General features: G+C 37.2%; 2 protein-coding genes across 16 annotated transcripts; one reads left to right on the forward strand and one right to left on the reverse strand.

The window, feature by feature from the left end:
• Window positions 1-22,281: 22,281 nt before the first annotated feature.
• PSMB4 (proteasome 20S subunit beta 4) lies at window positions 22,282-26,770 on the forward strand. Its single transcript, XM_003769929.4, has 7 exons — window positions 22,282-22,459; window positions 23,147-23,353; window positions 23,688-23,834; window positions 24,015-24,096; window positions 24,295-24,411; window positions 24,618-24,706; window positions 25,059-26,770. The coding sequence occupies exons 1-7, from the start codon at window positions 22,320-22,322 to the stop codon at window positions 25,069-25,071; spliced, it is 795 nt and encodes a 264-aa protein (XP_003769977.1). The 5' UTR covers window positions 22,282-22,319; the 3' UTR covers window positions 25,072-26,770.
• Window positions 26,771-27,685: 915 nt separating this feature from the next.
• Window positions 27,686-89,253, reverse strand: POGZ (pogo transposable element derived with ZNF domain). 15 transcript variants are annotated; one of them, XM_031967524.1, is made up of 20 exons: window positions 88,800-89,253; window positions 72,649-72,773; window positions 71,558-71,716; window positions 48,903-49,010; window positions 45,651-45,826; window positions 41,832-41,940; window positions 40,262-40,552; window positions 39,959-40,153; window positions 39,349-39,455; window positions 36,247-36,581; window positions 35,826-35,980; window positions 33,059-33,159; window positions 32,464-32,610; window positions 31,258-31,392; window positions 30,951-31,123; window positions 30,640-30,780; window positions 30,295-30,354; window positions 30,032-30,144; window positions 29,711-29,735; window positions 27,686-29,592 (listed from the first exon to the last, which is right to left on the reverse strand). In XM_031967524.1, exons 2-20 carry the CDS (start codon window positions 72,770-72,772, stop codon window positions 27,945-27,947), a joined length of 4,302 nt encoding a protein of 1,433 aa, XP_031823384.1. In that variant the 5' UTR covers window position 72,773; window positions 88,800-89,253; the 3' UTR covers window positions 27,686-27,944. The 15 variants fall into 15 exon arrangements, with proteins under 15 accessions (XP_031823384.1, XP_031823383.1, XP_031823381.1 ...); XM_031967523.1 differs by having other exon boundaries at window positions 31,258-31,389; window positions 39,959-40,180; XM_031967521.1 differs by having other exon boundaries at window positions 39,959-40,180.
• Window positions 89,254-131,230: the final 41,977 nt, after the last annotated feature.

Raw genomic sequence — 131,230 nt, forward strand, 5'->3', positions numbered from 1 at the left:
GAGGAAATGCAGGAGTCAGGAGAGCCACCAGGATGGTGGGAGATGGAATGTCTCTCGTCCACTCCTTTTTGGTCCTTATTACTCTATTACAATTACATCATTACAGCACACTCTGCATGTGTGAACTTAGAGAACCATTACATCACCATGCTAAGTACTAAGTATATATGTAAACTAGATAACCATTGTCTCACTAATTCCTCTGAGTTAACACCTTGTTTCAAGTATACTTCTCCAATATGACTTCTCAGGGAGGGAGGTGAAAACACTAAACCAGATATTGTGGGCAGGATTCCTCTGGGCTTAAGGGTCTTACTTGAAATAGGTAGACATAAATCCATCAGCATGGGAGGTATTACACAAGCATATAGTAATATAACACAGGTTAGTAATGATTTAACAAACAACATGAGGAATTATACATGTCCATAAGTCTTAGAAGGAAGGTATATAAATAACAATCACACATACACCTCCTTCAGCAGCCAAGAGATAGTCCAAAACCAATCTATTGTCCATCACTTCACGTGTCAGGGAATCCAATGATTCCTGCAAGTTTTAAAGTCCATCAACAGTCTCATTATGTGTTAGGGAATACAATGATTCCTGAGGGCTTTCAAGTCCTACAACAATCTTATCATGTCTGAGGAATTCCAATGATTCCTGAGGGTTTTGAAGTCCTGCAGCAGTCTCATTATCAGCCACGCTCTTTCAGTGTTAGATGTTTCTTAGGTCTTCTCTTTTGTTTCAGGGTTTTTTTTCTCTTTTTCTGTCTCTCTCTGATGTCTCTCCCCCAAGCAGATAAGCTATCTGGTCCCTTCCATTCACCACTTTCTGGATCTCTCCACATCACCTGGCGATTATCTAAAGATAGTGGAGCTGCTCGCTCCACAATGCCCTTACAGTGGGTTATAAAACCTGTCTGCAGGAGCAGACATCTTTTGTCAAAATCAAGAAGTTAATTGTATAAAGAGCTAAATTTAGAAGTTCTCTAGGGTTACCTGTGGCTCCCCCTTTCTTTTGTTTTTGGAAGAGCATCTTGATTCTCTTTCTCCTCTCTACTATTGCCTGTCCTTGAGGATTAGAAAGTATGCCAGTGGTATGTAAAATCTTATATTGTGCACAAAAGTGTGCAAAATGTTTAGAAGTATATGCAGGTCCATTATCTGTTTTTATTGCTTGTGGCATACCCATAATTGCGAATGTTTGAATAAGGAACTCAGTGACCACTTGGGCTGTCTCTTTTGCTGCTGGTATTGCAAAAGTGAATCCTGAAAAGGTGTTTACTACAACATGGATAAAAGACAGACGACCAAAAGACTTATAATGGGTCACATCCATTTGCCAAATTTCATTGGGTGTCAAACTACGAGGGTTCTTTCCTGGGGGGAGTTTAGGAACCTGGAAGGAAAGGCAAGCTGTATAGGCTTTGACTATGCTCCTAGCTTCCTCTTTTGTTATCCCAAATTGCAAACATAAAGCTCAAGGAGCCTGATGATAGTTATAATGAGATTCTTGGGCTGCCTGTAATAAAGAAGTATTAGCCAACATGGTTAGAAGGCTATCTGCCTTTGAATTACCATCAAAAATAGGAAGTCTACTATGAGAGTGGACATGCAAGATATAAATCTTACCTGGATGCTTTTTCACTTGCTCTTGAGGTTCCTTAAAGAGCTGATATATATTAGAGGCTACACATTTTATTTGGGCTGTGGCAATTCTTTGTACCACACCTATTGAATAGGCCGAATCCGATATTATATTTAAATCTCCTGGATAATAAGTACGAGCTACCATGATTGCATACAATTCATTCTGCTGAGTGGATTGAAAAGGAATTCTGACTACTCTCTTTATAGTTAAGTCATGAGGGTATACAGCACAAATGTTATGTTTGGATGCATCTGTAAAGATAGTTGGTCCTTTAAGAGGAACTTTAGAATCTTTTCTTCAAGAATCCATTGCCAATTATGTAATAGTCTGGTTATCTTTAATGGAGACCCGTGTGTAAAATTTGGAGCCATGGCCAGTAAAATTTGCCACTCTGGGATGGTTTCACAGCATACATTAATTTGTGCATTGGTATAAAAGGTGTATATCTTGTCAGGTCTTATCCCAGATAATTGTACTGCTCACTTAATAGCTTTTAGTAAAATTCTAGCCACAAGCACTGGGTAAGGAGTAAGGCTTTGTTCTGATTGTGCTGGGAGGTTCACTCACTCTATCACACTGTCTCCTTGATGAAGGACTGCTGTGGGTGCCTCTTGTGTGGCAAAAACTGATATTTCCAAGGGTTTTTGAGTGACTCTTTCAACCACATTGGATAAAGCCAGTTCAACTTCTCTCAAAGGCTCTTGAGCTTCTTTTGTAAGCTGGCGTGGTGAATTTAAAGCACTGTCTCCCCTTGAAATGTCATATAACGGTTGTATAGTTAGTCAAACCTAACTGGTCGCATCCATTGGATATCTCCTATCAATTTCTGAAAATCATTCAATGTGTTTAGCTTTTCTGTTCTTAAGGACAGTTTTTGAACTGTAAGCACCTTAGGGTATACTTCATATCCTAAATATTGAAAAGGAGCATGTCTTTGAATTTTTTCTGGTACTATGTATAATTTGTAATTCCTTAGTGTTTCTATGGTCTTTTGTAGACATGCTTCTAACATTTGTTCCTCAGATGCGCATCCCAATATATCATCCATATAATGTAATAGCATAACTTTTGGGAATGCTTTTCTTACTGAAGTAAGAATAGCAGCAACACACATTTGACACATAGTAGGTCTATTTTTCATTCCCTGTGGCAAAACTGTCCATTCATTTCTCTTTTATAAGGCTAAACTAAATAAACGCTGAACACTGAAAAGGCAAATCTTTTCATATCCTCCTTATCCAGAGGGATAAAATAGAAACAGTCCTTAATGTCTATAACCCAAAGAGGCCATTCTCTAGGCAATTGGATAGGAGATGGAAGTCCAGGTTAAAGAGTTCCCTTAGTTTCCATCTGTTCATTTACTTTTCTTAAATAAGTCAACATCCATTATCTTCCAGGTTTTTTTTTTTTTTTTTTTTAACAACAAATACAGGGGAATTCCAAGGACTTAGAGAAATTTGTAAGTGTCCTTGGTCAAGTTGCTCCTGTACTATATCTAATAAGGCCTGAATTTTATCACTAGCTAAGGGCCAGTATTCTACCCACACTGGTGTGTAAGTTTTCCATTGAATGGGAACAGGTGAGAATACAGGCAGGCCTTCAACAGCAACCCTACCTAAAAAGCCAAAGTACTCAATTGTAATCCCTTTCTTCCATCGGATTGCTTCTCGGCTGATTGATCATAGCCGAGTCCTGAACTTCTAAAAACTCTCTGGGTGTAACCTCGGCTGCCATCATGCCCCAAGTGTTTTTTGCCTGGGGCCCTGGAGCTGGGTCTTGCTTTCCATTTCCCTGAGTCAATCTACATTCTGATACCCAATGGAAGCTTCTGTTGCATTTTGGTTTTTTTTAAGGTGTTTTAGGTCTTGTTCTCCCATCCTGTTTTCTCACTCTGTCTCTATGCCAACATTGAGCTTTCAGATGCCCTACTTTACCACATTCAAAGCATCTACGAGTCTCTCTGAAAGTCCCTTGCCAAGAAGGACCCATCTTCCCATGTTCTGCATCATAGCCTGGGTATAAAAAGTATGTGTGCACACTGTGGCAGTGTCTTATGATCTTTGCTAAAGGAGCATCCTCTTGTAGGCCCAGTATAATTTTTCTACAAACCTCATTAGCATTTTCTCTAGTAAGTTGTTTTATTCCTGTTGCTGCATTTTTACCAGTAGTTTGTATGACAGCTGTCTGCAGATGTCCCATGAAATCACCAAAGGGTTCATTTGGACCTTCCTCTATTTCCCCTCTATCTTGCTTTCTTGGGAGGATACCCCATGCTTTGATAGCAGCAGAAGCAATTTGCTCATATGCTGTCAAAGAGTAATTAATCTTTGATAAAGTGTTTGCATACTGACCTATACTTGCTAGTTGATCAGAGGTGACTGATATATTAACTCCAGGTTGCCTATTTCATTAGGCTTGTATTCTACAGAGTTCACTATACTTTGAAAGGCACAAGTTTTCCCCAGGTTCTAACATGTCCTTGCTATAGAATTCCAATCACTTGGGGTTAAAATTTCAAAAGCCAAATTCTCTAATACCATCTTAACATAAGATGATGTAGCCCTATAAAGAGTGCATACTCTTTTCAGATCTTTGATAATTTCCAGATCAAAAGGAGTGTATCTTATCTTAGCTTGACCTGAATAATCAAATGTAATGTCCTGCTTTCTAGAGCCCCCAAGTTGGGTGACAAGATGTACCGTTGCTTTCTACAACTCCCAGGGGTGGATTAAAATATAGTGTCCAGACTATTTCTCTGGAGGATCTCAGAACCAGCCCAATCTCAGAACCCAATCCTCAGTTGCACCAGTATCCTATATATACAATTTGGTGTTAGATCTCATCATTTTTACCTTTTTAACATCTTTCTTATGTGTAAGATACACATTGATTTGGTTCCAGACATTTTTCAGGAGAAACATATGGATAAAGGAGCTCCAGGGAGGAAGGTGAGAGATAAAATAACTCTGTACATATGAGATAGAATGTAAATAGAAAGCATTTCCAGAGGGGAAAGCACTAATAGAAAATGCCTCCAATAGAAGGTGGGATTTAAGTAAAGGCTTGGAAGAAGCCAGAAGAACATTCAAGGAATTGGGGACAAGTACAGAAAAGCCCCAAAATCAGTATGCTAGGAACAGTAAGAAGGTCAGTGTTATTAGTCTTAGCGTGAGTGGAAGGAAGTCAAGTATTGGACGACCAGAATATGTTTTTATACTTCATTCCAGAAGTCAGGTTGTAGAGATCTTTAAAAACCAAATAAGATTTTTTTATTGATGCTGAAATTTACTCAGTAGGAGGAATAACGTAATCTGAGCTATTCTTCAGGAAAATCACTTTGGAAACTGAGTGAAGGTTGAATTGGAATCGTGAAAAATTTAAGTCAGAAAAAGCAATTAGGCTTAGTTTTGTATTATTATGAACTGTTATTGAAATAGTGCAGGAGAGAATCAATGAAGGCTTACATCAGAGTGGTATCTATGTGAAAGGAGAAAAAGGAACAAATAAGAAGCAAGTAGAAGTTACAAAAAGCCAAAGGATAGATTGTCATCATGTAGGAAGTAGGCAGGAAGGCTCTTTAATCAGGCTGGCTAGGAAAGTACCTGACTCAGGGACATGATGAAAAGTCAAAAAAGCCTCAAAGTAGTATAGCCAGGTGAGAAATGAGGAGAGCAAGACCAGTCCATGTCAAGTTTCTCCTCAAAACAAAACACTTATCCAATCTCACTGCTTAGTTTATGCCCTATGGCTGCTATTGTCAGGAAACAAAAAAGACTTACCTGTTAAAAAATATTTCTCCATCACTGAAACCCCTCCTCTAAGAAATACCAAAAAGCATGTCCAGACTTTGCACAGAAAATTACTATGAATAATCCTAAAAAATGATTTGACATTCTACAAACTCTTCATGTTGATTGGGAAACTCCCTTTATCACACCCTAAATGTGTATTCTTTCTATCAGGGAGGTCTCCCCACAGTGGAGTGCTTATACTTGTATTGTTTGATATTAATTAATTCAACAGGAATTTACTAAGCATCAGCCACGTTCCAGAAACTGTTTTAAGTGCTGAAGATATAAAAAACAAGTATCCTTGCCTTCAGAGGGCTTATATTTTATTCAGTGAAAACAATATGTACATATAAAGATAAAATACATACAAAATCACTTTAGGATAGAAGATGCTAATGATTAGGGAGATCAGGATGGGACTCCTGTAGGAATTGGGACCTGAAGAAGCCTCCTAGGAACCTGAGGATTCCATTTGGTGAGTTGGAAGTAGGTGGTGAATGCATTCCAGTCATGATGTGATGTTTGTTCAAAGGCATAGAAATGGGCAAAGGGGGAGAAGAGCCCTAAATTCAAGACAATGATCATATGTTTATTGATTGGAAACTATATTGTCAATTTATAATAACTCAGAATAATGAGTTATGGTTTGTATTGATGGCCAATTCTTCCCAAGTGATTGTTTCAAAGGAGAAAGAGAAAGAGACATCTGGGAGTTTGACAAGAAAAATATAGAGTGATTGGAATATCTGTTCATTTATTTGTGAAGGAGTTCCCTGGTCAACTCAGTGAGATTACAAAGCAGTAAGCCTTTGTTTGAGATTTTAGTTGGATCTTCCTAATGAGAGTATGAATCTGTTTCATAGTGTCTTTTATATTACCTCCATGATAAATTTGTTGGTCTCCACTGTTGTGAAATAGATAGTTTAGGGAAGACCTCCCTCTTTGTGCTGACCTATAAAAGGTAGTAACTAGCCCTCTTAGGATTCTGTTTTGCCTTTTTATCTTTCCAGAATGATCTTGAAAATGTTGCAGAGAGGGTCGGGGGAATTCATCCCCATTAAGAACCATTAATGACAGTCTTGAAGCAAATGCATAGAAGGGCTGTAAGAAGTCACTTGGCTGAAAAGAGAGTTTCTGAACAAAGTTCACCTCCAGTCTTGGAGGGGCACTGGACCATATGGCAACTGTGGAAAGAAAGCACATGGCTGAATGATGAGAATTCTTGAGAGCTGCTTCTTTAGCCAAAGTTGGAGAGTGTAGATTCCAGCCTTCTAGTGAAAGAAAGGGCATCCAGTTTCCTAACTGAAGAAGGGAGATTTTGGGAAGCTGTGCCAGCATGGAAATTGTGAGTAATACAAAGTTTGACAATTTGAGAATTTTTTTTTCCCATCAATAGAAGAGGACCTTTCTAGGCAGTGTGCATCTTGAAGAGACAAGAGGATCATAGGTGTGATTATATCAGCAAAGAATGAAAGATATTATATGCAGAACCAAGGAATCTTACCCTTTGCTTTTATCATAGGTTATTAAGTTATTAATATGATACAGATTCAATGGACAAGTGCATTTCCCTTCTGAGGAGGTCCAATGCATAGGATGACCCTGAAAACTTGGGAAACATCATTACAAAGTTCCCAACATTCAAATGAGTTCCACCATATTATAGGTAATACTGCCTATGTAACAACACCAAATGCATTTTACTTTTGAGGATAACAGAAATCACAGAATGGTACAATGAGTCTGGGGCACTGCATGTGTCCCGGTGAAAAATGGTACTTATTAAAATGTTGGAGGCTTCCCTACTGGTGACCCCAATTTTGCTTACCTTCTAAGGAGAGTCCAAACTATAGAATAGTGTTAATCTTCCCCCTCCCCCTGAGGCAATTGGGGTTAAGTGACTTGCCTAGGGTCACACAGCTAAGAAGTGCTAAGTGTCTGAGATCAAATTTGAACTCAGGTCTTCCCGACTTCAGGGCTGGTGCTCTATCCACTGTGCCAGCTAGCTGCCCCTAATATTGTTAATCTTAGAAAATTTGGGGAATTTCAGAAAGGGAAGGAGGAATAAGATTTATAGGAAGAGGAAGTTTATATTGATTGTTTATTAATTATTTTGATTCCTTTATATATTTGTTTATTTACATTTTTCATGAACTTTGGTAAATCTTTTCCATTTGTTGTGGGCTTGGAATAAAGGCTGTTCTATAACCAGTAAATATATTTATTTTCCTTGGGTGCTGATTATACAGGAATAGAAAACTCTGGGAACTCTTTGGGAAGAAAGGGTTGCCCCAAAGTTTTAATTCCAAAGATAGAGGTGCTGAACTATAGGTTTCACTTAGGTATTGCAAGAATTAGATATGTTAGAAAAACAGGGTATACTTACACACACACACATACACACATATGCTGTGTATGTATGTATGTATGTATGGATCAGTTGTAAAATGTAGTTGGAAAAGATGTTCTGTTTTTATTTGTGAAATCTTACTCAGAAAAAATAATTGCCATAGAAACTTCCTGGAAAACTTCTAAGTTCCTCAGTAAACAGTCTGGTCCTATCCTCTAGTCAAAAAAAAAAAAAAAAAAAAGTGGGGTAACTGGAATGGAGAAGGGGTTTGGCTCAGCTTCTGGTTAATCATTTAAGTAGAAGAACAGAGCCTGCTCTTAAGAGTTTTGCAGGTGGCTTATCTCTAAAGCTCAGACTCTTCTAGAGAATGAAAGTCTATGTAAAAAGATCACTGACTGCTCAGGAATTTAAAGAATAAGTAGGTAACAACAATAACAAAAACCCCAATAAATACCATCAAAAATATTATTCAGTCTATGGTCTAAGTGTATGACTTCATATTTAATTTTTCCAAGACAGTCTTTGAAACTTTAAACATATTATATAAGTGCAGCAAACAGATTAACATTCATTCAGTACTTTTGTTCAGAATTTCCTGTAGCAGTTTATTGTATATATTAGATGGATCTGCAGACAAATACAAAGGCTAGAAAGAGACCATAATAACGTTTATGGGAGGAAATACAGGAACCAAAGGCAAAAAGGTGGTAGAGAGCACTTGTGTCATAGGAACTGAGGGATGAATGCCCACTCAAACCTATCAAGAAAGGAGGAATGGTCAAGATTAATGAAAAGGAGACAGAAATGATATTAACATGAATATTAACATATCATCATCAGAAGAAATAAACAAGGACTTTAGAAAATGGTCAACATTTTCAGACTGAAATGGAGGCGTGATGTAGTAGAATTGGAGAAATGTTACATATTCAGACATCTGCTGAAGTTCTCTTTCTGCCAAAAAGTCAAGTAACTAATAAATTCCTGACTTACTTTAATGATAATTCAACAGTTAAATATAGGAAATCTAAGATGACAGGATAAAAGAATGACTGAATCAACCAGGGGAAAGTTCTGGGTTTGGTTTTATTTTTGAAAGATAGTAATATATGAATGAGAAAACAGAAGAGTTGGCAAAGAAGGGAACCATTTTATTTTATTAGACTGGAGCAATGGGAGAGAGTGAGAGACCTAGTGAGAATTTGAACTATGAAGAATGGGAGCTTCAGGAATTCTGAATGAAGAGAATCTATTATCTCAGCAAAGTAGGGGCCAAGGCCATTTTTTGAGACTGAGGTCATAGGGAGTGGAGTTAAGGGCTTTAAGAGAGATTTGGGGAATATGATAGGGGAGCTAGAGGGTAATAAAAGGATAGTATTATAATGATGTAGCTCCCGTTAAGGTTAGATAACATGAATTTGCAAAGAATCCAGTCAACAAGGTTTCATAAATGCCCTCTTGTGGTTCAGAAGTAAGATTGGAGAAGATAAAGGTGATTCAGAGTTGAGAATTAGAAAAGGGGTAACAGTAGAAGGAAATGAGGGTAAGGACAATGTATTTTTCTTTTCTTTTTTAAAATTAAAAACTTTTAATGTATTTATTTTTTAAGATTTTTATTGCTATCTTTTGTTTTTATCAACTTCATTTCCAAATGTAGTCACTCCTACCTTTCTACCCAGAGCTGCATCCTTTATAAGAAAGAACAAAAAAAGAAAAGAACAAGAACAAGATGAAGAAGGAGGGGAAAAAAGCAATTCAACAAAATTAACCAACACATTAATCAAGTCAGGCAGTATAAGCAATGCTTAGATTCTTAATACTGAGCATTAAAAAAAAGAGGGGGAGGAAAGGAAAGGTATATCTTCTCATTTTTCCTTTAGAGTCAAGCCTGGTCATTAAAATTACCCAGTGGTTTTTTTTTTTTCTTCTTTCCATTAAAAAAAATTGTAGTATACAATAATATTTGTGGCCTATTTCATCTTTTATATGTGTTTCTACATTTATGTTTTCCTGGTTGTTTACTTCAATTTGCAATAGTTCATAAATATCTAATCATGCTTCACTGTGCTCTTCCTATTAATTTTTTTACAGCATAGTAATATTATTTTACATGAATCTACCACAATTTTTTTTTTTTACCTGTTACACATTGGGCTTATGAAAAAAGTTTTGTTATCTCAATCTCTTTTTGATCTCAATCATTTTTGAATCTGTCTCCTAACTCTCCCCTCTCCTTATCTTTTTTGTAATAAACAGTTAAATAAAAACAGTCAACACAGTTACAATATCTAACAATGTATATAACATTCTGGTTCCCTGATGTAACATCTCTCTACCAAAAGGAGGGAGATTTATTTTCTTGTTATTTCTTTAAGCCCCAAATTGGTTTTTATAATTAGACTTCAACTATATTTAAATGCTTTTTTATTTTCATTTATATTATTGTACTTGCATATATTAGTCCTGTTTCTGCTTATTTTATATTCTACATCAGTTTATACAAATTCCCATGTTTCTCTGAACTCCTCATTTTGATCATTTTCATTGCCTAAAACTATTAGAGTTGTATATATATATATATAGTTTATACAACTAACCCCCAATTATGAGCACCCCCTTCATTTTCAGTTCTTTGTTTGCTACCTCAAAAGAGGACAATTTGTAGTAAAAATGGCTCACTTTGTCCTAGTCATCTGTAAAAAGGGGATAATAATAGCACCTATCTCTCAAGGTTGCTATAAGAATCAAAAGAAATAAAAATTGTAAAGCATCTGGCATATAGTAAGTGCCATATGAATGTGTTTTTTAAAGTATAATTTTAAAAATTTATTGTTTTCCTTATTTTTCTGGTAATACATGTACATTAATTTTTAAAAATACACATTTCTTTATGTATCATATTGGAAGAGAAAAATCACAACAAAAGGGGAAAACCATGAGAGAAAAAAAAAACAGAGGGGAAAAAAAGTGAACATAGCATGTGTTGATTTATATTTAGTCTCCTTAGTTCTTTTTCTGAATGCACATGGAGTTTTCTGTCCCAAGTTTATTAGGATTGCCTTGGATCACTGAACTGCTGAGAAGAACCAAGTCTTTCATAGTTGGTCATCACACAATCTGGCTGTTATTGTGTACAATGTATTCCTGGTTCTGATTGTTTCGATCAGCATCAGTTCATATTAAATCTTTCCAGGCCTTTCTAAAATCAGTTTATTCATAATTTTTTTATAGAACAATAATATTCCATTACTTTCATATACCATAACTTATTCAGTCATTCCCCAATTGATAGCATATGAATGTTTAGGATGATGATGATTTTTAGATGCCTCAGGCAGAGCATATGAATTTGAATCCTGACATTGCTGTTTTTTGTGTAATCTTGGGCAAATCACTTGATCTCTCTGAGGTCTAGTTTCCTCATCTATAAAATGAGACTAAATGATTTCTAACCTCTCTCCCATCTCCAGATTTATGAGCCCATTAACCTTGATTCTCATTACCCTTCTCCCAAAGTAATGAAAGAAGAAGCCCCTGGAGAAAACTGTTCTCACTGGGGACCTACCCAATTACTCAGCAAACATTCAGAGGTCATTTACTCGGAATGGGAGAAATAAAAGTCCCAAATACAGAATGAGATAGAGGTGGTGATATGAAGCTCCTTCAGTATTATGTAGCACAATAAACACTAGAACCAGAAGGTTTAATAAATACTTCAGTGTAAGACCAAAGGGCAGGTGGGGGATGGCGGAAGGCCTATGTAGACATTGTTTCTGTATTTGTATCCTAATCTCAAACTGCACCACATAAAGGGTTGTAGAGTTTTATTTTTAAAAATGTCAAACAGAATTTCTTCCCTCTGTTTTAAGAATTTCAGGACATCCTTTGATATAAGTGAAGAAAACCTAGAGTATCACAAAGCTAGGCTTAGGGATTTCAGGGCTATTAGTTCAAAGTTGAAGTACTAGACAACCATAGTCAGAACCCTCTGTAAAACTTTGGGCCTCAATTTCTCTATCAGTAAATTGGGGACAAAAATTTTACTATCTCTTACTGGGTCTCCGAAAAATAAATAAGATGATCTGAAGGCTATTTCCTCCTTCACACTCTAGATATTTTCACTGGCTGTTACCCGGACTTGTAATATTCTCTTCCTCATCTCTACCTCCTGATTTCTCTGGCTTCCTTCAAGTCCCAGCTAAAATCCCATTCTGTTCTATAGGTGAGCAACCTATAAAATTGTTTTTCCATACAGGGACAAGGCCTTAGAAAAAGGTCATGTTACCTGACTGAATTAGTTGTACAAGATAAAATACTGAGCCGCTGAACTGATAAATTAATATAATCACCCCAAAACAAAAAGAGAGTTAAAGATAACTGCAAGCACTGAATGTGCATGCTTAATGAGTTAATTAATATTAACTTCTCCTTCCCAAAGGAATTTTCTGTCATTTTTGATCATGGGTTGTATGATGAGAGAAGGGGAACATGTCAATGAGGAACATTTAAAGGGAGGAACAAAAAAATCTGTTAATTTTATCATTTCCAGACAACTGGGGGGATAAGAGAAGAACCTTGCATCCAAAGACTGCTCCAAGTGAATCCCCCATTTCTTGAAAGAACCATTTATAAACCAACTTATTTCATACATTCCAGAATCCTTTTTATCTTTGCAGCATATTGCCAACAATTCTATTCACTTTATTTCCTATGTATATCTTATTTGTACATGATTGTTTTTCATGCTATTCACACTCCCCCTTCCCTCCTCCCCACTCCAACTTATTTTCTTTCTGATAGTGGATACTATCTGTTACTTTCCCTTGTATCCCCATCACTTAGTTCTATACCTGGCACATACTAAGCACTTAATACATTTTATTGACTGACAGATCATAGGTAGAGAGTAAGTCACATACATACAAATATGATCATTGTGTTTGTTTTACTTAACTATATTTCCTTGGTGGGGTAATCAAAGTATTATTTGAAGTGACTTTTTAAAATTTCAATATTTTATTTTCTAAATACATGGAAAGGTAGTTTTCAACATGCATTTTTGTAAGACTTTGTGTTCCAGATTTTTCTCCCTCCCTTGCTTACCTCCCCCCTCCCTCATCAAGGCAGAAAACAATCTGGTATAGATTAAATATGTGCAATTCTTTTAAACATACTTTAATATTTGTCATGTTGTGCAAGAAAAATCAGACCAAAAGGGGAAAAGCCATGAGAAAGAAAATAAAACAACAACAAATAGGTGAAAATACTAAGCTTTCATCTATATTCAATCTCCATAGTTTTCTCTCTAGATGTGGATGGCATTTGAAATGATTTTTAAATAATTTATTTATTTTTAATATACATTGCTTTATGAATCATATTGGGAGAGAAAAATCAGAGCAAAAGGAAAAATCATGGGAAGAGATAAAAAAAAAAAAGATCAGAAAAAAGGAGTGAACATAGCATGTGTTGGTTTATATTCAACCTCCTTGGTTCTTTTTCTGCATGCAGATGGCATTTTCTGTGCAGTCTATTAGGATTACTTTGGATCACTGAACCACTAAGAAGAACCAAATCTTTCATTGGTTGATCATCGTATATTTTTGCTGCTTCACTTGTTCATCATTTTTTTAAACAGAACAATAATATTCCATTATCTTCGTCTACTACTTTTTCAGCCATTCCCCAATTGATGAGCATCCACTCATTTTCCATTTCTTTGCTACCACAAATATTTTTTGCACATGTGGGTCCTTTTCCCACCTTTAGAATCTCTTTTGGATACAGACCCAGTGATGACACTGCTGAGTCAAAGGATATGCGGTTTTATATTCCTTTGGGCATAGTTCCAAATTGCTCTCCAGAATGTTTGGATCATTTCACAACTCTACCACCAATGCATTAGTGTCCCAGTTTTCCCACATCCCCTCCAACACTGATAATTATCTTTTCTTCTCATCTTAGCCAATCTGAGAGGTGTGAAGTGGCACCTCAGAGTTGTTTTAATTTGCATTTCTCTAATCAATAGTGATTTAGAGCATTTTTTTATTGGACTACAAATGGCTTCAACCTTTTATCAATTGAGGAATGCCTTGTATTCTTATAAATGTAATACAGTTCTTTATATATTTTAGAAATGAGACCTTTATCAGAAATACTGGCTATAAAACTTCTTTCCCAGCTTTGTACTTCCCTTTTAATCTTGTTTCTGTTGGCTTTATTTGTGCAAAATTTTTTAAATTTAATATAATCAAAATTGTCCATTTTGCCTTTCATAATGTTCTCTAGTTCTTCTTTGGTCATAAATTCCTCCCTTCTCTAGAGATCTGATAGATAAATTATCCCTTGATCTCCTAATTTGTTTATAACATCATCCATCATCCCCAAATCATGTACCCATTTTAATCTTATTTTGTTATGTGGTGTGAGATGTAGGTCTATGCCAAGTTTCTGACAAATTATTTTCCATTTTTGAAGTGATTTTCAATGTGATGACATCTTTTCTGAGAAGGTACAGTAGAGAGGTAAAGGAGAAACGATTCTTGTCCTAGCTTTCTGAATGATTGAAGCCCATATGGGGCCATGCCCAACCTTTTTGAGCTCTCTTTTCCTACTGGTAAAATGAAAAGGAATAACCAACAATAAAATTAGACTGGATTCATCTATCTGAATTTTTCCTCAGAGATTTATCAGCCTTTAAGTTGTCCCACCTGAGGAGAAGACAAAGAAGGGAATAGAGGGAAGAGAATCCGCATCTTCTAATTTTAAAAACTTCACGTCATTAAGAATTCTAAATCTTTCCTGTTTGAATTCAGTTCATTTCATCATGGTCAGTCCTCAAGAGAAATGGAGAACAATTCTTCCTTTCCCACTTTAGAATGAGTAACAAGCAAGATGAAATAGTGAACTTAATCCAAGGAGGCAAGTTTGATCTCACAGGAATTATTGAGACTTGATAGGATGAGACCCAAGACTGGAATATGTCTCTAGAAATTTTATTGTAATAGAATAGAAGAGAAAAACAGTAAGGACAAAAGGGAGGAGAATGGCATTACATAATAATAAAGCTCATTCGTTGAGGAAATTCAGAAGACAAGAGGGAGAGTGGAGAATATTTATGTGAAAATCAGTGGCCTACCTGTCTCAATTTCTCTCCACATGGGAGAGCTGGGAGCAGCGTGCCAGTAACCAGTGTACCTGAGTACGAGCACACTTCCAAGATGGAGAGCAAATTTTCAATTCTAAGCTCAATGTAACCTCTTTCCTTCTACCATCTTTCTCCCAGAAATCTTCACAAAGCAGCCCTTTAAGCTTCTGTTAAATGATGTCACCAGATGATGAGTTCCAGGGTAATATCTCTCATTTTCAAGATAATAATGACAAAAGGTTACATTCCTACCCTGGACCATATATTTTTTAGTCCCTTGAAAAATCTGACACTATTATTTGATATCCACTTCTCTCCAAGATTTCAGGGCATCATTCTCTGATCTTCCTCCTCCTACTATCTGAGTTTTCTTTGCTATATCCTCTTCCAGATCACTCTGACTATAGGTATCTCTCAGGGTTCTGTCCTGGGCTCTCTACTCTTCTCCCATTATACCACTTCACTTGGTGATCTCCTCATCTCCCAGTAGATTTAATTACCACCTCTATGATGATTCTCAAATCTACCTATACCGCCCTAACCTCTCTGCTCATCTCCAACTGCCTTTCAAATATCTCAAACTATACGTTGAGTGGGCACCTTAACAGTCAACATGTCCAAACTCTTTCCTCCCAATCTCCTTGAACTCCATCTTCCCCGTTACTGCAGAGGGCAACCCCATCTACCCAGTCCCTCAGGCTCAACCTAGATGTCATCCTAGAGTTCTGTCTCTCACCTCTCATATCCAATTGGTTCCACGGTCTGTCGATATCACTTTTGCAACATCCCTTGATATGCCTTTTTCTCTCCTAGGACATTGCTCTGGTTCAGGCTCTCATGACCTCCCATCTGGACTATTGCAGTAATGTGCTGGTGCATCTGCCTGCTTTAAATCTCTTCCCACTCAAATCCATCCTCCATTCAGCCACCAAAGTAATCTTCCTAAAGTGAAGGTCCAACCATGTCATCCCCTTCATCAATAAACTCCTAGGCTCCCTTCACTTCCAAAATCAAATATGAAATCCTCTGTTTGGCATTCAGAGTCCTTCACAACCTAGCATCTATCCTACATTTCCAGTCTTCTTACTAGTTTTCCCCACTGTAGCCCCTCCTCATCATATACTCTTCAAACCAATAACACTGACTGGTCACTTTGCCTATTCCTATCAGAATTCATTCCATTTCCTGGGCATTTTCTCTGACTCTCTCCCATACCTGGAATACTCTTCTACTTCATCTTTGCCTATTGACTTCTCTGGTTTCTTTTAATTCCCAATTAAAATCCCATCTTCTATAAAAAGCCTTTCCCAATCTTTTTTAATTCCAGTGCCCTCCCTCTCTTATTTCCTGTTTATCCTGTGTATAGCTTGTTTATACAAATTTATCTGCATATGGTTTCCCCCATTAAATTATAAGTTCCCTAAGAGCAGGGTCTGTTTTTTGCCTTTCTTCATGTCCCAGGTGCTTAGCACAATTCCTAGAACATAATATGAGCTAAATTAATGCTCTGACTGAATGAAATAAGTTTACTTGTCATTTTCTATTTGCATGGACATTTTTTTGTAACTAGCATTTGAGAGGGCATTAATCTGGCAGGTATAAACTAAGAGATACCCATCCTTTAAGGGATAATGACTAGGGAAGCAAGCATCTTTTTTTTTTTTTTTTTATTAAAGTTTTAAGCCAATTAAGTGACTTGTCCATTATGTGACAGTCCACATAACTACTAAGTGTTTGAAGCAAGATTTGAACTCCAGTCCTTCTGACTCCAGGGCTATTGCTCTAACCTACTGTGTCACTTAGTTGCCCACCTAGCAGCTATTAAACATGAAAATGTGCTCCTAAACTAGCAATATTTGGGGGGGGGGGGAATGCAGATAGATAAAATTTGAGTACCTCTTTCTCAGAGGAGAGCAGGAAGCCGACGTCATGTTCCCTTATGTTTTCCACAGGTAGGAATCACAAAATGCCTTGAAGAAAGGTGGACAAGAATTCAGAGAAATCTATCAGTGCTTCCCCTTGAGCCAGTGGCAATACATATGGACTCCCCATGTGAATGTCCCTATTTTACATGGGCAGCATCCATGCATATACTTGGTACAAGAGGAAGTACTCAAAAAAAGCAAAGAATGCAAAGCAAAGCTAGCTGTAACTATCAACAGGCTATCAGAGCAAACAGAATTATAAATACCATCATACACACACCAAGACTAAAACAATACATGGGTGGTGTTCTACTACAAACATTACACAAGCACATGATTCAGTAAGTGTACCAGCAAAACCATAACAAACATTAACCCAGACAGGTAATAATTAACATGTGCAGTAACAAATACAAGCATTTATATGGAAGGCACACTTTAGGTCGGGACTCTATACTACCACCACCTGGACACATGCTATCAGTTCAGATTCACCAGCACCATCATAAGTGAGTCTAGTGACTGGGCTGAGTTCTTCTGGAAGTTGTTGTTCTTTGCTTCAACATTATGAATAGAGGACTACTTCACTATCAGGATTCTTCTGCTCTGGGGATTTTTTTTACACTCTAGTGTCTAGGATGTCTTTTTTCTTCAAGTATGGTTGTCTACTAATAGTATCTAGGTATCACAGTGGATAAAGTGCTGGGCCTGGAGTCAGGAAAACCTGAATTCAAATCTGTGTGACATCAGGCAGATGACGCACTTTGCCTCAGTTTCCTCAATTGTAAAATGTAAACCATGACCACCTAGGGTTCTTGTAATGATCAAGTGGGATATCTGTAAAGTACACAGCATAGTATCTGGCATATAATAAGTACTATATAAATTTTAGATATTATTATCATCTTCATTATTACATAATAATTATTATATAATTATACATGTACTATATTATCTATCACATAAATAATTATATAATATATAACATTATTAATATAGTGACATTAAATGTCCCTTTCAGAGGCTGTATCTGGTTTAGAAAGACTGAATAATTGATGGTTTCATCATATAATTTCTTTCAGAAATAAATCTCTTGAGGTGAAGTGATGTTACTTGTTTGGCTTCTCTATCAGCTGTGACTATTTGTATCATTTTCAACATGTCAATAGGTAAACATGGCTCTTGCCAAAATATAAACAAACATGGTATAAAGTCTGCAGCATCATTTCTAGTGGAATATATGTAATATATAATGTCATATGTTAACTCCATTAAGATTAATATTCAAGTCTCAATATTCTCAACATTTTCATCAGCATTCAGTTGAAATGATCATGCTGTGTGTTTCTTTGTGGGTGGTTGAGTATAATTCTAGATTTTTAGGTATCTGCCAGAGACAACATTCCTTTGAGTAGCTTACTCTCAAAATGTTTGACTTGTTTTATCTCTCAGACCTGTGGAAGAGGAAGGAATTTATGACCAAAGAAGAACTAGAGATCATTATTGATCACAAAATAGAAAATTTTGATTATATCAAATTGAAAAGTTTTTGTACAAACAAAACTAATGTAGACAAGATTAGAAAGAAAGCAATAAACTGGGAAAACATTTTTACAGTTAAAGGTTCTGATAAAGGCCTCATTTCCAAAATATATAGAGAACTGACCCTAATTTATAAGAAATTAAGCCATTCTCCAATCGATAAATGGTCAAAGGATATGAACAGAACATTCTCAGATGAAGAAATTGAAACTATTTCTAACCATATGAAAAGATGCTCCAAGTCATTATTAATCAGAGAAATGCAAATTAAGACAACTCTGAGATATCACTACACACCTGTTAGACTGGCTAAAATGACAGGAAAAGATAATACGGAATGTTGGAGAGGATGTGGGAAAACAGGGACACAAATACATTGTTGGTAGAATTGTGAATATATCCAGCCATTCTGGAGAGTAATTTGGAACTATGCTCAAAAAGTTATCAAACTCTGCATACCCTTTACAGTGTTTCTACTGAGCTTATATCCCAAAGAAATCTTAAAGGGAAAAGGAACTGTATGTGCAAGAATGTTTGTGGCAGCCCTCTTTGTAGTGGCCAGAAACTGGAAGCTGAGTGGATGCCCATCAACTGGAGAATGGCTGAATAAATTATGGTATATGAATGTTATGGAATATTATTGTTCTGTAAGAAATGACCAACAGGATGATTTCAGAAAGGCCTGGAGAGACTTATACGAACTGATGCTGAGTGAAATGAGCAGGACCAGGAGATCATTATATACTTCAACAACAATACTATATGATGATCAATTCTGATGGTTGTCGCCCTCTTCAACAATGAGATGAACCAAATCAGTTCCAATAGAGCAGTAATGAACTGAACCAGCTACACCCAGGGAAAGAACTCTGGGAAATGACTATGAACCACTACATAGAATTCCCAATCCCTCTATTTTTGTCCGCCTGCATTTCTGATTTCCTTCACAGGCTAATTGTACACTATTTCAAAGTCCAATTCTTTTTGTGCAGCAAAATAACTGTTTGGACATGTATACTTATATTATATTTATACTTTAACATATTTAACATATATTGGTCAACCTGCCATCGGGGGAGGGGATGGGGGTGGAAAGGGGGGAAAAGTTGGAATAAAAGGTTTGGCAATTGTCAAGGCTATAAAATTACCCATCCATATAACTTGTAAATAAGAATCTATTAAAAAAATTTTTTTGACTTGTTCAGAATGGATGCTGGCAAGAAAATCCATACATTGAAAAAGCTTTCTCCCAAAATACTTTGGCAACTGGATTCAGAGAATTTGTTATTAACAGAGCATTAGATACCTCCCTTAGCCTGGCACATAGCTCTTTGGTGGGAAAAGAAGAAAATGACCCTTTCCTTCAATTGCTCAATGCTAAGAAATCAGTGTTTCTGCATAAGCATCAAACCAAACCAGTTTTGTATCTTACTGAAAGATGAGAAGTTAACTTTCAATTGGCTCTAGATCTTTAATCGTTGTGGGGAGAGTCCCACATTTTCTGAGAACTCTATAGTTACTAGGCTTTCCTTTTAATACATGAAGTTTGATTGTCTTTCTCTTTCTCTCTCTTTCCAACTCCCTTTGGATTTGAGGAGTAAGCACCAAGAGAATGTTTTTACAAATCTTTGGCAAGCAGCAAATTCTGATTGGCTTTATAAAATAGGCATAATTCTGTATTTGGGAGTGAGTGAGATCCATTGATGACAAATGAAATTGGAATGAGAGTTATCTTAAAAAATGATGTTTTAGACATTGTGAATACTTAGTGACAGAAAGAAGTATCAATTATGCATTCTGAAATGCATCAACCCTTGGATTCCAGTAGAGAGATGCAACTAAGGAAACTTCATGAAGATTCCACAAAGAAATAAAAAGTCTTTCAGGGCCAAGAGTTGGAAAGTTCCCCTACCTTATGTTTCAGCACCCTACTCCATGGTCATTGTATTTGTGGAAGAGTCTACCTTCGATTTTAGAGATAATATATGAACTGTTCTTGTTTCATTTTTAAAGTAAATTCCTTTTAAAAAATGCTAAATAACTCTGGTTGGCTGATTGTTAATGGGGAGCACACTGGTAGGAACTTATGAGCAACAATATTAGAAATTTAGCTCCTTAAGGTTATAGCCACACATCCCCAAAGCGCTCCATTTGGTTTGGTCTATCCCAAATAACAAATTTAAATGCAAGCTAGGGGAATGGCCCATGAGGGTGGGCAATGCTACATAATATCTACTTTTAGGAGCAGGTAGGTGGCATTGTGGTTAGAATACTGGCCCAGGAATCAGAAGAACATGACTTTAAATCTGGCCTTAGACACTTACCAGCTGTGTGACCTTGGATAAATCACACAAAATTTTAAAAAATCTACTCTTAAGAAAACCAAATGGTCCATAATAGAGATCTGTGATGTTGTATATAGGCCTCTTTTTCTATTCTTTCTATAAGGAAATGTTTGTGTTTATGTTTATCAAATTTAGCATAATATAAAAGGATTTTAGATGATATGTACAGAAGTTGAAGCAAGGGCAGGTAAATAGAAAAGTGTGGCATGAAATGCCAAAGCTAAGGATGAAATCAGGCTGATAAGGAAAGCTAAAGTTAACAAGAAGGATTTTTTTTTTTAATTATGGGAGTGAGGGAGAAAGAATAGGGTCAGAGAAAGAATAAGTCCACTTTCAATGTAGATGAAATGATAATGAATGATGGAGAGAAGGAAGAGCTGCTCAACTCTTATTATGCTTATTTTTTTCTTTTCCATGAGCTTTGACCTAGAAAAGGAAGAACTCTAAATAATAGAAAGTTGAAACAGAAGATAAATAGGAAGATAGAGAACATCTAGCTGCCTTGAGTTTAAGTCCCAGTTCTGGATGTACTATATCTCAGGATACTGGAAAAAAAACTGGCAAATCAAGATTGTGGAGATAGATTGGAAGAAGGGCAAATGTCCTGATTTTGAAAAATAAGAGAACAGATTGTACAAATGATTGTAACAGGGAACTCAACTTTAATTCTTTGCAAACTTCTATAAAGTATTTTTGTTGTAGTTTTTTTTTTTTTTTTTTTTTTTAATTAAGCGGATTGAAAAGCAGCACTTCCTGCTTATCTGTTAAGTTTTGCCATAAATGCTGAATTTAATTGTCCAGGGAAGCCTCCCTCTGCCTCTTTTATTAGTCTGGAACCATGGAGCTTTGGGCTCCACTCTGAACCAGGGAGGTCCGTCTACAGGTCTCATTTACCCTGAGGAATAACCGGAGAGACCCAGGTGGGGGCTTAAGAGCCCTTTTGAGCAAGTTTCATTGAGCGTCCCTTCCTCTCGGTGGCCACTAAGTGGCGCCCTGGAACGAAGAGAATTCTGGACTCGGCACCGAGCTCTCTCTCAGCTTCAGTTTCTTCATCTGTAAAATGGGAATGACAGTGCTGACTTCCCAGGATTCTTGTGAGAACCAAATGACGTAATGTGGCGCGTCAAGTGCTACGCTAACCAGAAAGCGTTAGGCAGATGTTAGAACATCTTGATGTCTCAGTCACTGCTTTAGGAAAAAGATTCAGCCTGTTTTAGGTTTCCTCACTAAAGCGAATGGGATTGTGCTTATACACGTACGTGCGCATATTACATCACGGCATTATATATAAAAATGCATCGTCCGGCACGTGGGTATCACACACAGGTCACCGTGCACACCTGCATGCTTCTAGGCTACATCCACCCGCCACTCGCATCCCCAGCGCCAATCCCCGCCCCCCCTCACCTCGGCCGCTCCGAACATGGCGACGACGTCATCGCGGAGTTGGGCCTCACTCATTGGCCTGTCCCGAGGAGGCGGGGACAAAGAAGGTGAAGGCTTCCTACGTCACTTCCACTTCCCTTCGCGCAGGCGCCTTCATTTCCCCTAGGCCGAGTGACTAAGATGGAGCCGTTGCTGGAGCCGCGGTTGGGTTTCTGGGCCGGGGGCCCCTCGCCCGGCCAGTTCTACCGCATCCCGCCCGCCCCGGGAGCCGTCCCGGGCCCGGACAGTGCTGTCTGCGGAGGCCCGATTACCCGGACGCAGTGAGTGTCCCCGTCACTTCTTTCCCGAATGCGGGCACCGGGGCCGCCGGGGGATGGAAGGGGAAGCTGGGGGAGATCCCCGACCGGCCGGCAGCTGGAGCCGGGGCCGAGACCGGGGCCCGGGGGTCAGCGGCGCGGAGGGCGGGGTTGGGGGGGATGTAACCGGAAGTGAGGGTGTCCTGGAGTCTGGGGGCGTTTCCTGCGCCGGCCTGGTTTCCGCTGGGGCTCTGCGGCCTTTCTCCCGCCCCTGTGCGTCCTGCCGGGCTTCCTCCGGCCCTTTCTGCTCCTGCTGGAACCGCTGGGCCCGCAGTCACCTGCCCGGGGACGAGAAAGTGCCCCCCCGCGGACGCCTTGTCCCGGCCCCGGCGGCCCGAGCATAGGAGCTGTGCGCCCTCTCTCCGTAGTTAGTGACGTTTGGCTTCCTTGCCGCCCCCTCCACACTCTATCCTGTGGCTTTCACGAGCTCCGTCCCGCCGTTAGGTGGGGCGGCTTCTGGGTGCCGGCTTCCTCGCCCCGCGCCCGTCAGGACGGTGAGAAGCGCCTTCATCCCCGATGCATCTTCCTCACCTGGAACGCGGGCCGCTAGCCCCTTCAGTGCCTGCCCTCGCAGGATTGTTTTTGGCCCGAGGGTTTTGAAGGTTTTTGAGCGATGTATAAACGTGCGTTGTCGCCATTGCATCTTTCCAGGAACCCGATGGTGACGGGGACCTCTGTCCTAGGTGTGAAATTCGAGGGCGGCGTGATAATTGCGGCAGATATGCTGGGTTCCTATGGCTCCCTGGCTCGTTTTCGAAATATCTCTCGAATCATGCGTGTCAACAACAATACCATGCTTGGTGCTTCTGGGGACTATGCCGATTTCCAGTATGTGAAGCAAGTCATCGATCAGATGGTGTAAGTCTATATGAAGACCCAGTTTCTCCGGTCATTTGGTGCCAGTTCCACAAAGAGGTGACTTCTCATTTCTAGGGCCTCATCCTGAGGAGTCCTCAAGTGGGGAGGAAGGAACTATTCTAGTTTCCTTCTACATAGGGCATTAGGGTGTTTTTCTGAGCCTGTAGTGGGAGGAGGGAGAAATCCAGTGGCAGGAGATGTAGCAAGAGCTGGGCTGTTTAACCATAGAGCTCAGCATGAGGGACTGGCATCTTATTGGGGGGGGGGGGGGGTAGAAAGATCTCCCTGGCTGCTGCTTCACTGTTTATTTCCCTCCTGATCAATTCTTCTGAAGGATTGATGAAGAGCTGCTGGGTGATGGACACAGCTACAGCCCCAAAGCCATCCATTCTTGGTTGACTAGAGCCATGTACAGCCGCCGTTCCAAGATGAACCCACTCTGGAACACCATGGTCATCGGTGGCTATGCTGATGGGGAAAGGTAGGTTTGGAGACATCTTTTGCTTTGTCAGGGCCTCTACCCCAAGGCCGTATTCACCCACTCAATTCTCACATCCAGGGTCTCATCCCTGGTCCAAATTCAGAAATTAATGGGAGGGTGGGATCTGGGGAGGTCCAAAGTAGAAGAGGTCCTTTGACCAGTTTCACTGTCTCTTTCCAGCTTCCTTGGCTATGTGGACATGCTTGGTGTAGCTTATGAAGCCCCCACACTAGCCACTGGTTATGGTGCCTACTTGGCCCAGGTAAGTAGGCTGAGCCTGACCTCCCAGTGGTGACAAGAATGGGAGGGCTTCTCCAGCAGACAAAATTCAAAGTACTAAGGTGTGAGGCTTGTGAATAGACTATTTTCCCTAATGTGAGAGGTTGGTAGAAATGTATCTTTGTCTCCCTCTTTGCCACCATCTCCCAGTTCCATAACCCTGTGGTTCTTTCCCTCTCAGCCCTTGATGCGAGAGTTTCTGGAGAAGAAACCAGTTCTAAACCAGGCAGAGGCACGGGAGCTGGTGGAGCGCTGCATGCGCGTGCTATACTACCGTGATGCTCGTTCTTATAACAGGGTAAGGCACAGTCAGGCCAAGGGTTGGAGTGCTGGGGTGTCATTGAATGAAGGTCTGTGGTTTCTAAAGTGCATGTCACCTCATTCCTCATCTTACTCCTCTCCTTAAAATCTGAGGGAAATCAAATTCCTTGATCTGACTTCCAACACCAAGCCAGGAGGGTTTTCTGAAGCCTCACAACAATCACATACTGTTCTCCCTTTTAGTTTGAAGTTGCCACAGTGACTGAGAAAGGAGTTGAAGTAGAGGGACCTCTGTCTGCAGAGACCAATTGGGATATTGCCCACCTGATCAGGTGACTTGAAATTCAGGGTTTCTTTTTTGGGCGAGGGATATTAGGGATTATAGATGGGAATGGTAAATATGAAATCTGTTGGGTAAGGTTTTTTCCTTTTCTGAGGATGCCATAAATTCTAGAGGAGAGTTTGAGCTGTCTTCTGCTAGAATTTGGGCACTGTTCAGAGTGATTGCCTTGGAAATCAGAAAAACCTGCATTTGAATCCTCCACCTGCCTCTTTTACTAGTTGTGGAACCATGGTCATTTTAAAAATAGATGTTTTAAGTACTTATGAAACAGTGCTGTTTACAGAGGCAGAAAAGACAGGATTATGACTTACAATGTTTTTTTTCCCCCTTCTCTTTTTTAGTGGTTTTGAGTGATGCAGTTTTATCTCCAGCCTCTTCTATTCTGCTCTAACAGTTACTACTGACCCTGCTATTAAAGCCATTTTGGCTGTCCCAGGACTGAGATTTGACTTTCTTCTTTTATAAGCAATTGGTAGGAAATAAATAATTCTGGACCTTTTGTCTTCGTGCTCGTGGGATAAGATGGTGAGCCTGTTGCCTCTTGCAGTTCACTTCCCTCCAACGCAGCGACCTAGTTTTCATTCTCTCAAGACATCTTTGTTCAAGAAAATTAATTTGCTCTGTAAGGACATAGTATCTACACTGATTTCTTTGGATCTCAGACTCTATAAAGGAAGTCCCCAAAGATTAATGCTAATACTCTAATCTTAACCCTGGTTTCAACAAAACTGCATTTTTAAAGCAGCAATAAGATGCTTAATAATCTAGTGGTCAATGAGAATTGCAAATGTAGCCACAAAATTGACTTTACATAAAATTATCAACTTATTGAGCTATCTTCCCCCCCCCCCCCAAAAAAAAAAAAAAAAAGTCTTCAAGTGAAAAAGGTAAAAGAAAACCAAGGACAGGATGGGCCTCGGCTTTGTAGTGCAGACTGTCCCACCCACTCACCTGCCCTCATACTGTTCTTGGTCTGACCTCTCATTCCATAGAGATCTGCAATGTTGCTCAAATTGTGTGGCTTCCACAAAACTCACTATATCAAAGTTGGGAGAGGCAATAAGAAGAAAAGCAATGTTGGTTCTAAAATAAACTTCAAATTATCTCTAGTACATTGGTTATCTGGGCTTATATTTTACCTCTTACTGTTTAAAAAAAAAAAAATAAATCACCTTTTTAAAAGTAAAATATATATCCAAAGTAGTTGATGAAATTCAAAGCCCATATAAGTTACATGATTACACAAACTATCCTTGGCTAAACTTAAGAAGTATTATGCATTTTTCTCCCTTAAGTATTAAGTATGATCATTCCCCTTAAATTACATACATACCTAGGTATCCAAGGTAATTCATCCACTCAGACATGAATTTTCAACCTGAATTCTGCAGCTCTTAAATGCCCCAAATGATAGCAAATACCAAATCCAGGGTGGAATCTGCTGGGGTGTGGGGAAGTGATGGAAACAAGAAGTTCTGCCTGGGCAGAAAGGACAACATGGCATAAAACATCAGCCCATGCCATCTCCAACTCATCCGACAGACTTGTTTCAGGAAGGTCAGTTTCCCAAATATTTGACTCTGTAAGAGATGATGTAATTGCTAAATTCTGATTTTAAGGAGGGTGGGAGCTCTAGTAGGGGATAACTTAGACCTATTACTCCCAAGACAAGGATACCCAAAATAAAAACAAATTTGTTTATAAATCCATTTTCCCTGGTTTTATTAAATGTTCCACTTATGTACAATTTAAAGACGAATCATTTACAGGTCTGTGCACACTGCCTCCCGGCTCTCTGGAGGGAAAGTTGCTAAAAACCTCAGGATGAACAAACAAGCGTAGCCGTGGGCAAGGTGGGCTGGTGGTGTTTTTTTCCTCTTTGCTGTTATGTCAAAATGCATTTATTTCCGTTTATATCTTAAGTACATACAATTAAAAAAAACAACCCTCAAACATGCAAATTGTAGAAAAATTGTGGTTTTTTTTCCTTTTTTCCTTCTTTGAAGCTGGCAGTGAAAAATAAAAAGATACAATGTCTGTGCACACCCCAGTCTATCTTGTCTCCGGGTTGGATTCTTCTCTCTAGCTCTAGGAAAGTGTGGCAAAGCCACACAAAAAACAAGGGTATTGGCTATGTTTTTTTTATTTTTATTTTTTTGTTTTTACCTTTTTAAAAAAATTTTAAAGGTTGACCATGGTCTGTACAACTATATCTCCTGGCTATAGTGCACACAATTCTCCTGAGCAGGCTTGGGCTTTTCCTTCCTACCCCAGGACCCTCCTTCTTCCTAAGGGTGCTGGCAGGATACAGACCAGTACACACAGTGGGAAGGTGGAGAGGATCCCATGCCCTACTGTGTGCCTAAGCCTTCAGTTACTTTGTTTACTCCAGGCTCCCAATCTCTAGAAATAAGATGAATCTCATCAAGATAGGGGAGGAGCAGTGGGACAAGGATGGGGAAAGGGAGTCAAGTATTCACAAAAGCCAGAGCTTATTTACTTTCTGTGAAAATTACTTTTAAAAATCCAAAAAGTATTTTGGATAATTAGAGACGGTTTCACACATTTTTAAAGCCACAATTTGAAATGTAAGATCACAGCAGAAACCAACATCTCTGGGGAGGAAAGGAAAAAGAAGATGGAGGGGGAGATGAGTTTGGTGATTTTTTTTTTTTAATGATTTTTTTTTTCCCTTTTATGTATAAAAAATGTTAAGACCACAATGGAAAAAAAAAAAAGATTTTTATATATGTATATGTGTATACACATATACATATACCAGTTTGTCAGCTACATATTTTTATCTTTTCCCATCTTCAGAAATGGTCTTACGATAACAATGGTTAGATAGTATCATGCCCAAAGACGACAGCCTCACAATAAAAAAAAACAATGATACAATTGAGGTAAGGGGAAACAAAAAAAAAAATCATTCACTCATGGATTTTTTATCTTTTTCTTATGTTTCGTTGGAAAAATACCAAACACAGTGATTTTATTTTATTTTTTTTTAAAAAGTCATGAAAACCCTTTCTGCAGAAGCTGAATAGCCTCTGGCCAGCTCCTCAGCTCAGACATGATCCATTAATTTCCTTTAATTCAAAGGGAAGTATGAACCAACACAAGGGGGTGGCAAAAAAATTAAAAAACCAAAGTTCCCATCCCGCCTTGTACCTTATTTCCCCCCACCCCCTTGCCTATTTCTCCCCTCCCCAGGAGTCTACCCTTCAGATTTCCATCAAATCCAGGTCAGCCTCTTCAAAGCCATAGAAAGACTCTGTCTCACTTTCACCTTCGAAGAGCTGGTGAAGGCTCTCGGGTTCAATTACCTCTTCAGGGGATGGTCTGGATTGGGGTGTGGAGGCTGCAGGCTCCTCCTCAGTCTGCTCCCCACTCAGTTTCAGCTGCTCCTCTAGGGAGGCAATCAGCTCCTCCTGCATGTCAGCATTGCGGGTAGCTGAGTTAGCAGTGCCATCGGGACCAGGCAGAACACTGGCCACCAAGAAGGACTGCTGGACTAACTCTGGGCAGTCTGCGATGACCTCCAGCACCTCTGCCAGCCAACAAAGCACCAGCTGAAGGAGGATGTCGGAGTCACATGTGCCGTCTGCCATCTCTCGGGCCTGCTCTTTCCACTTCTTGTGTATGAAGTTCTTGACAGTCCTTTTGATGCACACATCCAAAGGCTGGATCTTGGAGCTACAACCCGCGGGCACCACGGCTGGGAGGGTGCTGTAGGAGCTGAGCATGGACAGCACCTCCTCGGACAGGTGGGTGCGATGGCAGTCCATCACCAACATGCCCTTGCTGCGCTGGCAGGCCGTGTGCTTCTGCCACACCCTTGAGGACCACAGCTCCATGATCTCATCATCGCTGTAGCCACTCTCTTTGGCCTCCAGCAGGATGGACTCTGGCACGTTGGTAGGCTGCTCCATCTGCCCCCTGTAGAAGACCAGGGTGGGAAGGACGGTGCCGTCCGCCAGGATGGACAGCACGACGTCACACCAGGGCTCCCCGGTGCCCACTGTCTGCAGGGCGTTTTCCTTCCGGTCATCGCTGCTCAGCACTTCCGTGTCCAGGAACAGGGAGATCTCATCGATGGCCACGATCATAGAAAGAGGCAGATCCTGGGTATGGATTTGCCGCTGCACAAACTCAATGAAGAGTCCAGCATTTTCTGCCACTTCCTTGGGTAAGGTGTGAGCCACGGCCCTCCGGGCATGAGGGGTCAGGTGGTGCCGAAGCATGAACCTCACTGCCCACTCATAGGAGATCTTGAAACCACCCTCCAGCGACCGCCCGATTTTGGTGGCCTTCTGGAAGAGTGTTTCCTCATTGACAGGAAGCTGCTGTTCCCGCTGCGTCAGGACCCATTCAGCCAACTTCTCCTCGGCTTCTAAACTCAGATACTTGCCTTCCAGATTCTCTCCTTGGGAGGCCTGAAAGCGCCGCAGCCAACGCCGGATACGCCGCTGTGGGTTGCGGAAATGTTCGGCCGCTTGCTCAGTATTGCAGCATAAGGCAAACAGTACCACTCGCAGCTTCTTTACTGACAGCTGTTCCTTCTTGCCGGCTCCGCTGAGGCCCCCGGCTGCTGTTGGCTCGGGGTCCGACAGAGCTAGGGCTCCTTCCTCTTGCTCGTCAAGACTCAGGCACTCAGCCCCCTCTCCATGCAGAAGGGATGCTGGAGTCTGGGGACAGCCAGGGGCTCCTGGAGGGAGAAGTGGAGATGATGCTGAGAGCAGCTGGGCCTGGGATACAGGGGGCTCCCCACACTCAGGGGAGGTGCCCACGGGTTTCACAGTGGCAATTTTGTTATGGGGGAAAGCAGAAGGGTAGGTGTTCTTTATGCCCCGGTCATGGGCCTGGCCATGCCTGAAAGAAAAAAGAAGAGCAAAAAGAAAGTCCTTTTTTGAATAATAGAAAAAACAAGGAGAAAAAGGCCAAAATATTCAACACTGAAACAAAGATACCCAGAAAAGAATTTGGTTACCTAGAGTGGGATATCCAAGTCAGTCCTGCAGAATGAGAAGTCAAAGAAGATAGTTAAATTAAGAAAAGAAACTCTTCCCCCACTCAAGGATCAGTAACAGCTGAAGTTTTTACCTTCAACATACATACAAAGACAATATTTCCTGATTTAATGCAGCAAAAACCCCAGGCAGAAACTGAGGAGAGGACAACTGACACCAGCTAGAAATCCTGCTGCTTTCTCAGTCGGTAGGAGCTCACCATTATATCTGATCTTTTCTTCCTCAAAACAAATTTCTGACAATCCTTCTCGACCCTTTCCTGTTCCCTCCCCGGGGCTCACCTCGTGGTAGAATATTGCTGGATCGATGTGATGGATTGAAGACCAGATGTTTAGCCATGGCATCTCCCACAGAAGTAACAAAAACGCAGGAAGTACAGGCCAGTTTGATCCCACTGAGGCAGAATAAAAGGCGGCATGAGGCCACCAATAGAAAAGTTTGAGAAATGAGCTCCTTTTTTCTCATTTTCCCCAACTACACCAGACGTACCCCCAAGAAAACATGAAAGGAAATTGTCTTGGTAAGGACATTATAAACATCATACCTGACAGTGGAGTTCTTAAACAAGGCCAAGTACTTGGGGCTCTTCCGTGGAACATGATTGCTGAGGCAAAAGAAAACTGACATTAACCCATCCAACTAGATACTGGTTGCTCCTCTCAGTGGTCCAAAGATTGGAGATGCTGCTTCTACCCCACCTGGCTCCAGTCACCTTCCCAATCCCTTTCTTTCTGCCAAGTTAGAAACTGAGACATGAAAACTAATGGATGGTCTGGTTTAGAAGGAAGGTTGGAGGCCTCGTGCAGGCAGGGGGGTAGGGAACAGATTTGGAAAGCTGAGGATGCTAAGGGGGCAACAGGAAGGGCCAATGTCTGGTCACATGGCCTACTTGATCATGTGGTTGGCATATGCTCTGGAGCAGCAGGTGCTATAGCGACACAGGGAGCAGTGGACATAGGTAGGGAAATGATTGGGGAAATCAGGGATCTCAAAGCTGCACTCCAGGCACGTTTGCCGGCCCATGACACTCCTGCTAAGAGAAAGGGAGAATCTCATTAGTGCTGAATCAGAGCGAATCTCCATAGTGTTACAGGGGTTCCCCCAGAACCCCACAGAAAGGCTACCAAAACACCTCAGTGGTTGGCAACCATTCTACCCAACCAGCCCCTAGTGGCCCAGCACTTAGTGGAAGGCGCTGACATTTTCTTGACAGCTTTCTTCTGGATGCTTCGCTGGACAGGGGGATAAAGGAAGATGGGAAGAGGGTCTGCTGGGGTAGACAGGGGGGCAGCATCTTGCAAGGCATTAGGTGGTGCATCATTTGAGGAGACAGGCAGTATTCGTGGCTGTCCTCGGGATGCCCGGATGGTCACCTGAAAGGGGGTAAAAAGAAGGTACATTTAGCCACTCTTGGTCTTCAGTGGGGAAGGAGGATGAATGTTAGTTAAGGCACTGACACTCTCCTCCTGACATGATCAGTTAACTTCAAGCAGCCCTGGCTCTTTACCTTGGTGCCTGGTTTCAGGCCCTCCAGCTGTTTGGGCTTGCGGAAGGTTTTGTGATGCTGAAGTTTGTGCTCTATTTTGTCCTTGGCAAACAGAAACTGCAGCCGGCATTTATTACAGTGATAGACACTCTTCTTCTGAGGAATAAGAGACATTTAAAAAAAAAAAAAAACAAAAAAAAAACAACAAAAAAACCCCAAAGCAAAAACAACCCCTGAAGGGCCCAATCTAAGCGTCATTCCCTGAGTAGAGAAAGGGTGTGAAGGCAACAGACATTTCATACACATTTATTCCAAATTGGGAATTTTGATTAACCAAGGGACAAAGGAAAGAACCCAAGGACAGCAACACCTGCTTTTCAAGAGGCAAACTCAAATGACTGAGTCATCTTCTCAGTTCTTCCTGATTCACTGAACAATACAGTATTAGGCAAATCGCTCAAGACTTCAATCTCTATCTTAATAAAGGGAATATTATCTATTCCTGAACAAATTACATAGGATCACCTGAAAGGTCCCTTTGAGAAAGGGATTTTTTCCTTCACTGTATTTGTATTCCCAGTGACTAGAAAAGGGCCTGGCACCTAGAAGGCCCTGAATACATGCTTGTTGATTGATTGATCTTAATTGATTCTGACAAAGAGAGGGCTCCTACTGTTGAAGTGCATCTGAGAAAGGGAAGGAAAGGAGAAAGGGAAAGGGATAAGCATTTATATAGCACATTTATATAGTGTGCCAGGCACTATACTAAGCGCTTTATAAATAATTATCACATTTGATCCTTACAACAACCCTACTGGGTAGGTGCTATTTTCCCCATTTTACAGTTGAGGAAACTGAGGCAGAGGTTAAGTGACTTGCCCAGGGTCATACCGCTTTTATAAGTGTCTGGGGCTGGATCTGAACTCAGGATTTCCTGACTCCATGTCCAGCTCTCTATGCACTATGGCTCCACCAGCTGCCTCATCAAATCGAAGCTGAGAGCTTTCCCTGCAATCCAGGGGCCCATTTGACAGGTCTGGTAAAGAATATTCAAGCTGGCTTAGCAATCATCTTTTCTGGGGTCCCTTGATTTGCCTTTTGTGTAAGGCCCAAGGACCCAAGTGAGATCAGATCAAGATAGTGAATATCGGGTTGCAATATCCTTCTTTTAAGTGACCAAGACTAATAACAATCTTGTCTGCTTAGTCAAACTTTGGGGAAAGTTACCTGGTGCCTCATGAAATGTTGCTGGAATGCATTGCCATTTTTGAAGACCTTCAGACAGTAGGGGCAGAGCAGATGCCGGGTATCCTCATGGATCATGCGAAAATGACCATCTACCTCTGAGTACAGGGAAGAGCGGTACTGACACACCTAATCATGGAGGGACAGGATGGAATGGCAGAGGTTAAAGGGGCCAGGCCATGGCCAAGAAAGCCAGTCAAGTCTTGTCCTAATACAGATGAAACATAACCACGTTGGGAAAAGAGGAAACTCTTTAAAGTTATTGCTACAGCTACAGACAAGAAGAGGTAAGTTTTAAAAAGTCTAGGTGGGCATCCTAGGCTGGCAGATGCACTAAAGAAAGAGAGTCAAACAGGAGAGGCAGAAGCCAATATTCTGGACCAAAAGACAGCACACATATTTCCCTCCTGGGTATGAATCTCCTAAAAAAGGTAGGAAAGTTTTGGAAATGACAACTGGTCCTTATATACACCAATATACCCTTGTGGTATATGCTTTAGTCCTGGGCATGGTGCAGGCCTGACTGGCACATCCCCAGAGTGGTCGATGAGGGAGGAGTCGGGAAGTAAAACAATACCTGGCAAACGTAAGGCATCTCCCCGGGTTTGTGGGTGTCCTTCATGTGCTGGAGGAACAAGGGCTCACTCTCAAAGGCCCACTCACAAATCTTGCACTTAGCTGTAAGGACGGGAAGCAAGAGATCAACCCAACAGTCTTCAAACCCAACATATCCTTCTCTAATGGCACCTTCATAGAAGTTCATATTAACTTTGACCAAGTCCTTAGGATGTGCTAAGAAGTGGGGAAATCACCATCATGATCCCACTGATTCTCTAAGAAGTAAAAGGCAGCACGGTACCAAGGGAAGATGGCCTCAGAATTGAGAAGAGTTACATTTGAGGCCCACCAGAAACATATCAGCTCATGCATGACCATGAGTAGATATTTTATCCCACAGTGCCTCAAGTCATCGTCTAAGCCTGTTTGTTACTTTGGAGATGAGTAACTCATCTGCACCAGGGGAGAGAATTTCCATACTGAGATAAAAACAGATAAAAACAGATCCAAAACAGATAAAATCAAAGGTCAGAATCAAAAAATAACAGTAATTAAAGGTATCCAAATATATGAATACCTGCTGTCTATTCAATGCATTTATTAAGTGTTTAGTCTAAAACATGTAGTTTTCATCACAATTAACGAATATAGTTGACAAAAGCAAAAGAAACTTTTAACTCAAGAATTTAAATATATCAGATTACTGATGTCAGAATGATCTCAATCTATATTCCTAAAATCTTTGTGAAGGCCTCTACTTTCTTACTCTCCTCTAAATCTGCAGTCTCCTCACTTCAACTGAATTCATCCAGATCTCAGTCACCTCCAATGGCCTCCTCTCTGTCCTCACGCTCCAGGGGCTCTTGGAAGCCTCCAACACTGCCCGTCACCCTCCTTCCTTGGGCACTCTTTTCTCTCTAGGCCTCCACTGCTCTCTTCTGGTCTGTCCTTCCTGATTATGCTCTCTCAGTCTCCTTGGCTAGATCTTCAGCTAACTTCAAGGCTCTGTCCTCGATCTTCTCATCTTCATTATATCATGGATTCAAGCAATGCTTTTATGCAAACAATTCTGACATCTTTTCATACAGCCCTAATTTTTGAGACTTCCAATATTGCATCAAACCTGCCCTGGGTCATTTTTTCTTCTCCTTCTCAATTAAAATCCCTCTTTCTGCAAGAGGCCTTCCCCAGGACACCTGAAACTCAATGCCTTCTCTTTTTCTACAAGCAGCTGGGTAACACTATGGATATAGCATTAGGCATGGATTGAGAAAGACCCAAGTTCAAATCCAGCCAGACACTTATTAGCTTGTACAATCCTGAGCAAACCATTCCACCTCTGTTTGCCTTGGTTTCTTTAACTGCAAAATGACGATAATAATATCACCTACCTTCCAAAGTTGTTGTGAGGACTATATGAGAATTAATAATAGTTGTAAAGTATTTAGCACAGTGACTGGCACACATAAGTATTAAATAAAATAAGTTCCTTTCCTCTGTGATTATCTCAAGTCTACCCTACACACATCTTGTTTGTACATAGGTTTTTGTATGTTGTCTTCCCCAATAGAATGGGAGCTCTTTGAGGGCAGGGACTGTTTTTTAAGTGTTCAGCAGAGTACCTAGCACATAGTAGGTGCTTAATAAATATTTGCTGATTTAATTAAACTAAAAGGCAAGAATAGCAGGGTGGGAAGAATAAGTGAGAGGCAATGTTGCTTGGAAGAAACTCTTCCAATTATGGTTTTCTTCTATGCTATTTTCAATAGAGCAAAAATCTTGTTCAAAAGTTTAAACTAAATCAATTATCACTACAAATGATGTAAACATGTATCCATTCTTGCTATAGAATAAATAAGCTATTAACAGTTTGAAGTAAGTGAAATGCCTCTCTGTTTCTACTGGGCACTGTACAGATGATCTTCCTCAATTGGTTCCAGTAAATTCTCTTTCTTGCCCTTGGCCAGGCTGGCAGCCCTTGATTTACCAGATCAGATTTAAATTCTTCACAATGGCATTCAGGCTGCTCTACATTTTGCAAATACTGCTGCATCCTCCCCTCCTTCCATCCTTCCTCCTCTGTCCCTTCATTTGACAGTTTAATTAAATTGTGTCTACTATCCATAGAGAGAGCCAGGCACTGGAGAAATGATTTCTCTAAGGAAGGTAGGTCTCCCTTTCTTTCCTACATGCCTCTGTATCCATGTCTCCGCACTTTTCCCCTCATGCTCTCATTTCCCTAACTTGGAATACACTTCTTACTTTTTTCCTGTTCAAATCATGCTATTTCTTCATGATCTCAGTTCCTATGTTTTGAAAACTCTGCTGCCAACACTGAGCTCTCCCTTTTCTGAAAATGATCTCTGCCACATAAATTGGCATGTAAACCTACTGATTAATCTCATCAATCTTCTACAAAATCTTCTAATTAGTTCATACAAAAAAATAATTTCTTTTGACAAGATGAAATACTCCTTGAGGCTAAGATCTCTATCTTATACTTCTTTCAAAACTCCAAATAATTACTAACCTTGGTGGAAATATGAATCAAAATAACTAGCAAAATAATCACCAGGAGTGAAAAAATATGATCCCACCCACCTTGTTTTCCTCATGGTCTGAAACCAAGACCTTAAATTACTTAGGGCCTCATACTCCAAAGGGATGAAACTTAATCCTACAAGAATGCAGATTGTAAATGAAGAGTCTGAAAACCAGGAGCACTCCTCCTCCTCTGCTGACCCATACCCAGTTGTCTTGTGACCTACAGCAACTCTTCTACTCACTGGTAGACTCATAGGGACTATGAACATTTTCCAGGTGGCACTGAAGCTGGAAGGGAGTGGAGAACTGGCGGTAGCAGTGTTGGCAGATGGTGTGGACATCCACTTCCCCGTTCTGCTGGTCCAGCTCCACGTGGTGCTTCATGTGGTTCATGAACCTGAAAGACGGCACAAAGAAGACCAGCTAACATGGCAAGGCCCAGAAGCAGGGTCAGGGTGCAAGAGCTCCCCGCTGTCCTCCTCAGTAATAAGGCAGAGTCTTTTCTCTATTGTGGAAGGAGATTCACTGGCCTCCCTCCCTCCCCCAGGAGGTTCCTGCTGAAGGAGGCTTAGTCTTCCTGCTGCAAGTTCTACCTATTCTTTATGGACTCAGCAAAAGTAAACAATTAGTCACCATGAAATATCACAAGCAACACGAACTTACCGGATATTGTTTTTAAGTCTTTTCGTGCAGTGTGGGCATCGAAAGGACGTGGGCACCTTAGGAAAGTTGAGGAGCTGGCTCACTTTGCCACTGTCCCGTCCATAATAGAAGTCATCCACTAACATGATGAGCTTGCTCTGAGTGACATCACCTGAATTCTCCATGGGTTCAGGGGCCTTGGCAGGTGGCGACAGGGTAGGTGCAGGTGTAGATGGCGTGGAGGGCATGGGAGCAGTCTTCTCTGGGGATGGTGGCTTTGTTGCTGATGTGATAGTGGGCTCTGAATCAAGAGGTTTTCCTTTCTTCAGGAAATCAACCAAGTCTGGGCAGCAGTACTATGGAGATAATAATCACATCAATTGTTTGTGGTCAGCATTAGAGGGAGCTAGATAGAGCCTCGTAGCTCAGATTTCAGCCCAAATTCTAGCCCAAATCTCACAAACTCCATTTAATTTTGAACAGTTTTAGGGGATCCCCTATTGGCTCTCACAGCTCAACTTCTCTTTCTTCTGTATATATTCTCTTCAAATGCCTCCTTCCCTCTCCCTCCTCCTCCCACCTACCCCATTACATGTCCCTCTCTCTGCTCCCTCCTTCAGACATGAAAGGCAGGGTGGGATGAGCACCAGCCTCAGAGTTGGGAGAAATGGGCTTGGGGGGTCCTGGGTCTGAAATCATGACTTGTTCATGATTACACAACTCATCTCTCTGAGCCTCCCCTGATATAGAAAATGGGGAGTAAGTAACACTTGCACTATCTGCCTCACAGGGTTGTTAAGAGTAAAGTGCTTTGTAAGCTTTCAAGTACTATACAAATGAGTTTATTATTATTATCATTATTATTATTATTATCATACTTTACCCTTCCCTAAGAGTTTTTGGTGCCATAACTCCTCAATGCAGCACTTCCTGGCTTCAACCTTTCCTGGCATAAACAAAGCAAAGAATCTAAGAGCAGGAGGAGGTTCTGAGGTTATTAATGAGTCTAAGTCCAATTTAGTCAAGAACCCCTTCTACAAAGCCCCCAGCAAGTGATCATTTGGCTTCAGCTTAAAGTTCCCCAGTGAAAAGGAAATCTCTTTCCTCTCAAAGCAATCCCTTCTGCTTTTGAAGCATTCTGATGATAAGCAAGTTTTGTGTGTTGAGTCTAAAAATCTGACTCTTTGCAACTTCTGGGCTTAGATTCCACTTCAACCCTGTGGAGTAGACCGAGTCTATTCCATGAATGCCCTTTAAATGTTTCAAGAAGCCCCTTAAGTCTTCTCTTTCCTGGGATGAACATTTCCAGTCCCCCCAGCTATTATTTGTGTGACAAGTTCTCTGATTCCCACCATCCTGACCACCCTCATCTGACCAGAATTAAGTGGTATGGTAAATGTGGCCCAGGACTGGTTTCACTGGCTTTTCTGGCTACTTTGTCAACACAACTGATTCATGTTAAGCTTGGTTCTATTTTTGGATCTTTATCACAGAAACTATTATCTAGCTACCAATTCCCCCATGTTATATCTTATATTAGCCCAGCCATGAACAATTTATATTTTCCCAATTATTTAGATCTGATTTTATTTGTGTGAAGGTAGACCCCCAAGAATTTTATTTTGTCTACAGTAATTTTAAATGGAATTTCTCTATCTTTTGCTGATGGGGCTTTGTCAGTTATATAAAGAAATGCTGATGATTTGTGTGGGTTTATTTTATATCCTGCAACCTCCGTTTTATATCTTAATCTTCTGAATCCAAATGTGGAATTTCACATTTATCCCGATGAGGTTTTGTATAATTTGATTCGGCCAACTATCCTAGTCAGCTGAGCATTTCTGCATCCTGATTTTACCATCCAATGTTATTAGTTTTCCTAACAAATTTTCCATCATCTGGAAATTTAATTCATTCAAGGTATCAATCAAAATACTGAACCTAAGGTCAACAAAAGATTCCTGGAGTACTACATCAGAAATCTTCCTTTAAGTTGACATCAACTCAATAATTGGACCATTCAGTCAATTCCAAATATGCTACATTATCAACGACCCTCATCTATAAATATAGCATGAAAATACTGTGAAGTGTATTGCTATAATCTAAGTAAGTTGTGTCTTTAGAATTTTCCTAATCTATCAGTCTAATTATTTTATGAGAAAAAGAAACAAGATTAGTCTGAAAGGACCAGTACTTGAAGCCAAGATGGTTTTTAATGATCACTGTTTCCTTTCCTAAGTATCTGAAAATCACCTTTTAATTAAAAAAATTTTTTTCACCCTTTAATAATATGTTATAAAATACTACTAGGATTTTGAAGCAAGTTCATTGGTTTGCAGATCCAATTTGTTTCATTTTGAAAAAGTGATTATCTGACCTTTTCTAATCCCAAAGCATGCTTTCATTTTTCCAAGATAGTCTAAAGATCACTGAGTGGCTCAGTAATCTTATCTACCAAGCCTTTTACCATTCTAAGATGCTGTTCATCTGGGCCTGATTACATGAACTCAGTGAAGGAAGTATGATGCTGTCTGCCACACCAAACTTGGGTTTCCAAACTGGGCAAAACATTGCTGGTTTGTTGGGATAACCTTCTCAGAGCAAAGATCATTATTCTTAAAAAAGAAAACATAAGGGCAGCTAGGTGGCGCAGTGGTTAGAGCACCAGCCCTGAAGTCAGGAGGACCTGAGTTCAAATTTGACGTCAGATACTTAATACTTCCTAACTGTATGACCCTGGGCAAGTCACTTAACTCCAAATGCCTTAGCAAAAAAAGAGAGAAAGAGAGAGAGAGAGAGAGAGAAAACAGAACTGAACAAAGTGGTGCCCTGACTTATCTCTGGGGAAAAAATACTAATTTAAACATTAAAGGAAAAGGAAGTATAGGAAATGTGACTTGACTGAAATATTATCTGAGAGACTTGGGCTTCCTGCATCTTTCTCTAATATATTTTTGTGGGCTTACAATAGATTCCCTTGAGGTGATATATTTATTTCTTCTTCAAGAGACAAAAATAGAGAGATTATTCTTTTCTCTGCTTAGTCTTTACTCCCAGGTTCCCTGCTTAAAACCATCTATGGTTCTTCAAGCTGGTTCACAGTACAGAAATATCACTTACACACATGTGGCCTCTCAGAGCTTCAGTGACACGGAACTGGGAATTACAGCGTGGGCAGACTTTCCGGCCACCATCCTGGAGGTCAAATGTTGGTATTGGAGAAGTCACTGAAAATGAAAGGAAAAGCAAAGGGTAATGATTTGAGAATATTAAGTGTACTGATCTCAGGAGAGTTCTTGGAGGATATCAGAACAGGGGCCAAGGAGCAGGAACCACTAAGTTGAGAGCACCTTCCTGTTGTCCTTTTTCCTTATTTCACTACACTGATCTCATGCTGAAGTTTTAAAATACCTCTACTCACCAAATCCAACTTTGAAAATCGTGTTCATCAGTGTTCATGAAGCCATCTCTGAATTGAGCTGACTCATTACAGCAACCCTCCCCTCAAAGCACTGGCATAGTTTGTGTGTTTTCTGTTTGAGCAGCTTAGAGCTGAGTCTTCATAGGTGTGGCCTATCTCCCACAACAGAATGGAAGCTTCCTGAGGGCAGGCTGGGCCCACTGCCTCTTTTTAATCTTCCCCACTGGGCCTACTATAAGTGCCTTACACTCCTCAGATGTCCTACCAATGTTTGGACTGACTGGTGATCTTTCAGGCCAGGCTATGTACCTTTCATTGCTGATGACTCAGGTCCGCTGGTTCTCTGAGAGCTGTGGGCAGGGCTGTTGTTGGACACCACCATTGGCCCAGGGCTCTGGCCCAGGGAAGGGATGGTGTTGAGGGTATTCACCAGCTTGGCCACCTCATTGCTATTCTCACCTGTCACCCCAGGTCGCTTGACAGTGACAAAGCTGGCAATGCTCACTGCAGGCGGAGAGGGGAAGGAGGGAGCTAGGTTTGCCAGATGATAATCATCCGTTCTCCTGACCCACCCCAATCCCTGCTCGGCCACCCCCAATTCCCAAGCCTCACCTAGCTTGGGATTCGGGGCCTGGCTGGACTGGCTCGGTGGCTGTACAGCCAACTGCCCCAGCGAGGTCGGCTGCGTGGCAGTGGGAGTGGTTGAGGTGCTGGGAGTGGACTTGGTCTGCTGAGACTGGGACTGCGGGACGGTGCTGCGGATGGTGAGGGTGGCTGGGATGACCGTGGTAAAGGTGTTGGTGGTGGGCCTCACAGGCATCGTGGAGCCGGGCCTCACCTGTGTCATCTGAGAGAACACCTGAGGGACGCCAACTGTGGGTTTAACAAACTGGGTACCTGGAGCTTCAGACAAGAGAGAGAGAGAGAAAGAGAGAGAGAGAGAGATTGCAGCCTTCTGTCAAGCAACCCCAACACGGCCTTCCTCCCTGCCCGCTTGGAAACATGAGGAGTCAGGAGAATTCCTCCTTCTGACTGGCTTGATGGGCTTATTATCGTCACCAAAGGGAAGGCTGTGACTTAAGGAGGCAGCAGACCTGAGAAGCACCCACCGGGAAAGGCTCAATTACAGGGAGCGGGGGGGGGGGGGGGGGGGGGGGGGGGGGGGGGGGGGGGGGGGGGGGGGGGGAAGGAGGAGCCTTGGGAGCCTGCCAACAGCATACAAACAGAAGCTTATTTGGCCTGCTTGGATAGTCTATGATTCGGCAGTAGAAGGTGTTAAAGGGAAAAGCCATAAGCAACTCTAGAATTAAGGCAGGAAGCAGGGCACAGCAGAAAAAGGGCTCAGACAGTGTGAGAGCGGATCCCAATTCTATTACCTGCCAGCTCTGTTCTGAGCCTCAGTTAGCTGTGTGTAAAATAGCTCATGTGTAAAATAAAAGGGCCGGATGAGGTAATTTCCAAATTCCTTCCAGCTCCACTACCATAATTCTGAAACTTAAAGACTGAATTGGTCGTCCTAAAGACTTAAAGACCAATTAAGAGGAATGAACTTCAGAGGAGAAGCTTATAGTCCATGACTAAAACAACCTATACTATCTTTGTGAACTGGAGTAAGATCTGATAAATAAGCAACAAGGAGAGAGGATTGAACGATAAATTGGTCAGGCTAAAGTCTTAACTCTGTAAGAAATATGATCTAGTCAATGATGAGCTAACATTTTAATTTCAAAGAGAAAGAGATTCACTTTATTCACATCCAAATCCAATCACAGGTAAAATTAGATTTTTTGAAGACCTAATTCCATAAATGGAGAGACTTAAAAAAGTATTTCAGGAAACAAAATATGGAATTCAGGGATCAAATAAATGTTCTTGAAGTACTGAAAATCTAGGAATTGATAGAAATGAATACTTGAAAAAAGAGATAAGCAGGGGAAATTCTGTTTCAGTGCCTCATGATAGGTGGTAAGAATCCAAAACAACTAAACCACCTTCCAGTCAAAAGTTGGGAATATCTTTAAAATTATGAATTTTTTAATCAATTAGATACACAATGCCAGTTAGAACATATGACAAGGTTCCTAATTAGCCTATCACATAATATTCATTAGCCCCAAACAGTAAAATAAAAACTTCTGTTGGATAACATTTTAGTTCAAGGGAATAAATATTTTTTTCTTACCTGGGACTAGTGTAATTGGTCTAACTGTTTGGCCTTGCTGTACATTCAATACTATTCCAACCTGATTCATTGTATTTTGTACAGGCCGAACATTCCTTACAGGAAATCCCTGCATTAAAAAAGCAAAACAAACTTTAACATGTGAATACAAATCAATATGGACCAGGTTTGCCCAAGAAAAAGAAGTTGAATACTAGGTAAAATTTGGGTCTAAATAGACTTCTTAGAATCTCTCATGTTCTGAGGTTCTGCTGATGTTGGAACTTTTAATGAATGAGGATGAATAGTTTGGAAACATCCTTAATAAACGGAGAGTTTGGACATATTACTTCAAGAAATGAAAGCCCAATTCCTGCCCTAGGAGGACCCAAGTCTAGAAGGCTCAGTCTTTAAATAGGTTAAAGCAGAGAAGGAAGTCTGAAGCCAAACAACAATCATAAATCTAAACAATTGTTTTAAAAAAAAACCACTTCTAAGGTCATAAATCTTTGGCAGATTTCCAACTGGAAACTTAAGCAGTTTCAAGGTCTAAGGTAAAGAGAAGCTTCACTCAGTGCTCAGAGATAGGCTGGCTTTTTACCTTAGCTTACCATGTTATCAATAACAAGTGTGTTCTCTTCCTACATTTACAAAAGCTTTTCCCCCCAAAATATTTCCACAGGGATCTCCAAACTCATCTAGATAACAAAAGAAGTATGAGTGGAGAAGTCTAGATGCCCACGGATAACAAGTTTTAATCCAGATTTTGCCACTAATTTGTGTGATAGCCTCTGGAAAAATAGCAATCAGGTTCTGCAAAGCTATCTACACAGTGATGGTATCAAATTAGAAAATAATAATTCTGTAAACTTGTAAAAGAAACTAGAGAAGAAATAGAGGACTTATAACTTTAGATCAGGAGTTGGGAAACCTTTTCTATGAAGATAGAAAAAATATTTTAGGATTTGTGGGTCAAGAAACAAAATCAAGGATATCTATAAACAAAAGAAAAAACAAATTTCCAAAAATTTTTTTATAAATTTCAAAATATAATAGTAAAACAAGTCAACTTAATGAGAAAATGGCATTCTTTCTTGAGGAATAACATTTCACTTAATTGGGGTTCAATGTTAAATGTTCCCTATCAGCAAATTCAACTGCAAATATTAATTCATTAATATTGAAATACAATGAGATTTTGTATATTTCATCTTTGAAACTGTTTCCTGGGGCAGCTAGGTGGAGCAGTGGATAGAGCACCAGTCCTGAAGTCAGGAGGACTCCAGTTCAAATCTGGCCTCAGACACTTAACACTTCCTAGCTGTGTGACCCTGGGCAAGTCACTTAACCCCAACTGCCTTAGCAAAAAAAAGAAAAGGAAAATGTCTTTTCACAGACAAATACTCCTATTTACATCAATCCACAAGCATATGCTTTTAACTGAATATATTCTAATGTGGAAAACTTTTTTAGAATTCTGTTAGGTCCTTCTCTTGACCTACATGTCATTATATTGCAGATAAACTACTTCCAATCAAAGCCAAGTAAAAGCTCCTCAACTGCAATATTAAATGGATTCTGAAATATGGACATTTTTTTTTTGTACCTGCACTGAGGTCAGAAAAACAGGAAATATATCTGTTACAAATTTGAGTGGGTATGGAAATCTTGCCTTGTTTTAAATTTTGATAGCATGGAAAGTATACTACTACTACTAATAGTGAGAACAACCACCACAACCAGCTTTTATAAATCAATTACTTTGTTTAGGCACTGTTCTAAGTGCTTCACAACAATCCTGAGAAAAAGGTGCTATTATTACACCCATTTTATAGGTGACTAAAGTAAGACCCACAGAGGTTGAGTGATGTGCCAAGAGTCCCACAGTTAGTGTGTGAGGACAGATTTAAGGTCAGGTTTTCCTGGCTCAAGGCCTGGAATTCTACCCACTCTACTATGAAGCTGCCCTTGACAGAAATATGTGACATTACATGTAATTCAAATAACATTAGTTGTTTTGGTATTTGTTTTACTACAGTATAAGTTTTGCATGTAAGCACTGTTTTTGCCTTCTAATTTTAAGCTAAATTCACATTATCCAGTTTGAAGGAAAAGCTAATTTCTAGTCATCTGGTATTCAGCAATATGACTAAAGGCAGTTCTTGTTCAGAAAAATTTTGATCTTGGCCCTGAGTTCAAAAAAATTATGATAAAACTTTACCACTGGTAAGCAAGTTAGGATACTCAGCTTCTTATTTCTAACAAAAGTTCACAGAACTGACCATGCTTGTTAAGCCCGTGAGACCAAATGAAGTTCACCAGTGTCAGTACTGGCTCAATAATACATGAGAGATTCAAATATTCTTCACACAGTACTTGCTGATGAATAATACAATAAATAATCATAGGCCTTTAAAAACCTTTCATTTTCACTAGATTTATAAATGTGTCCAGCCTTGCAAGCTTTCTTTTTTGCTCCACACATATTAACACCACCATCACTGTAACAGATCTTAGATTCCATTTCAGGTTGTAATGAATTAAGTGTTTTTGAACTTCTTTGAAAATATTCTCCCTTGGGGCAGCTAGGTGGCGCAGTGCATAGAGCACCAGCCCTGAAGTCAGGAGGACCTGTGTTGAAATCTGGCCTCAGACACTTAATACTTCCTGGCTGTGTGAGACTAAGCAAGTCACTTAACCCCAATTGCCTCAGCTAAAAAAAGAAAAAAAAAAGGAAATATTCTCCCTTGTCAGTTCACAAAGACAGTTTGGAGGCCAATTCTTCAGTCCCCTTAGGTTCACAAAGGACTCCCTGAATAAACAACCACTGTACTGGTAACATAATAGTTAAGCAAAACTACTCAAAATCATTTTGTCTTGTTTTCTAATTGACTAATGAGGTTGCTCCCAAAGTCCTCCACTTTTTTTTTTTCAGTTCTCAAAGAAAGTCTTAATAGTATTAAATAAGTTTATTTTCTTTGGATACATTTCTTTAACTGCACTCAGACATGATTTAATGAACTCATCATCAAAGAATGGCTTTCCTTATTTGCCTGACAAATGAAACTTTGAAACTTACTTTGGTGGCAGCCTCATTTTCATTTTTTATTTTTGTCAAGAGATTCTGTTATGACGAGATATTCCATTTTAAATTTTCTAATTTTTTTTCCTGACTGCTGCTTTCCTGTAAGCTGGGAATGGTAATGTTGATGGCCGCTGTATTCTTTTAGCCCAGCTACAATGTCACTGCATAATAAACACAATGCTTTGGTATCTAATTCAATAACAAAACAATTCACCCTTATGTCTTAAAAGCATGACACTGAAAGACCACTTTTCTTGTTTTGACAAAATGGGTAACATTAAACAAACAAAAAATACCACATCAAAATAAAAACACAAGTGCTACTTTTGAGTGATAATTGCATCACTGCAACTGAAACAGTGCACCAGTGCAAGTGACAAGAGCACTAAACTTGATCTCTGTTACATGTACTCAACTCTATAGCACAAAAGCAGTCACAGGCAATGCATAAAACTAATAAACATGGTTTATTACCAAAAAACTTAAAAGACACTGAAATCTGAATTTTAACTAATTTTTACATCAAGAAATACTACTCTTGATTTTTTTTTTCAATTTAAAAATGTCAAAATTATTTTTTAACTCATGGGTCACATAAAAACAAGTGGCAACCCAGATTTGCTCCACGGGCCACACTTTTCTAACCCTTGCTCTAGATACTAAGGATCCAAACTGCTAATATAGTCCCAATATGGTCGAATACATTTTCCCACTCCTTTATCAAATCAAAAAAAAAACATTGAGGCCCCATTTACCTGTGTAGTGATGAATATGGGTTGCGAGGTCACAGGGGAATTAGTAACATGGTTGGCATTCTGCATGACCTGGACAGGCCTCAATACTGGTTGAGTGACCATGGTGCTCAGACCTGAGGCTGGATTCTGTGTCAGGATGAGTGGTTGTCCACCTTGCTGAACCAAAGGATTGCCTGCTAAAACATTAAAGGGGGATAAATAAGAAAAAAATCAAACTCCTCAAGTTTCTCCATATACATCAATGTCATAGGAAATATCATGGTCTCAGATAAGTACTAAATCCTTTAAAAATCCATTTAAACCCATAAAAATCCTTTAAAATCCATTAATAATAATAATAGTACTATTTCAATTTAAATGTTCAGGTAGAGAGAAAAATCTGTTATCAAAAAAGCATAATCTAAATAGATTCTAAAATCCCTGACAATCATAGAGCAAAACAAGAATTAGAGAGGAATCAGTGTGAAATCTCTTATCTATACTTTTTATGAAGATAAATTAGTAATAAAAGCTCACAATGTACCTCTCTTCCTTTTTTACAGCGGTAGAGTATTAAATGTATGGAACACTACATATAAATGTTGGGATTGGTTGATATGTTGGTTAGTTTTGCTAAAACTTTCTTTTTTTCATTCTTTATTATAAAGAAAACTCTCAGGGAAGTGGAAAAGGGAGGAATAGATTGGAAAATCTAAAACCAAGAGGTATAAATGAAAATTTAAAATAATATATAGCACTTTGAAATTTGCCAAGTGCTACAAATGACTTGGGAGTTGGCATTGTTTTATTATGTGTACTTGTATCTCCAGTTCTTATCATAAGACCAATACATAACAGGCATTTAATAAAGGCCTACTGACTGATTAGTAGATCTCATCTGATTCTCAACAACTCTGTGTTAGGTGCTCTGATTATCCCAATTTTTACAGATGAGAAAACTGAATCTGCTGGAGGTTACCTGATTTGCCCAGGGACTGCACATGGAGAAGTGAGAATCAAGATTCAAACTGAAGCTTTCTTTTATTGCCATTGTACTCTCTACTAATTGTATTGAAAGCATTATTACCTTTTCTCTAAGGTTTCAGAACATACTTTCTCCTGTTTCTCATTCTATTTATCTGGATCCTCCTTTGTTGTATGGCTCCCTCTAATCACATCCTCTAACCTGTTCTGGGTCCTCTTCTCCCTATAGACTACTTCACTTCACAACCTCACAGTTCCCATGGATTTAAATATCATCTTGATGCTGTCAATTTTCAAATCTACCTGTCCTGCCTTAACCTCTCTGCTGACTTCCAATCTCCAAATACTGTTCTGACATCTCAAACTAGCTGCCTTAAATTCAACATGTTAAAAAAACAAACTCCCTATCTTTGTTTCCACTGTTCTGTCAAAGTTCCCTACTCCTGTCACAGGTACTACCATCTTCTCAAGAGTCATCCTTGACTCTTCTCCACCTCTCTTTCCCCACATGTGGTTACCCAGGCCTTTTGATTTCACTTTTGTGACATTTGTTAAATATATCCCCTTCTCTCCTCTGCCTCTGCCCTAAACTAATACAAGTCTCTCAACATCTCAGACCTGGGCTACTGCAGTCTGCTAGTGGGTCTGCCTCAAGGCTCTTTCCATTCCAGTCCATCCTCCATTCAGTCATCAGAGTGATTTTTCTAAAGTGGAGGGGTGACTATGTCACCCCCACCTTCTTCTTATTCAATAAACATCAGTAGTACCAGCTAGATGGTACCAGCCCTAAGAGTCAGGAGAACTCAAACTCCAGTGGCTCCTTATCACCTCCAGGATCAAATATAACATCCTAAGTATCTTTCAAAGCCTTTTATAACCCCACCTCCCAACAGTGACATCGGTATACCTGGAAAAGACATTCTGTCTCTCAACTCTGGATATTTTCACTGCCTGTTCCCTATGGCTAGAATCCTTCAGTTAACATTTATTTAGCACTTATTATATGTCAGGCACTGTGCTTTGTAATTATTACCTCATTTGATCCTCACAACATCCCTGAGAGGTAAGTACTGTGATTATCCCCATTTTACAGATGAGAAAACTGAGGCAAAGACAGTTAAGTGATTTGCCCAGAATCACACAGTTATTAAGGCTGAAGTCATGTCTTTCTGATTTTAGGCCCAATGTTTCATCTCCTAGGTCTCCCAGAAACCTTTTTAAACACCTCTGAATTTGGGGGCCTTCCCTCAGTGCTTATTTCCTCTCTGGCTTGTCTACTTGTTTGTACATAATTGTTTCCATGCTGTCTTCTCTTATTGATTATGGGGGACAGGGATTGTCTTTTGCCTTTTTTGAATCCCTAGTTCTCAGCACATTATGAATGCTTACTGTCAACATGTCTGAAAATGTGGATAAGGATCACCTAGGTAGCATAGTCCCATATAGAAGATCTAGAAAAGATGCAAATTCTTTTCTAGAGATTCTTGTATAAACCCAACTTCACTGAGAATTAATTTAACAGTTAGCTGATCTAACATTGGAAACCAACAATTAAACAAGTCCATAAAGCCCCAAAGGAGAAAGGAATACTCTGTATCTTCAGTTTTATTTGGAGCTTGAGTTTGAACTGTCAGGAAAACGATAAGCCTCTGAGAGAGTGAAGGACAAAGGTCTTTATCTTATAACCCAGACAGTTTTGAGAAACCAGTTTGTAAGAGCAGAAGGGATCCTTAGCTCCTCATTCTTCAGGACAGAAAGCCTGTGGTCTTCTCTTCAGGAAGGTGGTAGAAATTTATCTGGAGCTTTAAGTAAAAACTCTGAGGTTGGGTTGACATAATTGGCATTGGGGATTAATGAAAAGCCTGGTCAGGCTAGAGAAGAGGTTTCAAGTTGAAGTGCTAAGAAAAAGGGATAGATAATCATAATAGACCAGGTAGTATGGGGAGTGGGGACAGGGCTAGCTCAGAGTTAGTCAGGAAGACTGAGCCATACTAGTATGGAACCTGCAGGTCACTGAGTTTCCCAGTAACCCCAGGCAACTCTAAAAAATGAGAAGCTGAGGGTAGGATTTATCTTGGTGAAGGAGTTTCCTCACTGAGAGATCCCTAAAGAACCTAAGATCCCTTGTTAAATTTGTTGAATGTGAATTTAGGGCTCAGGGTATGAGCAAAGAAAAGGGGGTGAGAATGGCCATGAGTCTCACCACTTTTCTGAGGGTTGGTGGCCGGTGAGTCCAGGCATTCTGCTTCCCATTTGTAAATTTCTGAACCTGAGTCTTAGTTTCCTCACCTGTGGGGTAGGAGTACCAGTGGTTTCTGATTACAGGATTGCTGGGAGGCAGCAATGGTGGCTTCACATGGAGATCTCTGAGGGAGGTATTGTGGTATAGTGTTGGACCTAGAGTTAGGAAAATCTCAGTTCAAATACTGCCTCTCACATTTTATATCTGTGTCATCCTGGGCAAGTTCTGTAAAATGGGCCGAATAATAAGAGTCTACCTCCCAGAGTTATTATGAGGACAAAAGGAAATTATATTGTACAGTGCTTTAAAAACCTTAATGTATAATATAAATACAATTACTATTGTTAATTCTTCATCTGTAAAATGAGAGTCCTAATATCGATTCCTTCTGTGATTATTTTCAGCTCTAAATCTTTGAATCTATTATCATTCCCAGTAATAGAACCTACAATCTACATACAGCCCTAAAAGGTTAGGGTTTCCCCTCTGAAACTTTCACTTATTCTGTTTGAATCCTGTATGTATATACTGACTGTTTCTCCTATTAAAAATCAAGATCCTTGAAGATGGGGTACATTTTATTAAATTAAATTTAATAAATAAAGTATTAAATTAAATGCTTAAAGACCAAGGGGGGGGGAGGGGAGGGAGAGGATATGGTAGAAGGAAGGAAGCCTGACAGAGGTTACAAAACGTTACACTTGTGATCATGAAGAACTTTGTTCAAATCCTGCACACTGATAATTATTATATATGTGACCTAATTTTAGTTTCCTGATCTCTACATGGGGTAATAATAATCTTGATTGTGAGAAATGGATGAGCATTTGGTTTCTACAGTTATGAAGATTAAATTGAAGAAATGAAACAAATCAGAAAACTGAAACCCACAAGGACATCTTGATTATTTCAAGAGTTGAGTTTATCTCCCCCCAAAAGAAGGTAAGCTCTTTGGGGGCAGCTACTGACTTTTATAACCAGAGGTGATGGCCTGAAATTTGAAAATAATCTTTTGTTCTCTGCCCTTAGCCCTCTTCTGTTACTTTCTTCCCTTTTAGAATGTAAGCTCCTTTGGAGCAGGGACTGGCTATGTAAAGAGGGCTAAAGATTCATGTCCTGTAATTTCTGTAATATCCTATTATTGGGAAAATCAGGGGAGGGACTTATGCTTCAGGATAGGAAATCAAATGCTGCCTTTGGAGTTTCAAAGATATGTTTACATTCTTGCAAGAATATAAAATAAATCTTTCCCGCACTCATCAATGAGTCAGTGGAGTTCTTGTTAAGATAGTTTGTTTCTTAAACTGATCATCCCTACTTTGTTGTCTCCAATGAGAAAACATAAATATTTTAAAAGGCTCTATGTCAGTTACTCCTCCTAAAGAATCAGGCAGAGCCAGGGACATTTCAATTGTAATTTTTTGACATAAAACTACAAACTTTAATATATGATTTTGGCAGATCAGCAGTAGTATTTTGAGACTGTTCAGTAAAGAGCAAATAAGCTGACAAGTATCACCACAGACACATCTAGGAGGGGAACAGAAAGCTTGTGAGGAGGCCAGCCAAAGACTTAGATTTAATAAAGGTCTAGACCTTTCCTATTAGATGCCCTGGGATTGAAGAGATTGATAGATATCTGTGTAACAGTTGGTCACCTCCTTCCAAATGGCCAAAAGGGTCTCCCTCCAAGATAAATTATGATGAGAAGAAAAGCCACACAGCAGAAAGGAGTGGTTGTATAAAAGATTGGTTATTGGAAAGAAATCTGTGGCAGCTTGCCTTCAATTTTAGGGAAATAAATTTACTTAGCAGCTGTTCACGTTGAGTTGTCTAGGGATAATAAATAAAAAACTGAAGGCAGAGTTTGGTTATGTAGGAACACATGGAGAAAAGGAAAGTACCAGGTTTAAGATGTGCAAAACTCCCCCCACACACACACACAACAAAGCAAGATGAAAATTTGCAAAACCAGCCTATTAGTACCCATTTATAAGCCACAATTATATATCTCAAAGCTGACCCAAAAAAGAGACAGCAATGGATCACAAGAATCTCTTCATCTGCAAAAATCAGTAACAAAACAGTAATTTTTTTCCTTTTTTTTCCTGCTGAGGCAATTGTGGTTAAGTGACTTGCCCAAGGTCACACAGCCAGGAAGTATTAAGTGTCTGAGGCCACATTTTAACTCAGGTGCTCCTGACTTCAGCACTAGTGCTTTACCCACTGTGCCACCTAGCTGCCCCTACAACAAAATAGTAATTAATATTCACTTTTCTTTTATTTAGTATGTGAAATCACTAAAAATCTTGCCTAAGAAACCCCTTACTTATATGTATCATGGCAATTGTTTGAGAAGATTCTATTATTCTAGAAGAGCACAAGCTCTGGCTGATTCTACCAAATGGAAAAGCTCTGAATAAGGGGTTTGGCTTTGAGCTGCATGTCTGTCACCTGAGTCCTCAAGGGCAGAGAGGTATTATCAAAAGGTTGGTCATTGGGCGATTTTTTTTTTCGTGATCACAGCAGTTCACAATGACTATCAATTTACGCCTATATTAAATCACTAATTCCTGAATTCAGAAGTATACTGAGGAAGGTGCACAATTTTATTTATATTAAAACAATTATTTTACATTGGATTCAAATACAATTAAAGATGCAGTTTTGTTACAACTAGAGGCAATGTTCTGCTGTATTTATGAATCTGAGGATTAATTAGCTACTCTTCAAAAGAGACTGTGCAGTTAATCTAGAAGCCAAAGGACAGAAAATTATTCCCCAGAAATCATCATCATATAAGCACTTTACTGTATATGGAATTCTAGGCATTTCAAAAGAACTGTGAATCTAGGGGAAAAAATAAAGCTCTATAAATGTTCTTGAATCTAGATTATTTACAATTCTATTTGGAGTGTTTTGGGACGGGGTGGGTGGGTGATGGAGCTTACTTCACTTAAAAAATAAAATGAAATATACACAATCAAGGATACATTCAATAGAAAAGTAAGCTTATCCAAAACATAGTGATAGAGAAACAATTGGTGGCAACTGGCATGTTGCCTTACAGTAAAATATGGTCAAGAGTCACAGAGACTGAGGTTATGAAGGGTCATAATTGGATATGAGGGAAAGAATACCTTTGTGAATGAATTCATGAATGAACCAACATATCAAAATGTGTGCTCATCAATTTTTTTCAGAATAGTAGAAGAAAAATTAAGTTTCTACCTCAAGACTATCATTATACACAATTGAACTTTAAGCAAATTGAAAGCATTCAGGTGAACAAATAGAGAGATTGACAAATATTTGAATTCACCCTGAAACTCTGCTTTAAGCAGTCAAGGACTTACAATGAGACACCCAGCATTGAGTGCTGTAAAAATAACAGAATTCTAAGGTTTAAGGCAGTGGTCCTCAAAGTGTAGTCCAAAGAATTGTTGGGGTCTCTGAAACCCTTTCAGAGGGTCTACAAATTCAAATTTTTTTTTATTTTTAATATAGTAAATAGCTATAAATATAACCCATGTGAATAAAAACTCTTTGAACAGATCCTCGATAGTTTTTTTTTAACAACATGAAGATACTGAGAATAAAAGTTTGAGAACCACTGGTTTAAGGGATTAGCTAACATTTCTTGGTCTTCCCGCAGTCAGTGAGTGAGACTCCACTGCTTCTTCAGCTTAAATATCTGTAAGGGAGAGATTCTTCTATTTCCCTGGCCTACCTGCTCTAATAGGTTTAACAGTTATGAAATACTTGTTTGGTATATTACCTCATCTTTCCTTCTCCAATTCAAGCCCACTCCATCTTGTTTTATCCTCAATGGAAATGGAGAATTTGTACTACACATTGATTCCAATAAGTCATTTACACAGATTTGAAAGTCATAAACCTAGTCAATAAGTATTATGAATTCTTTCTTCCCAGTATTTCTTGGACTTAACTCATTCAACAAACCAAATTCATGGGATATAAAAGGTATTGTGTTAACTGACTTTAAGAAGCCTACAAATCTCATATAATAAATATGATACAACAAATATCTACAATAGAAGCTAATAAGCAATATATACCACATAAGCAATATAAGCTAAATACTATACAAGATGACATCCTAAACAAGAAGGCAAATTTCACCTTACAAACACTACTGAGACCTGGTGAATTCTTGGAATATATCACAAAAGAGAGCAATAGCAAGTATAGTCTTACATGTACCAATATTTTGAAAGAACTGTATAGCATTAAGATAGTGTCAAAAAAGCTAAAGCTCCAAATAAGCTGAGGTTAGTGACAAAAACTAAAGTTAACAAAAAAAAAAAAAAAAAACAAAAAGTTTTTTTTAAAGCTACACTAAAAAGGCAGGTCAAAGAAATGATGGGACTACTGCTTGGAGATGTAGAAAACAAAAAAAGAAGATAGAGAGAAGGTGTTGCTAAAAATATTTTACTCTTTTTTTTCTTCTTTCCCTTATCAGGACTCATGGCCAGAACAAAAATAGTTAACAGGGAGCTGTTTTCCAACAAAAGCAGGAAAGAAGTAAGAAACACTTAGCTATTCTTTTTTTTTAATAGCTTTTTATTTTTCCAAATAAACGCAAAAATAGTTTTCAATATTCACTTTTGTAAAACCTTGTGTTCCAAAATTTTCTCCCCCTCCCATGGACAGCAAATAATCCAATAAAAGTTAAACATGTGCAATTCTTCTAAACATATTTCCATATTCATCATGCTGCACAGGAAATATCAGATTGAAGGTGAAAGAAAAATACAAGGAAAAAACCAAGCAAACAAACAACAACAAAAGTGAAATTACTATGCTTTGATCCACATTCAGTTCTTGTGTCTGGATGCAGAGGTTGTTTCTATCAAGTCTACTGGAATTGCCTTGAATCACCTCATTGTTGAAAAGAGCCGAATCCATCACAGTTGATCATCACATAATCTTGTGGTTATATATAATGTTCTCTTGATGATACTTACTTCACTTCCAGCATCAGTTTATGCAAGTCTTTCCAGGCTTTTCTGAAATCAACCTGCTCATCACTTCATACAGAATCATAATATTCCATTACATTCATATACTATAACTTATTCAGCCATTCCCCAACTGATGCACCTAGCTAATTCTTGATGATTACAAAGCACCAGACCCAAATAAACTACATGCCAGATGAGTAAGAAACTGGCAGACATGATGAATCTTTGAAACATTTAGTGATATTTGAAAAATGGTAGAAAACAGCAAAGTCCCGTTCTGCTAAAAATGTCCCAAAATTCAAAATGAAAGTACAGGGTCTGAAGTCAAACTCACTACTTTACAATTCCTGGTAAAATACTTAATCTATTATTAAAATGATGGTTAGTAAACATGTGGAAAAGAAGTGGTGATCACAAAGAGCCTGCAGAGCTTCATCCAGAAAGACAACTGCCTGAAAGGAAGGCTGGATTTCCCCTCTCCCATTTATCTATTCTAGTAAAACAAAACCTGAAGTTTTCACCAGATCTAATAATGATCAACAGATTTTAGGAAAAAACTATAGAGTGATTTCTTCCTCCACAAAGTTGCATAAGTTAGCCAGAAAGCCATGAGAGTGTGAATCACTGATTTATTTTTTTCATGTGCTTATTAGTTTGGCAGGTTATTTTTCCTTTTTTCCCCAAAAAATTACCTTATAGAAGACAACTTCTGGGAAAGAAAGGCTACTTGGGTAAATTTCAGGTGATGTAAAAACAAAAGGTATCAATAAAAATGTATTTTTAAAAATATATCAAAATTCAACAGAGAATAAGTGGAAATTAAGTGAGAGGGAAGTCACAAAACAAACAAAAAAACCCTTCCTTATACTGAAGATGAAATCCAAATGGGGAAAGGAAATAAAAAAAAAACTAGATTAAAACAGTACTTGAGATTGCCACTTAGACAATTAGGGAATGGCTGGACAGATTGTGTTATATTAATGGAATAAAATATTTTTGTAAGAAAGACTTATAAGAATTGACAAAAGAGATGACTAAAGAATCCTGGGTGGTATGAAATAAATGACAGAGTGAAATGAGCAGTAAAAACTGGGAGAACAATTTCTACATGGAGAGAAAATTAATTAAACAACTTTGAAAGACTTAGATCAAAATAACGACCCAACTATGGTGGTATGGAAAACTTTTGAAGAAACATGTTACCCATTTACCTCCTAACAAAGACAGTGGTGCATGTATGCATGAGGGAGAGAGCTCTGAATAAGCAATTTTAAAATAAAAGAGAACAGAAGAAAATTCAGGAAGCAGCACAAACAAGCAGAACAATTTTTTAAATTAATAAAACATTTATTGAAAAATTAGTTAACTCCACCTAAGTTTTTTTTTTTCCATGTCTCCATCCTTTAAGCTTACTGAACCACAGATTTTTAAAACTATACCAGGAGGTCCTCATCATGGCAAATGTCCACACTCAGCCACCATATTAATGAGGAGAATCAAGTCTTATTGAAGAGTTTTTGGCTCTATTTGAAATAGCTGCAGAGGCCTGACACCCTAGCAGGGAACCATTTAATTCTATATAGGCACCGAGTCAGTTCTTAATTCACAATGTTCTTTTTCATAAGAAATCTAAAGTTGCTATCAGTAAAGCAGGGACATGATTCTGGGAGTCCTGGTAATGATGATTAAACAACAATGACTAATGATAGATCAAGCCGGACGATTTCTAAAATAATGTGTAGAATTTATTCTATATATTTTAAAACAGCAAATAGCATGGTGCAGCTAGGTGTCCCAGTGAATAGTGTGCTTATTCAAATTGTGCTTCAAACAAATACTAGCTGTGTATCCCTGGAAAAGCCATTTTAACCTCTTGAAACCTCACTTTCCTCAATTATAAAATACAAATAATATTAACTTACATCACAGGGTTGTTATGAAGATCAAATGAGAAAATATTTGTCAAGTGCTTGGCACAGTGCTTGGGTCAGAAGAATGATGTACTATATTTTACTTATATTTTAATAAAGCATTTGCCAATGCCTTCTCATGCCATTCTTGTGGACACAGAAAGGTATTGACTAGACAATAGTATTTAGAACAGTTGGTTTCCAAAAGGAGTAATTAATAGATGAGCGTCAACTTGGTCCTTTTCTTAATGATTTGAATAATGGAATGCATGGTAAACTTAGCTATTTTGCAGAGGAAACAAAAGCTAGGAAGGATAACTGCTATGCTGTGACAGGGCAAACTGGGACTAAAAAGACTTGACAGGCTAGAATACCAGTTCCAAATCTAGTACGGATTTAATAGAGCTATTTGCAAAGTCTTAAAATTGGGAGTTCAGAAAAATAATTTAAAAATACAAAACCAAAGTGTGGTTCAATATAAAAAATTCTTTTAAATTTGTCAGAAGTGATCATCCTTACATTTTAGTAGGGTTTGTTTGATTGATTTTTGAGGTGCTCATCAGTCACCTATGACTGAGAGATTGCTTCCTTTTAATTTCACACACATTTACACAATGCCCTGTGGGCAAACTTTCATGATTTTGATAAGCAACAAACATTTATAAAAAGTTTACAATTCTTGTTGACTGACAAACAAAAAAGTCCATGCAATCTTAAATTTCGCTAAGAAATGCTGAGTTTCCAGAAACAAAAAGATAATAGAAAACTATATCTTGAACTGTTTGGACCTTATCTACATCAGGACTTCTTAAATTTTTCCACTTGCAACTTCTTTTTGCCTGAGAAATTTTTACATCCCACTAAGTAGGCATACAAATCAAACATGTGCTGATAATAAATCAAAGAAAAATTTTTGACCCCCACATTCAGTTTTGTTTTCAGGTCAGAGAACCCCATTTTAGGGAAGGACAATTGGTAGAGAGCAAAGAGGAGACACCAAAAAAATCAAGTGCCATAAAGACCAACTGAAGAAACTAGAGATGGAATGGGCCCATCTGTAGTTAGGAAAAAGGGAAGAAAAACAAGGTATTGCCCACCAGGACAGATGCAAGGGGTTTGGGTTGTGATAAACACACGGTTAACCACACACCCCCAGTGCAAGAAGCTTGGGTTCTAGTAGACAGGATGCCAGGAAGCCTGGGTCCTGCTTCATGTTTCTATTCTTTGTTTTTCTCAAAATTTGGCTAATGGTTAAAAAGTAAACATCTCCTTAGAAAGGGTCTAAGCCAGAGGTCCTCAAACTTTTTAAATAGGGGGCTAGTTCACTGTCTCTCAGACTGTTGGAGGGCCGGACTACAGTAAAAACAAAAACTTTGTTTTGTGGGCCTTTAAATAAAGAAACTTCATAGCCCTGGGTGAGGGGGATAAACGTCCTCAGCTGCCACATCTAGCCCGCGGGTCGTAGTTTGAGGACCCCTGGACTCTAAGCAATGAGTAAAGAATAAGCATCTTTCCCTCTACTCCTACATTTCCCTATAAAATATCCTAAAGTACCCCGAGACCAACCAGTTCCTGATGCTGCTTGTTCCTGTCCTGCTTTTTTATATGACAATAAAGCCTTTTCCTTTCAGAATCCAGTCTTATGTTCAGGTAAATAACTCTTTTTTAAGAAAAATTTCTTCTGGTTATACATGTATATTAACTTTCTAAATACACATTTCTTTATGAATCATGTTGAGAGAAAAATTAGAACAAAAGGGAAAAACCATGGGAGAGAAAAAAAACACAACAACAACAGAAAAAAGCAGTGAACATAGCATGTGTTGATTTACATTCAGTCTCCATAGTTCTCTTTCTGGGGATATTTTCTATCCAAAATTTATTGGGATTGCCTTGGATCACTGAAGAAGAACCAAGTCTTTCATAGTTGGTCATCGCACATTCTTGCTGTTATTGTGTACAATGTATTCCTGGTTCTACTTGGTTTTTTTTTTTTTTTTTTCCACCATCAGTTCATGTAAATCTTTCCAGGCTTCTCTAAAATCAGTTTATTCATCATTTTTTATAGAATAATAATATTTCATTACTTTCATATACCACAATTTATTCAGCCATTCCTCAACTGATGGACATCTTCTCATTTTCCAATTCTTTGCTCAAGTAATTGATTTTTACCTATCACACTTGTTCTCCCACTGCATTTCTATTGGTGCTAGAATGTGGGAAGGGGCGGAGCTTGAGGGCAGGTCCCTTGGGCTCCCTCTCCCTTGCCCTTGATGGCTTTCTCTAGCTCCGACTTTGGCTTCTAGGCTTATCCTTCCTTCTTGTTTCCCTTTTCTTTGTCTGATCTTGGGGAGTCCCTACCCTAGGAGGGGCTGGACAACGGCATCAAGGGGCGTGAAGTGCCTATGTGCACCCTGAGCCATCTGCTCTTCCTATATAGCAGGGGATGCCTTGATTGAAATGCATTTTTCTTTTCTTTTCTCCTACTGGATCTCTGAGATTCTTTTGATTTTGGCTCTTCCTGCCCCAACAGCAACTGGGCAGTGCCTGGAACTGACCCCTGTGCATACTATGCAGTAAATTTGAGGGCAGGATCTGAGGAGGAAGAATATGGCTCTCTTTTGCAATACTGCCTGGCCTCAATACAATTTAGTAAATCAGGGAGGGTGGCCTCCCATATACTCTTAGCCATCACCAGATATAGTCCTTTCCTTCCCCTTCTCCTGCTCCTGGGTCCCAAGATGGGCTTAGGACTTTTATTTATTTCCCTTCTCCTACTCTTCTCCCACAGCTCCTCTGTTTCATCTCTTCCTTAATCTCAGGGAGAAGGGCAAGGTGACGCCCCAACTCCTGCTGACCACATCTCCTGGTCCCAGCAGCCCCAATTCTAGTAACTCTACCAGGGCCCAGACAGGCTCCCCACTCACCCATGCAGGCTTCATTCCTGCAGCCTTGGTATGGGGATGCCAATGTCCAGATGAAGGATTCTAAGAGGTCCCACGGATCTGAGGCATTGAATGCACACAAGCATATGCAAGCATCCTGAGTCCAGAGGTGCTAGAAGGTCTGCACCTGCAGAGCTCCAGGAACAGTAGGGGTTCCCCACCACGATTCCTCCAAACAGGCAGGAAAGTTCCTGCTCCAGGGGAGGAGACTTGAGACAGCACAGTCCTTGGAGCAGGAGAGAAGACAGGGCAGACTGAAGGATCACCCAGATCCCCACAGAGGAGGAGAGATCAAAAATGTGTACCAAAATTAAAAATTCAGCAAGCAAAGAAAATTTGTATAGTCTGAATAATGTTTTTTTTTTTATATTTGTAAAGAAAAATAGGAAAGGACTAAAGCAAGAACATGGAAGGTAATAAAAGTTTGGGTTTTCAAACCACAAAAGATATATAAAAATGAAAAGAAGGTTTAAGCATGTTTAGAAGGTTTGAGGAAATTACAGAAAGCTAAGAGATTATAAAACCCATTTTTGAACTAAATTATGATATATTCTTAAGTGTAATAATTAGAGTAGATTATTGGCACTTTAAAAAATTGTTAACAGCATATTAGCTGGAAATAAGTCAATCCCATAATATGAAATGCTTGGAATAATTCTCATGGGAAATATGCTACAAATAATTGAAATCATAAGTTGAGATTTGTATAACACCATTTGGAAAATAGCACTAGGTGACAATCACTGAATCTATTCTGATCTATGCTATTTAGGATTAAGATAAATTGGAAAACTGATGGATCAGGGAACTTGTTAGCTGCGAGATCTTAAGGGTAGCTAGCATGCTGCAGGCTTAGAGGAAAACCCTCCCACTTTCAGGGAAAAACTCTGGGACTCTATGTCAAGTTCACTGACTTAGATCCTGAATGCTGGGTGGGAGCAACAGTCCTGGCCATGCCTTTTATTTCATTCAGCTCAGGACATTTGCTGCAAGCTCCAAAACTTGAAAAAGGTTCCTAAATCCATTTGGGAACTGCTTTAAGTGGCTTTTGTGGCCTATAAGGAACAAGTTGCAGATGGAGAAGGATCTGAGGATTAGAAAGAAGGCTCAGGCCTTAGCCACTGCTATAGAAGTGGACAAAAATCAAAACCATAGTTCCCATCTCATTTAACTCTTGCTTTAAATGTAGGATGACAATGGTCCTGACGCTATCTTCTCCAGTCCTTGTGTCTATGTCCCTATGTAAATTAGGAGGGACACTGAAAAGGGGACTGCTCCCAGGGTATATGTGTGGAAAATTTGAAGCCAGCTATTCAGCTTCCTTCCCCTCCCCAAGGTCCTCTCAACTCGAATTGATGGGGCCCTCTGGGTAGCATGCCTCCCTCGTTGCACATCTCTCTTGCTGAACTGAGGATGAAGTTAAATATATTCCTTTCTTGATACATACAGGAGTCACTTATTCTGTTCTCACCTCCTTAAGAGCTATCCTTCCCCTCAATCCCTTGTGAGTTTAGATGGCAAACCCCAAACTGGGAAATGCATAAGACCTTTGATCTGTGCTTACAAGGACTTCCTTTTTGTCCATCATTTTTGGTCTTTTCTAAATGCCCAACTCACCTACTTGGCCAAGACCTTAGGTCTAACCTTATGTTACTCTCCCAACTGGCAATCCTTGCCACTCTTCTTGCCTGCCGTTTCCAAAATTTTGTAAACTCAAGAGATTTGGGAAGATAGCATACCAGGAAAATCCCTCAATGCAATACCCATCCTCATATGTCTTTTTTTTTTTTTTTTTTTTTTTTTTGGACAAGGCAATTGGGGTTAAGTCACTTGCCCAGGGTCCCACAGCTTGTAGCATCAAGTGTCTGAGATCAGATTTGAACTCAGGTCCTCCTGACTTTAGGACCAGTGCTCTACCCACTGTGCTGTCTAGCTGTCCCTGTCTTCATATGTCCTAAAGATTTCATAAGCTATCTCACTAGAAACATTATTCCCTAAAGCCCATCCAAGTGCAACCATTCTCTGCATTTCCTAGCCAGTCTCTAAAAGACAACTGAAGACTTTTCCTTGATATGGCTGGATATTGCCAGGTCTGGATAATCTCTTTTTAAGCTCCATAGCCATCCCCCTTTGCAAATCAGATGGCACCCATCTTGGATGGAGGCCCTCTCAGGAAATGTCCTTTCGAGATCTAAAATGCTGTCTTTCTTCAGCACCAGCATTAGCCCTTCCCAATCTTGCCAATTCCTTCTATCTTTGCATAGATAAAAGGCATGGCTATGTCCAGGGTGACCTTGTCTGATTCTTGGGCCTTGATCCTCGTTCCATGGATTACTTTTCCAAAGTCTTGGATCCAGGCACCTCTAGCTAGTCTTCCTATCTTTGGGCAGTAGCAGCTACAGCCTTCTTACTGCCTAAACACCATATCCTAGAGGTAAAGAGATCTCAGTCCCTCTTTCACCCTATGAATGGGGGGAGATTACCCTAAATCTCAACAGCTCCTCTATTCAATACTCAAACAATATAACAATGGAAAAAGACAACCCTCATCATCTGAAGGTCCATGAAGGCCTTATGGATCTCCCCACTAAGGTTGGTAAACTCAGAATTACCTTTTCTAGGACCTAAGATACCCCTTGTTGGGGTCCCTGTATTCTTTCCCATCTTTCTAAGAGTCCTACTCATTTTATTTTCTAGCAAATCCTGAAAATGGGACTCCTGTGGGAAACCTTTCTAGGAATTCATGTCAACATTTCCCTTGATAAAGCAGCAGCTACCATTCAAGCAGCTTGGGAAGCATAATGAAAACCTCCCGCACAACCCTTTTTTGTCCCTGGCCAGTTTGAAGATGACAGAACCTGCACCTTTATTCTCTGATTCCCATTATCCTTGCCAAACCAATAAATGGGGAAACGGAACAGGCCTCCATTTCTTGTTTTTCTAAAAATTTGGTCAATGGTTAAGAAGTAAGTATCTCCCTGGAGAGGATCTAAGCAATGAGCAAAGAGTAAACATCTTCTCCCCTACTCTTACATTTCCCTATATACTCCATCCTGAAAGTACCCCCTGAGACCAATCAGGCTGCTCCTAATGCTGTTTGGTCCTGTCCTGCTTTATATGACAAAAAAGCCTTTTCCTTTGAGAAATCAGTACAGTGGCCAAGTAATTCTTATCCACTGAACCTGTTCTTCCACCATGGGGATGTTTAACCCAGAGAAAAGATGTATGGCTTCAAGAAATAGAATAATCTTTAAATACTTGATGGTTATTAGAGAAGGGACAAGCCTTATTCTGCTTAGCTCTGGAAAAGCAATGGATTAAAGAGATATAGATTTAGGTTTGGTTAAAAAAAATATGAAAAGCTTCCTAACCAAGTTATTAAAGAGTGGAATGGTCTGCCATAGAATCTAATGGGTTCATTATCACCAGAAGTTTTCAAACAAAATTGAAATGTCTTCTTAAAAAAAAAAATTAACTTTTGCAATTAAAAATCAGTTTCTTTGCCTCTACTTTCCTCCCATGAAGCAACTAAAGAAAAACTAAATCCTTTTATCAAACATGTAATCAAGACAAACAAATTCCCACAATAGCCATATTACATGTTTCAATTAAATGTTTCAATCTGCAGCTTAGGTCCACCACCTCTCTGTCTGAAGATGGGTATCATGTTGGGGTTTTTTTAATCCAATTTTATTTTCAGCTCCAAATTTTCTGTCTCCCACCTTTCCCTTTCCTCTCCATTGAGAAAGAAAGAAAAATAAAATGCATTATATAAGTTAGCCATTTCCAAAAGGTAGCAGGTTTCATCACAAGTCCTCTCTAATTGGAGGATTCTGGGAACATGATGGGGTAGGTCAGTAAATTTCAAGCTTTCCATATTTCCCCCATAAACAGAACAATGTTTCATTGACTAGTGAAAAATCAAGAAGACTAAGAGCAGAACAGGGATCCTCCTGATCAAGATCCAGATCAGAAGAAAGCCTTCAGGCCAGCGACTGACCAGTGTGAAATGTAAACACTTTCAGGCTCCACAGAAACATGAAGTAGGGACCCCTGGGGCTGGCTGGGTTTGAATGGAACCTCAGCAGGAACTACAGAACCTTTCACCTCCTGGATAGCTTAGTGAGTTCAGGAAGATTGAGTGAATCTTAGTTGATTAAGAATATCAGGCTCAACTGTGCTGCAGAGATGCACCCCTGGATGGGAAAGAACCAGCACACCAGGAGTGCAGAGGTGGGGGGCAGGGACCTCAGGGGCTGGCTTCAGGCACTTACAGGAGGCGGGAGTTTTTGGTTTGGGGTTCCAGGTCAAAAGGGAGAGCTGAAGTGAAAGTAGGATCACCTCTCCCCCTCATGATGGAGGAGGGTACACTGATATTTTTTTTAAAAAATGAACCAGCAAAGAAGAACCCCACCATATAAATTTACTATGGGAACAAGGAACACTGGGGTTCATAAAAAAAAAAAAAAAAAAAAAAGCTTCTTCTACCCCAAAGAGTAACATGAAATGGTTCCCTGCCCAGAATTTATAGAATTCCTCAAAAAAGAACTTAAAAATCAAATGAGAGACATTGAGGAAAAACTAAAACAAAACAAAACAAAAACCATCCAAGAAAAATAAGGTGATGGCAGAAAAAGAGTTAACCTAATAGAAAAGGAGATACAGTCTTAAAGATGAAAATAACTCTATGAAAAATTAGAATTGGACAAGGGGAAGCCAGTGAAGTTATACAAGAAATAACAAGACAAAATACAATGAAAAAATAAAACAGAATATGAAACACTTGTAATATAAACAACAGATTTAGAGAACAGATCAAGAAGAAAAAAATGTAAGAATAATTGGACTACCTGCAAACTGTGACCAAAAAAAGAACCTTGATATAACAATACAAGAAATAATCCAAGAAAATTGCCCTGGAGTGATAGAACATGAAGGGAAACTAGAAATAGGAAAAAAATCCACCAATCACCACCTCAAAGAGATCCTTTGTGGAAAACACATAGGAATATTATCGCCAAATTTCAAAAACCTTCAACTCAAAGGAAAAATATTGCAAAAAACAAGAAAAAAAATTCAAATATTCTGGAGCTACAATTAGGATTGTATAGGACTTACCAGTAGCCACAATAAAAGACTATAGGTCCTGAAATAATATATACCAGCAATCAAAAAAAGTAAGCCTGAGGTTAAAAATATCATATCCAGCAAAAGTATCTGTAACATTGAATGAAAAGAAAAACAATCCACATTCATAAACTTTCAGATTTTCAGGATTTTCTTTCAACCAAATTGAACTCAACAGAAAATTTAACATATAAGAGCCAATATCAAAGATCAAATTTCAAAGAACTTAACATGGACAAAAATATTTATATTTTTTACATGCAAATGTATATCGTATGTTTAAGACTGACATCAGCAACTGGGTAGCTCAAAAGAAAGAGTGGGTAGAATGAAGGTAAAAATAGTGATAATGTTATGCAAATAAGGTACAAAGGATAAACAGACAGAAGCATTGGGGGGAGGAGGGGGAGAAGGCTCATATTGGGAATGGTTTAAATAGGCAAGACTACATATATACCAGTAAGGGTATAGCACCCTCCAAAATCTATAAAGAAATAATGGGGAAGGGATGGGTGGAGGGGAATTCATCGAGTAGGGGAAGAAGACAAGGGAGAGATCCATGGATGGAGGAGCTTACTAATAGCAAGGCAAAGGAGCAGAATTAAAGCAAAGAGTTAGCAGGGATAAGAAAGATGGCGAGGGGGGTGGTGGTAGCACAAGTGTGTGTGTGTGTGTGTGTGTGTGTGTGTGTGTTAATACAGCTACATATGTATACATAAAATATATCCTTGCTTAACTTTAAGAAATGATCAGCAGGATGATTTCAGAAAGGCCTGGAGAGACTTACATGAACTGATGCTGAGTGAAATGAGCAGGACCAAGAGATTATATACTTCAACAACAACACTATATGATGATCAATTCTGATGGACGTGGCTCTCTTCAACAATGAGATGAACCAAATCAGTTCCAATAGAGCAGTAATGAATTGAACCAGCTACACCCATCGAAAGAACTCTGGGAGATGACTATGAATCACTACATAGAATTCCCAATCCCTCTATTTTTGCCCGCCTGCATTTTTTATTTCCTTCACAGGCTAAAAGTACACTATTTCAAAGTCTGACTCTTTCTGTACAGCAAAATAATGGTTGGGACATGTATACATATATTGTATTTAACTGATACCTTAATATATTTAACATGTATTGGTCAACCTGCCATCTGGAGGAGGGGTGGGGGAAGGAGGGGTAAAGATGGAACAAAAGGATTTGCAACTGTCAATGCTGAAAAATTACCCACGTATATATGTTGTAAATAAAAAGCTATAATAATAATAATAATAATAAATAAATAAATTGTTACCACCTAGAGCTTATCTTGGTATATGATATGAGCTGTTATATCTAGTTTTTTGCCAGACAGCTTCTGGGTTTCTCAAAAGTTTTTGTCAAATAGTTGCGTTCTAGTCCCAACAGCTGGGTTTACAGAGGCCTTAAATCAGGGGTCCTCAAACTTTTTAAATAGGGGGTCAGTTCACTGTCCCTCAGACTGTTGGAGGGCTGGACTATAATAAAAACAAAAATTTTGTTTTGTGGGCCTTTAAGTAAAGAAACTTCATAGCCCTGGGTGAGGGGGATAAACATCCTTAGCTGCGGCATCTGGCCTGGGGCCATAGTTTGAGGATCCCTGCCTTAAATCTTCCAAGGTTGTTTGCTTTAAACATCACTGTTACTATTCTACTAATTCTGTTTACTTCCTCCTTCATCAATTCATCCATGTATTCCTAGTTCTCTGAAGTCATCCCCCTTCATCATTTCATAGATGTCAACAGTTTTCCATGCCATCACATTCATATACCATTAATTTGTTCAGTTATTGTTGCAGTTAGGTAGAATGGATAGAGTGTCAGGCCGGGAATCAGGAAGACTCCCAAGTCACACTTACTAGCTGTGTGATCCTGAGCAAGTCACTTAACTCTGTTTGCCTTAGTTCTTCATCTGTTAAATGAGATAGAGAAGGAAATGGCAAACCATTCTACTATCTTTGCCAGGAACACCCCAAACGGAGTCACAAAGAGTCAAATATAAGTAAATAACAAATATAAATGGGAGTTCCATATCCCTTGGTTTTCCGTTCTCTGACATCACAAAATAAAACAAAGCAAAATATTTCCATTTCTTCTTGTGGATTACAGTATAGAAGGAACAGGTAGAAGTTAAACTATAGTGATCTCTAAGATCCTTTCTGGTTCTGTGATTGTATCCTGGGTGATCTAGGAAAGCCATTAAAAAGAAGTTAGCAATTGTGCTACCTTAAAAAATGGCTAGGATTTTGACAAGTAAAAATTAGGGGAAGGACTATACTGTACCTTTTTGCTGACCCCTGAATTTCCTTGTTATTCTAGATAAGACACAAGATGCCACAATGTATGAAGTAATGAAAAGAATCTCTAAGAGAATATCAATGTATACTGTACCATTCTCAAGAGTTAAGTCATCTATTAAGACCAAATATCAATTTAATGGCATCTTTTTCTAACATGTGTTTGAGCTATGAGATTCCCCTCTTCCCAGACTTTCCACTCTAGGAATTAAGAATAAAGAAATAAATCACTTGAAAAGCCATGAGAACTGACCCCATTCTCAAAAAGAGGTGGAGCCAAACCCCTAATTATCATTAGGACAAATAGAATTTCAAAAGAGATTTTCGCTTAGACCTAATTACACATTTTGCCAACTTCTGGAACACCAAATAAGGAGATCTCATAAGTTTGAGAGATTGAAACTGAGTAAGTGTTGGGAAAAGGACAGAAAGTTCTTGACTTTCACAAATGGATGGAAATAAGGGAAAAGTCTTGCCAAATAAATCATCTCTTTTGTCTCATGTCCCTCTGTTTTGTTTTCAAAACATATATGTAACATTTGGAGTGGCTAGGTGGCACAGTGGATAGAGTGCTGAGTCCAGAGTCAGAAAGACAACTTCCCAAGTTCAAATCCAACCTCAGGCACTTATTAGCTGTGTGACCCTGGACAAGTCATTTAACCCTGTTCTCAGGGTTCTTTCTTCTATAAAATAAGCTGAAGAAGAAAATGGCAAACCACTAGTATCTTTGCCAAGAAAACTCCAAATAGGATCACAAAGAATAAGACCTGAATGAAAAATGACTAATGACAAAATGTAATATTTAAGTAAATTTCAAGTATAGGTACCTAAATACTTTTCTTTCACTTATTCAACTCTCAGGTGTCTCCTCCCTTATCTTCTGAAATAATCACTTGAAACACACTGCCCAACAATAAAAACTTCAATTTGTAATTATAATTTGTGGTAAATTGACAATGGTACTGATTGCAAAGATATAACCTCTTACCTACAGATATATAAAATATATACACAGTGCACTGTATTAAAAGTTGTTACTACCCTTTCCCCCATTAAACAACATAAGTGCAATATTCTCACTCTAAGAAATTGCTTCCTGATCAATATACACAAACACATACACACACACGTGTGTGTGTGTGTGTGTGTGTGTGTATACATACAAGTGTGCCCTGAAGAGAATTTTTGAGTCTGGCCTCACTTTTTGCTCTCCTCAGTTTAGAGGGAAATTGTTTTGTGCTTTTTAAGCTAAAATTAGTCCAAGAAGTAGAGGAAACAAGTTTCTAAGAGGGTCTTCTTTTTAAAAGCAGGGTTTTTTTGGAAATTACTGAAAAAGAAAGAATCCTTGAAAATCAAGACCAATGAATTCTTAGAAGCTATGTTTTGATATGAAATATTTATCAGGATACTTAAAAAAAAATTAGTACCAGAAGTATCAAATTCAGCTTTTTTGTCCATCTTGGTTTTTCATTTTTAAAAGTTCAGAGCCAAAAGGCTATAAAACTGTATACCCTTTGATCTAGCAATACCATTATTAGATCTATATCCCAATGATCATTAAAAAAAAGGGGAAAAGACCCACACATACAAAAATATTTATAGCAGCTCTTTTTGTGTGGCAAAGACTTGGAAACTGAGGAGATGCCCATCAACTGGGGAATGGTTGAAGAAGCTGTGGCATATTAATGTAGTATAATACTATTGTGCTATAAGAGATGATATGCAGGCTTTTTTCAGAATAATCTGGAAAGACTAACATGAATTGATATTGAATGAAGTGAGCAGAACAATGATATAAAATAATTCCAAAAGACTCAATTTGGAAAATGCTATCCATATCCAGAGAAATGGATATGGAATCTCAATTCACATTGAAGCATACATTCATATGAATGTTGAAAACTATCTTTACATGTAACCGGAAAGAAATACTATACATATATACACATATATAAAGAAAGAAATACCACACACACACACACACACACACACACACAAACATATATATTTTAAGAGTCAGAGGGGCCTGCTTGTCAGGAAGAATTAACAGCCCCAAAACACCTACAGATCAGTCACTGAATTATCTTTTTTTAATCCTCGATATCTCAATAGGTACAACCCAAGGCTTTCCATCCCATTTCTATGTCTTCAAAGTGGCGTACTACTGTTGCCTAGAACATTTTCTTCTATTAACTTTTACCTTTCTGAAACCTTTATTTTTACATGAAGTCTTTTTTGATCCTGCCTCTAAAAGGATCTTCCTCCAAATTATTTTATATTTCTTATGTGTACATATGTACACACACACACACAGTTTCCTGGTAAAATGCCAGCTCTTCAAACCTGGTAAGAAGGCAGCATTTAATGCTTTTGGGATGGATTGCTCTAAAAAGTCTTCCCTACTGCCTTGCATCAGGAAGCAGATTAAGAGTCTCTTGAAAGATCTCCACCTGTACATTTAGAAACAGAACCTACAGATAACACTTTGTCTCCCCACAAATTAAAGTGCTAAGTCCAAAGTAAAATTAAGAAGCCAGAAAACCTGTTAGTAACATCATCTCTCATCTGAAAAGCTATAGTTTCTCTACACACACCAAAATCTTTCAACTTTTGTCTGCTTCTTTCTTCCTGCACCTGCACTTCAATTTTGGGCTCTTATACTGGTGCAATCAACAGCAGGCCTGAAGCCATGTTCTATGACTAGAGGCCTCAAAGAAAAATCCAGAGACAACAATCAGTAGTTGTGTTCTTGTATCTTTCAGAAAGATCAAGGTATGTGATCACACCCATAGTTCCAGTACATCTGCCTTAACATACTTTAAAATTTTTATTCATGGGCTATTTTCTTTCTGGTGTGGTTACTGATTTACAATAAAAATTAGCTGTTTATAAATAGCATTTGCTGATAAATAATAAAGAAAACAGAAAAAGTTGAATCATTTCTCCTGCTTTCAATAAGTCCTGGACTTCCCCATTCAAAGCATTTCGAGCAAAGGGAATAACATCCACATAATCACAGACTTTCAGAGCTGAAAGACCATCTATTTAGTCTAATTAATAGCTGAACAAGACACCTTTATACAATATGTCCAAATTCCTGAACTTTCATAAGATTTCCAGCAAAGAGAAATTTACTATATGTGGAGGCAAACAATTCTAATTGTTAGTCAATTTTCCCTTATGTGAAACTTAAATTTTCCTTTTGGTTACTGCTATTTACTGTTCCTAGTTCCATTTTAATATTTGCTGAATACTTAAATATAAGGAGCTGTATTAATTATTAAGGATGAGCTAGGCTCTTTAGTGGAAAAGTACAATATGCATTTGGAGAACAGCTAGAAGGAGTAAAAGGCGGCTGGAAAGTTAGGGTGTAGCACATGTGCCTAAACTTTATCTTGAAGATAATCAACTGGTGGCCACTGAAAATATATGAGCAGGGGAGTAACAAGAAAAACAACAACAGTGCTTTAGAAAGATGAAGGTATCTATAAGATACAAGATTACCAGATTCACTGAAGGCAGGAAAATTGTTACAAAGCTACCTATTCTATTTACAATGATAATAAAGGCCTAAATAGAAAAGGAACAAGTAAATTTATTCCTCTCCTTCCATTCAACCTTAATCCAGACCCTCAGTCTCCTATCTGTGTTACAGCAAGTGTTCCAACTGTTGCTAGAAGATGTGGTTATTCGGAAATATAAGGTTAGCAATATAAGAGCCTGCAGCATTAAAAGTCTAGCAAGATTAGAAATAGAGTGATTTGCTCATTTTCCAAGTAGCTTAGGATGCAAAATGAGATTATCTTCATGGTCCAGCAAATGCTCCTTGAGAGCAAGTAGCAGAGTTAGATCTTGAAGAAAGGAATAGAAAGAAGAAGTTCATTTCGGTTCTAGTAGGAAGAAGAATGAATAAAGGAATAAAGGAGGAAAGAATTTCATTTTTGTCCCTGAATCCCTAACACCTAGAACAGTTCCTTGTACAGGAGATGCTTAATAACTACTTTTGAATGCATGAATATTTTAATAGTGTACTTTAATGAAATATGAATATATTGAGAAGTTTTAACATTTAGAAAACATCAAAAATGAGGGCCTGAAACAGAATTATGTTATAAAGGGGAAGTTCTGTCTATAAATGTTACTTAACTCTTATCCTCACTCTTATTTTTTAAAAGAGTAGGAGAAAATAACAATAAAGAAAATATTATTTTAGCTGTAATAACTCAGGCCAAAGCTTTCAGACAGCAATGTGAAGACAATCCAAAATTTATAAAGTACATACATAACATAGAGGCATTCTTAGGAGGTAAAATTAAACAGTTTTCTTTTTTTTTTTTTTTAACACCATGGCTTCTCTGATCATTAAACTACAGCTAATCATATGACATTCACTTCCACTATTAAAAATGCAGCACCTCTAAAATAGATGCCTTCATAGTTCAATTGTAGTATTAATGTCAACCCTATCTTATCTTCTATATTTGAAAACTAACAAACAACTTAATGTATAAGAGGAAGGGATCTTAGCTACCCAGGAAGAATTCTGCCAGAAGGAATTGGGAACTCTTAATAACTAGGGATTTGACATACCGTTTCTTCTGCTGGGTGTCCTCAGCAATAACCCAGTGGTCCTTGGTGTGGTTATACTCCAGCAAGAGTTCATCACCTAGCTACTCAGCAGAGACAGTGCCAATCATTCAATCATTTTTTGATTCTAACTCCTACTTAATCCAGAGATGGAATTCAAATCAGCAATATTTACAAAGGCATTGTGAATACAAAGATGATGAAAGACAAAAGATATATGTCCCCAAAGAATATATAGCCCAATAGAAGGAGGAGAAAAGATATATCCATGCTACAAAGCAGAATGTTCTAAGGAAAAACCTTGGATAAAGCACTTGTGAGAAATGTTATGAAGAAAAGATGGCTTTCAACTGAGGGGGAATGAAGAGAAGTTTCACAAAGGAAAGAGCACCAGAGTTAGTTAGATCTTGAAAAAAGGGAAGATTTTAACCAGGAGAGACTGGAAAGAAAGAAATCCATCCCAATTCTAGCAGGGAGAAAAGAGTGAATATAAAGGCACAAATGAGAGAAGAATGAAAACAGAAGAGAAAAGTAATCCAATTTAACTGGAACCTAAGAATACATAAAGGGAAGAAACATGAGATAAGACTAGAAAAGTAGAGACATGTAGAGCATCTCAAATACTATACTTGAGAAACATATACTTAATTCAGGAAGTACTAAGATTTTTGAGTAAAAAGAATGATGTGATAATGTGGTGCATTAGGAAGACTGGATGAAATTGCTACTTCAAAAAGGCTCAGTTGTCTCAATGACTTTTTGTTCTCCCTTATCTTCTTAAACTTTCTGACCAGGAAGATTTTCCAAGGATCCCACTTACCATTGTTATTGGCAATTAGTGTGACAAGCGTCTTCTTGGCACTGTCGCTGTTCTGTACTCCGCTGCTACTAACGGTGGTGGATGTAGAGAGGTGCCCACCAACAGAAGCATGGGCAACGATGGGCACTGGAGCTGAGACTGGCTGCAGGCTCACAGAAACTGTGGGAAGGGGAGGTACAGTCACTTGAAGACATATGACCCAAGGACAGAAGACAAAGAAGGAATCTGCCCTTGCTTCTCTTCTCTACCTTTGTGGAGATATCTATCCAAGAAATTTCCTGTTTTCTGGATGACTCTTCTTTTTACTTATCCCTAATTCTTCCACTTAGAAACAATCAATTCTTTCCCTTTTTTGAGTGTTGAGTCTGCTTGGTCAAGTTAGAAGATTTATCCACTGTACTATGTATTTAATTTCATGTTTTATATAGTACCAAGCAGACAGGGCTCAATAAAGTTCTATCAACATCATTTTACTGGTTTCATAATCATGACAATACAATGCTGAACTCAGATTAAGCCAAAACCATCTCTTAAAAAAAAAAAAAAGCATAAAACAACTGATTATGCTTTAACAAAAAGAAAATATACATCATCTAGATTCCAGAGTAGTCCAAAGTGTGACCCTGAAATATGACCCTCTACTATGTATTTGCTGAGACAATGCAGAACAAAAACTTGATGAGCCCAGACTTGCAAATGCTACAAAAATAAAAACAAGAAGTAATGTGTAGTTTTCACAGAGAAGTACAACTAAATAAGCCTACAGACACCTGTGTTTGTATTAAGCATATAAATGTGTGCAGCATCACCACCACTTTGTACTCTGGCTTTTATCAACCTCACAGCACCTCTGAGGTAAATGTAATTTTCTTAGAAAAATTAGGAAATGGATCCACCTGTAGGATAAAAGATAAAAAGTAAGATGGCATTCATTGCCACAATAAAATCACTGCAAGCTTGAGTTTCTTTTCCACTTCATTCTCTCAAACAGAAATGCTATGTAGATCAACAACAACAACAACAACAACAAAAAAAAAAAAAAACAAAAAAAAAACCTTATATATGAGCTTCTTCTCTGACAAGCTTGTTACCTGTAGCTGTTTTATCCACTGAATTATAATCTTCAACCACAGAATCCTCAATCACATCACTTATTTTCTGCCATGGCTCCAGCTCCTCTTCCTCACATTCCATAAACAGGTCGGTATCTGCCATGCTATATGAGAAATAAAGAAATGAAAAGATTGGCATAATTTGGAGTAAGAAGTTAAGCAGAATAAATAATCATATTCTTGGATCCACTGATCAGATTTCTAGTGATCCAGAATTACAATATTCCTGTTGTATAAAGATGTGTCTGTATAAGAGGCATGTATGTGTATGTGCAAATCTGATATACATACATATATTTATAAGTATATGCATTTTAAAAAATAATCCATGCTAGGAGAATGGCTTCTTTGACCATTAAACTGCAATTTATTAATATCTTGTATTTGATATCACTCCCTTCCAAATTCATTCTCCTCCCACCTTTCTCCCCAGTCATACCCTATAATAAAAAACAAAAAGAGGAAAAAAAGTTGGATCAGCAAAACCAATCCATTCATCAATGAAGTCTAATGATATAAATAATATTTTGTACCCACAGTCCTGCCACCTCTGCAAATATGGCAAGGACTTGCATTCTTTCATTAGATATGACATTTTAAAAGGCACTTAGGCTGACACATGGCTGAGAGCAAATCACTTAATCTTTCAACAAGATTGAACAACCATCTAAGACTATAAGTTGCTGAATAACTATTTGCATTGCTGGATAGTTTTTCCTCACTGAAAGGTACCTAAATCAAAGTAAATCATAGAACCCAACTTAAAGAAAATACACTGAAGAATTGGTTCTCTTTTCTCTACACTTTCATTTGGTGACTGTATCAACTCCCTAGAGTTCAATTATCTCTATTGCAGATGATTGCCCAGATACATATTCAGCTCCAGTCTTTCTCCAAAGAGAATTTCATGAATTTACTGATGGACATTTACAACTAAATGCCCTAGAAGCATCTCAAACTCAAAAATGTTCAAAGTAAAACTGATCATAGATGAGCTTTTTCCTAAAACCCACCCCTCTTTCGTATTTCCATATTACTGATATATTACATGTTTTTTTAAACATCCAAGTTCCCAATATCAGTATCAATTTGGCTTTTCATTATCAAATCACCTCACTTATCTAATCAGTTTCCAATTCTTGTTCTTCACAGAATCTCTCCTATAAGGCCTCTTCTCGCCTCTCACACAGTCCTCTACCAATATCCTTCTTATAAGGCTCCTTGATGCAAGTCTCTCTCTAATCTAACCTATCCTCTACAGAGTTATCAAAGTGGTTTTCCTAAGGAGCACTTTCTGACCCAATTACCCACTCCCTACCCCATTAAGTCCAGTAATTTTTTTATTACTTCTAGGATCAAATAAAGCCTGCTGGGCTTTGAATTTCAAGTTCTTCTCAGCATGGCATCTTTCTATCTTTCTGCTCTTCTTATACATTCTTCCCTTCCATACACTCTACAGAACAGTCATATTGTCCTTCTAGATGTTTCTCAATCACAACAAAAATCACCCCCAATCTCCACTCATTGACCTTGTGCCTGAAATGCTCTCTCTCCTTATGTCCATCTCTTATATTAACCTGGATTCAGTTCAATCTCAGTTCAGTTCATCTCAATTCTCTGACACCTTTCCTAATCTCTCAGCTACTTAATGCCTTCCACTCTAGAGAAATACAAGCTACCTTGTATCTATTGTGCATGTATCTTTTATGTACATTTATGTATATACAGTGTCTCCCCCATTAGAATGTAAGCCCCTTGAAGGCAGCTTAGCTTTTTCCCCAGAATTTAGCAATATAGTGTTTTATGCTTCCTAAATGTTCACTGATCAATTAACATGTTTCAGAGAAGATTCCATGGGTCTGACATATCAATGACTATTTCTATTTTAAAAAATAAAAGGACAACTAAAGAAAACAGTTATAATGACTGTCCCATCCTCAATGAGAACAGAAGGCAAGCTTTCACAATCCTATAGTGCATGACTTCTTAAAACTTTTTCCATTCACAACCCCTTTTCACCTGATATTTTTATGCAGCCTTAGGAATATAGGTATCTAAAATAGGTATACAAATCAAACATTTACTGACAATAAATCATAATTTCACAACCCCACACTCAGTTATGTGACCCCATACAAGACCACAACCCACAGTTTAAGAACTTTTGCTATAATAGACTTTATTTTTATAATCATACAATTAGCAAATAAGTTTCTACTGCACTGTGATTACTGATTTGGAAAAGTAAAAAAATTTAAATAGCAAAATCTGAAGACCACTTAAAAACATCCCTTAGTCATTTAAATAATATAAAGCCATATGAAAAAAGATCAATGATGGAGACAACTTTTTCAAAGGTCTACTGACATCAAATAAAGGCATGAGACAATAAACAGTTTCACTTATAGGTTTTTCAAATGTCTTCTACTGAATTTAAACTAAAGAGAATTAACTGACCTATCTAGTGACTAAAAGGCTAGCTTATTCACATGTTAAAACACTATCTGGATGAGGCCACAATATTTCAGGATTTTTTAGTGAGATCCACAATACTGTGAAAGGGACTGGTTTAAATATTCACATTGAAAAACAAAGTAAGTGAAAGATGAATATCACCCATACCATGACAGTTAAGCATCCTTAGCGTATAAATCCATTGTTCACTGTGAACGGACAAGTTGAGTTTAGAATTAAGAAAGCCGCGTAGTAGAAAAAAAATTGGGATTGATCACACATAGGAAACTGCATAGTCATCCCATAGTGCTAAACCTAACAAGAAAGCATAATATAATAGTAGTGACAACTTTTGCTGAGACTTTCACTATTAAGTCCATTCCACCTTTGGAAGTCTTAAGAAATTTCCCTCTCATTTCGTATTTATTCTGTATATAAATTATTTTGCACATATTATGTTTACATGTTGTCTTTCTCTGCTATTAGATTACAAGTTCCTTAAAATGAGGGACTGTCTTTTGTCTTTTTGTGTCCCCAGTGCCTGACATATAATCTAATAAAATGTTTACTGATTGATAATACTGCCCTAAAGTCTGTCTAGAAATGTCATCATTCCTAGTTCTAGCATCTGGTGAAGCAAAGTATTTTTAATCTTTCTTTCATGTCAACGCTCCAAATATTTGAAGAGAACAAATGAATGCCTTCAAGACTTTTCTTCAAATAACATGCCTAATTTTTTCAATCAATACTTTTATTGGAAAGATCTCCAAGTGTTCTCATCATCTTGGCCAATTTCCTCCAGATAATCTTCAGGTTATCAATTGCTTTCTTAAAATGTGGTTTCTATAACTAAATCAGATACTGCAAAGCATAAACCAAAAGGAATCCCTACTCTTAACATACTCAATATCATCCAGTCTCTACCTGAAGACCTCCACCACCTTCCCTTATATAGTCCTTTATACTTAGAGGTAGTTCTCATTGTTAGATGCCTTCCCTTAGATCAAGTTTAAATTGTCCCGTTTGTAACTTTCTATCTACTGCTTCCAGTTCTGTCTTCTGGAAAGCAGAACAAAATTTATGTTCATGAAATTAGAAATTCCTTTCTCTAATAATAATTTTTTATCATTTCATCCTTTTTTCTGCTTTATGACTCCTAGTCTTTTTCTCCATTTTTACCATGACTTCCCCTCTCAGGTCTTTTCCACCTTTTCCAAGCCACCAAGCCCTATGCTGGCCACATTTTCCTTCCTTCCCTATCTTGACCCAAAGGTAAACCACTTCTCTATTCTTTATCTACATTCAAGTTAATTGCCCTTTTACCCACTCGTAGATGATGACCACCACCTAATGCCTTTGCTATTTACATGAGAGCTAGAGAGCCTCATAAAACTGTGCTCACTGGGTCCTATCCCAGTCCCACATATCAGCTATTCTAAACTCTTATCCCTTTCCCCAAGATTCCCATGGTAGCTTTTACCAAACTTTTTCAGCTGAGGATGTTCCCTGATAACTTCACCAAAAAAAATCCCAACCTCCTTAAGTCATTTACTTTATACTCCCTCTTCTCCTCTCCTCTTCTAACATCACTCTTTCATCTTCCCTTACTATTCCCTCCTTCACCCTTGTCTTACACCAAAAAAAGGGGGTTGGCTCTTCTTGCTAAGGCAAATACCTCTAACATGTACCTTTGATTTTCCTTCCATTCCATCTTTTCTATCATCTAATATGCTTACTCTCACTAATTTTCAATCTCTCCCAATAGTATCTCTGCTGCCTACAAATATACCCATGCTTCCCTTAGTTTTAAATAAACTTTCACCTGATCATTCTATCTAGCTAATATCTCTCTTCCTTTCTGTCTAAAGTACTTGGGAAAATCTACAAAATCTACTTTGTAGATTTGCATTTTCTTCTAAATTCTGCAATCTGTTTTCCAACATCATCATTCAACTAAAACAGTCCAAAGTTACCAATGATCTCTTATTTTATGATCTAATGGCCTTTACTCATTCTTGATCCTTTTTGATATCTCTGAAGTCTCTGACACTATTGAGCACCCTTTTCTCCTATTCTCCAATTTTGGGGAGGGGGGGAAGAAGAGGTGAGTATATGCTCTCTCCTGGTTCTCTGCCTATATGGGTAATCATTCTTATCTCCTTTGCAGGTTTTTCATATAGTTCAAACCCACTCACTTTGAGTATCCCCATGATAAAGGTTTTCTGCAGATAATGCTCACATTTATCTATTCCTAATGTCCGGTCTCATATCACCATCTGTTTATTGACCACATCAAAATGCATGCACTGTAGTCATGTCCAAAAGGGAACTCATTATTTCCCAAAGGCCTCAAGCCTCTCTTCTCATTCTGCTATTACTATAGAGGATACCACCATGCTTCTAATCACAAATCAAGGTGTCAGTCAAGACCCTTCAAACTTACATCACACATACAACTGTTGCCAATTCTGTCATTTAAATCTTCCTAAAATCTCATATAAATATCCTTTCTCCATTCATACAGTTATTACTCTGATGAAAGACCTCATGATCTGGACTGTTCAGTACAATAGCCTTTTGACTGGTCAACCAGCCTCCTCTCCCCATCCCCCCTTATTCCAGTTTAGCCTACAATTTAACTGTCAAAGTGATCTTCCTAAGGTGCAGTTATGATTGTGTCACTCCCTCCCTCACTAGTGGCTCCTTAATACTTCCAGGATCAAATATAAACCCCAATATTTGGTTTTTAAAGCCCCTTATAACTTGACCCTTTCTTGCCTTTCTAATCTTATATTTTACTCTCCTCTATATACTCTCCAAATCAGTCACATTGGCCACTTAGTAATTTCCTTACTCTTAACTATCTGCCATGTCTGCAGTGGTCTCTATTTTTATCTCCTTGCTCAAGACTTAGCTCAAAGCTTTAGCCAAAATCCTTTACCAATCTCCCCTACTGCTACCAATGCCATCCCTCTTAAAAGACTGCCTTCAATTTACACTGTATCTCTATACCCTGCAGGCACAATTGATTGTATGCAGTCTCCCTTATTATAATGTAGCTCCTCTGATGAAAGAAGCTATGTTTTTACCATTCTTTGTGTTTCAATTGCTTAAAGTTCTGGGCACATAGTAAGGATTTAATAAATGCTTATTGACTAACTTTTGAAACTGTCCAAAAGCCACATCAAGCCATAAGTCATATCCCCTGCAAGTTCAATACTCACTCTACTACGCTACCTATTTTATTTATCCATCGCACATTTGTGAACAGAAATCGGATACAATGAATTTTATTATTACTTAGCCCTGATAATTTTAACTGATTAACCAGCTGGATACAAATATTTAGAACATGTATGTGTTCAGTAAGCTAGGAAGACTTCATTTCTGAAAGACGGAATTCATTTCTATTTGACTAGAAACCCTAGTCTTTAAGCAAATCACTGCTATGCAAATCTGTATGACCTTCCAAAGAGCCTTGGATCTCAATTATTTGTACTATTTTAAATTTCTGTTTTTCAACCTTTGTATTCTCAATATGGAGCAGTGCCTTGATCACCACAAACACTTTGCAGATGTTTATTTTATTGAATCTTCCTTATCACAAGAGACACTGCATTCTTTGGGTTTTTTTTTCCTCAAGGCAGCATAAACATGGTCAAATTTTCTTTAAATGGAAACATTAGATTCTACTGTCCTGTTTGCAGTGCAGCTCTTTTGAAAGTAAGGGTTGAAAAAAGTGATTTTTTTTTTTTTTTAAATGAAAGGTGCTGGGCCTCAACGACTAGAGAAGGGCCTGATTATGATAATGTAATGCAGTATTATCTCTGTAGCACAAGGGAAAGCAAACATGAAAGATTCAGAAGAAACTGGGAAAACAAGTATTAAAAAAAATGATGCAGAGTGCGGGGGGAAAAAAGAGCCCCAAAACCCATACACAATAACTACAATATAAACATCAGGTAGAAAGCAGCAAAACTCTGGTCAACTATACTGGTCTCTTAGTATCATTATGTTGAAGTTAAAAGACACTCCCCCCTCCATGTTAACAATAGATTCACACAGGTATTTTGTTGGTAAATGTAACAAATAAATACATACATACAAATAAACTGGTGTGTCCTTTAAGATGTCAAGGGAATCTTTTTCCGTCCCATTACTATTTCTTAGCCTTCAATATAGAAACAAGTAGCAATGTCAATATACTTTGCTTACAATTAAAGACTCAATTCAACTTAGTGAAAAATCATCTTCTCCAAGCATTCAAAACAGGGAACCAACCTTAATCATTATATCATAGACTTAGAGATGGAAAGCACTTTATAGGTCCAAACCCCTATTTTTATTAAATGAGAGAACAGGTCCAGAGAGTGAGTTTAAGTGATTTGGTCAGTCACACAGATCAGAAATGGCAGAACTAGGACTGAGTATTCAGACTCAATCATTTCTTCTGTATCATGCTAATTCTCATGGTATTTCAACTGATAATCAGTTGTTTAATTATTTTTAGTTCAGTAAGGAAATGAATTACCATGCATTACTGAAATCCATATTATCCAAAACACCTTCATTTTAGCTATTGGTTTCAAAGGTTTACTTCTTTCTCACCAAATCTTTCCCATAATTGTTGACAATGAAAAAAAAAAGGGCCATTTTTCTGTCTTTCACTACTCCTATCGTAAGGGTACAAATAAAATGAAATATGAGATGGTAATTCATGTAATAAAGTAATCTCAAATTTTCCTTATCATAAACTACTATTGATAAAAAGTTTTGAACCTGCACTCCCAATGTATATATTTACTTACAAAGTTTCATGTTATTATATTAATAAGTATGTACAAGATACAAAAGAGAATTTTTCTAAAAAGATAAAGATGAAATAAAATTTGATCCTATACGCCATTAAGGAGCCAATGGAGTTTCCTGAGTAAGGATGTTATAGTCAGACTTGTTTTTTAGGAAAATAACTTTGGTAGGTGTGGGGGGGATGAACTGAAAGAGGGAGAGATTTAAGGCAGAAAAATAAATTAAAAGATTGTTACAATAGTTCAAGCAAGAGGCAGATTAGTGGTTCTGTGAGATGAAGATTGGGGATAAATTGGAAAAACAAGGCAGAAATAAGATTTAGAAATCAAGTGAACAGAAATTGATATTTAGGTTGTGAATTAAGTAAGGAAATATTGGTGCCCTCAACAATAATGAACTTTAGAAGATGAATGGGATTTGGGGCAAAGAAAATGTAATGAGATGTGATGCAGATTAGAATCCATCCCTGTCTTCTTGAACCCACCCACCCAGAAGGCGAATGGAGGGAGGGAAGGGAAAGGCTCTTATTAGTCAATTCTCATACAGAATGCTTGCCTTCCTGAAGTCACAGGGGTGATCTAAGATTTTCCAATGACATCTGTCTGCTGCTGATAATAGTACTGGGGTAGCAGCTAGCTAATAACTGCCCTGAGGGGGTGATGGCTCTTATAATTGGGGAAATAAAGACCTTGCACAGTAAAGTGCAAAGAGGAGTCAGAGTGAAGAAATGTTAGGAGATAAGAATAGATATGGTTGTATTAGAAAGAAATCTCATTTATAAATAAATTAGAGGAACACAGGATAGTTTACCTCTCAGACCTGTGAAAGAGGAAGGAACCAAAGAAGAACTAGAGATCATTACTGATCACAAAATAGAAAATTTTGATTATATCAAACTGAAAAGATTTTGTACAAACAAAACTAATGCAGACAAGATTAGAAGGGAAGCAATAAACTGGGAAAACATTTTTTACAATCAAAGGTTCTGATAAAGACCTCATTTCCAAAACATATAGAGAATTGACTCTAATTTATAAGAAATCAAGCCATTCTCCAATTGATAAATGGTCAAAGCATATGAACGGATAATCCTCGAACGAAGAAATTGAAACTACTTCTAGCCACATGAAAAGATGCTCCAAGTCATTATTAATCCGAGAAATGTAAATTAAGACAACTCTGAGATATCACTACACACCTGTTAGACTGGCTAAAATGACAGGAAAAGATAATGTGGAATGTTGGAGGGGATGTGGGAAAACAGGGACATTAATACATTGTTGATGGAATTGTGAATACATCCAGCCATTCTGGAGAGCAATTTAGAACTATGCTTAAAAAGTTATCAAACTGTGCATACCCTTTGATCCATCAATGTTACTATTGGGCTTATATTCCAAAGAGATCTTAAAGAAGGGAAAGGGACCTATATGTGCAAGAATGTTTGTGGCAGGTCTTTTTGTAGTGGCCAGAAACTGGAAAGTGAGTGGATCCCCATCAATTGGAAAAATGGCTGAATAAAAATTGTGGTATATTAATATTATGGAATATTATTGTTCCGTAAGAAATGACCAACAGGATGATTTCAGAAAGGCCTGGAGAGGCTTACACGAACTCATGCTGAGTGAAATGAGCAGGACCAGGAAATCATTATATACTTCAACAACAATACTATATGATGATCAATTCTGATGGACCTGGCCATTTTCAGCAATGAGATGAACCAAATCAGTTCCAATGGAGCAGTAATGAACTGAACCAGCTACGCCCAGCAAAAGAACTCTGGGAGATGACTAAGAACCATTATATTGAATTCCCAATCCCTATATTTTTGCTTGCCTGCATTTTTTTTTAATTTCCTTCACAAGCTAATTGTACAATATTTCAGAGTCTGATTCTTTTTGTACAGAAAAATAACAGTTTGGACATGTAAACTTATTTTGTATTTAATTTATACTTTAATATATTTAACATGTATTGGTCATCCTGCCATCTACGGGAGGGAGTGGTGGCAAGGAGGGGAAAAATTGGAACAAAAGGTTTGACAATTGTCAATGCTGTAAAATTAGCCATGCATATAACTTATAAATAAAAAGCTATATATATATTAAAAAAAAAAAAGGAAGAAATCTCATTATGACTATCTAGGGAAGAAAGGGATTCAACCCATATCTATTAAGATTGGTTAATTAAGGGTGTCAAACCATAGTTTTTGCTTTGGAGGCCAATGGCTTTTGGAAATTACTTTTGGAATTTCATCTTAATTAATCTTGGGGACTTAATTTTGGATAAAACTTCCAGATAAAAGTACAAATTTCAGAAAACAAGAACTCAAGTGGCATAAACAACCACCTAGGCCATGAGGAAAATATGCAAGGGAAGTATATAAAATACTTTCCACCATATAAACAATTTCCCCCAGAATGGTAAAAGGATATGAGCAAAAAGAAAAACAAATTTGCAAATTTTAAGAATTCTATGAGTTAGAGTTGGAAAAAGAAACTATAGGTCATCTAGTCCAATCGTATTTTATATATGAGCAAACATAGCGGGAGGTGAAGTTGTTTTACTCAGATTCCCAAGGTAAATGGCAAAGGGAGATTAGAATTCAGGTCCTTTGAAAGAAATCCAGAGCATTTAATCTATAGCTGATTCCTACTAAAAAGTTTAAATTCCTCCATTTGGCATTTAAGGACATTTTACACTTTTAACAATATAATATCTTTTTCATAATATATTATTCCCCCCTATAAATTCTAGGTTTCAGTCAGAATAGACTTGGTGGGCTGCCATCCCTGGAATGCCCTTACTCTATGTATCAATTCGAACCTTACCCATCATTTAACTCAAACATTTCCTCTTCTATGAAACTTTTCCTTATCATTGGTGGATAATATTTTGTTATTATATTTACATATTTATAATATTACTTATATATTTATAATTACATAAATAACTATGTGAACAACATGCCTCAAATAAGAGAAATGCAAATTAAAACAGACTGAGGTTTTAACTTCAAACTGCAAATTGACAAAGAAAACAAACAAAAAAAAAGGGAACAGTAAATATTTGTTTAACTTTTTTGGATATCAATGTGTAATTACGAAATAAAAGTAACTAAGCTGTTCATATTCTTTAACCCAACAATTCCACTACTGGTCATATATGTTAGAGAGGTCAAAGGTAGAAAAACAGCAATACTTTCTGTGGTAGCCACAAACTAGGTGAGGGGAAGAATGAGAATTGATTAGTGGGGGCAGTGAGATGGTGCAATGGATAGAGCACCAGCCCTGAAGTCAGGAGGACCTGAGTTCAAATATGGTCTCAGACACTTAACAATTTCTAGCTGTTTGACCCTGGCCAAGTCACTTAACCTCAATTGCTTCAGCCAAAAAAAAGAAAAAAAGAAAAAAGAAAGAAATGAGAATTGATTAGTGAATGGATAAATAAATTGTGGTATATGAATTTAATGAAATATTATTCTATAATAAATTTTGAATGAGGAAGTCAAAGAAATGCAGGAAGATTTTGTATGAATGAATTAAATTAAGTGAAAAAAGTTGACCCCAAAGATTAATGTAAAAGAAAAGATCACAGAAAGATAAACTGAGTAATTGAAAAAACAATAATGTTCTGAGAGAACATAATGAAATAACAGATGCCTAAAAACAGAGGAAACCATTGAGGCAAAATGTTACATATACTATCAGATACAATTTATCTGTTTGTAGAATTTGTCTTAGTTACAAAGGAGAGTTCAATCTGGAGGGTCAGGAGCAGGGCTATTTCCAGAAATGATTGTGCTACAAAAGAAAAACAAAAATCCCTCCTCCCCCACCAAAAAAAAAAAAAGTCTTTGAGAATAAGTAACAACACATACCTCCCTCCTTTTTGTAGAACTACTCTGGCAGAAAGTGCCTACACAGAGACTTACTAGTGTTACACTATCAAGTATTACTTTTAGTTGTTTTTGTTACAGGAGAAGGTCCAAATTCTTTGGAAGATTCAGAAAAGATATTTCCAGAAATGAATGACATTAAAAACAAAAGGCAACAACAAACTTTAAGGGGCAGTCAGGTGGCACAGAGTCCTGGTATAAAGAAGAGCTAAATCAAATACAGCCTCAAGACACATGACACTTGCTAGCTGTGTGACCCTGGGCAAGCTACTTAACTAATTGCCTCACCAAAAACCCCCAAACCTTAAATTTGATCATTAGACCTTTTTTTTTTTTTAAAATTAAAAGGCATTATCTAGGGGAGGGGGTGGGGGGGGTAAGAGGTAAAAAATTGGAACAAGAGGTTTGGCAATTGTTAATGCTGTAAAGTTACCCATGCATATATCCTGTAAATAAAAGGCTATTAAATTTTTAAAAAATTAATTAATTAATTAAAAGGCATTGATTAGCAGACTAAAATCAATAAATAAGAAGGATGGGAGAGGGGATAAGTATTAAAACTATAGTAAAATATTCTCATTTTACTATATAATCATTAAACTTCATTTTTATTAATAAATTTTGGTTTTACATCACATTGCTTTTAGAAGCAACCTTTTCTCCTCATATAGCAAGCCATTCCTTGTAACAAGATCACAAAAGGGAAAAGGCTGCCCTGTGACAAAACTAACCAAAAAATCATCCCCATTTGACAGTATGTGCAGTGGGGAGGGGATAATGACACCCATAGTGAGCAGTCCCAACAAGAGGGATAGGAGGTACATTTTTTCTTTTTCTCTGAGGCCAAGCTTGGTCATTACAGAGAGAGGTTTCAGGTTTCTGTTCTTTCCATTTACATTGTTGTAGTCATCGTGTATACAGTTTTTTGGGATGTTTATTTCACTCAGCAGCATCCTTCTCTGAATACTTCATGTTCATCATTTTTATTCAGTAATATTTCACTCACAACTCTTCACATTTCAGTAAAGATGCTATGTGTTAGAAAAAGTTTCACAGTCAAATCAAATGCTGCCTCCAATGTGTTTAAGGATCTGTGATTTCACTGGTTTATGGAACTTCTTCCCAGGAAGAAACTGATCTATCAATACATATTGATAAATAGCTCAGTAATTTCAAATTCTAAAAGCCCCTTCCTGGGGCTCTGAGAAGTTCAGAGATAGTTAGGATCAGGCAGCCAGTACATGTCAAAAAGAGGCCAAGTCTGACTAAGAGTGGTTCTGGCTTTCACTAAGCCATAGGCTTTCTATTCAATGCCATCTTTTCTCCTTCTCTCTCTCTCTCTTACAAACACAAACACACACACACACACCCCTACCTCTACCTCTCTCTCTCTCCTTGGGTAACTTACACATTCATTAGTTCTTAATCATATTTCATTTTTCATGTGTGGATAATTTACTTATTTTAAAAATTATATAAATACCCATCAACTTGAAGACATCAATTTCTTTGTGGAAAAAATACAAAATAACAAAAGAAAATCTTTCAAAATTTTCTAATAAAATGTCTAGCAAGCACTAATTATGTTTGACCAATAAAAAAGCTTCTTAAACTACTATACTGATTTTAAATGTTATTCAATTAGAAAAAGCTTCTAAATTAGATTTTCAAATAACTAACTGATAGGTACTTTTAAATAGCTATTATATAAAGAAAAATGCCCAATAAATTGTATACCACATTCTTTTAGTATTCTTCTGATTGTAAGTTATATTCTTCTAATAATAACTGACACAGGAGGGGGATAAATTTCTTGTCATTTCTAATCCAATAATGCAGCTTGTCTGCAGAGGAGAATTCAACAGCTAGATAGTCCTTTTAAAAAGAAGTGAGAAAACTGTTCTCTGCTGCAATACAATTTACTAAAGGGTGCTATCAACATACGGAATATGTATATTAAAATAGTAAAAATCATATTCTGAAGAAGGCAATATAAGATTTTATTAATTTAAATACCATACAGGTCATTTTGTATATCTGAGACTATTACTCTCTTGGCTCTTTATCAGAAGTAACAAGTACATGTTGAATCCAAGGAAAGATCTCCAACCATATTTAAAAAGTTACTGTCAATCTTTTTGCTAATTTTAAAAAGCCACACTTTCTAAAATATTTTAGGAACAACAAAGCAAAGGCTTTTTCAATTTGATGAAATGGCAGCAATCTATGCAATAGGAAAAATTTTCATGTTTCATCTTATATAAAATTCGATTCCTCAAATTTAATCAGTTTGCACAATCTAAAACCATGGAGGAAATTGCTCTCATTACAAAGAGTCCATTCAAATACTGCAAAAGAGAACACTTGTTTTGACAACCTTGACACTGGACTACCTTAATGTAAAACACAGCAAATATTTTTTCCTGATATCTTTGTACAAAAACTTGGGAAACCTGGGCTTGATAGTAAAGAGAATCCCAGGCATGTAAACTCAGCACCTTCACTTTTTGAACTTAATATTGGCATGCACCTGTTCAAACTTTTAGAAAATACCAGGACTGTCTGGCCAAAAAGCTGCCCTAACAAGAAAAGAAGCAATGCCATCTCTCCCCAAGCCCACCAGAAAATACAAGCATAATGTGCAAAAGAATCACTACTTGTTATTTACTCAATTTCCTGGTTTTTATAACAAAAGATGATGAAATCTCATTAAAAACACTAAATCCTATTTTAGCAGAAAAATTGAGTGCCTCATTATTTAGTTAATGGTACTGAACTGAAACTTTCTTTTGCAATGACATCTTATCTTTTACAATGACAGTGTTGAAAATGGTGATTGTGTAAATTAATGCATGACTATAATTTTCTTGAGGTGGAAAAAAACAATTGCTAAACACTTCCAATATAAAAAGTTCAGTTACAGCAAGAGAAGCCTTAACAGAAAATGTTGTCACTTCTCTCAGCAGACGTCCAGTTAGTAAACCCCCTATCAAACAACGTTTAAGTAAATGTTTTTTGTCACCAGTACGAAAATTTTTCAGCCAACTTAATACAACACTATGATGACAAAAAAGCACCTAAAAAAAAAAAAAAAAAAAAAAAGACAACAAGTTAACAAGGATCTAAAGTAAAGAGTTGTATGAAGTAAATTCCCACTATGCAAAACTTTTTCTCAAAGGCAAAGTTTCCAGTCTTGCCAAGGGGCAGTATATTACTAACAAATGAACTATCTAGACTCTTGAAAAGTGGTTCAAAAAAGTAATTTTGTGCAATTTTACAGTGTAGGTTAAAATTTCATTTGCCTTTTGCTGACTCTGAAATATTAAGTTAGCTTCTCAAATTCTCTTAGATGGAAGCTCCAAAGCACTGTCACACATAAAAAATAAAATCAAAAAGTTACAGTCTTTTCCTTCAAGAAGCATTCTTAAGAATAGAACTAAAGCACACAAAAAAGCTCTTCCAAGTTACACCACAAGTGTAAGGGACTGAAATGGAAAACGAACTGCCTTGTCACCAAAATAATTCATTATGACCATTAGTTCCTTCAATTTGTGCTACATCATCACTAAAGGAAAGCAAAAGAGTCAGTGGCAAGGTAGAGACAAAGAATGAACAATGTTGCTACTATAAGAATCCATCGAAAAAAATCAATATAGGGATAATCAGTCATCGGAAACCAACACTTCCTATTGGATGCGTCCAGTGAGCAGAAAGAGCTTCTTCAAGAGGGCATGGACACTACTCCCACTCCCCGCAACCAAGTCTATGATTGAGAGAGGTTCGCATAAAAAACGGACCAAAGGAGGGGAGACCACCGCTGAACAGAAGAGGGTGACTGAGTCAAATCTCGATGTGCCCCTTCTCTACAAAATGAGTAGAGCTGGACTATTATTTTTGGAATCTCCTCTGAGGCCAGACCACTACTCAAGATGGGAAACCCTAAAACGCACCCTCCTGACAGTTTCGGAGAACGCCCAAAGAAGTTGGGGGAGAGAAAGAAGGACACCGCTTGGGCGTAAAAAAGAGCTGGTGAATAAAGAGGAGAACCAACGTCCCCTCTACCGGGGTGTCAGCAAAGGGAGAAAATAGTCCTTGGCAGAAACATGGCGCCCACCGCGGCAGGACATCTAACTTCCAAACTGCTGTCATCAAAAGCCCCTCTTTAAAAAGACTAAAAATAATAACAAATCAGATCGACATCCCTACGACAAGATAGGCAGGCCCCGGACAGACAGTTCGCACCTTGTCAGAGGCTCGGGGGCCCGTCAAACCGGGCAGAGCTTACATAACGGGGGTGGGTTCCATCCACCCGTCACAAACCAGAGGAAACCCCCCCTCCCAAACTCTTTGCTTGCTCCCTCCCCAGATTCGAGAGGCGGCGGCAGCAGTGGCGAGTGCGTAACCCCCAGTCCCGATGAAAGAATGTTATCCCTCCGCCTCCCCCACCAACCATCTCCTCCGCCGCAGGCTCGCCCCCCGAGAGCGCGCGAGAGGAGGGGGAGTTCGCCAGGCCCCTCCCTCTCCGTCTCGCGCCACCGCCTCCAGTTCCCCTCCCCCGAGCCTCCCCCCTGGGTCGAGGCTCGCGCATCCCCGCCCACCCCCTTCCCGCAACGCAGGCGGGGACGTCGTGCGAGTGCGGGCATTTCAGAGGGCGGCGGGAGGATGATGTTGTGTAGGGCAGGAGTTGGAGGAGGGACCTAAGGGGGATCTCCCCTCCCCTCCCGTCCCGCGACTTCGAGGCGCACGCACGCATACACGCTCGCGCCGCGCCCGCTCCTCCCTCCCTCCGCCACCTCCGCTCGCTCCGTGATTCGCGGTGGACGCGTGCGCGCGCGCCGCCCTTTCGCGCGCCCCCCCCACTTCCCATCCCCCTCCTTCATTGTCTCCCGGCCGTCCACCGCGGGCACCGAAAAGATAACGGAACCCCGGTAGAAGGGGTGGAGGAAGAGAACGTCCGATCACTCACCTCCTCCCGTGGTCGCCGCCGCCGCTTGTCTGACTTGAGTAAGGCGCCGTCGCCTTAAAGGGACCTTACACCCCGTCGCTGGGAGAAGGGGGTGGGAGGGGACGGTAGTACAGGGGGAGGGGGAGAGGAGGAAGAGAGACTGACCAAGCCTCGGCTCCCCGACGGGGAAAGGAAACCCCCCTAGGGCCCGAGTGATATGGGGTTGTTTTTTTTCCCTGGGGGGGGCGGGAGGGCCCCGGGGGAGGGGGGTGGGGGGGGCAAGGAATGTGGCTCCGTATACGGGAGCTGGCGCGGGGGAAAGAGAAGCCGACTCCCCCCACCGACCCTCCTGCCCTGCGGAGGGATATGTTGGCGTCACTTCCGCCCTCCCCCTCTCGTGAGTCTTCGATTGGCCGGGCCGGCTGCACGTCACGGGATCACCCAAACTCCTCGACCCGGTCTTCTTTTCTAGTCAAGTTTGACTGGGCCCTCAAATAAATAAATAAAAGAAAAAACACATTTCTGAGAAAAAATAATGTTTTTAATGGTATTTGGCAGCAGTTTTTCATTATAAAAAATTAAATGAGGAAAATAGGCTTGGCCAGTGAAATGCCACCTCACTTCACCCTATAGATTCCTAAGCAAGATCTGGGAGGTCTCCCTATCCCCACCCAAGCAATATGATGATGCCCAAAGGAGAGGCTTAATCCTCTGTCAGAGAGGAAGACTTGGCAGGGTCAACCTAGGCTAGCATAGTGTACCACTGGTTGGCTGGAAGAAGGCACAATGGCTCCTACCCAGTGGAATCCATTTCCATGTCCATTCCACATCTTTGCATATGGCATTGTTTTCATGAGCAGCTCCAAAAAGTAGACAGTGATTTTTCCAGGCATTCTGTTCTAGGCAAGAAGACTTATCGAGGCCCAGTTGAGGTGGTTGTTACTATGGGAATATAAAAAAATGTTTTTAGTATCTTCATCAAAGATGCAAAAATCTGAGACACAATAGGTTCTTAATCCTTTCTTCAGCCTATTTAGGGGTTAGGTATTTTCAACCAAAGAAATTGGGCTCATTCAGCCATGTCAATTCAAATTCTCACATTCTCTTCAATTACCAATCTTGGTCATCATAGGGCTTGAATATTTTCCTTGGATATTTGATTTTGTTGGTTTTCTACCTCAATTTGTGTTCTAAATTCAGAATTAACTCAAGAAAGATTGGCAAGAGGTGTGTGATTAATTTGCTTCTTTACTTCTATTTTATTTTATAAACACAATGGCCTTTTCTTTTTCTGCCCCAAACCAGTAATTTCATTGGAAGTAAACTCCCAATTCCCTATAATGAAACTGCCTCTCCTCATGCAGACCATAACTTATAGTCTTAGAAAGTTGTCTGGAGAAATTGCCCAGCGTTACACAACTGCAATTCTGCTGCTTCTTACTTTCTTGAGAACAAAAGTAGTGTAAAATGAAAGGGTTAAAATAACTATTTTTTGGAAGTCAGAAATTTTATGATTCAGCACCTGTCCAATAAATTTCATGCATATAAATGGCAGCTTGAAGTAGTAGAAAGAATACCAGATTTGGGGAGAATGCTGGGTGCAGCATTTGCTTCAGACACTTCCCATTGGCTTTGTGACCATGACCAGTCATTTAACCTCTCTGAGCCTTAGCTTCTTTTACAAAATAAGGATTGAATTTGCACTACTTACCACATAGGATTGTTGTGAAGAAAGCACTTTGCAAAAAGGGATTTGGAAATGTTTAGAGAAAGGATCCTATAATTAGATATTAGAAAAGTCACTAGTCATCATTCATTCAACAAGTCTATTTAACATTGGACTCTATCCAAATCTGATTCAGGAAAGCCCCCAGTGATGCTTGGAAATGTGAAAGCAGTTCTCTGAGAGAAAATATAAATGAGATTGAATAGCTCACTGAAAACAATGAGACTATAAAAGAAAGGCTAAGAGAAAATTATTAGTACTAATTTGGATATTACCAGAACACCATCCTGAGATGGTAAAACAAAAATTCTTAAATTAAATTAATTGGTCTATAATGTTTGATCAAACCCATATTAATATGTGGAGAAATGAAAATAAGATGATGATTAAGGTGAATCAAATCCTTTGGATAATGATGACAACTTTTCCTATAAAATGATGTATAAGGAAATTGGGACAAGTCAGTACTGACATGTAAAGCTAAAGAAATCTCTGATTCAAAGGCCAAAATATGAGCAAGGGCTATTACTTAAGGAAGACTAGCTCCTTTTCACAAGAGTATTTAATTTGAGAAACTGAAAAGTTATGGTTAAGAAAGGTCTCATTTTGGTAATCAGGTAGCCAAAGAGTATTTAGTTTTTTATAGCTTATGAAAACATTTACCCCCCCATTCCTTTGCTACATGGTTTCTGATATAGGCTGAAAATTGGAACCACTTGTGACTTGGATAGTGGCAGAGTAGGATGGAGTGATAAATGTCTTTAAACATGTCTTCAAAGGCAGTAAATTATGAGTGTTGTCTATGATGTCATTGGGCTGATTTTTAAAAAGTAGCTTTTTATATCTCTGATTTAAAATCAGGTTAATTGGAATCCATAAAATAAAGCCAGAAGCTAGAGGCAAGATAATTGGCAGGGGAAAAGATTACAGATTCATGAGAAAGTGATAAATCCAACAGCCTGTTTTCCCCTGAACTTTGAACTTCAGGGTGGTCAAAGCCATGGGAGTAAGAAGGGCAGTTTATTTTGGAGAAAATCTTTGCTATCTGGGATGACTTTCAATTTACACAGATTGACTACTGCCTGCCTGTAGTCTGAGCTCCAATAAGAGACAATGTATCTATATGTAACTATGCGAAAAGAAGAGTGCTGAGTTAGCCAACTTCAAAGGGAGAAAAGTTAAGACTTACAAGCCAGTAAGACTTACTGGCTAAGTGGTAATCTTGCTACAATAGCATAGGAGAACTTATGTCAGGCAGTAAAAGGATATTGTTATTTTATTGCCTCTATGTTTTAATGATGTCAATTTCCCTAAAAATCCTAGGAGATCATAGACTGACAGAATCTTAGATTTGAAAAGGACCTTAGAGGGCATGTAATATAATCCTTTCTGATGCATGAATTTCTTCTATAAAGATCCTGACAAAATACATCCCTTAATGGAAAGTTCACTACTTCATGAAATATTGCATTCCATTTTCAGGAAACTCTGTTAGGCTGTTCATTATACTGAACTGAATTGAAAGGTAAATCTCTTTAACTTCTATCCATCTGCCATAGTTTTGGCCTTTGGAGACAAAAAGAATAAATCTAACGCATCTTCTGACAGATTTTCACATATTGCATCTGAAGATAGCCTTAATATCTCCCCACTAAATCTTTTTGGCCACATTTCCTTTAGCACATCCTCTTATGACATGGTTTCTTTTTTCTCTTTTATTAAAAAAAATTTTTTTGGAGGGTTACATTTTAAGTTGCACCTTGCATTAGAGAAAGCCACCATTTGATATAAATTTATAAACATATATAAAATGATACTGTACCTACTTTTATTTATCACTTCTTTGTCTGGAAGTAGATAGCATCTTCCTTCATGGGTTCTTTGTGGCTGATTTGAATACTTAAGATATTCAGAATAACGTGATCGTTCACAATTATTATTCTAACAATATTGCTAATACTATATAAAGATTCTCCTGGTTCTGCTTTTTTCACTTTTCATTGTTTCATGCAAGTTTCTAAAGTCAATAAGCTCATAATTTCTTATAGCAGAGTAGTATTCTATCACGATTATGTACTTCTTTAGCCATTCATCAATTTATGGGCATCCCCTCAGTTTCCAGTTTTTTGCCACCACAAAATGCTGCTATAAATACTTTAGAACACATAATTTCCCTCATTCATTGGTGAGAATATAGAGACCTAATTGATGGGTTGAATTGTATACACAGTTTTATAACTCTTTGTGCATAGTTCAAAATGATTCCATTTATATTTCTCTAATCAGTTATGATTTAGAGAATTTTTTACTTTTGTATATGGTTTTTATTTATTTAAAAAAAACCTGCCTGTTTTATGTCCTTTGACCGTTGATCAATTCTTAAAAATTTGACAAAAGTTCTTTATATGTTTGAAATAGAATTTATTTGAGAAACTATCTTTAAAAATTTCCCCCCAGTTTTCTGCTTTCCTTCTAACATTGGCTATATTGCTTTTATTTGCACAAGAACTTTTTAATTTAATATAATTATCCATTTTATATCACACAGTGCCCTTTAGCTCTTGTTTATTACAAATTCTTCTATGTATCCATTTTGACCTTATTTTGGTAAATGGTGTAAAATATTGATTTATATCCAATTTCTGTCACACTGCTTTCTAGTTTTCCCAACAATTCTTAACCAAATAGTGTATTCTTATCCCCAAAACTTAAATCTTTACATTAAATACAAGATTACTAAAATAATTTGCTGATTTACTCTCACTGATACAACTTTCTATTTCTTAGCCAGTACCAGATACTTTTAATATTTATTATCTCATAATATAGTTTGAGATCTGATACTGCTAAACTTCCTTCCTTTATATTTTTTCCATTAATTTCTTTGCTATCTTCACCTTTTGTGCTTCCAAATGAATTTTGTTATTATAGCTCAATAAAATAAAATGTTGGTAATTTAATGGCATTGAATAAGTTCAGTAGTTTAGATAGAATTATCATTTTTATTATATTGCCTGTGCCCATTCATGAACAATATTTCTGCAATTATTTAAATCTAAGTTTATTTGTATAAAAAGGGTTTTATAATTATGTTCATGTAGTTCCTGGGTTTGTCTTGGCAGAAATACTTCCAGGTATTTTATATAATCTAGAATTATTTTAAGTGGGATATCTGTCATTATCTCTTCTTGCAAGGTTTTGTTGGTGATATGTAGAAATGCTGATGATTCATGTGGTCTTATTTTATATCCTATTACTTTGCTAAAATTATTGTTTCAACTAACTATTTAGTTGAATCTCTAAAATTTTCCAAGCCTATACTCATATTATCTTCAAAAAGAAAGCTTTATTATCTCATTGCCCATTCTGGTTCCTTCACTTTCTTTTTCCTCATTCCCATTGCTAGCATTTCTAATGTTTCTAATCCTCTTCCCTTACCCTCTTATTTCTTGATCTGCATAGTCTTCTAAAAGTACCTCCCTTATTCTATTCCCTCACCCAGCTAGTTCTCTGGAAATTCCTAGTTTTTTGTAAGTTCTTTTTATACTCTTCTAGATTTACATGTTATTCTTTCATTAACCCATTTCTGATAAGAATAAGGTTTTAGCACAAAATCCCTTCATTTCCTCCCATCTTCAATGAAACACTTCTTCCATTTCTGCTTTATTTGTATAAGATAATTACTTTATTTTACCTTTTCCTACTCAATTTTATTTTTTGGTGATCATCCCATCATACTATAGTGCTTATATGAACCCCAAGCCTTTTATCTCTTTCAAACTACTTAAGTAATGATAACATTCTTAAGAGTTATTGATTTTTTTTCTCATAAAAATACATTTGACCTAATTGAATCCTTTATAATTGTGCTTTATAATTACCTTCTTGTGTTTCTCCTGAGTCTAGTAAGTAAAATTTTCCATTCAGTTCTGATCTTTTCTTTACAAATACCTGAAAGTCTCATTTAGACTTTCATTTAGACTCATTTAGAATTACACTCACCTTTGGTGGGTAAGTTATCCTTGGTTGTAAACCCAGTTCCTTTGCTTCTTGAAATATAATAGTCCATGCCCTTATACCCTTCAATCTTTTCAATGTGGACACTGCTAAATCTCGTGCTACATTGACTACAGTATTAAAAAGAATTTTTTTTTCTAGTTATTTGTAATATATTCTCCTTGTCCTGGGAGCTTCACTGGATTACGATTGCTATCTAGAAGTAGCCAAATGGTATAGTGGCTAAAGTGCTGAACTTGGCTTCAGGGAGACCTAATATTCCATTCTTACTTCAGATATTTATTATCTTTGTGACTGGGCTTATTACCTAACCTCTCAATTTCAGTTTCCTCACCTGTAAAATGGGTATAATGATAACATCTACTTCATAGAAATGTTGTTAGGGTCAAATGAGAATATATAAAGCTCTTTGCAAAAAAAAAATGCACATAAATATTAGTTTTCATTCTAGCTGGTGGTGGCAGCAGCAGTGGTAGTGATAATGGTCAAGATAGTAATAGTAATAGCAGCAGCAGCAGCAGCACTGGTGGTGGTGGTAGTAATGGGATTTCAGAGTTCTTCACGTAACTCAAGCACTTTTGGATGATGGAAAGTCAAAATGTGACCTTCCTGTATGTAATTGAGATGAAATAGAGCAGTTAGTCATGAAAATTGGAGAAGCCAAATATCTATAACGGTCGGGCTAGCTCTCTAGAGGGCTTCAGGATCAGTCAGAGTCAGGTTCAAAGTCCTTGGTCTTTAGGAGAAGTGAAAAAGGCAGGTAAGCTGCCATGTGGCTCGTTAAAGATGGATTCTGGACTATGGAGTCTGGAGCCTGAATTCTCTTCTCAGTGTACTGCTGCAGAGTGACTCTGACCCTCTCCCTCAGCCCTCCAATCCTTGCCTCCAATTACCTCACCAAAACATATTCGGCAAGCACCAATAGTGAGGAGAGCCATCATATCACCATATCCTCCAAGTATATGTTTATAGAATCATTGTCTCACATTGACTAAGTACTTAGCCTTAAGCACTCTGCTCTCTTTAGATTCAAGTACACCTTTTTCAGAGTTCCAGCCCTCTACATCAATCAATATTGATATATTGTCATATGTCTTCTAAAGAGAGGGAAGAGGTAAAAATATAAGATAATGTGAGCCAAGCACCTCACTCTTTGAAAAAAGAATATGCCAGTAGATAGTAGATATTGGGATCTTGATTGGAAGATAAATTTATATAGAATGAACCTCAAGAGAGTTGAAAGAGAACTAAAATGTCTGTATGCTTTGCTCCAGAAATCCTGCTGCTAGATATCTATATAAAAAGAAAGGTCCCATAAAGACCAACATGTTTATAAGAAAATTTTTTACAGTAGCAAAGAATTAGAATCAAAGTAGGTATCCATTGATTAGGGAATGGATAAACCAGTTGTGATACATGACTATCTTGGAATTTTACTCTTGAGAAATTTTAAAAATAGAAGCATGGAAATACTTACATGAACTAACATAGTGAAGTAAGTAGAGGCAGGAGAACAGTGTCCCCAATGACTATAAAAATGTAAATGAAAAACAAAATAAAACAAAAAAGCAATGAATGCTTTATAATAACCAATCTTTGTCCTAAGAAGAGATGTGAAAATGCACCTCCTTTTTTTAATTGCAGCATTTTGGGGAGAGTAGATATGAAACACTCAATACATCTATCAAGATTCCATTTATGTGTTAGTTAGCTTCTTTTCTCTCCTTTTTATTTGTTATTATAAGGGATGGTTTTCTTTATGAAGGAGGGATATATTGAAAATTTCCTCAAACTGGTACTAAATCTTGTTTTTATTTTATTCTTTGTTTTTTTGATCAAAAAAATTTAGCATTGATTTTGATCTTTGTTCTGACCATTCACAGAAGCAATTTAGAAATTATTCCTATTTGTTAAAATATAACTAATTTCATTTTTAATGATGCTATTTGGCATTCAACATATCTAGCACTTCCCAGTTCGCAAGTTATATGAGTGATGAAACTTCTGTATAGTTTGTAAAGTCTTCAGGTTTTCTTGTTTCTATTACTTTACTGACCCATGTTTTCTAACATTTTTTTCACTGCCCTTCCTCTTGCACTGAAGTCATTAGATATTAAAGCATGTCTATCTAATTTAGAGGGTCTTCTTGAATTCTTCAGTGAATTTTCCCACCTTCATATCTTCTATGATAGATGTTGCCTCATATGCTACTATTCTTTTTTTTTTTTTAACATCACCTTAATTTTCTCCAGGATTTCCTCTATTCTCCTTAAGAGCTATGCTATAAAACAAGTAACATATTTAAAGGACATGCACGAGAGAGCGAGAGAGAGCGAGAGAGAGCGAGAGAGAGAGAGAGAGAGAGAGAGAGAGAGAGAGAGAGAGAGAGAGAGAAATTGGCTTAACTGACAATATAAATATACCAATAACAAAAAAAAAAAATCTGAATGTGTGTGTAATGCATCATCGTTGTGGACCTCCCATACAAAGGGGTGGGGAGTATCTTATTATATCTCATCTTTCAAGCCATGCTTGTTCTTTGTAATTTTGCAGCATTTGCTTTTTGGTATTTTTTGTGGTTATTCTTTCCTTCTACATTGTTGTAGGTACTGTGTAAATTGTTTCATTGTCAGCTTATTTTATTCTACATCAGTTTATTTAGTTATTTCCAGGCTTCTTTGTATTTGTCATGTAGCATAAATACTAGTTATATTCATCATTTTTAAAGCACAGAAATATTTAGTTACATTCGTGTACCATGATTTGCTTAGCTATTCTCCATTTGATTAGTATCTACTTTGCCTCCAATTCTTTGCACTCACAAAAAAAAAAAAAAAGTGCTGCTTTAAATATTTTAGTAAATATGGGAATTTTCTTCTTATCCATAGCCTCCTTGGCATATAAGCCTAGAAATAGATACTTTGGGTCATTTTAATAATTTTTTTCATAATTCTGAATCACTTTCCAAAATGACTATACTGATTCTTAGCTCCACCTACAATGAACTAGCATACCTGTCTTCTCACAATCCTTTTAATATTAACTATTTTCATCATTTCTCATCTTTGCCAGTTTGCAGGTAAAACTTCAAAATTGTTTTGATTTGCATTTTTCTCATTATGGATATTTTGGAGCATTCTTTCATATGGTTGTTAATAGCTACTTATTATTATTATTATTATTATTTTTGCAGAGGCAGTTGGGGTTAAGTGACTTGCTCAGGGTCACACAACTAGGAAGTGTTAAATGTCTGAGATCACATTTGAACTCAGATCCTCCTGACTTCAGGGCTTTATCCACTGCACCACCTAGCTGCCCCAAAAAATTATTTTTAAGGTAGTCTCTTTTTTGTGCAAATACATATAATGAATACTGTAATGCAAGATATACAAGTGAGAGCTTCAAGAATATTTAGAACAATCTGCATTGCCACAATCAGGAATTGGAGTAGAACTTGAAGATTTTCCATTACACTACACTGAAATATGGAAAGATTTACACAAAATGATGCAAAGTAAGGAAAGTAGAATTAAAACACCATACAAGTTGTTTTACAATTATATAAAAACTATAACAACAATTTATTATTATTTCACCATTAGTATAGATTTATAATAAGTGATCAAAAGAGGCCTCATTGTTAATGGCTATTATTTTTTCTATTTGTGAAAAACTAAAATTTTGAAAATAATTTTGTTTGATTTCATTTTTTAAAACAGATAAAATTATTTAGGAAAAAAATGATAAATAAAATGAACTTTACTTCCAGTTAACATAAAGAATATATATATAGCATTTCTATAATGTCTATATAGCATATCTATAACATTTATATAGCAACAAAAGAGATTCTAAAAATCCTGTAAAATTTAATCTTGTTGCTTTATCTCATATACTATATTTCTTTGTTTCTTAGATTTTAAGGTGTATTTGTGTCAATAAAATTGGGGAAGTCCCAGATAAAATTGAGGAATTCTCATGAATAATCTGCTAATAGAATATGAAGGAGATTCCAGAAAGAGCACGACAACATTATTGAACATGGGTCATTGAGATCTAAAACCATATTATAAAGTGTTGCTCATCAAAACCATTTGGTACTGGCTAAGAAATAGAATAGTTTGATAAACCCAAAGACTCCAGCTTTTGTGATAAAAACTCATTATTTGACAAAAATCTCTGGGAAAACTAGAAAATAGTGTGGCAGAAACTAGGCATTGGCCAATATCTAACCCCTTATACCAAGATAAAGTTGAAATGGATTCATTATTTAGACATAAAAGAGTGATACTATAAGTAAATTAGGAGAATAAGGGATAGTCTGCCTCTCAGATCTATGGAAAAGGCAGGATTTTATGGACAAAGAATAACTAGAAAATATTATGAAATGCAAAATGGATAATTCCAGTATTTGGGGATGGAGGAGGTTATTTTTTTTATTGTTGTTTTTGGTGAGGCAATTGAGGTTAAGTAACTTGCCTGCCAGGTTCACACACCTAATAAGTGCTAATAAGTTAGCCCCCAGCTGAGACAGTCTATATAAGGAAATATACTATGGAGGGAGAACTGGTCTCTTAAAGAAGCTCTGAACTTGCTTTCTTGCAGAGAATATTAAGGGAGGTGGATTTTTCCCATCCTTTTCTTCAGAATGGCATACTATAACAATCAATTATATATATGGTTTCAAAAGACATTTGAACTTACTGTATGTAAGTTCTGGTGGGAAAACATAAAACCTTTGTTTCCTGAACCCTAGCTTTCTGCATAGAGGAAGTTGGGAGACAGAGGGTTTGGGCCATGATCTGGGATCCTGCTCCTTGGAAGATGTCAGACCTCGGTTATGAATGAGGAGGTTCTCTCTAGTTCTAGAATAAATGGTCTTGTTCTTTCTGAAGAATCTAACAATGCCTTAGTAAGCTAGAAGCAACAGAGGCTATTGCCAACTAGCAGAGCAATGTGCTTAGCAGAGAGCAGGCCCATTGTGCCCAATGGATTAGTATGTCTAACCAAAATATTGTATCCCCCAAGGAACAGTGAATGCAAGATCATTAAAGGATATTGAGAGCTCTTAACTTGGCAGAGATAAGTTGCTTATCTTTGTTACCTTTGGGTAGGCCAAGGCTTCTTTAACTTTTTCCACTTGCAATCCTTTTTTGCCCAAGAAATTTTTACATGACTCCAGGTATATAGGTATACAAATGAAACATTTACTGATAATAAATCATAATTTCGCATCTTCCATATTCAGCTACAAGACTTCATAGTTTAAGTTTAAGAAGCTAGGGTATAAGCATAGGTATGATTATTGTACTTGCTTACTTTTCTCAGTAATGGTGTATTATGTTTGTAGGAAAGTGTGTCCTCTGGAAGCTGTTCTTAAATATTATGATACTATTCCAGTGAATGCCTTTTCTTTTAGTTAATTATGTCCTGTAGTTAACTTCTGAAACACATACATGGGGATTTATGTGTTAGGAGTATAAATGTAAAAAGGATCTGTAATATTGTAAAGCCAGAGAAACTGAGGCAAGATAGAGATTAGAGAGTTTTAGTGTTTTATTGGAGAGCTTAGATTAATTGACTGGATTGGACTTGCATCTCAAAGAATCCAATGATTGAAAAATTCCAGGGATTTTTATAGGATTTCAACGATCAGAAAAAACAAAGGCAGAGAGGGGCTTAGAACACTGGTCAGTGGACCATAAATTTGGTTCTAACAGGTTAGGGTGAGGATCATAAATTATGTTAAGTTAGAAGTGAAGAAGGTAGTCAAGCTAGACAAAGTCTGGAAAGAAATAGAGGGTGGCAGCTAGGTATCTGAGATGAGCCATCTGCTCTTATGGAATGCTAATGGTCAGAGCTCCCAGCCCAATTTATATCAGTTCTAACGGTTAGGGAAAAGGGGGAGGGGGGAGGGAATGGCATACTAACTCAGGGAAATTGAGATATTATAATTCAGGGAAACTAATGCAGGGAAAGTGAGATTATAATTCAGAGAAACTGAGGCAAAACAATTCAAGGAAATTGAGATAGAACAATTCAAGGAAACTGTGGCATAACAACATGAGGGTAATTGCCCCTTAAGGAACTTGCCTGCAAGTTATAAGGTAGCCTATTGAGGCAAAAAGGGTTAAGTGGCATTTACATGTACCCTTTGGCTCAGGATGTCCCTGTCCAACAAGAGCGTCTAGCTTTGGCCTTACAATAGACCACCAATGAAAGGGGTCAGATGAGTTAGATTTTTCTCTGTTCCTGGCATATTGCCCACAACTTGGAATAAAATCCCAGAGACATCTCTAAAACAAAACTTAGATATGACTCTTTTCCAGGGTTTCTCCCACTTGGATAACAAGGTCCTTTTAGAAAAGATACTCAGTGTATAATATGAACGTCACCTATAGGACAATGGTTTGTTTCCTCTAGTACAGAAATTGCTTCAGATACAAAATAAAATACTTTGAGATGAGCATTAACAGATATACAACACATAAAACATACCAAATGGCCTATTTTGCTTCTCATGCTGATCCCAAAGATAACAATAGTCTTGTTATCTTTGAATAGTTAGTTAACATTCATTTTAGATTTGCATTGCCCAGGGAACACACAAGGTCCAGATCTCCTGACTATCCAGAGCATGACTTTATTTCCTTGACTACAGGTTAATCCCAGATGTGATCTCTGAAGTTATACTTCTATGGAAATAACTCTCTTCTAAGCATTTAACATCCAAGTCAGAGATTTGAATTCATAAGGTAGCTAGCCAAGGCAAGAAAACACTATTTCTCAGACTTGTTGGTCAAGGACATGTACTCAGGGAGGAAACGGGCAGAACCAAAGGGTTAAGCTTCTCTTAGCAAGCATGTTTGGTCTTATGCACTTGTCTTTTTTTGTTTGTTTTTGGTGAGGCAATTGGGGTTAAGTGAGTTGCCCAGGGTCACACAACTAGGAAGGTCAAATTTGAACTCAGGTCTTCCTGACTTCAAGGCTGGTGCATTATCCACTGCACTACCTAGCTGCCCCTGGTCTTATGTACTTGTAAATCACTATTATCACTGTGGAAGAGGAGATCAAATTCCTTCCCTTCCCCTTGCTAACTTTAATTAACTCCAGAGGTCTTTTTGCCATCCTTCTGAACATATTACTATGGCTAAGCAAATCTCTTTAACTATTACTGGCCCATTTTGTTCCAGTATTGAACCTAAATTATCAGGGAATTGACCTGAATTAAGTCCAACCCAGAACACTCCCAAATGGGTGGCTTCTAATTCAGTGACCAATTATCTTTGACACAACACTGGACAATCAGGAGTGTTATGCTTTCCCAGCAAAGTTCAAGTGCCTCATTTCAGCTAATCTATTCCCTTTATGTTTTCTCAATTATCATCAATTCTTGCCTGGGAATCTGCATTTCAGTTTGGAGATGAATTAATTTAGAAATTAATTCTCTTGAAGATGAGGACTAATATGTTTTAAGTTAAGTGAATATTACCTCCTGCATCACCAGCAATTTAACTTCGAAAGTTCCTATTGCCCCAAATTGAACATAAAAACATTATCCTCTTCTAAAATCTCAACAAAAGTCCTACTACAATGCCTCATCAAGATCTAGAGAAGTCCGTGAGTTTTTAGAATACAAATTCTGACAGATTCTATCATAACTGAAAAGCCTTGTAATACTTATAACAAATAATGTCCACTTGGAAAGACATTTTGTAATGGGAGATGGGGACTTAACAAATAGGTATAATGACAGGGATTTCATTTAGAGGTACAACTCCCTATGAGAGAAGGCTATGCCTCCATGGAGAGCATCCTGCTTCAGGAGAAGGATCAGAGTTCCTGGGGACAGTTGATATTTAGAAGCTTGGAGGGCACAGACTCAAAGAACAGATTTCATGGAAAATGGTGGGAAAGGGATTAGGAAAGCAAGTGATAAAATGCACAATTAGGGATAGGAACATTTTTTACTATAAAACAATGTCTCTATCTCCTCTCCTCCAGAAACTGGTATCTCTAAGAATGGGGTACAACAGGATAAAAAAGCATAAGGGAACGAGATCTCTAAAATAATAACATGGAAGAGGGAACTCAAAATAGATACCTGAGAATCTTTAATTCCATGATGAATACAGAGGTTAAAAAAAAGGAATCAATAAGAATAAGGGTCATGAATCAAATAATAGAAGTCTAGATTAGACTGAGAGGAAAGAGAAAGAATGAAAAGAATGAAAGAAATCATTTTAGAAAAGGAGGGAAAATTGAAAAAAAAATAAGTTGAAGGGAAGGAGAGGAAGAGGGAGTTAAATGACATCTTAAGAGAAAAAAAGAAAAGAACTAGATAAGTAACTAAAAAGAAGAAACACAATGGAATTAGTAAGGAAAATTCCAAAACTAGGGAAAAGTTAATGGATCTTAATGGGTAATTCTGAGTGGATAGGGGCATCATTGAAGGTGAAGAGAAGAGAGCCAATGAAAAGAGGGTTGCCTGAATAGAGTTAATTAAGTAAAATTAACTGACTAGACAAAAAGTATTGACTTTAAAAAGAAAAAACCAAAAATCCTAATTCAGGAAAAAAGCTATTAGCAACAAATGATGGAAAATCATCCAATTCTCATAGCTTTAAATGTGAATCAATTAAATGATCTAATAAAATGAAAAAGTAATGAATTAGATGAGAAAAAAATCCTAGAATTTGTTACTTATACCTAAAAAAGCCAAATTATACCTAAAATAAAATTGAGGGGCTGGAACAAAATTTATTTTGCATCTGGTAGTCAAAAAAAAAAAAGCAGAAATTAATTACAATTATACTATTAACAAAATGAAAATAAACATTCACAACATAAAAATTAAGATAAGCAAGGATGTACATGAGGGCAAAAGAAGCCATAGGGGGGGAAAAAACCTCCAACATCAGTATAAAATTATATGCTTTAAATAGAGTAGCATTTAAAGTTAAAAGGAAAAATTAACTGAATTACAAAAGACATACAATAGCAGTAATCTTTAATGTCCGATGTAGAGGGCAATACTCTTTATGGGCATATGCTTGGAAAATGGTCCTTTCCACTATGTACTGGCTGGATTGGTGTATAGAGGATGGTAGGAGGGACTAGGGGGTGGAGTAAGACAAGCCAGGGACACACGCTCAGGTGGTAGATGAGGGTATCTGCTTCCATCCTGTTCTATCCTGCTTCTGGGGACCGAGAATAAATTTTGAGGACTTTTGCTTATCCTGACTCTGGCTGATTCTGGGGTGTCCGGGTGCTAGCACGGCAGTTACAGTCCTCTCTGTTTTTAACAGCTCCATTAGAAAGAAAAGTTTTTTTTAAAAGAATAATAAAAAATTGGATAAATCATTAGAGAAACGAAAACTAGGGGACTTATGGTATATCCTAAGTTGGACTGCTAAAATATACATATTTCTCATGAAATGAAACTTTTACAAAAATGGTGTATGTATTGAAGCAGAAAATACAAAAAAAAGTATAAAAGAAGAAATAGTAAAAATCTTTTATAGACCATAAAACAGTAAAAATAATCATGTATTCAGGGAGCACAGATGGCACATACTTACTTAAATGGAAACTTAATCAAATTGTGATTTCATTAAGTGATTCAAATAAAAAATCAAAATAATAAATGAAAGAAAATGATAATGACAAAATAATATACCAAGGTTTCTGAAATGCAGCTAAAAGTCTTCAGAGGAAAATTATATCCTTAAAAATATACATTGACAAGATTGAAGAAAAATGGATGGGTGATCTCAGATTGGTTAAGATGACAGGAAAAGATAATCACAATTTTTAGAGACGTTGTGGGAAAACTGGAACACTAATACATTGTTGGTGGAACTGTGAATGGATCCAGCCATTCCAGAGAGCAATTTGGAACTCTGTTCAAAAAATTATTAAATTGTGCATACATACCTTTTGATCCAGCAGTGTTTCTTCTGGACCTATATCCCAAAGAGGTTTTAAAGGAGGGAAAGGGACTCACATGTGCAAAAATGTTTGTGGCAGCCCTTTTTATAAAGGCAAGAAACTGGAAACTGAGTGGATGCCCATCAGTTGGAGAATGGCTGAATAAGTTATGGTATATGAATGTTATGGAATATTATTGTTCTGTAAGAAATGATCAGCAGAATGATTTCAGAAAGGTCTGGGGAGATTTACATGAACTGATACCAAGGGAAGTGAGGAGAACCAAGAAAACATACATAGTAATAAGATTCAAGGATCAATACTGATGGAAGTGACTCTTTCCAACAATGAGATGATTGAGGCTAGTTTCAATGATCTTATAATGAAGAAAGCCATCTACACCCAAGGAGAGGACTGTGGGAACTGAATGTGGATCATAAATAACATCCTCACTTTTTGTTGTTAGTTTGCACTTTGTTTTCTTATTCATTTTCTTTCATTTTTGATCTATTCTTTCTTGTACAGCAAGATAATTGTACAAATATGTTTACATATATTGGATTTAACATATATCTTAACATGTATAATAACATATATTGAATTAATTGCCATCTAAGGGAGAGCGTGAGGGGAAAGGGGAAAATTTGGAACACAAGGCTATGCAAGGATCAATGTTGAAAAATTATCCATGCATATGTTTTGAAAATAAAAAGCTTTAATAATAAAAAAATGTATTGGTGAGCTGAATATATTTTTAAAATATAAAACCAATAAATTTAAAAAATAAGCACAAAAGGGGTACATTAAAAAATTAGAAAAGAAATAGATAAATTGGACATCAAAAGAACCATAGAAATGATAAAACCACAAGCTTATTCTTTGAGAAGAATAACAATATTGATAAACTTTTAGCCAAAGTGATAAAAATAGAGGCAGAAAATCAATTCAGCAATAACAAATGAACAAAGTGAAATCACAACAAAACCAAAAGTTAAAAAAGATTACCAGACTTATTATGTATAGTTTAATGCTAATAAAACTGAGGCCACAAAAGTAGAGGAAGATTTTGAAATATATAAAATATCAGAAAATAAAATATCAAATACAAATTTTTGAATTTAATCTAAGAAAAAGAAATAAAACTAGCTGTAACGGAACTACCACAGGTGTAGAAGGGAACTGATTCTGATGAATTAATTTCACATAATTAGATTCATAAAGAAAATTAGTAACAATATTTTTATAAATTATTCTCAATAATTGAGAAAGAATGCTTCCTATCAATATATTTTTATGAGAAAAATGTAATTCCAATACTTAAACCAGAGAAAGATAAAGCACAAAAGAAACACTGTAATCTTATATAATTAGTGAATCTCAATACAAAAATTTTAATCATGTTCTATTAGTCTACAGCAATACATTTAAGAAATCATCCATTATATAGAAAAATCACAAATTTCTACATCTCCATTACAGATTCTGTCCCCCTCTTTTGGAGAGGGTGGAAGTTGGGTATCAGAGAGCTTCTCTTCCTCCTTCACCATTTAAGTAGAATACCCAGGGAATTTATATGAAATTCAAAAGCTGCTATACAAACAAAACTAGTATATCTAGGATAAGAAAAGAATTTAAATAGTAAAAATTCTTTATCAAATTTAAATTAGGATTTGGCATTTAAGAAACATAGATAATTCATACACATACATATATAACAGTGCATACATATGGGCAGTTAGGTGACATAGTGGATAGAATGATGGGCCTGAAGTCAGGAAGACTCATCTTTCTGAATTCAAATCTGGCCTTAGACACTGTCATATAACCCTATTTGCCTCAGTTTTCTCATCTGTAAAATGAACTAAAGAAGGAAATGGGAAACCACTACTGTATTTTTGCCAAGAAAATCTCAAATAGGATCACAACAAAATCAGGAGTGACTGAACACACACACATGTATGTATGAAACAAAAAGCCATTCCCCTATAGAGAAATAAACATTTCTCAAAAGAATTACACACAATTAACAATTAAAAATGCTTCAAATTTCTAATAATAAAGAAGGGAGTACACATTTATATAGCACCCTTCTGTGTGCCAGGCACTGGACTAAATATTTTCTACAAATATTTCATTTGATCCTTACAACAACCCTATGAGGTATGTTCTGTTATCCTCTCCATCTAACAGTTGAGGAAATTGAGGCAAATAGAAGTTAAGTGACTTGCCCAGAGTCACATAGCTAGGAATATCTAAAGCTGAATTTGAACTTGCGTCTTCTTGACTCTAAACCCAGCATTTTGTTGCAATTCTGAGTCACCATCTGTCCGTAAAAACAAGTCAAACTTGGCAAAGTAGCAAAGATGACAAAAGACAGAGTTGTCAGGGGTGGAGTAATTTTGTGATATGAGGCAACACTGGTGCATTATTGGTAGAGTTGTAATTCAGTATAGTCATTTCGAAAAACAATTGGAATTATGCAAATAAAGTAGCTAAAATGTACAAACTCTTTAAAAACAGTGTTAAGAAGAAAGCCCCTATATACTTCAAGATAATTTTAATACATTTTTTGTGATAAGTAGTTACTTATCATTAGGAGAATAGTGATAGAAACTGCAATATCTAAATGTAATGGAATATTGCTATAACAAATAATGAATATGCTAAATACAGAAGAGCAATGAAAGATTTATATAATTTAATGCAGAATTAAGAAAACTATACACATTAGCTACAACAATGTAAATAGGAAGAATAGCCACAAAATAATCAAAAGTGAATACTGCAAAATTTAAAAAAAAAATAAGCATGGCTCAAAAAAAAAAAAAAAAAAAAGGAGAGTTGAAAAGATATACCCATTCCACTCCTTTGTAGAGGTGAGAGATCCATGGATGTGGTACAATGAATATATTTTCATTATTTTTAAATGTATTGATCAGTTTTGTTGATTTTTTTCTTTTCCTTTGAAAATGTTTTTTATAAGGGCTGGCTCTGGGGAAGGGAGGGACAAAAGAGGAAATGTTGGTGATGTAAAAAAAAAGAAATTATACACAAAAATTATGTCTACTTTCTGAGGACCAGTCTAGCTAAGTATAAAGACACCCATCCCCAAGAAAATGGCTTCTGGGCAATAACATTTTTTTTTTACCACAGAAACTCAAAAAGGAGCTGAATGTTCATTTATGAAATTAATTAAGATCTGTTAGAGACTTTGGGGGGAGCATTAATAGAATGGTAAATGACAGAGAAGCAATGTATTAAGGAATGGGAGAACCTTTTCCCAATGAAAAACACCCTTTTCTCAGTCACTTCTTTCATATAACTACCCCATAAAGGCATGAAATTCAAAAGACTACCATTTGGGAGACTTCCTAGCTTGCAAATCACTTCACTGCTTCTAAGTGATTTAAGCTTCATCCACTTAAGAAATAATTGTGGTTCTTCAGCCAGTCTAGATGGCCTGCAATGTGCCAATACTATGAATCAGGTATGTATCTAGCCATTTCCCATTTTTCAGGCTTCAGACTTCCCAGTAGCCTTTTATTTTCTCTGCTTTTGTACCGCATGGTTTTCCTTTCAAACTTGAAGGTTGAGAAGCTTCATACTTCAGGGCTCATATACCAGCATCAATAGAAATGGCACATTTCTTGACAGCTTTAAAAAAAAGTATTCCTAAAGGATTGATTTCTTTTCACTTATAATGAGATTTTAAATTATGTAAACCTTTTGGTAACTCTCTAAATTTAACTAGCCTGCCTTCCTTTCCAACTCATGCCGACTAGGGCAAGTTATATAGAGCTGGTAATCATCTGCATAGAGATAGTAAATGAACCTACCATCAAAATGAAATTCCTAAAACAGATTTGACTATGTCACTCTGCTGTTCAAGAAGATCCAGTGGGATGAAAGGGTGCTCCAAATCACTACTGATCAGAGAAATGCAAATCAAGACAACTCTGAGATACCACTACACACCTCTCAGATTGGCTAAAATGACAGGGAAAGATAATGACGAATGTTGGAGGGGATGTGGGAAAACATGGACACTGACTGATGCATTGTTGGTGGAGTTGTGAACGAATCCAACCATTCTGGAGAGCAATCTGGACTTATGCCCAAAAAGTTATCAAACTGTGCATACCCTTTGATCCAGCAGTGTTTCTACTGGGCTTATATGCCAAAGAAATTTAAAGAAAGGAGAAACCCACATGTGCAAAAATGTTTGTGGCAGCCTTGTTTGTAGTGGCAAGAAACTGGAAAATGAGTGGATGCCCATCAGTTGGAGAATGGTTGGTTAAATTGTAGTATATGAATGTTATGGAATACTATTGCTCTGTAAGAAATAAGCAGGCTGATTTCAGAGAGGCCCGAAGAGACTTACATGAACTGATGCTAAGTGAAATGAGCAGAACCAGGAGATCATTATACACGGCAACAACAAGACTATGCAATGTACATATTTATCAAAACAATAGAATGTGTATTATTTATGAATAAATAAATATGCATATCTGTAGCCACATATTAAATTTTTTTAAAACTGGGATTCACATTCAACTTTAAAAAAAACCTATTACTATATATAGCATCATATATAAAAGTACTTCTCTAATTATTTTATGCTGATTTTCCCTTGCCACTCCCTCTTTTCCCCCCTACCCTTTTCTCATTTCAATTTGTACTCAAGGGTTTATGTAGGTAGATATGTATCTCATATTATCAGGAGTGATATGACCACTGAGATAATTCCTGGTGGATCATGCATGGAAAATGTCTTTTTCTCATCTCCCATACCCAAACCATCTTGAATCTATTAGAATCCCAAATTCTTCTCATTCTAAAATAATAATCTCTATTTACATAGTTTCTTAGGATTTACAAAACACTTTCTATTCATCATTTAATTTGCTACATCATGGCTCAAGGGAGGGAATTATGAATGTGGGAGTTAGAATCCCAAGCTCTGACAATTAACTATCTTACATGACTGGTAAATCATTGTCCTCCCTGGGCTTCAATTTCCTTATCTGTAAAATAGGGGTTAGATTAGATGACCTCTGAAGTTTCTTCTAGATCTACGATCCTATTTTTATTTCCTTTTTATGGATGAGGAAACAGATTACAAGAAGTTAAGGAGCTTCTTTAGAGTTAATAAATGTCAGTGGCAAGATTGAATCCAGGTATTCTTATCTCCAGTAGACTTTGCAAACACTACACTGCCACTCATGTTCTGCTTCTTTTAGTAAGGCATTGAAGCCATCAAGTCTCAAGTTTTCACCCCAGGGTCTTGAGAAAAAAGGCAGGTACAATATTAATGTATTTAGATTTTATGTTTTCTAAAATTATAAATGATGCTAACAGACCAACAATTCTTGAAGATCTTACTTGAGCTTTACTTCCTCCAAATAACCTTCACTAAAGAGTATAAACCACCTTAATTTCAAACTATGCAAACAAAAAACCCCAAATTTAAAGTGAATAAGCTAAAGATGAAATAATCTTTTATCCTGGAATCAATAAAGAACAACTAGAGTTTATGAAGTAAGAGAGTTAAATAATCAGAACTGTGCTATAAGAAAATAACTTTACCAGGTGTGCAAAGGATGGATTGAAAATGAAGGAAGGTGAATCATTTAGACCACTGCAATAGTCCAAGTGAGAGGTGATAAAGGGCTGATCTAGAGTGGTGTGCCAGTGGAGAAAAAAAGGCAGATTTAAGAGAAGTGAAGATAAAAATGACAAAATTTGAAAACTGAGTGGATATGTGGGGTGAGATTAAAGAATGAAGGATAACACTGAGGTTGTGGAGCTGGAAGTTGGCAATAATAAGCAAGTTCAAAAGAGGGGTAAATTTGGGAAAAGATTAGTGAAATTTGTTGAAGATCACAAACTATTCATGTCTATTCATATAGTTTAGGATATGACCATAGTATGAAGACCTTGTGTTTGACCATGCTTATCTGTTACAAGGTTTTTTTTGTTTTTGTTTTTGTTTTTAAAAATTGAGAGAATGGATAGAAGCAAATAGATAGGTGATACAGTAAGACTGCTAAGTGTGGAATAAGAAAATCTCACCTTCCTATACTCTAATCTGATCTCAGATATTTCCCAAGATGCATGAGTATCAAATCAAAGAATGATTGTAAAGTACCTACCTTATACTTAGAGATAAGAAATTGTACTACTTAGAGAGTACAGAAGTACTATACAAATGCTAGTTACTCCTACTATTAGAGAGCTTGATGATGCCAAAAGGAAAAAAAAGGCAGCCATTCAAACATCTTTAACAATGCACAGTCCAGAATGGAGGAACTTTCCGAAGGAAGCACAGATAAGCAGGACTGCTTTGAAAATAAAAAGGTCAATTTATGTTGTATGTATACAAACACATAAATACATATATGCACATACACACAGAAATATATTTGTTGTCGTTTAGTTGGTTTCTTAGTTGTGTTTGACTCTTTGTGACTCCATTTGGAGTTTTCTTGCCAAAATACCAGTGGTTTGACATTTCCTTCTTTTGCGCATGTTACAGATGAAGAAACTTAGGCAAATAGCTAAAAAGTATCAGATGCCAGATTTGGATTCAGGAAGTTGAATCTTCCTGACTCCAGGCCCAGCCCTCTATCCACTACGAGAACTAGCTGCCACATACATCATAAGTATGTATATATTGTAATTACATAATTATAATATATATAATCATGTCATATATTCTTTATCTATTTCATGCAATAAATATATTACAAAATAATAACATAATTGCATAATAAACATAACATAATTATATGTAATGTATTATGTAATTTTACATATTATATATATAATTATATCTACATACACTGTATATGTGTGTATATTGGCATTCCAAGGAAAAGTGCTTGCCAAGAACAGCTTCCGTTTCCTGGGGTACAGATTTCCTTTTTCAGTGAAGCATTCTTTGGTTAGCTCAGAGCACCCAGCCAATCAACAGCACCCTATGGCATTTGAATGGACCAATGGGATATAGTCTATCCCTATTAGGAAGTTGGTCTGGAAAGTCTGTGGTTATGGGTTGAGTGCAACATTTGTGAGCAGCTAAAGGATGCTGTGTCCCTCAGGGTTTTGTGTATTCCAGCTAAGTTGATGGAGGTAGTCTGCACCAGGTTTTGTTATTCAGTCTACAGTTGAAAGTTTTCTTTTTAGTATTGTGTTATTTAATATTTAGAATGGAGTGTAATTAGTCCAGCTGTAGGTTCTAATAACTTGGTGATGTATTCCCCTCCCCTCACCATCCACAATTCCTTCTCAAAAATGTCCTTAAATCTTGGCTATTCCATGTTCACAGAACCATAAAGCAATGTTTATACAGCAAATAGGAAGCTCAGTCCAGTGAAGCTAACAGTAGTGATGAAACAAAAAGGTATGAATAAGAAATCATAAACAAAACGAAAAACATTTTCTTAAAGAATAAGAATGACTGTTAAGCAATCATACTACAAATAAGTAAAAAGGAGAGTAAACCTTTAGGCAAAAAATGGAGGGTCAGGGTAATAATTTTTAAAAGTACTTAGGTTTTAGAACTGTGATTTTGAACAGTCACAGTTATTTGACAAGACATAATAAAATATCAGTGTTGTAGGGAATCACATAAAATAACGCCTGCACGTGTGTGTGTGTGTGTGTGTGTGTGTAGCAGCAGTCAGGTGGCACAGTGGATAGAGTGCCAGGTCCTGGAAGTAGGAATGTGGCCTCAGATACCTACTAATTTTTGCTAGCTGTGTGACCCTGTTTGCCTTCATTTCTTTATTAGTGAAATGAACTGGAGAAGGAAATGCCAAATCATTGCAGTATCTTTGCCAAGAAAATCCCAAATGTGGTCATAAAGAGACAGATGACTAAAACAGCTGGATCACAAAGCATTTGCATATATATTTGTATATATTAGTATATATGTATACAAGCATCTTGTATGTATGTATATAAACATCAAACAGATCAGAATTTAAGAATAATTCAAAGGACCAAACACTGTCAATTGATGAAAATAGTGATAGTAGGATTAAAAAATTATTTCAAAATTATCATATGTTTGTAGTTATTGGTCTTTAGATACATTTGAACAGATAGGAGAAAGAAAATATTATCAAATATATTTCCTTGTAATCACTTATTTAAGAATCACATTTTGCATGGTTTTTTTTGTTGTTGTTGTTGCTCATATGATGTGAACACGTTTGTGCTTTTGTTTTTGCAAATGAAGCTTCATTTCTGGTTGTGTTCCTACACTTGTATTGTAACAAGCACATCTCATTTTGGCTGGAATATCAGTGTCTTCAATCATAATTGCTGTAACTTTCAATTTGCCACTTAAAGAATTGGCAATAGGCTCTTTGCTCCCCTTTTAGATGTATCCTCCCACAGATAATGTTTGAATTACCAACTTTTACAATACATATTATTTTTATGTATGTTTGAGAATATGTAGAACATATATAGAGAGAGACCATCTCCTATATATCTCCTGCTATTTTCACTGAGTAACCTCTTGCTATTTAGTTAAGAACATTGCCCCCTGACTTATTCTTTTACTACAATATCTGGCTTTTCTTTAGAGTTATCCTCTGAACATTTGGATGCAGGGTCTTCGTTATAGTTCTAAACTTGGATCTCTTAGAGTCCTGTCTGAAAGTCAGGGCTCCTAGAGGCTTTCTGGAAATTTCAAAACCAGAATTTCTTGAAGAAGCCTATATGTCTTCGTTACTTCTAGACATTCTCTATGATTCTGATGAATAGCTAACTATGCTGGATCTTGACTTTGACTTTGTCAAAGAAAAATCCAGGTATGTAAAATATCAATCTAATATCAAATTGTATATCATTCATTAATCGACAAGGTTAATCCTTGTTGAATGGTGGTTTTATGAACTTTAACACTATTCTTTAGGTTCCCTAGCATCTTTGCTTCTAATATAATATTTTCTCAAATAAGGGACTCTGTTGATCAAGTATTTATTTTCAGTGTCCACTGCTAACCAAAATTTCAAGCCAAATTTGTCTGGCTTGTTTAATTTATATTGAATAAATTACAAGTGGAAAAAATCATGTAACCATGATTGAGTGGGTCCACTGGACCTTCACTATTTCTAAACAATTCTACTATACTTCCCTTTATCAGCTCACTATGCCACTGTCCACAGTGGCTCTTCCACATTTTTCTTCCCTCTTCAAATTTCCACCACTAATATACCAAGAGTAACAATAAAATCAATGAAATTTTCTAATTAATTTAATACAATGGATCACTTTGTGTTTCCTATTACTGACCCTCAACATTTGTACATTTCTGAATGTTTATAAGCATGGATTCACTAACTATAATTCAAAAATAAGAAACAGGAACTTTTCTTAATAAGATGGGTTATAGAATATGTGGTAATATCTTCATATTTAGCCATTGCAAATATCCTCACACTGCTTGAGAAGAAGCAACCTGTTGTCAAGAAGAAATATATTTACCTTTCAGATATTGTGACTCTTTGTTTCTTTTGTCAACTTTTATCAGATAAGAACCATATTGCTACTTATCTTTTAGATTGCCATATTAAGAAGGAACCTCACTGGTATAATCATCACTGATTGAGTCACTACTGTCACTAGAATCATGATGTATACTTTCTCTGCTTTACGAAACTGCAATTATTGAAATTGCAGAAATTACATCATCAAATTCATTATCTGAAAGTTCAACAATGGAGTTAAATAATATATTTCTAAAATCTGCTCTCCATAGTCTCTCAGACATTTTATAAGTGTGAAGTATAAAGTACAAAAACCTAATCTTTTTTGAGTTTCACATGTCTAAAAAATTTTGTATCAGTTGATATACCTGGTCCTTCTCATTTGTAAAATGCTTGTTATTGTTGTTATTATTATTGTTATCATTATATTGCTTCATGATGGTTATTTGGATCTCAAGAGAAGCATTTTTGTGGGACCTTTAAACTATTCCCAGCCATAGAGTACAACATTGTAACCAATAATTTTATAAGGCACTGCAACAAAAAGTCTTGAATCTAAACTTTCAGTTTTGTCTTAAATCTGGCACCTAAGAGCTCTTCCAAAGGAGTCCAGACACTGTAAGAGACAATGGAAAAAAAATAAAACTTTATAACAAAGAAAAGATGATTAACACAGATAAAAATAGGCCCCAAAAGAAAAAGAAATACATATTAATATCAAGTTAGAATTTACCTTGTTCTCATCATCTTGAGTTTAGCTGCTTCTTTTCCCCTGGTAAATCTGAGTCAGAGAGGGTTTGTCTTTGTCTAGTGTCCACAAATTGTTTGATTTGACCCACTTAACAATAAGAAAAAATTTCCATGACTCAACATCTTAGAGTTTTAACTGTAGCTTCAATTAACAGTATCTGAGATGGATAAATATTCCCACCTTGTTTCTCAGGCAGATTTGCAGAGGCATTCCTTCCTGTAGATCCCCTTGCCAGGTTCCGAATTGTGCTATGACTCTCATAATGTTTTCCTAAGTAAAAAATATGGAATCTTCATGCATTTTTCTATTATCTTTACCCAAGTACCATGCTAACTTTATTTGTATGTGTGCTGCCAAAGAAAGTACTAATGTGCCATTTTTTTAAAAAGCAAGTGGTATGTATTCCTCCTTGTGTGTTCTTCGTTTATAGAAATACCCTTCTCTTTGGTGTTTCTTAAGTTCTTAGAGCCCATGACAAACATGTTAAAATTTACATAAATACTTTTGGAACTAACAAACCTCACTTCACAAAATGATATCAAAGACTGAAAACATAACTTGTTTAATATAAGTAAAAGTGCTTTATCTCAAAATAGAGCCTATGAAATGACTACGATTCAAGAGCAGAATCAAAAAGGCATTCCTTGGTCAACATCCACAAAATCATATATATCAGCCAAAGAGCTTTAAAAATTACTGAATTTTGTAGATTTGTTTTTAGATGTGGAAGTATTTAAGATACTAATTGGAGATCAGGTCATTGCTACCAGAAATTATAGAAAAGTTCTCTTTCAGGAGCCTAGATATATTTCTTGTTGATTGTACAATGAAGTGGTGAAAACTATTGCAGGTCATAAAAAGGTAGGAGCTACCAATAACTTGTTCATCACTTGTCCTCAAAAAGAACCAATTACATCATGAGGATGATATCTTAACTTGGATTGAAGTGAAGCAGAACTGTACAGTCATCAATCTCACTGTTTCCTCCAGTTATCAAAGTCCAGTGGCAAGACAGAAGTCAAGACAAAAAAAAGAGAGAGAAAAAAAATCAAAACAAAGATGAACTGCAATGGCCCAGAATGAAATAGATGAATTTGGCCTTGCTAAATTAAGGTCTTTTTCAGGCCTTTCCCAAGCTAGAAATTCGAGGCATTGCCCATTCAATAACTCAAGGTTAGGTAATACTTCTTCACTGTATGACTTTGGTTGACAAGCCATTTACCCTCTCTAAACCTCAGTTTCCTCACCTGTAAAATTGGACTGAGATGACCTCTAACATTTTCCAGGCAAGAATTTTTAACACCTCTCTTTCCCTTCTCACCAGGAAAAAATGTTTACTTTTTATCCTATGTAGATGATTTCATAAGAAATATATTATGCAGAGCCTGGATGATTATCTACAAGATATAATCAATAAGAGATTCCTTCCCTCATTTCCCTCTGTAATCAATTAAAGTATCAGCTAGAGCCTATCTTAGTGCTCTGAGTTAATTGTGTCTTTATTCTCTCAAGAATTTCTCGTATCTTCTTTATAATAATATTACTATTAATAATAATGATGAGATGATAAAGACTGGGTGTCCTTATACCACTCAAACTGGAAGTTCAGGGGCTATTCACTAGACTGACCCCACTACTTATTAGTATTCACTATATTAATGCCAAACTTACACCAGATCAGAATGGTCCACTGCAACTCAGTATTCAATAAATCAATAAATATTTATTAAGCATCTACTGTGTACCCAGTACCACGCTAAGTCTAGGAATACAAATAGAGACAACAATCCAAAAGAGACAAACAACAATCCAGTAACTTGAAGGACAGTTGTCTAACAAACATTGTAGATGACAAGCTTTCATACATTATTAAATGATAAATCACTGTACTATAAACACATATCCAAACTATCCTTGAGAATTCAACAAATGGTACTAGAACTAGAACATCATTACACATAGAATTATTACCCACAATTGCCTGTACACAACATTGATCCAGAAGAACTTAAGAATAATGTTTTTAATTGATTTCACCATACCAAAACCTAATAATCTTTAAGCTGTGTGGAATACACAACTTGCACAATATAGAGGAAGTAAAAAAAGAAATCACGTGGGAACAAGATGAAGTATACATATCATCCCTGGATTACTGTCTGCTATTAGATTTTCAGTGGTTCTGCAGAAGATGAATTTATATTCCAATTCTCTTATTACATAAAGGAGCCATTTTATCAACCTCTTTAAGATTCCACAAAGCATGATAATAAAAATACTAGAAAAAGCAACTTGTTCCCAAACTGTTTTTGTCTAAACCTCATGAAAAAAGAGTGTGAAAACAGGGAAGACAATAATAACAATGACAGCAGTTTTAGAAAGAATACAAAAAACAACTCTTAACAATAACAGATTATCCAGCCTACCACCCCACCACATTTATAGAAAAATTTACACTCTTAAAAAAATAGATTGATGGATGTTCTCAGAGAACATTGAAAACAGGTCAAAAATTTTCAGAACACTTTCAGAACAGACATCACTTCATAGAGCTAAGTAGAGTAAAGGCTGAGGTAACTGTTATATTACAGACACATATAGTCAGTTTTATTGAATGTAATTTATATTAGTCTGCCAGTAGATGAATCTTATTAAAGGATAAGATTTAATAACAGAATAAAAAAGCTGATCATTGGCAATATTCACATGAACTTAATTATGTCACCATGAACTCAGTAATGTCAGCAAAGGAACATTGACCAAATGACTGAGTAAAATAGATTTGTCTACAAAAAAGAAGGGGTTCATGATGATACAGATTAGGCCACTGTGCTACTAGTCAGTCAGTCAGTCAATAAATATTTATTAAGACCAACTATGTGGTAAGCACTATGCTAAATGCTGGGGATACAAAGAAAGATAAAATATGGTCCTTGCTTTTAAGGATCTCATAATATAAAGGTTAAGACACATATAGAATAAACTGGAAATAACAGAAGCACTAGAATTAAGAGGAATTGGGAAGAACTTCCTGTATAGGATGGGATTGTAGTTGGGACTTGAAGAAAGCTAGAGAAATCAGGAGGTAAAGATGAGAAAGTATTCCATGCATGGAGGTAAAGATGAGAGAGTATTCCATGCAGTGTAAATGCCCACAGATGGGAAATGAGGATGTCTTATTTGCAGAGAGAAAAGAAGAAACCTGGGAAACAATTTTTATAGTAAATGCCTCTAATATAGTAAATGCTTCATTTTTCAAATATGTAAAGAACTGAGTCAAATTTATTGGAATACAAATCATTTCCCAATTGACAAATGTTAAAGGATATGAGCAGGAAGTTTTTAAACAAAAAAAAAAAAGTTATCTAGAGCCATATGAAAAAACCCTCTAAATCACAAAGAAATACAAATTAAAACAACCTTGAGATATCACCTATTAGACTGGCTAATATGATATCTATATCTATTCAATAGGTAATTGGAGATGAGAATCTGTAGATCAGAAGAGGGATTAGAACTGGGTAAGTAGATTTGCAAATAATTAGGATAGAGATAATTGAATCCATGGGAGCTAATGAGATTTCCAAGTGATAGTAAAAAGGAAGAAGAGAACAGAGAAACCTGAGAAACCTGTTGGACACCCACAGTTAGTGGGAGTAACCTAGGTGATGATCTAGCAAGGAAGACTAAGAAGAAGCAGACAGATAGGACGAGACCAAGTGCAGAACAACATCATGAAATCAGAAATTATGAAATATTTATTCTTGAGAAGACTAGACTTGTAAATTGATACAGATTTTGAAAGGAAAATGCAAAAAACTGTGCAACATATTACTTCAAGGTACAAAAAAAGTTAGCACCTACTGTATGCCTAGAAAGACATGACTGAGTAGCCAGTTTTATCTATAAGAAGCCTGCTAATCTTCATATACTAACAGGCTGTGACAGATTGCCATACTATAAATTCAAACCTCAAAATAACCTAAGAATTCAACAAATAAATGACTTAAATTGGAATATCATTACAGATAAAACTTTCCTACAATTGCCTATATAAAACATTGATCTACAAAAATTTAAGACTATTTTAAATAGATACCGCCATGCCAAATATTCATAAGCTCCAAACTACATGAAACCAAAAGCTCTTTTTTTTTTTTAATTTATTTAATAGCCTTTTATTTACAGGTTATATGCATGGATAACTTTACAGCGTTAACAATTGCCAAACCTCTTGTTCCATTTTTTCACCTCTTACCCCCCACCCCCTCCCCTAGATGGCAGGATGACCAGTAGATGTTAAATACATTAAAATATAAATTAGATACACAATAAGTATACATGACCAAAACATTATTTTGCTGTATAAAAAGAATCAGACTCTGAAATATTGTACAATTAGCTTGTGAAGGAAATCAAAAATGCAGGTGGGCATAAATATAGGGATTGGGAATTCAATGTAATGGTTTTTAGTTATCTCCCAAAGTTCTTTCTCTGGGCATAGTTGGTTCAGTTCATTACTGCTCCATTGGAAATGATTTGAAACCAAAAGCTCTTAAAATATAATAACAGTGAAAAAAAATCAAAACCTTATGGGAACAGTAAAGAGTATTCATTATCTTCAGTCTTCTTATCAACTAAAAGAGTTGTCCCAAAGATACTTTACTGAGTTAAGAGAAGATAAGCTTTTAGCCCAACAATCTTTTTCAATTATCTATCAATTATTTTCTTTACTTATGAAACACTTTGCTGAACATTAAATATGAAATAGAAATATTAATAAAGTAACCAGTCCTAGGACTATTTCTATCTGAATTCCATCAAACATAATTATGAGAATTTATTATTAATCAGCTTTAATAATTAATTGATATACACCAACTATCATTATCAATAATAATAGATAATATATAGAGAGAGATTTAAGGTTTGTAGAATGTTTTGTATTCCAGATTTAGTAATTCTAACCATAAATGTGAATGGGATGAACTCCCCCTTAAAGAGGAGGCAGATAGCAGACTGGATCAAAAGTCAGAACCCTACAATATGTTGTTTACAAGAAACACATTTAAAGCAGGGGGATACATATAGAGTAAAGGTAAAAGGCTGGAGCAAAATCTATTATGCTTCAGGTGAAGTCAAAAAAGCAGGGGTAGCCATCCTTATCTCAGATCAAGCAAAAGTAAAAATTGATCTAATTAAAAGAGATAAGGAAGGAAACTACATCCTGCTAAAGGGTAGCATAAACAACGAAGCAATATCAATATTAAACATATATGCACCAAGTGGTATGGCACTCAACTTCCTAAAGGAGAAGTTAAGAGAGTTGCAAGAAGAAATAGACAACAAAACTGTAATAGTAGGAGATCTCAACCTTGCACTCTCAGAATTAGACAAATCAAACCACAAAACAAATAAGAAAGAAATTAAAGAAGTAAATAGAATATTAGAAAAATTAGGTATGTTGGATCTTTGGAGAAAATTGAATGGAGATAGAAGGGAATATACTTTCTTCTCAGCAGTTCATGGAACCTATTCAAAAATTGACCATATATTAGGACATAAAGACCTCAAAATTAAATGCAAGAAAGCAGAAATAGTAAATGCTTTCTTTTCAGATCATGATGCAATAAAAACTACATTCAACAAAAAGTTAGGGGGAAATAGACCAAAAAGTAATTGGAAACTAAACAATCTCATCTTAAAGAATGATTGGGTGAAGCAGCAAATTATAGATACAATTAATAATTTCACTCAAGATAATGACAATGATGAGACATCATACCAAAATTTGTGGGATGCAGCCAAAGCGGTAATAAGAGGGAATTTTATATCCTTAGAGGCTTACTTGAATAAAACAGAGAAAGAAAAGATTAATGAATTGGGCTTGCAACTAAAAAAACTAAAAAAAGACCAAATTAAAAACCCCCAATCAAATACTAAATTGGAAATTCTAAAATTAAAAGGAGAAATTAAAAATATTGAAAGTAAAAAAACTATTGAACTAATTAATAAAACTAAGAGTTGGTTCTATGAAAAAGCCAATAAAATAGATAAGCCTTTGGTAAATCTGATTAGAAAAAGGAGGGAGGAAAATGAAATTAGTAGTCTTAAAAATGAAAAGGGAGAACTTTCCACCAATGAAGAGGAAATTAGAGAAATAATAAGGAGTTATTTTGCTCATTTATGCCAATAAATTTGATAACCTAAGTGAAATGGATGACTACCTCCAAAAATATAGACTTCCCAGACTAACAGAGGAGGAAGTAAATTGCTTGAATAGTCCCATTTCAGAAAAAGAAATAGAACAGGCAATTAAACAACTCCCTAAGAAAAAATCCCCAGGACCAGATGGATTTACATGTGAATTTTACCAAACATTTAAAGAACAATTGGCCCCAATGCTATATAAATTATTTGATAAAATAGGGAATGAAGGAGTCCTACCAAATTCCTTCTATGACACAGACATGGTACTGATACCTAAACCAGGTAGGCTGAAAACAGAGAAAGAAAATTATAGACCAATCTCCCTAATGAATATTGATGCTAAAATCTTAAATAAGATATTAGCAAAAAGACTACAGAAAATCATCTCCAAGATAATACACTATGATCAAGTAGGATTTATACCAGGAATGCAGGGCTGGTTCAATATTAGGAAAACTATCAATATAATTGGCCATGTTAATAACCAAATTAACAAAAACCATATGATCATCTCAATAGATGCAGAAAAAGCATTTGATAAAATCCAACATCCATTCCTATTAAAAACACTTGAGAGTATAGGAATAAATGGACTTTTCCTTAAAATAATCAGCAGCATCTATTTAAAACCATCAGTAAGCATCATATGTAATGGAGACAAACTGCAACCATTCCCAATAAGATCTGGAGTGAAACAAGGTTGCCCACTATCACCGTTACTATTTAATATTGTATTAGAAACGCTAGCTATAGCAATAAGAGCTGAGAAAGAGATTAAAGGAATAAGAATAGGCAATGAGGAAGCCAAATTATCACTCTTTGCCGATGACATGATGGTATACTTAGAGAACCCCAGAGATTCTGCTAAAAAGTTATTAGAAATAATCCACAACTTTAGCAAAGTTGCTGGTTATAAAATAAACCCACATAAGTCATCAGCATTCTTATATATCACTAACAAAATCCAACAGTCAGAGTTACAAAGAGAAATTCCATTTAAAGTAACTACTGATAATATAAAATATTTAGGAATCTATCTGCCAAGGGAAAATCAGAAACTTTATGAGCAAAATTACAGACCACTTTTCACACAAATTAAGTCTGATCTAACCAATTGGAAAAATATTAAATGCTCTTGGATAGGGCGAGCAAATATAATAAAGATGACAATATTACCTAAACTAATCTATTTATTTAGCGCTATACCAATCAGACTCCCAAAAAACTATTTTAATGACCTAGAAAAAATAACAACAAAGTTCATATGGAAAAACAAAAGGTCAAGAATTTCAAGGGAATTAATGAAAAAAAAATCAAATGATGGTGGCTTAGCTGTACCAGATCTAAAATTATATTATAGAGCAGCAGTTACCAAAACTATTTGGTATTGGCTAAGGAATAGATTAGTTGATCAGTGGAATAGATTAGGTTCAAGGGATAAAACAGTCAACAAATATAGCAACCTAGTCTTTGACAAACCCAAAGATCCCAGCTTTTGGGATAAGAACTTACTGTTTGATAAAAATTGCTGGGAAAATTGGAAACTAATATGGCAGAAACTAGGCATTGATCCATACTTAACGCCGTACACCAAGATAAGGTCAAAATGGGTTCATGACCTAGGCATAAAGAATGAAATTATTAATAAATTAGAGGAACATAGGATAGTTTACCTCTCAGACCTGTGGAAGGGGAAGGTCTTTATGACCAAAGCAGAACTAGAGATCATTACTGATCACAAAATAGAAAATTTCGATTATACCAAACTGAAAAGTTTTTGTACAAACAAAACTAATGCAGACAAGATTAGAAGGGAAGCAATAAACTGGGAAAATATTTTTACAGTCAAAGGTTCTGATAAAGGCCTCATTTCCAAAATATATAGAGAATTAACTCTAATTTATAAAAAATCAAGCCATTCTCCAATTGAAAAATGGTCAAAGGATATGAACAGACAATTCTCAGATGAAGAAATTGAAACTATTTCTAGTCATATGAAAAGATGCTCCAAGTCATTATTAATCAGAGAAATGCAAATTAAGACAACTCTAAGATACCACTACACACCTGTCAGATTGGCTAAGATGACAGGAAAAAATAATGATGATTGTTGGAGGGGATGTGGGAAAACTGGGACATTGATTCATTGTTGGTGGAGTTGTGAACGAATCCAACCATTTTGGAGAGTAGTTTGGAACTATGCTCAAAAAGTTATCAAACTGTGCATACCCTTTGATCCAGCAGTGTTACTACTGGGATTATATCCCAAAGAGATTATAAAGAAGGGAAAGGGACCTGTATGTGCACGAATGTTTGTGGCAGCCCTTTTTGTAGTGGCTAGAAACTGGAAACTGAATGGATGTCCATCAGTTGGAGAATGGCTGAATAAATTGTGGTATATGAATATTATGGAATATTACTGTTCTGTAAGAAATGACCAACAGGATGATTTCAGAAAGGCCTGGAGAGACTTACACGAACTGATGCTGAGTGAAATGAGCAGGACCAGGAGATCATTATATACTTCAACAACAATACTATATGATGACCAGTTCTGATGGACCAGGCCATCCTCAGCAACGAGATCAACCAAATCATTTCTAATGGAGCAGTAATGAACTGAACTAGCTATGCCCAGAAAAAGAACTCTGGGAGATGACTAAAAACCATTACATTGAATTCCCAATCCCTATATTTATGCACACCTGCATTTTTGATTTCCTTCACAAGCTAATTGTACAATATTTCAGAGTCTGATTCTTTTTGTACAGCAAAATAACGTTTTGGTCATGTATACTTATTGTGTATCTAATTTATATTTTAATATATTTAACATCTACTGGTCATCCTGCCATCTAGGGGAGGGGGTGGGGGGGTAAGAGGTGAAAAATTGGAACAAGAGGTTTGGCAATTGTTAATGCTGTAAAATTACCCATGTATATATCATGTAAATAAAAGGCTATTAAATAAAAAATAAATAAATAAATAAATAAAATAAAATAAAATAAATTGTGATACTCAGAACTGAAAAAAAAAAAGAATGTTTTGTATTCATTTTCTTCCTTGAACCTAATTTTGAAGCAAGTGCATTTTTAATTCTTATTCATGAAGTTCCTAAGCATATCACCTTAATGCCAATTATCAATTATATTTTCTATTAAGGTATGATCTACCATAGGGGATCAAACATCATAATTATCCTCAGGAATACACATTTTAGTTTAAATGAGGCCATATTATAATCTATTTTTAGAACAAATCAAATCAGGATTTACAATCATAAATGGTATTCAAAATCTTAATTTTTTCAAGGGCCATTAGCTGCCAGCATATCAAATTATAGAACACACTCCTTTCAGTGAGGTTAGTTGTGAAGATTTATGGTGACAGTCTTATATTCTCATCTCATCTCTTTTTAGGAGAATGATCTTCTATAATATGTAAATTTTAAGCATGATGATATGACTATATCCCCTGTATAAAGATTGAAACATCCTTCTAATAGTTCTTCAAGGACAAAATTATATTACACTATACTCAAATATAGCAGCAGTTACATTTTGGGAGCAACTAGGTGGCTCAATTCATAAAGTGCCAGGCCTGGAGAAAGGAAGATTCAACTTCCTGAGCTCAAATCTGGCCTCATATACTTAATAGCTGTGTGACCTTGAATAAGTTACTTTACCCTGTTTGCCCCAGTTTTCCCCTTCTAAAAATGAACTAGAGAAGGAAGTGATAAACCACTCCAGTATCTTTCCCAAGAAAACCTCAAATGGGATTATAAAGAGTTACACACACCTGCAAAATGACTAAACATAAGTTATAAGGGCTATTAATTTGCAGATGAAAGTAGCTAGGCTAGTTCTAACCCACTCTGACTAATTCCCAGGTTAAAATGTCACACAACTTCTAGGTTTCTGGAACCCAGAATCCTAAATCTTAAAATCTAGTCTGGGATCAGAGGTAACTTGACTATGTTCCACCCAAATCTTTAGGATACTCACCAGGTTTTCACTGTGATAGTTAATCCATATAGGATTATCACCTGCCTCAATCATAAAATCACAAAGACTTACTCAATATCCATGAACCAGGTGAGCCTTTGACTTTCTGACACCATATTGTTGGTCAAGAACAAATCCAAACCTAAAAAAATTTTTTAGAAAGAAATTCTAGTTATCAGGCAGAAGGGAGAGCCAAAATAGGTAACCTGCTCCCTTAAGAGTCCTTAAAAGTTTTATATTATATAGCATTTAAATGAAAGAACCAAGAAATAAACAGATGATTGGCTAATATAGAGGCAATTTTCAGAATGGATATATGAGTTTTTAAAGACATATAATGGGAGATAACTCCTTACACTCTTTGCAGCAATCTCCAGATCACCTGGAAGATTTCTGGAGTCAGTATGACTCTATTAAACAACAAATCTAGTCTTTAAGCAACAAACGAGTTTGTGAAAGTGAATGGGATGAACTCATCATTGAGATGAAAGAAGATAGCAGAATGGATTAGAAAGTAGTGTCTTCCAATATATTCTTTTTTATAAGGAATACACTTGAAATATAAAGATTCACACAGGTTAAAATAGGGGACAGGAGCAAAATTGCTATATGTCAATCAAGGTGGAAAAATGCAAGAATATCACTCATGATCTCAGAAAGGGCAATAGCAAAAAATAGGTTTAATTAAAAGAAATAAATAGGAAAATGACATTTTTCTGAAAGGCATCCTTGACACTGAATTAATTTTAACACAACATAACACAACATGAATGGCACATTATTTAAGAACTTAAGGAAATGTTAAATAAGTCATAAGGAGAAACTGTAAAATTTAACAGTCGGGGATATCACCCTATGCAGCCAATATGAAAGGAGAAGCAAGTAATTGGATGGGACAACTAGGGAGCACAAAAGCAGATAGAATGACAGAATGAGAGTCGGGAAGATTCATCTTCCTTAGCGCAAACCTGGCTCAGGCACTTTCTAGCTGTGTGACCCTGGGAAAGTCACAACCCTGTTTACCACAGTTTCTTCATCTATCAAATGAGCTACAGCAGGAAATGGCAAACTATTCCAATATCTCTGCCAAGAAAACCCTAAATAGGGTCATGAAGAATCAGACAGGACTAAAAAACAACAAAAGTAACTGAGTTGAGGAGTGGAGTGGAAGTCTTAACAGCAGATTTCTCTAATAAACGTCTCATTTCTAGGATCCATAAAGAATCTAATGTGTTCAGCCTTCAACATTCTTAATATCTCTGCAGCCTTTAACATTGTCAATTAGGCTCTTCTCCTTGATAACCTCTTCTCTCTAGGTTTTTGTAAGGTGCTCTTTTCTGGTTTTCTTTGTTCCTATGTAATCATGTCTCTCCTTTTCCAGATCCTTTTTGAGGTTCTGATCTAACTGTGGATGTCCCCCCCAAGACTCTGTCCTGGGACCTCTTCTCTTCATTCTCTAAACTATTGAACTTAGTGACCACATCATTTTTCATTGAATCCGTTATCAACTTTATGCAAATGACTCTCAGATCTATATATCTTTAGTAATTTCTTTTTTCAATCTCCAGTCTCATATCTCTGCCTATTGGACATCTTGAACTGAACACGTTCAAAACTGAATTTATTATCTACCGTATCCCCACACTCCTCCTGCAAACTCCTTCTTTCTCTTTTTCCTAATAAATTTGCTTATTTTTAATACACACTGCTTGCTTTATGAATCATGTTGGGAGAGAAAAATCAGAGTAAAAGGAAAAAACCATGGGATAGATTAAAAAAAAAAAAAGAAAAAAGAAGTGAACATAGCATGTGTTAATTTACATTCAGTCTCCTTAGATTTTTTTTTTCTGGATGCAGATAGCATTTTCTGTCCAAAGTCTATTGGAATTGTTTTGGACCACTGAACACTGAGGAGAACCAAGTCTCTCATAGTTGATCAACTCACATTCTTGTTGTTAATTGTGTACAATGTATTCCCGTTTCTGCTTGTTTTGCTCAGCATTGGTTTATGTAAATCTTTCCAGGGCTTCAGCTAATCCTTTCTAACTTATTATTGTCAAGACCACCATTGTTTCCAGTCATTCAGGCTCACAGTGTAGGTGTTATTCTTCACTTCTCACTTTTACCCTCCATATTCAGTCAGTTATCAAGTCCTTTCATTTCTACTTTTATAATGTCACTTATACTCCCCTCTTTCCTCTGACATTGCTATTAGGCTAGTGTAGAGTCTCTCAAGTCTCTTGATCTTCTTAAAGCCAAAATCTGACCATGTCATTCTTCCCCCAATTCAGTAAATTCCAGCAGCTCCCTGTCCTCTTCAGGATCACATAAAATCTTATTTGGCTTTTAAAGATCTTCATAAGCTAGCTTCTTCCTGCCCTCAAAAATCTTCCTTTATCTTACTACTTTTCATATATTCTGAGATCTGGCTTCCTTGTCCTTGCAAATGACGGCCCATCTCTCAGCTGAGTATTTTTACTGGCTTACTGCCAGACCTGGAATTCTGTCTCTTCATCTCAGTCTTCTGGATTTCCTGACTTCCTTAAATTCTCAGCTACAGTCATACTTTTTTCAAGAAGTCTTTTCTTGTCCTACTTTATACTGGTGCCATCCCTATCCATATATATATATATGTTTGTACAGTTTTAGTTGGTTGGGCATTTAGATTTTTTGTTTTGTTTTGTTTTGTTGCACATTATTTCCCCCATTGGACTGTGAGCTTTTTAAGAACATGAACTGGCTTTTTGTATTTTTTGGGGGGGTATCTCCATGTTTAATATAGTAGTTACTAAATAAATGCTTGTTGATGAACTGTATAATTCAAAAATTTAAGAATATTAAGAATAACCATTCACCAGTTGATAAATGATCAAATCATATGAACAGGCATTTTTGGGAAAGAAATCCAAACTTTCTACAGTCATATAGAAATGCTCCAAATCACTAATAAAATTCAAAGAGCTGATAATTGAAAACAATTTAGTTAAAATATATTTTAGGGTGAAAGAAGATGAAGTTGAGAAAAGTCTTGCATCTAGCATCAAGGGTGTGCTGGAGCCAGTTTGAACCACTTGCAAGAACTATTTGTTATATGTTTAACGTATGTGTTTCCACTTTGAGAATTGGCAGATGGAACAAATCATGACTCAATTTGTTGTTTGGTTGATTGTTTAGACTTAATAAAATAATAGAGAAAATGTTAATAATACCAATTAAACTTAAAAGTGTGCCAAGTGTACATTTTATCCCTTCAAAAACCAGGTTGTGTCCTCCTGCCTAACACTGAGAAAAACAAAGAGCATGATGTTCAAGTTGTTATAAATTAAAAGAGATAGAGTCCTTCTCTTGGCATCCTTGGAATATACAAGATGATGGACTAATAGACAATGTCCCCATACCAAGTAGTTGAGAAGTGGCCACATTAGTCCCACAGAATGGCCAGAGCCCTACAAAGATAATGTTATCTCACTTATCTGACACCCATATGACAACTAGTTAAATTACTAATCAGAAAGGAAGAAGTGTAAAACAGCCAAGAAATGAAACACACCCCCCCCAAAACCAGTTGGACATTTGATTTGGAGGAAGAACCACATTGAAAGATTCTGATGGAGGGAAAATAAATTAGAAAATGCAGAAGACTGCCAAAGCTGCATGTAAGAGATGCTTGTTTAGTTAGAAAATAAGGACTTAATTCAGAAAAAATATACCTTCTGAATGCTACTTCCTCAGTAGACATCTCAAAAGGACAGAAGCTACCTGCATTGCCCATTTACCTGAGGAAAATCTAAGGAAAATATATTGTCCTGCTTGCCCTCACCAGTCAAAGGCATCTATAGGTACGGGTACAGAATTTACACCTCCTGAAGATAACTTCTCCCCTAAAGAAATAGAAGTGCTTTTAGAACATTCAGAAATATCAGCAAATCATAGCAGAGGCATTGAGATTATAGCAACAGCAATTAAGAGATATATGACTATATATCAGAGAGAATGTTGGAGTAGGTCACATGTAGTACCTACTATCTATTAGGACAAATAAAGACGCTGCATTCTAAGTAAGAAAATACCCAATTATTGGTATGGCAAATTGATTGTTCATGACTACTCTATATTGTGGTTGTGTACTATGAACTTATTGAATTCCAGAATTTGTAGGTCAGAGGGATACAAATTCCCTTTTACCTTTGAGAGAAATATTAACCATCAATCTGTGAGCCAGAAGATAGACTTGAATCACTCCTGGTAGCTTTGAAAAAGGGATGTAAATTTGGGGAAGAATGATTGAAATGATGAATCTGGCATGAGCTGAGCAGGAGCGCAATGGTAGCCTCTTCACCACCTATTGGGATTTAATGAGCCAATAACACAAGTAACAACTGAGCAGGCACTGCTGATCAAAGAGAAAGAGACAAGTTGAACAGAGAGGGGGAGTAATCACTGTGGGGGGTCAGGTTCCTGCAGATGTTTTGGAACAAAGAACTTGGATTAAATCTATTGGTTTTTATTATTAGTTCTTCAGGACTGAAACAAGTTCCAAAAGGTTTATTCTTCTCTCAACAGCCTTTCTCATGCCTATCTGATAACAGATACTGTTATATATATTTTTTATCATCTTCAACTCTTCACTCTCACGCCATCCCCATATCCTATCATTTTCCAAATCTTGCTAATTCTGTCTTCTCAACATATTTTACAATTGTCCCTATCTCTGACCTTAATCACCTCTCACCTGGGCTATTGCAATAGCTTCCTAATTTCTTTTCTTCTAGTTTTCCCTCTGCCTACATCTTCCATATGGCTGTCAAATTGATATTCCTAAAGCATAGGTCTGACCATGTCATTCTTCTGTTCAAGTAGATGTCTATTCCTTTTAAATTAAAATACAAACTCTCTGTCATTCCATGCCCTCCAAAATTTGATTCCAGTCAGATTATCAAGACTGATTCCAGGCTGATTTCATTTTACTCACATTCAACTCCCTTATACATTCAGTGACTTGCTTTTTGTTCAATATGCAGGAAATACCACGGATCACCTCTGTGTCTTTGTATAAATTGCTTTCAGTATGTAAAATATTCTCACTCCTCACCTCCAGCTCTTGGAACCCTCCCTTACTTTAAGACTCACCTCAAGCCTAGTTTCTTCAAGGGGTCCTTCCTTATTCCCTTATCTTTTGCACGAATTTCTCATGTAATATTTTTTTGGGGGGGGGAGCAGTATTGTTTGTATTGCATATAGCCTATATTTATTTACCTATGAATTTACATTACAAATGGGATTGTCTCTCCTTTGTATTTATGTCATCAGCATTTAGCTGGCACTTACAGAATGATTAATAAATGTGTTCTAAGTGATAGTTTAAACTAAACCTACCTGTGAACCAAAGTACTTTCAGCCACCATAGTGTGCAATGAGCTGCTCTCCACTGATTGGGTAGGGAAATGCAAGATCCAAGAAGAAAGATTTCTGGAGGCGATGGCAGAAGATGGAGCTGGAAGGAACAGGGGTCTTGTACTCTTGAAGTAAATACTTAAGAGCTATATCTTAACCAAATAAAATATAATATGGAGTTTTCATTGGCATCATGTTACAGATGGACACAGGGGAAATCCCAGAGTCCCTGGAATAGACGAAGCATCTCTGGGAACATCCACCACCACTGAGAGGAAACACCATCAGGAGAGAGGGGTGAGGATACAGACATAATGAGGAAAGTAGGAGGAGATGCGGCAGCAGCAGAAATTCTGTCAGAGAAACAGACAAATAATCAACACCCATCACCTCCAGAAATCTTTCTTCTTGGATCTTGTATTTCCCTTAGGTGAAGATACACACAATCTCATTCAATTTCCCATATATAAAGTGTAAAGCATTAGTGGATACACACCTCTCAGCCTGGGAAAGAGGCCCCCATGTACAAAATGTTTGTGGCAGCCCTTTTTGTAGTGGCAAGAAACTGGAAACTGAGTAGATAACCATTAATTGGAAAAAGGCTGAATAAGTTATGGTATATGAATGTTATGGGATATTATTGTTCTGTAAGAAATGACCAGCAGGATGATTTCAGAAAGGCCTGGGAAGATTTACAAGATCTGATGTTAAATGAAATGAGTAGAACCAGGAGCTCATTGTACATGGCAACAAGATTATACAATGATTAATTCTGATAGATGTAGCTCTTCTCAACAATGAGATATTCAGGCCAGTTCCTATGATCTTGTGGTGGAGAGAGCCATCTACTTCCAGAGAGAAGTCTGAGGAAACTGAGTATAGATCACAACATAGCATTTTCACTTTTTTGTTGTTAT

The sequence above is a fragment of the Sarcophilus harrisii genome, chromosome 4, assembly GCF_902635505.1.
Source record: "Sarcophilus harrisii chromosome 4, mSarHar1.11, whole genome shotgun sequence".
In the NCBI taxonomy this organism is placed as follows: Eukaryota; Metazoa; Chordata; class Mammalia; order Dasyuromorphia; family Dasyuridae; genus Sarcophilus; species Sarcophilus harrisii.

Bases quoted from the DNA above. Each gene is read 5' to 3' on its own strand.
- POGZ (XM_031967521.1), bottom strand. From the start codon at position 72,772: ATGGCAGATACCGACCTGTTTATGGAATGTGAGGAAGAGGAGCTGGAG. The intron at 39,456-39,958 runs GTACATAGCCTG...TTTCATTTTCAG, and splicing joins TGAGTCATCAGCAATGAAAG to TGACTTCTCCAATACCAACA. The intron at 35,981-36,246 runs GTAAGTTCGTGT...GCCGTCTTTCAG, and splicing joins AGACTTAAAAACAATATCCG to GTTCATGAACCACATGAAGC.
- PSMB4 (XM_003769929.4), top strand. From the start codon at position 22,320: ATGGAGCCGTTGCTGGAGCCGCGGTTGGGTTTCTGGGCCGGGGGCCCC. The intron at 22,460-23,146 runs GTGAGTGTCCCC...GCATCTTTCCAG, and splicing joins GGCCCGATTACCCGGACGCA to GAACCCGATGGTGACGGGGA. The intron at 24,097-24,294 runs GTAAGTAGGCTG...TTTCCCTCTCAG, and splicing joins ATGGTGCCTACTTGGCCCAG to CCCTTGATGCGAGAGTTTCT.